This window comes from Stegostoma tigrinum, chromosome 21 (genome assembly GCF_030684315.1).
Source record: "Stegostoma tigrinum isolate sSteTig4 chromosome 21, sSteTig4.hap1, whole genome shotgun sequence".
In the NCBI taxonomy this organism is placed as follows: Eukaryota; Metazoa; Chordata; class Chondrichthyes; order Orectolobiformes; family Stegostomatidae; genus Stegostoma; species Stegostoma tigrinum.
Genome location: NC_081374.1, coordinates 47426506 through 47533526, shown reverse-complemented (window position 1 = coordinate 47533526; position 107021 = coordinate 47426506). Strand labels below are relative to the sequence as shown.

Sequence of the window (107021 nt, the reverse complement as noted above, 5' to 3'; positions counted from 1 at the left end):
TAACTGTTAATAACTATAATTAACAATGCCATCAGTTAGAACATCACTATCCACGCCATCGTCATTCATAACATCATTATCCATATTAAAACATCATTATTCATAATAATCATGATTAATACGTACTATTACTATTCAAAGTCATTATTATCAGCTCCATTCCATTATTATTCACAATAATAATATTATTAATAATATCATGTGATATTAATAATGTTATTAATCATTGCATTATTAATAGTGATGTTATTGTTATTATGAATAATATTAATCAGAAGGTAGTGAGTTTCATAATATCATTAACAACACTGCTCACCCGAGTAATAAAATAACATCATTAAAAACAAAATTTTTATCAGCTCTATCAATAACAACTACCAATTACGTTATTATTAATCTTTACTCATAACAACATTGCTCTAAATAACATCATTATCTATAAATCCATCCCATTGCATGCTCAATTCCAATTAATATTTTCATTATTAATAGTAACATCACTAGAAATAATATTATTAATAACCCATTCTCCCTCATCAACAACATGTTGTTAATAATATGATCATTAATTACATTATTAAGTAACATCTATATAATGTCATTATTAATAATAACACCCTACCATTCCCCATTAACACCAATAAAAACATCTGTATAACATCATTATTCATAAAATAATTATTTATAACATCATTATCATAAGAATTATTAATAACATCACTATTAACAACACTGTTCACTCTATCCTCATCATAGTATCATTACAACAACAACATTAAAACATCATTATTAATAACATCTACATAATATCATTAATTTAATCGTTCCCACTTAGCACGTGCTAGAGGCCATATGTATTCACAAACAAGATCTTGTTGTCTAGGCAAAAGGAGACTGTACATGTATTACACCTTTCTCAACAGGTAAGAGCGAAGTCGCTGGCTCATCCCAGATTCACTCCCCGTGGTAACACCTTGTCCGATTTGAGTCTACCTGCCTGGTTTGGGATTAATCAATTAGTTGAGATTGATGCTTAACAGTCTCTGTTGAATCTCCATGGTCCAACCAATCAGCATCCTCTTCTCATGCCTGCCAAGCCATTTCTATGAAATGGCTTGGCAGGCTTTACTACATTAAAGGAGCTATTTAAATGCTAACTGCCATTATCTTTGAGTCTTCTTGCTTTACGGGTTCCTGCGTGGAGAGGAGGAGTAGCACCATACTCTGATGAATGTAATGCATGTTTGCATGTCATGTTGATGGACTACCGCTCCCAGAATATATGTTGTACTGTCTTGTTCTTTCACAAGAAAAAAATAATCAACTTATTCAGAAATGTTATGACAAATACTTGAGCACAGACCCTTGAGCCGAAGCCCCTTGGTTGAGAAACAGGGGCACCACCACTGCACCACAAGAGCTCCCTCTCTCTTTCTCCATTCTGAAGCGCTCAGTTGGCAAACCTGGTCAGTCCAATTATCTCTCACACATATCAAGGCAGCTATTTGGTGACCCATTCTGCTGACTGTAGGATAGAGTGCAGCTGACTGTGAGGGGTGACAAATTGTAGTGGTGATTGTGGGGAAGGGGGATGGTATGGAGAGTCTCAGGACAATTCATTGATGATTTAGCCCAGAATATTATACACCAAGGCACCCCTGCTTGGACAGACAATTGTTGAGAGCACACTGATGACCTGATACCAAAGGTGCACAAGGAACAAGTTACTGTGTAATGACCCTTATCCATGAGTTCTGTTACCTGACTTTGCCATGGGCCTTCTGTCAATTCTTGACATCTACTTAAACATGGGTGACTGGATCTCCTTTAAAAGCATACCTACCAGCATTTCCTCCATTAAACCAGAACAACATTAGTCGAGAACTAACCTGTTAACTCAATAAAAACAAAAATTGCATGCTCTTGCTGAAACAGATCATAAAGCCAAGAGACTGTAAGGGGAGGTGATGGGCTAGTGATACTATTGGTGGACTGTTAATCCAGGGATCTAGGTAATATTATAAGGTCCCAGGCTCAAAACAGAATTGGATAAATATTTGAAATGGAAAATGTTGCAGGGCTATTGCAAAGCTAAAGAGGGCTTTTATTTCAACTCTTTCTGGTTTGTCAGGTTTACTTTGGATATCAATAACCTGAGACAGTCCCAACAATAGGATGTAGCAGATGAGACAAAATTATGAGATAAGATGGATCTCTGTAGTCTTTTGTCCAGATGACAATGTCAAATATTAAGGACACAGGTTTAATGTGAGAGGTGGGAAGTTTCAAGGAGAAATACAAAGATTTTTGTATGGAGGGTGGTAGGTAGCTGGAATGTGCTGCTAGGGGAAGTGGTAGAAGATATGATAGCAACATTTAAGAGGCATTAAACAGACGCATGAACAGCCCGGGAATAAAGAGAAATGGACCATGTGCAGGCAGATGTGATAAATTTGGAACAGCATCACGATCGGCACACATATGGTGGACTGAAGGGCCTGTTTCTGTACTGTACTATTCTATGTTCTATGTTTGTTTTTGAAGCAAGTATGATACAAAATTACAGCAGAAACAGGGAGATGTCGCATGCTTACCTTACAATCGCAAGTGACCTAGTTTACGTGGATTTGTCCAAGATCCTGACCAAAATACATAGAACTGTACAGAGCAGGAAAGGGCCCTTCGGCCCATGATGTTGTGCTGAAAATGAAACAACTCCTTTCTGTCTGCCTTTGTTCATATCCCTCCATTCCTTGCATATTCATGTGGTTATCTAAAAGTCTTTTAAAGACCCCTATCATATCTGCCTTCACCACCACCCCTCTGACAGTGGGTTCCAGACTCCTACCATGCTCTATGTTAAAATCTTGCCCCACACGTCTCCTTTAAACTTTCCCCCTCTCACCTTAAATGCTTGCCCCCTATAGGAGAGAAGCCTGCTTCTTCCCCAGCTCTAATCACTGATCAGGTAACTCCTGATCCCAAGCTAGCTAGCTATTGCTCTGAGGCATATTCTCTTATACTCCCTTTACACACAAACAACCTGTGCAATCAAGCCTTGACACTGTCCACTCCTCAGCAGTTACTCACACCTCTCACATTAGCTATTTCTTAGCAGCCTTTGTGTTCTACAATCAGCCATATGACATTGACACATAATCCCATGATCAGCCACAATTTATTTTTGATAACATATGGTACAACTATTGCACTGCATCTGTTTTATATCAGAACTTCTGCCAGATACACATTGTCACCAGTACAACTCATCACTTACTGAGCTGTAAACACACGTACCATTTCAGAAAATACAGAAAGCACTTAAGACATCATCCATCTGATTAAACATCCATCCTTTGAAGAGAGCCAGCTTCATGTGTTTTTATCACTTTAGCTGTCCCAGCAAATTTAGACGAATTACCTAACGAGGAGAAAAAAATTGGATAGCTCTTTTAAAGAACTGGCATGGGTATGATGAACAGAATAGCCTCCTTCTGTATTTTATGGTTCTATAAAACTGAGGGTCTCCGGTGGATATGAAACATCTCATTACACTGTTTTGAACAATGACAAGGGGCATGATCCTGGTATTCTGACTGATACTTATCCCTCAGGCAACATCACCAACAGACGATTTGGTCGTTATCACATCGCTGTTTGTGGAAACTTGCTGCGTGCAGCCTGTATTGTATGTCCTGCATTGCAGAAACAAGTATTCATCAAAAATACCCAATTGACTATGAAATGATTTAGAATGTTCTGAGTTCAGGAAATGTCTTACACAATTGCAAGTTTATTACTCCCTTAAATAAAATCAATTTCTGTGGATTCATTTACTTACAGCTCTTGGAGTCCAATATTAAGAAGGGGAGGTCAAACCCTTCTGGAAATTAACATCAAAACACAAGCCCCCAGTCTGTTACGGTGGGGATACAGGTTCCCTTCCAATAATTAAACCTGAAATACCCAGAGAAGCTCACCTCACCTCGCCTAATCTGTTAAAAAGGGGAGGTTAAATGTAAGAAAATCCCTGATATTCACTTTATAAGCAACAGGTAACAATTTATTTATTTACCTCTAACAGTGAACAAATCAACAGAATGGCTAACAAATTGAATAATTCCCCCTTAACTACTAACTATTCCCTAACTGAAAACAATTCAACTAGTATGCTGTTCCAATGAACACAAGCCCCACTTATATTAACACAAGTGATAACAAAAATGAATTAAAATTTATACTCTCAAAAGTACAGCCAGGTTAAGTCTTTGAGACTGTTAGAATACAATAAAACCCCTACAGTGTGGAAACAAGCCCTTTGGCCCAAAAGTCCACATCGACCCTCAAAGCATCCTACCCAGACCCATCTCCCCAAAACCCACCCAGTCTACATATCCCTGAACATTACAGGCCATGTCCAATCCATCTAGCCTGCACATCTTTGGACTGTGGGAGGAATATCACACAGACATGGGGAGAATGTGCTAACTCCACACGACCTGAGGGTGGGATCAAATGATCAAATCCAGGTTGCTGGCACTGTGAGGCAGCAGTGCTAACCAGCGGGCCACCATACCTTCTCCACTGATCCTTTTGTCAGATATGCTTTCTCTGTGAATTCTTCTATCAGGAATCTTAGAGAGGAGTGCTGTGGTACCTCTATGAATAGATGGTGCTTTCTCAGACAGCCTAGAGATATATGTGAGAGGCTGATATTTATTCTTCAGATGGTAGTTTGTTCTCACATTAATTTTCAAAACACCCTGTAGTTATATACCCCTAATGATTTGCCAATCTTCGTATAATAGGATTGGTCAGCGGTTGTCAAAACCATCAGATTTAAATTCAATTGGTTTCAATCTCTAAGTGCTTGGTTTAAATTAATTGGCTGGTCTTCAAGCTAGTTGCCAAAACATCAAAACAAGCCTAAGATTTCCAATCACACTGCCAATTGATACACATTTCCATTTCAGAACTGGATACATCCCTTCAGCTGCTTACAGATGCATTTTTGTTTAAATTTCCAAGCTTAGAAAAGCACATCACCTCTTAAAGGGACCCCACGCCCTTCACCCCTATCATTTTTACAAACAAATTCTAACTTCCTGCTTTCCAATTTACAAGTGCTTTACAAATTGTTGTGACATCAACAAGTATGTGCAGTGAATTTATGTCAATTCTTCGACTTTAGCAGTGTTATCTCTGTGGGGGAAGGCACATTGTACTTCCTTTCCTAGTTGGGTATTGTAAGGTGAATTTTCAAGCTGATACCGCTCTGCTCTTGATATAAATTCTGAAAGAGAATAGGAAAAAGGAAAGTGATGCTAAGGTCAAACAGTGAGTACTGTGATGGCCAATGTATCTGTTACAGATTGGAATCATTTCTGAAACTGTGCCAAATTAGCTTGGGATCAAATCAGTCTTGATTCAACAATATGACAGTGTCTACACAGAGTTCTGTGTGCATAGTCAATTCTATCTAATTTATAAGCTTATATCTAATTTATTTATAAGTTCCATATATGGCTCCATCTAATTTATAAGCTATCCTCAGAATGTAAGCGTCACTGGTAAGACCAACATTTATTGCCCATCCCTAGATGGCCTTAGAAGGCTGTGTCACGTTTTGCGGGCCATGTAAGAGAGCAGTTACAAACTAACACACTGGTGTGGGATTGAAGTCACCTTTGGGTCGCCTGGGTGACTGGCTTTCTCGTCTAAAAGTACTGAGTCGGTTACGATTTTAAGACAGTCTAACAGCTTCAAGCTCAAACTACCTGACACCAACCTTACTTTCTTTTAAATTAAATTCAAATTTGGGCGGTACGGTGGCTCAGTGGTTAGCACTGCAGCCTCACAGCGCCAGGGACGCAGGTTCAATTCCAGCCTCAGGCGACTGTCTGTGTGGAGTTTGCACCTTCTCCCCATGTCTGTGTGGGTTTCCTCTGGGTGCTCCGGTTTCCTCCCACAGTCCAAAGATGTGCAGGTTAAGTGGATCGGCCATGCTAAAGTGCCCGTAGTGTTCAGGGGTGTGTGGGTTATAGGGGGATGGGTCTGGGTGGGATGCTTCAAGGGCCAGTGTGGACTTGTTGGGCTGAAGGGCCTATTTCCACACTGTAGGGAATCTAATCTAATCTAAACATTGAAAACATGTTTTCTCTTGCGTTTTAGGCCAGGCCTCAGGCTCTAACAATTAACATGTATTGTTAACAATTAACATTAACATGTAACAATTGCACCAATTAACACATGATGAAGTTTGTACAGAGAGCACTGATTATGTGGCAAAAAAGTCAGCCGACCTAGCTGAGGCAGAGCTCATAGCAGGATCCATGGAAGTGAGATGATCATTTCTCTGATGTTTCACAGAGCTTTCAGACGTTTTCCTCATGATCTCTGTTTAGGATTCCCCTCTATATTTCTTATTCATTGATTCTATCTTATTTTCCAAGGCTTTCACATGATGCTGGCTCTGTGATTCTCACCTGTCCCTCTGCTGTTGCCACCATATGTCTGAGTATCAAAAACATTTTCCCATCTCCACTTTCCCTGGGAATGGTTTCTTTTGATGCTCCAGATTCCTCAAGCATCAAAACTACTTCAATGTTTTATTTTTGTTCAAGGCACTCAACAACACTCTGGTCTGATTCACAGAGAGGGGACAGAATAAGACTGAGATTCAGAAATAATGGTCTTTGTTGGAAGTAGATTTCAGATTTTCAGAAATCTGGGAAGAAGTTAAAGAAAGGAGATCAATGACAGTAATCTCTGAATTATACCCAGCACCACAAGACAGCAAGTGTAGATAAACGCAGAGAGCGAGGATCAATGAACAGCTTGAGGGAAGGCTTCAGATTTTTGAGGCATTGATACCAGTTCTGGGACAGGAGACACTGACTCGAAAGGTACTGTGAAGGTTACCTGTCCTACACGGGTCACAGAAGGACTCAGGTATGCAGGTTAACTTCAAGTTTAATCAAACCATAAGACCATAAGACGTAGGAGTGGAAGTAAGACCATTCAGCCCATCGAGTCCACTCCACCATTTAAAACATGGCTGATGGGCATTTCAACTCCACTTCCCTGCACTCTCCCCGTAGCCCTTGATTCTTTGTGAGATCAAGAATTTGTCGATCTCTGCCTTGAAGGCATCTAACGTCCCAGCCCCCACTGCACTCCGTGGCAATGAATTCCACAAGCCCATCACACTCTGGCTGAAGAAATGTCTCCTCATTTCCATTATAAATTTACCCCCTCTAATTCTAAGGCTGTGCCCACGGGTCCGAGTCTCCCCGCCTAATGGAAACAACTTCCCAGCATCCACCCTTTCTAAGCCATACATTATCTTGTAAGTTTCTATTAGATCTCACCTCAACCTTCTAAACTCTAATGAGTCCAATCCCAGGATCCTTAGCCATTCATCATACATTAAACCTACCATTCCAGGGATCATCCATGTAAATCTCCGCTGGACATGCTCCAGGGCCAGTATGTCAATATTGCCATGGTCAATATTAGACTGGGCTAAACAGAATTCGGTCTGATATTCAGTTTTGGCTCTGCTCCATATATGTCAGATACATACAGGAAAGCATCAACTTTCATATCTCCACAATCACATTCTTTACATTTCATTCTCATACAATAAATAAAAATCTTCCATTCTAGGAAGAGTCACCAGAACTGAAATGTTAACTCTGATTTTTTTCTTCACAAATGCTGCCAGATCTGCTGAGCTGTCTCAGCAACTTCTATTTTTGTTCCTGATTTATAGCATCTGCAGTTCTTTCAGTTTTTATCTTCCATTCTAGGTTTCTCGCTTATCCTGTCTACAGGAACCTGTTCAGTCTCCCCTCTCAAGGCCGATACAAGCCTGGATAACAAAGTGTGGAGTGATAATGGGAACTGCAGATGCTGGAGAATCCAAGATAATGACATGTGAGGCTGGATGAACACAGCAGGCCCAGCAGCATCTCAGGAGCACAAAAGCTGACGTTTCGGGCCTAGACCCTTCATCAGAGAGGGGGATGGGGTGAGGGTTCTGGAATAAATAGGGAGAGAGGGGGAGGCGGACTGAAGATGGAGAGAAAAGAAGATAGGTGGAGAGGAGAGTATAGTTGGGGAGGTAGGGAGGGGATAGGTCAGTCCAGGGAAGTCGGACAGGTCAAGGAGGTGGGAAGAGGTTAGTAGGTAGGAGATGGAGGTGCGGCTTGGGGTGGGAGGAAGGGATGGGTGAGAGGAAGAACAGGTTAGGGAGGCAGAGACAGGTTGGACTGGTTTTGGGATCCAGTGGGTGGAGGGGAAGAGTTGGGCTGGTTGTGTGGTGCAGTGGGGGGAGGGGACCAACTTCAAAATCTCCCCTTCCCCCACCGCATCCCAAAACCAGCCCAGTTCGTCCCCTCCCCCCACTGCACCACACAACCAGCCCAGCTCTTCCCCTCCAACCACTGCATCCCAAAACCAGTCCGACCTGTCTCTGCCTCCCTAACCTGTTCTTCCTCTCACCCATCCCTTCCTCCCACCCCAAGCCGCACCTCCATCTCCTAACTACTAACCTCATCCCACCTCCTTGACCTGTCCGTCTTCCCTGGACTGACCTATCCCCTCACTACCTCCCCACCTATACTCTCCTCTCCACCTATCTTCTTTTCTCTCCATCTTTGGTCCGCCTCTCGCTCTCTCCCTATTTATTCCAGAACCCTCACCCCATTCCCCTCTCTGATGAAGGGTCTAGGCCCGAAACGTCAGCTTTTGTGCTCCTGAGATGCTGCTGGGCCTGCTGTGTTCATCCAGCCTCACATTTCATTAACAAAGTGTGGAGCTGGATGAACACAGCAGGCCAAGCAGCATTTTAGGAGCAGAAAAGCTGACGTTTCGGGCCGAGACCCTTCACCAAAATATTAGCTTTTCTGGTCCTAAGATGCTGCTTGGCCTGCTGTGTTCATCCAGCTCCACACTTTGTTACCTCAGATTCACCAGCATCCGCAGTTTCTATTATCTCTGATACAATCCTGAGGGTGTACCTAGTTTCCTCTTGAGACATTTCTGCTAATATAGACCCTTAGAGTGCTCAAGGTTCGTGTCTACTAAGATGTGCCTTGCAGTACAGTTGTCTTACTCCTGTTTGAACCACATTTTATCAAGTCTTATTTAATTCCTATGATGAATGGTATCTCAGTAGGACAGTGTGCCTTTGTGGAAAGGCTCACCAGGGCTGTTCACGAAAGTTGAAATTGAATAAGTGACTGGAAAGGGCATCAACATTTAAAAAGAGAAGAGGGATAAGCTGAATACAGGAGTGGGAGTTTTTGGCATTACTGAAGAAAGACATCTTAAACAGGAACAGAATAAAAGGATCTACAAAGAATACAGGGACAGGTTAATAATTCCCATGGGTAAATACACAAGGTGAGGTAAGATTGGTTAACTACAAGCACAAATAGCTGTCCAGGAATATGATGTAGCGACAATGGTGTGGGGGAGGCGATAATACCTGGAAGTATTGTCACTATTAATCCAGAAATTCAGTTAATGTTTTGGGGATCCAAATTTGAATCCTCCATGGCAGATGGTGGAATTTGAATTCAATAAAAAAAGTTGGAATTAAGAATCTACTGATGAACGTGAAATCATTGTTGTTTGTCAGAAAGGCCCACCTGGTTAGCTAATGTCCTTCAGGGAAGAAAATTACCATCCTTACCAGGTCTGGCCCAGACTGACATGTGACTCCAGGCTCACATCAATGTGATTGACTCTCAATTGCCCTCTGAAATGGCCTAGCAAGACATTCAGTTGTACTAATCACCACAAAGTCTCAAAGTATTGAAACTGGACAGATCACCTGGAATTGACCTAGAAACCAGAAAAGACAATGGTACAAACAGCCCTATCAATCCTGCAAAGTCCTCCTCACTAACACCTGGGGGTTAGTGCCAAAATGGGGAGAGCTGTCTCACAGACTAGGTAAGCAACAGCCTGACACAGTCATACTCACAGAATCAAACCTTACAGACAATGTCCCACACACCACCATCACCATCCCTGGATGTGTCCTGTCCCTCCGGCAGGACAGGCCCAGCAGAGGTGGCGGCACCATGGGATACAGTCGGGAGGGCATTGTCCTGAGAGTCCACAACATTGACTCTGAATCTCATGAAGTCTCATGGCTTCAGGTTAAATATGGACAAGGAACTTTCCTACTGATTATCATGTACTGTCCTACTTCGTTTGATGAATGGGTACTCCTCATGTTGAACAACACTTGGAGAAAGCACTGAGGATGTCAAGGGCACAAAATGTACTCTGGGTAGGGGATTCCAATGTCCCCCACTAAGGGCGGCTGAGCAGCAGTACTACAGACCAAGGTGGTCAGGTCCTAACGGACATAGCTGCTGTAGGTTTGAGGCAAGTGGTGGGGAACCAATAAGAGGGAAATATATACTTGACCTTATCCTTACCAATTGGCCAGCCGCACATGTGTCTGTCCATGATATATTGATAAGAGTAACTACCACACAGTCCTTGTGGAGACGAAAACCCACCTTCATATTGGGAATAACCTCCATCATGTTGTGTGGCACTATCACTGTGCTAAATGGGATAGACTTCGCACAGATCTAGCAACACAAGAGTGGGCATCCATGAGGCGCTGTGAGCCATCAACAGCAGCAGAACTGTACTCCAGCACAATCTGTAACATCATAGCCCGGTATATCCCCTACTCAACCATTACCATCAGGCCAGGGGATCAACCTTGGTTCAATGGAGAGTGAAGGAGGGCATGCCAGGAGCAGCACCAGGTGTGCCTGAAGATGAGATATCAACCCGGTGAAGCCACCAAACAGGACTACTTGCACACCAAACAGCGAAAGCAGCAAGTGATAGACAGAGCTAAGCGATCCCACAACCAATGGATCAGAGCTAAGCTCTGCAGTCCTGTCACATCCAGTCGTGCATTATGGTGGGCAATTAAACAACTCACTGGACGAGGAGGCTCCACAAATACCCCCATCCTCAATGGTGGAAGAGCCCAGCACATCAGCACAAAAGATAAGGCTGAAGCATTCGCCCCAATCTTCAGCCAGAAGTGCCAAGTGGAAGATCCATCTCGGCCTCCTCCAGTGATGCCCAGCATTACAGACACCAGTCTTCAACCAATTCGATTCACTCCCTGTGATATCAAGAAATGGTGAGAGACACTGGATACTGCAAAGTCTACAGGCCCTGACAACATTCCAGCAATAGTAGTGAAGACTAGTGCTCCAGGATTTGCCACTCCCCTAGCCAAGCTGTTCCAGTATAGTTGCAACACTGGCATCTACCTGATAATATGGAAAATTGTCCAGGGATGTCCTGTATATAAAAAGCAGGACAAACCCAACACGGCTAATTACTGCCCCATTAGTCTACCCTCAATCATCAGTAAAGTGATGGAAGATGTCAGCAACAGCGATATCAAGCAGCACCTGCTCAGCAATAACCTGCTCAGTGGCACCCAGTTTGGGTTTCGCCAGGGCCACTCAGTTCCTCACACCATCACAGCTTGGTTCAAACATGGACAAAAGAGCTGAATTCCAGAGGTGAGGTGAGAGTGACAGCTCAACATGAAGGCTGCATTTGACTGAGTGTAGCATCAATGAGCCCTAGGAAAACTGGAATAAATGGGTATCAGGGGCAAACTCTGTGGTCGTTGGAGTTACACCTGACACGTAGGAAGATGGTCGTGGTTGTTGGAGGTCAGTCATCTCAGCTCCAGGGCATCTCTGCAGAAGTCCCTCAGGGCAGTGTCCTTGGCCCAACCATCTTCAGCTGCTTCATCAATGACCTTCCCTCCATCAGAAGGTCAGGAGTGGGGATGCTCACTGATGATTGCACAATGTTCAGGACCAATGACTCCTCAGATACTGAAGCAGTCCATGTTCACATGCAACAAGATCTGGACAGCATCCAGGCTTGAGGTGACAAGTGGCAAGTGACATTTGCGCCACACAAATGCCAGGCTATGACCATCGCCAATAAGACACAAAAAATCTAACCACTGCCCCTTGATACTCAGAGAGCGTTAACATCTCTCAATGCCCCAATGCCAACATCCTGAGGGTTACCATTGGCCAGAAACTCAAGTGGACTCACCACATAAACACAGGGGCAACAAGAGCAGGTCAGACGCTAGGAATATTGTGGCGAATAACTCATCTCCTGACTCTGTAAACCCTGTCCGCCTTCTGCAAGGCACAAGTCAGGAGTGTGATGGAATATTTCCCACTTGTCTGGAAGGATGCAGCTCCAGTAACACACAAGAATCTTGACATTATCCAAGACAAAGCAGCCCACTTGGTTGGCACTACATCTTCAAGCATTCACTCCCTCCACCACCGACACTCAGTAACAGCAGTGTGCACTAACTACAAGATGCACTGCAGAAATTCACCAAAGACCCTCAGGCAGCACCTTCCAAACCCATGACCACTTCCATCTAGATGGACAAGGGCAGCAGATACATGGGAACACCACCATCTTCAAGTTCCCCTCCAATCCACTCGCCACCCTGAGTTGGAAATATATCACCGTACCTTCATTGTCGCTGGGTCAAGATCTTGGAATTCCCTATCAAATGGCATTGTGATCGAACGCACAGCAAGTGAACTGCAGTGGTTCAGGAAGGCAGCTCACCATGACCTTCTCAAGGGCAACTAGGGACGGACAATAAATGCTGGGACCAGCCAGTGACATCCACTTCCAACAAATGAATTAAAAAGAACAGAAATGTGGCTTTAACATGGGGAGGGATGAGTGCTTAATATTCAGGGATACAAAGTGTATGCTGACTGGGACAGAATATAGATAGGCTAGCAGAATTGGCAAACAAGTGGCTAATAAATGCAAAGTGATGCGTTCTGGCAGAAGGTTTAGGGACAAGCAATATAAAATTAATGCCTCAGTTTGAATGAGTGTACTAGGGCAGAGGGACCCTGGGGTTCCATATGCCTAAATCTTTGAATTTTGGAAGGACTTATTAGATAAGTAATTAGCGAAGTGTATGGGGTCTTGACCTTAATTTAGGCACTGTATAAAAAAGGGCAGAAAAAACTAATGCTGACTCCTTATAAGGTTCTGCTAGGTCGCAGCTGGAGTATTTTTTTAAGAAGGAAATGAGGGTCCTTAAGAGGGTTTTTCATTTTAATTCTTACATATGATGTGGGTGTGTCTGGTGAACATAGAACATTGAACAGTACAGGCCCTTTGGCCCATGATGTTGTGCTTAACTTTTACCCTAAACCTAAGGTCTATTTAACCTCCATCACTACTTTATACTATTGCTAGGTTAGGCCTGTATTTGTTGGCGATACCCAATTGTTCATTAAACTGAGTAGGTTTCTTGGCCATTTCAGAGGGAAAGTGAGAGTCAACCTGTTGACCTGGAGTCATATATATACTAGACTAGGTGAGAATAGCAGATTTTCTCCCCAGAAGTTGCTGGAAGCTCAGCAGATCTTGCAGCATCTATGAAGAAAAAAATCAGAGTTAACATTTCAGGTCCAGTGGCCCTTCTACAGAATGCCAGCTCTCAGGAAAGGTCATTGCACCTGAAACATTAACTCTGATGTTTTCTTTACAGATGCTGCCAGACCTTCTGAGCTTTTCAGGCAATTTCAGTTTTTGTTTCTGATTTCCAGCATCCACAGTTCTTTTGGGGCTTGGGTTCAAATCCTACCATGACAAATGTGGAGCAAACAGGGAAAGTGCTGCAGAAACTCAGTAGGTCTGGCAGTATTTGTGGAGAGAAAAGCAGAGTTAACATTTCAAGTCTGGTACAACACTTTTGTAGAAGATGCTGAAATTTGAATGTAATCAGATTTGGAAATTTTTTAAAAAATCAGTCTAATGGTGACCATGTAAATTTGTCAATTGTTTAAAAAAATTCGGCTCACTAAATAAAAACCAAAAGAACTGTGCTTTAGCAACAAAAAGAGAAATTGCTGGGAAAGCTCAGAAGGTCTGTCATCATCTGTGGAGAGAAATCAGAGTTAATGTTTCGGTTCCAGTGACCTTTCCTCAGTTCTGCTGACCTGCTGAGCTTTTCCAGCAATTTCTCCTTTTGTCACTAAAGCATTAGCTGGGGCCTCTGAAAGACCAGTCCAGTGATGTTACATCTACATTCGCCCTTTCTCAAAGATGGTGCAGAGGAGATTTACTAGAAATCTTGCAGGGAGGAGCGATTTAAGTTACAACGCTTGAGTGGAGGTAAAGCAATGGGGATTGACTGAAGATTTGGTAGAGGTGGTTGAGGACTATGACAAGTCTATATAAGGTAGACAAAGAAAAATATCACATGATGGTACAAGGCCCAGCGACACATGTATAAGGTTTTGAGAAGAAGGTGCAGGAAGCATGTGAACTTTCTTGAGCAGCAAATGGTAATGACCTGGAACTTTTCTTTCCTTTCGGGTCTCAATAAGAGCTCTACTTTGAAACATTTCTTCACTGTACTGTCTACATGGCAGACCGAATGTCTGCTTCCAGCTTTTTCTATTCTTCAGCAAGTAAAAGACCAAGCGATATGAGATTGAGTGATAAGTAACGAGCCTGAATTAGTTGGTAATCTAACAGTCAGTTAGAGTGGCTCAGGGATGAGGGATTTTAGTTACAATGAACCATCATCACAATGTGATTGAATTTGATGTTACACTTAGGAGGGAGAAAGTGAGTTACAAACCGAGATTTAATGTTTAGATAAGGCTCATTCTGAAGTGATCAGGAGGAATTGGAAATAATACTCAGGGCAGAAACATGATCAGATAAAAGTACAAATAAACCACCAAGCCCTCGAACAACGCTCTCAGAAATGATATATTATTGTTCAATTTGAATTGAGGCCGTACAGGCCCAGGCCTGATGGAGAAGACGACAGGATCCCGTCAGCAGCAGGTCCAAATTTTTGAGGAATGGTGTCATCACATTCTTCTACAAGCAGGAGGTGGAGGGGCAGGCAAGCAGGAATTGGCAAGCCCTGTCACATTGCTAAATGCCAACTTTGGAATTCTCCACAAAGTTATTACTGGTTGATTCAAAGTTGCTTTGGAGTTACTGATCCACTCAGTCCAGTCCTGCCTTGTACCGAGGATCTTAGAACCTCGCACTAACCTGGGATACAAATGCACATTCGCGGGAATGGATACATCATCAGCCTGGACCAAGAGAAAGCTATTGGCATTATATGACATTGTCTTTTCTTGTACAGCCTTGTACAGGGCAGTGGGAAGGTTTTGGAGGGAAGTGGGAGAGAGGGTTGAAGGGCTGTACAGAGGGATGTTCACTGAATTTGAGCACCCACAAGGTGCCTCTTCTGAATTCAGTTGATCTACTCACAGCTGGGATTTCTATCCAAGAGAACAAAGTGTGGAGCTGGATGAACACAGCAGGCCAAGCAGCATCTCGGGAGCATAAAAGCTGACATTTCGGGCCTAGACCCTTCATCAGAGAGGGGGATGGGGAGAGGGAACTGGAATAAATAGGGAGAGAGGGGGAGGCGGACCGAAGATGGAGAGAAAACAAGATAGGTAGAGAGGAGAGTATAGGTGAGTAGGTAGGGAGGGGATAGGTCAGTCCAGGGAAGATGGACAGGTCAAGGAGGCAGGATGACGTGGTAGGTAGGAAATGGAGGTCCGGCTTGAGTTGGGAGGAAGGGATGGGTGAAAGGAAAAACAGGTTAGGGAAGCAGAGACAGGCTGGGCTGGTTTTGGGATGCAGTGGGGGTAGGTGAATTCCGAGCTCCACCAGTCAAATGCCTGAGAAATTGCCCAAATAGTCACGTCTTCCTACCATTCCCGCAGCCCTATTTCCACAACTCCTGGTCCACATATCTTATTGAGCAAGCTGCTAACCTAATTGGCTGCTACCATATTGAGCGGAAGTAAGCAGAGACGGCAATTTGGCAATGTCAGACTTCACAAATTATGGTATTCTTCGTGAGCCATGTCAAAAGTGAAAGTCCCAGAGCTTGGTGGACTGGACAGCCTTGACATTAGATCACGAGGTATTTTTCTATACAGAGGGCAGTGGAAATATAAATGTATGAATATTGTATTTGATTCAAATATATTGCATTAGGAGTAGAAGTGGGCTATCTAGACTTTCAAGCCCTCTCTGCTATTCAACATGATCATGGATGATCTGTTTGTGTTCTCAGTTGCACATTATCATCTATCCCTGAGAACCTTTGATTCTTTCAACTAACAAAAACCAACTTAACTGCCGTCTTTGAATTATCCAATGACACTCTTCCACTCATTTTCAGAAACTTGAGAGCTGTTCGGGCTCTGAGCGTTTTCACAGTTGGAGTCTCCCTATCCTATAGATGGGGCTGTCTGCTGGAGTGCATGCTTCCACACTTTCAGATGTCTCTTGTTTTCCAGTTGAAGCTTGTTACTGTTCTGCAAGAGCTACTGACAGTGTAAATTCTGAAGTTAGGAGGGAGATGCATTCAGGCAATTTACAACAGAGCCTCTGACACAGCAAGAGTTTGAAAGCAGAGGGGTCGGTGAGTTTTTTAAGAGCACCCTTGGTGTTACAGAGAACTGAGACATTGAGTGAGACCAGGTGGAGACTGTCATCAAACTGGATACAAGGAGTGTCAGTGTCAGGGGAACACAGAGCTCGGGAAGTCTGATCACAGAGAGGCTGCACTCGTACCCTGGAATATCAGTGAGTTTTCAACGCTTGTGGACTGCGGCTGGTAAGAAAATGCAGCTTGTTACCATTTAAGTAATGGGTTGCAGTCTGGAGTCTCGGACTTTGCTGTGGACTTTGATGCTTTCCCCTTGCGGTGGCGCCGCGGTCAGACCCGGGTTCGATTCCACCCTCGGGTGACTGTGTCTGTGTGCGTGGAGTCTGCACAGTCTCCCTGTCTTTGCGTGGGTTTCCTCCCACAGACCAAAGACGGGTAGGTTAGCTGGCTTGGCCACGCTAAATTGGGTAGGCTGGGTGGGTTAGCCATGGTAAATGTGAGGTTAACGGTTGGGGGTTGGCTGTGGGAGGGGTGCCGCTCAGAGGGTTGGTGTGCTTGATGGGTTGAATGGCGTCCTTATTCACTGTAGGGTTTCTATGATTCTTTAACACCACTGGTCTTGCAAGAAAACATTGTGTGGGGCAACAATATATGTGCATACAAGAGTGATAGCCTACCCTGAACGTGGGAGAAAAACTTGGATTCATAATTTTCAAGAATGTGAATTGCTTTACAGACAATGGAGCACCTTTTTTGAGGTGCGATGACTATTGTACTGTAGAAAATATGACAGATAATTGATACACATCACAGTCCCAAAAACAGCATTTTGATGATAATCTCATTTGGGTCACAGACATAGATATCTGCTAGGACACCGAAGAGAACTGTCCTGCTCTATTCCCAAAAGTGGCTGTGGGATCTTTTACATCAGAGTGAGATGTAGTTAACGATAACAATCGTATTTTAAAAATCGGCTCCTCTGACAGTGCAGCGGCCTCTCAGTGCTGCACTGGAGAGCCTGGCTGTAGTGGACTGGAACTCTACAATGTCTGAGTTCAGTGTTCGAGGAAGAGAATCTCGTGATCTGAATGATAAAAGGCAAGCAGACAGTATTTAAAGAATGAGTGATAATGGGAACTGCAGATGCTGGAGAATCCAAGATAATAAAGTGTGAAGCTGGATGAACACAGCAGGCCAAGCAGCATCTCAGGAGCACAAAAGCTGATGTTTCGGGCCTAGACCCTTCATCAGAAAAGTCACACCTTGTTATCTGGGAATGGCTACGTATTACATTCCCAAACACAGCGAGGCAAACAGTCAACTGAGATCTCACTGTCTGTGTGGTTTGATGCCATATGAACACTTTGTCTTTGCAATAGACTAGTCAAGGAGAAAGCCAATAATTGTTTTTAGCCCTTTTTCTGATGAAGGGTCTAGGCCCGAAACATCAGCTTTTGTGCTCCTCTGCTGCTTGGCCTGCTGCATTCATCCAGCTCCACACTTTTTGTTATCTCTAACTGTCTTTAGCCTTAGACTTCAATGTAATACTTTGTTACACTATCAGACTGATAACTGCTTGTACTTAGTAATCACAGATATTACCAGGCTCAGGTTAATGGGGCAGACCTTTATAGGGACCTGAATGATGTCGGCTATGTCGAAATTTATGACTGAATCGTGTGTAAGTCCAGGGATGCCTATCTCAACATTGTGAGTCACGCATAGTCATACAGCACAGAAACAGACCCTTTGGTTCAAACTGTCCATGCCATTTGCGTACCATTTGCTTGCACTTGGCTCATATCCCCCCAAACCTTTCCTGCTCCTGTGCTGGCCCAAAAGTCTCTTAAATGTTGCAACTTTACCTGCATCTATCCCTTCCTCTAGCAGATCATTCCATATATACATAACCCTCTGTGTGAAAATGTTGCCCGCCAGGTCCCTCTTAAATCCTTCTCCTCTCACCTTAAAATTATGCCCTCTAGTTTTGAAGCTCTGCCCTGCCCTGGGAGTGCTTTTTAACCTTGTCTATGTTCCTCATGCTTTTATAAGCCTATGCAAGGTCACCCTTCAATCCCCTTCCACTCCAGTGAAAGAAATCCCACCTTATCCAGCCCCTCCTTATAAATCAAATCCTCCAATCTCAGTAACATCCTAGTAAATCTTTTCTGCATCCTTTCCAATTGAATAAAATCCTTCTTATAGCAGGATTACCAGAACTGTGTACACGGCATGGTGAGACTGGTTCACTAAGAGGTAGTTATTGCTTCTTAAGTGCCTTAGTAATGGCTCATCTCAAGTCTTTAATATTTAGCTTCCGATCTTCTCAAATTTGCCAGACAATTTCATCATCAAGAATTCTCGCCATGGAAGTGCGAGCGGATACCTGGCCACTTCAGCTTGATGCTGGTTCCAATGGACCTTATGTTGGTTGCCAGGCACCAGTACCCGCCTCCCCCTCTCTCCCTATTTATTTCAGAACCCTCTCCCCCATCCCCCTTTTCTGAGGAAGGGTCTAGGCCCGAAACGTCAGCTTTTGTGCTCCGAAGGTGCTGCTTGGCCTGCTGTGTTCATCCAGCCTCACACTTTGTTATCTCGGATTCTCCAGCATCTGCAGTTCCCATTATTTCTCACCAGTACCTTTTAGAGTAAGCTGCACAAGTGCTGATCATATGCACCCTGTAGATATTGGCATCTGATGTGCCAGCCTCTAAGACCCCTCATGGCAGATCTCCGAACCTCTCTCAGGACCCTACAGCCCTTCAGTCCTGGCCCTCAGGCTCCCTCAGTAACTCTGTGTAATGCTGGGCCTGCAGAGAGACATTGCCAGGTCATGGACTGCACCAGGCTGGATCTCTGTCTCTGTGCTCATTGATAGCACTCACTCACCCTGAGCCTACCTGGATGCTCTTGGCGTCAATGCCTTACATTGCCATTTTGCACCCCTCAGCCAGAGATACCAGGCTCATCTGACTATTGTCTTGTTGTGCTGTTCCATGCAAACACAAAGCCAGGAAGCTTGCCATTAGCCTCTGCCAGGTCAAACAGGATCACCTTCCCTTGGAGATTCTGACACAGAAAGTGCAGCGTAACCTCCAACTCCAGTTGAGGGGCTTGGACACAGTCAGTCAGCTCTCAGTGGTCAGAATGGGGAAATGCTTTTTAAAAGGAGTCTAATGTCAGGCAGCCCACCATCGACTTGTCTTTCTGCCCTGGTGTGGGGTGTTCTCCTCCTGGGATGAGAGAGAGAGAGAGAGGCACATGTTATGGGAAATGAAATTGGTGTTGATTTTAGGAGGTTCACAATCACAGCTACCTAATGTCAGCCGACGACAATTTGTAACAATTTTCGGATCGTTTATTGAGAGGCAGCAGTTTTAATATGGTACGTTACGTTACTTAATTACATGAAGAAAGGAAATAGAGGAGTGGCATGTGGTGTTTTAGATAATGTTAAGATAAAATGCTGAATTTGTTAGGGCAAATAAGGGCAGGACTTATACACCTAATGTTAGGGTCCTGGGGAGTGAACAAAGAGACGTGGGGTGCGGGTTCATAGTTCCTTGCAAGTGGAGTTGCAGGTAGACAGGATAGTGAAGAAGGTAATTAGTATACTTGCCTTTATTGATTTAGGTCATTGATTATAGGAGTTGGGAGGTCATGTTTCAGCTGTACAGGACATTGGTTAGGCATCTGCTGGGATACTGCATGCAATTCTGGTCTCCCTGCCATAGGAAGGATGTTATGAAACTTGAAAGGGTTCAGAAAAGATTTACAAGGAATTTGCTGGTGATGGAGGGTTTGAGCTAAAGGGACAGGCTGGGGCTGTTTTCCCTGGAGCGCCTGAGGCTGAGGGGTGACAATGTTGATAAAATCATGACCATGGATAAAGGCAAGGTCTTTTCCCCAGGATAGGGGAGTCCAAAACTAGAGGGTGTAGCTTTTAGGTGAGATAGGTAAGATTCAAAAGGCACCTAAGGGGCAACATCTTCACACAGAGGATGGTGCATCTATGGACCGAGCTGCCAGAGGAGGTGGTGGAGGCTGGTACAATTACAACATTTAAAATGCATCTGGATGGGTACGTGGAAAGGAAGGGGCTAAAGGGATGTGGGCCAAATGCTGACAAATGGGAATAGTTCACTTTAGGATATTTGGGCAGCACGTTAGACCAAAGGGAGTGTTTCTGTGCTGTATAACTCTATAATTCTGTGACAATCAATCAGTGAGATGTAAGCGTTTTACTGATCCTGGAGCTGTTCTGTAGAATGGAGGAATAGAGGCAGTGCACTCCCATGTCCCAGAGGGTCCAAGCCTCTTTACAGCAGTCTTTGGTAACCTTGGTACTGAGAGATTTAGTTCTTCCCTGTGCCTGAAGTGGGGAGAACTCCGGGTCATCATCCCAGGGTGATAGCGTGCATCATCTCCCTGGGCCTCCCTCCCCATGTGTCCAAAGGGGCAACTTTTTCATACAAAGGGTGGTGCGTGTATGGAAGGAGCCTAACCTAACCCATCTTGGCAATGGCCAGGGATTGCTAATCATTGATGTTGGTTGACCATTGTTCCCTTACCCATCAACTTCTGAGCATTAGTTTTCGTTCTGTTTTACACCAAAACCTTCCGATTTTAGATTTGATAATGGAGTGGGGTAACACCTGATAAATCATTGATGTTAGTAAAGATCTTGATGATTCTGCTGACCTCTCCTCTTCATATTGATTAGTTTACATGTCCAGAAGACTAACTACTAATAAGGCACAGATGTACAAGTACTCAATGTTGAATGCTGAATTAACACACAGGTTTGAGGGTCTCCTGATTCTCCAAACTGAGTGGAACAACTTTTATCATTGGCGTAGTGGGGAGGAATGAGTGAGTGAGTGAGCAGGCAGTGCAGAGGGCATGCAGGGTTTGTGGGATTGGTGGTTGGGGGTGGGTAACAGTGAGTGAGAGGTGATCTTGTAGGCCATGGTGAGAGTGGTAGAGTCTTGGTGGGTGCATGGTGCGTGGTGGGTACAGTAACAAAGATGGGGTTTATGATATTGGAGAGAAGATGGTGGTCCTTAAGCTGGCATAATTAGGAAGAGGATTGACTCACGCTGCTGTGCATTCCTCCAGATGCCTGAGGAGCTGGATGGCATGGGGGAACAGGGCATTCCACTTGCGCAATACCTCATCCTGCAGGGCCTCTAAGTCACTGCCCACCAAGTGGGGTACTAATAGATGGGGCAAACATCAATGCAGGGCATCTCCCCAGCCTGACTGGCACAATGGCCTTTTAAAGATGGCACCAGCACCTGTTCTTGCCAGTTCACTCTGAGATGTCCCAGCATTGGTATGTTTTTCTGGGAATGCTGCAGAGTAAAGTAGGGCTAGAATCAGATGAGAGGGGCTTGTCTGGGTAGTTAATAAGGCAAGTTTGCTAAGATAGGACAAGACTAGAATTTATTGGCCATCCCTAATCGCCCTTGAGCTGAGTGGCTTGCCAGGCCATTTCAGTGGTTAGTAAGGGTTAACCACACTGCTGTGTGGTCTGAGGTCATATTCCTTAAAAGACATGTGAAAAGATGGGCTTTTATGACAATTTACATTGATTATGTAGTTACCATCACGGATGCTAGCTTCATATGCCAGATTTATTTACGTTTAAATTCCAAAATCTGCCATCGTGGGATTTGAACCCATGGCCATATCTTCAAGGTTAGTAGTCCAGTGATATTACCATTGCACCAGTATCTTTCCCTCAATTTCTAAAGACATCCAACTGTCCTAAATTTTGACACAAAATGGCTGCCTTGTTCCCTCTGTTATAAATGACTATGTGCCCAAAACTGGTTGAGAGAACTTTGAGACATCTAAGGTTATGAAAGATAAATACAAGTTTCTTTCTCTGCAGTGAAAGGTCTCTGAGTCAATTCCTCCTTTATTAAACTGGCAAAAGTAAATGGTGTAAATCATGTAAATCAACTATTAATCCTGAGGAGTGTGTTGGCTCTTTCAGATATGACTGGTAATTCTTGGTATGTGTCGTCATAATGAATGAGCGCTGAAGATCTTGCTCACCTTGAGCATTTGTTAACAGAGGTGCTTTGCATATAAACATTTAACCTAAAACTGTATTGTGTACAGGACAATATTCTGCCTGATTTATGCATTGCTCACATTATTCAGCATCAGAAACCCATATGGGCTGCCTGACATGTTCCCTTGTTCACTGTAAAAGATGGAAGTGGCACACTGACTGTATTGTTCAGGAGAAATCAGCAGTTGTATTTATTTTGAGCAGTGTGGCAGAGGAATGTGGCAAACACCTTGTTCCCTAAGAATTTAACTGCTGGAGTAAACATTTCGGAATATTTTTCTGCCTAGTCCAACAACAAGCACTTATTCAGAAATTGGATTTTTCATTGCATGTTTGTGCTAGGATGTCAATCATGCTTTTAGATTGGATGGAAATTGACTGGGTGAAATAAGTAAATGTTGTTCCTATTGTACTATTGGTCTGGATTGATGCATTGATCCCAAGCCCGGTGGGGAGTTATAGAACTCGACACCAATTCCATTTCTTAATTGTTTACAGAACGTAGCGTTACACATGCCTGCCTTCTTCTGACTTAGCCGGCAGTCTTTCTTTGCAAGTGCTTTAGGTATGTAATAATACTGTTCACCTGTGTATCTGAACAATGATTTGCATAATATTAAGAGTCTTCTTTCTTTAAGAAAATCTTCATAACACTCGAGACTACAAAACAAAAGATTTTCAATATTTCAAAACGCAACACTACTTTCTTCCAGAATTTCCAACAATTACTTTGAACAAGCACTCCTTTTTGTAAACTAGCCCGACAATTCTTCAGCAGCATTAACCCATCTTATTTGTAAGATTTTTTTTTTCTGTATCATTTACTTTTATGTTTGCAAAATTGGTCCTTAACCTTTCTTCCATCTCACCCCTTGTCAAATGTACACTACACCACAGTGAATATTTATCCACATTGTTGTAGTTGGCTGGCCCGCTGAGCTGGTTCATTGTTGTTCTACAGATGTTTCATCACCCTGCTGGGTAACATTATCAGCGCAGCCTCTGATGAAGCACCGGTGTGTTTTCCCGCCTGTTATTTAAACTCTAGTGTCCATTGAGCTGGATTACCTCACTTCCGGTTTTCCTTCGCAGTGGAGTGTGTATGGGGTCTAGCTGTGTGTTTGTTGATGGCTTTCTTTGTGCAGTGCCAGGTTTCTAGGAATTCCTGTGCTCTGCTTTGCTTGTCCTGGGATCTAGGTGTTGCCCTAGTCGAATTGGTGGTTCTCCTTATCCATGTGGATGGAGATGAGTGGGTACTGGTCGTGCCTTTTTGTGCCAGTTGATGTTCATGTACCCTTGTTATTAATTCCCTTCCTGTTTGTACGATGTAGTGTTTGTCACAGTCTCTGCAGAGAATCCTGTATATGATGTTGGTCCTGTCCATAGCGGGTAGTGGGCCTTTGGTTCGGGTTAGCAGTTTCGTAAGGTTGATGTGCGTTTGTGTGCTAGTCTGATGCCCAGTGGTCGTAGGAGTCTTGTGGTTAGTTCCGATGTGTTCCTGATGTAGGGTAGTGACATGTGTGTTTTTGGGACGTGTAGTATCTTCCTGGTGTTGTTCGTGTGATAGGCATCTTCTGACACAGTTTTTCGAGTATCCATTCCCTTTGAATACTTGGAAGAGGTACTCCTCTTCTTGGTGTGGCTCTGTGCAGCTGCAGTGTGTTGCCTGTTTAAATAATGTTCTCACGCAACTTTGTTTGTGTGTGTTAGGATGGTTGCTGTTGAAATTCAGTGCGTGGTCAGTGTGTGTGTGTGTGTGTGTGTGTGTGTGGCTTTCCTGTGTATCTTTGTTAGGAGTTCCCCATTTGTTCTCGTGTTCCACCATGACGCCCAGGAATGGGAGCTGTTGTTCTCCTCTTCTCTGGTGCATCTGATCCTGGTGACGGCAAAATGTGAGGCTGGGTGAACACAGCAGGCCAAGCAGCATCTCAGGAGCACAAAAGCTGACGTTTCGGGCCTAGACCCTTCATCAGAGAGGGGGATGGGGTGAGGGTTCTGGAATATTTAGGGAGAGAGGGGGAGGCGGACCGAAGATGGAGAGAAAAGAAGATAGGTGGAGAGAGTATAGGTGGGGAGGTAGGGAGGGGATAGGTCAGTCCAGGGAAGACGGACAGGTCAAGGAGGTGGGATGAGGTTAGTAGGTAGATGGGAGTGCGGCTTGGGGTGGGAGGAAGGGATGGGTGAGAGGAAGAACAGGTTAGGGAGGCAGAGACAGGTTGGACTGGTTTTGGGATGCAGTGGGGGGAGGGGACGAACTGGGCTGGTTTAGGGATGCAGTTGGGGAAGGGGAGATTTTGAAACTGGTGAAGTCCACATTGATACCATTAGACTGCAGGGTTCCCAGGCGGAATATGAGTTGCTGTTCCTGCAACCTTCGGGTGGCATCATTGTGGCACCGCAGGAGGCCCATAATGGACATGTCATCTAAAGAATGGGAGGGGGAGTGGAAATGGTTAGCGACTGGGAGGTGCAGTAGTTTGTTGCGAACTGAGCGGAGGTGTTCTGCAAAGCGGTCTCCAAGCCTCCGCTTGGTTTCCCCAATGTAGAGGAAGCCACACCGGGTACAGTGGATGCAGTATACCACATTGGCAGATGTGCAGGTGAACCTGTGCTTAATGTGGAATGTCATCTTGGGGCCTGGGATAGGGGTGAGGGGGGAGTTGTGGGGGCAAGTGTAGCATTTCCTACAGTTGCAGGGGAAGGTGCCAGGTGTGGTGGGGTTGGAGGGCAGTGTGGAGCAAACAAGGGAGTCACGGAGAGAGTGGTCTCTCCGGAAAGCAGACAGGGGTGGGGATGGAAAAATGTCTTGGGTGGTGGGGTCGGATTGTAGATGGCGGAAGTGTCGGAGGATGATGCGTTGTATCCGGAGGTTGGTGGGTTGGTGTGTGAGAACGAGGGGGATCCTCTTTGGGCGGTTGTGGCGGGGGCAGGGTGTGAGGGACGTGTTGCGGGAAATACGGGAGACGCGGTCGAGGGCGTTCTCGATCACTCGACCACCACCCCACCAACCTCCGAATACAACGCATCATCCTCCGACACTTCCGCCATCTACAATCCGACCCCACCACCCAAGACATTTTTCCATCCCCACCCCTGTCTGCTTTCCGGAGAGACCACTCTCTCCTTGACTCCCTTGTTCGCTCCACACTGCCCTCCAACCCCACCACACCCGGCACCTTCCTCTGCAACCGTAGGAAATGCTACACTTGCCCCCACACCTCCCCCCTCACCCCTATCCCAGGCCCCAAGATGACATTCCACAATAAGCAGAGGTTCACCTGCACATCTGCCAATGTGGTATACTGCATCCACTGTACCCGGTGTGGCTTCCTCTACATTGGGGAAACCAAGCGGAGGCTTGGAGACCGCTTTGCAGAACACCTCCGCTCAGTTCGCAACAAACTACTGCACCTCCCAGTCGCAAACCATTTCCACTCCCCCTCCCATTCTTTAGATGACATGTCCATTATGGGCCTCCTGCGGTGCCACAATGATGCCACCCGAAGGTTGCAGGAACAGCAACTCATATTCCGCCTGGGAACCCTGCAGCCTAATGGTATCAATGTGGACTTCACCAGTTTCAAAATCTCCCCTTCCCCCAACTGCATCCCTAAACCAGCCCAGTTCGTCCCTTCCCCCCACTGCACCACACAACCAGCCCAGCTCTTCCCCTCCACCCACTGCATCCCAAAACCAGTCCAACCTGTCTCCGCCTCCCTAACCTGTTCTTCCTCTCACCCATCCCTTCCTCCCACCCCAAGCCGCACCCCCATCTACCTACTAACCTCATCCCACCTCCTTGACCTGTCCATCTTCCCTGGACTGACCTATCCCCTCCCTACCTCCCCACCTATACTCTCTCCACCTATCTTCTTTTCTCTCCATCTTCGGTCCGCCTCCCCCTCTCTCTCTAAATATTCCAGAACCCTCACCCCATCCCCCTCTCTGATGAAGGGTCTAGGCCCGAAACGTCAGCTTTTGTGCTCCTGAGATGCTGCTGGGCCTGCTATGTTCATCCAGCCTCTCATTTTATTATCTTGGATTCTCCAGCATCTGCAGTTCCCATTATCTCTGATCCTGGTGACGGTGTTGTTTATTAGTTTGTGTCTCCTCTAGTTTGGTCCATTTAATAATGATGAAGGTGCTGTCCCTACAGCGTATCCATAGTTTTGGTTGGAATGGCGAAAGGGCCGTACTTTCCAGTCTCTGCATCACCGCTTCAGCTGTTAGTCCGGAGAACGGTGATCCCATGGGTGTCCCGTTGATCTGTTAATACATTTGACGAAAGTGAAGTGGGTGGTGAGGCGTAGGCCCAGTAGCTTCAGCATGTTGTCTATAGAGATGGTGTCACTGGGGCCTAGTTCTTGTTTCAGTCGTGTTTTTCTTGCTAGTGGTATGTCTATCGATGTGATAAGGAAGTAGCGTCAAATGACACCGTGGCCTCGTTGTCATCTATTCTTATGTTCTTTGATGGAATTGAGGAACTCCTGGGCTGAGTGGATTGAGTGCAGTAACTTGTTGACAAGGTGCTTTAGTCTCCTCTGTAGTTCCTTGGCTAATTTATGTGGTGGCATGCCTGGCAGGGAGACTGTGGATCTAGGGGGTACTTCGAGTTTGTGTACCTTAGGGAGGCCGTAGAGTTGGGGTGTGTTGGTTCCCTTGGGTTTCATTCTTCGGAAATTTGTTTTGTTGATCTGTCCGCTCTGTATGAGCCTTTTTAGCGTGTAGAGGATTTTGTTGCCTAGTTGTGGTGTCGAATCTGTCTGCACTTGCCGGTATGTGTTCTCGTCGGCCCATTGTGCATGTGCCTTGGAGAGGTAGTCCCTTTTTATTGAGTGTTACTGTCATGTGCCCTTTGCCTGTGGGTGGTATTATGACATTCTGGTCCTTTTTTCAGTCCTTCTAGGGCTTTCCTTTCCAATGTGCAGAGTTTGCTTTTTCTGGTCAATGTCAGGATCACTGTCTATCTTATGGTAGACAGAAGCCATGCTGGCTATCCCTAATCAGTGGTCCTTTTGTGAACTTCTCACTGTTTTGATAAGCCCCTTCTGCTGGAGCTAGTGTTTCTGCAGCTAAAGAACATTTCCTCATGCTTTATATTTTCTTGGTTCCCAGTCTAAGGGACAATATTCATCTTGTTTAGCCATTTGAGAATATTAAGTGGAACCCAGTTGCTGTTCTGGGGAATTGAGAAGGGGTCAGGGCAAAAGTGCATGAGATATGCCAGACAGAGTCAATGGCTCTGTCAACCATGAGAGAGAGGAGAGTCCAATTTTTGAGGAAAAAGGAGGACATCTGAGGCAACTCATGGAAGGTGCATCATCAGAACTGATGCAGCGGAGACAGAGGAAACTAAAAATGGAATGAAGTCCTTGTATGAAGCGGGATGAGAGGAGGCATAGCCAAGGAAGCTGTGGAAGGTGGTGGGTTTGTAGTGGATACTGGTGGACAGCCTATTCCCCAAAAAGAGACAGTGACGTCAATGAAGGGAAGGGTCAAGTCAGAGATGGACCAAGTTCAAGTGAAAAATGAAAATTGGGTGCAAAACTGATTAATTTTTACAAGTCTGGAAGACAGCAGGAAGCAGCACCGAGGACTTCACTGATGTAGAACAGAAAGAGGGGGCTTGGGTAGGACTTGAATGAAGAACATTCCATCATCAAAAGACAGGCATAATGGGGACCTGGGCGATTGCCTCCGACCACAGCTTTGACTTGGAGAAAATGAAAGGAGTGCAAGGAGAAGTTGTTCTGTATGAGAATGAGCTGAGCTAGGCAACGGATGGTGGTGGATGGGAACTGTTCAGGCCTGTTTTCAAGGACAAAGCAGAGAGACCTCAGACTATCCTGATGGAGATGGCAGCGTTGAGCCATTGCACATCCATGGTGAAGAGACAGTGGATGTGGCCACAGGACTGGAAATTGTCGAAACAGTGTGAAGTGTCATCAGAGGGACCTAGGGTGCAGGTACGTAATTCTTTAAAGTTTGCGTCACACACAGACAGTATGGTTAAAGAGGCGTTTGGCCTACTTGCCTTCATTGCTTAGTCCTTTGAGTACTGGAGTTGATATGTCATGTTGAGGTTGTACAGGACGTTGGTGGGGCTTCTTCAAGAATACTGCGTGCAGTTCTTGTTGCCCAGTCATTAGAAGGATATTATTAAGCTGGAGAGGGTTCAGAAGAGATTTGCCAGGATGTTGCTGGGTATGGAAGGTTTGAGCTCTAAAGAAAGACTGGATAGGCTGGGACTTCGTTTCACTGGAGTGTAGGAGGTTGACTGACCTAATAAAGTTTATATTAAAAAATGAGAGATATGGATAGAATTGATGGTAGTTATCTTTCCCTCGGATGGGGGATTTCAGGACTAGTGGGCACAGTTACAAAGTGGGATTTCAAAAAGACATGAGGCAACTTTTTCACACAGAGGGTGGTTTGTATGTGGAATGAACGTCCTGAGAAAGTTGTGGCTGTGGGTGCAATTATAACATTTAAAAGATGTTTGGATGGATACATGAATAGGAAAGGCTTGGAGGGACACGGGCCTCAAACAGGCAGGTGGGATTCGATTAGTTTGGCATTACGGTCGGCATGGACTGGTTGGACCGAAGGGTCTGTCTCTGTGCTGTGTGACTCTATGGGTCAGATGAATCTCAAATGAAAGCAAGAAAAGACTAAATAAGGGCGGGGAAATGATCGAATCAATCGGAAGCAAAAGTTTTTAGTGGGGCAGGAACAAGCCGAAATGATGGTTCTGCCAGGACAGTCCTGTTTGTGGATTTTGTGGGGGGGCAACAAGCTGAGAGAGGTTGGATGACTGAGGTAGGAAGCAGTAGAAGGGGGATCGCCAGAGAAGATGAGGTCAGTGTCCGTTCTGGAAGCTAAAATCTGACATTCGATGGAGGCATTATGGTCTGGGGAAGATCGGGGGAGGTGTGTAAGAGTTGGTGTTCAGCCTCTGCCAGGTAAAGGTCAGCGTGTCAGATCTCCCTCCAATTCTTTGTTTGGACTCCTATTAAATTGTCTTATAATTTATTTGCAGTCACCAAAACCTCCCAGCCATACTGGCTTTTTTAAACAAAAACATTTATTTGGTGTGGGCTGGCCAGGCCAACATCTGAGAAGGTGGTGTTGAGCTGCTTTTTTGAACCATTGCAGCCCACATGCTGTTGGTTGACCCCAATGCCCTTAGGGAGGGAATTCCAGGATTCTGACCCAGTGACAGTGAAGGAACGGTGGTATGCTTCCAAGTCGGGATGGTGAGAGGCTTGGAGGGGAACTTTCAGGTGGGTGGTGTTCCCAGGTATCTGCTGCCCTTGTCCCTCTGGGTGGAGTGGTTGTGGGTTTGGAAGGTGCTGTCTGAGGATCTTTGGTGAATTTCTGCAGTGTTTCTTGTAAATAGTACACACTGCTGTTACTGAGCATCAGTGGTAGAGAGAGTGGATGTAGTGTCAATCTAGCACCTGGATGGTGTCAAGCGTCTTGAGTATTGTTGGGGCTGCACTCATTTGGGAAAATTGGGAATATTCCATCACACTCCTGACTTATGCCTTATTGGTTTCGGACAGGCCTTGGGGAGTCAGGAGGTGAGTTGCTCTCTCCTAGTCGTGCTCTTAGATTCTTCTGTAGTCCTTGTTCAAGCACACAGCCGAGTCAAGCCTCTACTTGCCCTCCTATCTCTTTCTGCACTGGAATTACAAGATCTCTGTCTCCAATGATCAGAGGTTCTGTTGTCAGTTCCTGGTTATGATGTAGTCTCTTGAGTTCACTGTGCGGACTCACGCTGTGTTTTATTGTGTTTTTTTTCCACATTTTTCCCTCATTTTGTCAGTATCCCCTTCAAGAGGACGGATTTTCCACTGACCAGTTATTATGCCTGCGTAGTTCAGACTAGGATCCCCATTCTAGCAGGTTTCCAAAGAATTGCGCGGGAAATTACATTTCCCGCTGTACAGTTCTTCGACATCTGGACCGTGTGAAGGTCTCCATTTAAAAATAAAATCAAAGACTAGGCTGGTTCTGATGAAATTAAGTAAAATACTCATTAAGGAACAGTTAGAGTATCAAAAATGTAGTCCAGAGTAACTGTTAAACTGGCCCCAGGCTTGCATCTCTGACCAGCTTTCCTATCCCCTTCTCAGGAACTTAACCCAGTTTTTAGCACCTCTCTATCCAATCTTTCCAACCCTCTGCCAGATCAGACCAGCTCTCATCCCCCCCTGTCAGCAAATTATACTGACTTTCCAAAGACAATTCCTTTCATTCTTCCATTTCCAACTTTGTGTATTTTAATGGCAAATTTGCTGAGCATGTCTGTGCTAATACTAAGCTACTCTGCTAGGAATCCTCACTCTTTCGGTGACCTTCGTGGGTAGCCATCCATATATATGAAGGAACTGAAACTTGCATATTCCCGGGTCTGTGACCCTTACTACTGAGTGAATCTAAATTTATATTTCGACTTTTCCATTCTGATTATTGTCGATGTGCTACCTGTGTTGCGACTGAATAAATGTGTGACTAACACACTAATTACACACTTGTTGTGACTACTATGGTCCTCTCAGACTGATCAATAAATCATTTGATTCTGAACTTTCAACGTAGTGTGTTGTCTCAAAAGTTGTTCCAATTTGGACGATTAATCACGTGAAATGTTATTTCATATCACATCTGTAACAGCTATTAATAGTTGCCTGTGCAGTGTTGCTGCTCATTAATTTGTTATAGTTACTCCAGCCCTGTTAGACAGCATGAAACAGACCCTTTGGTCCAACCAGTACGTGCTGAGCATAATCCCAAACTAAACCAGTCCTACCTGCCTGCTCCTGACCCATATCCCTCCAAACCTTTCCTATCCATGTACTTATCCAAATGTCTTTTAAACGTCGCATTTGTATCTCCATCCACTACTTCCTCAGGAAGTTCATCCCATACACGAACCGCCCTCAATCTTCCAGATCTGCTATTTATTTTTGTCAGCAACTAATCAGTTATTTGCAGTGCCCAGAAATTGAACACGACAAAGGCTTGGGGTGTCATGATTTTTTAATTTCTTTTAAATTTGAAATTTTGATTTAAGTTTTATAGTGCCCCTAATGGACTGCCTTATTTTCTTTCTTTGGTCTGATCTGGTTGACTTCGCTTTCCCCATGAGGGCTTTTAGATCTGTGTATAAAGAAGAGCCAGCCAGCCCTCAGGAGGCTGTTCAGAGTGGAGATGTAAAATCTGTGGCAAGGAGTAGGTACCCTCATGCATCATGTTCTTGGTGTATGTTTCACTGCTAGGTTTGGAGGTTCTAAGGCACCTCTGTCTGCAATTCCTCTGTTGCACGGCTGCTTGCACCTCACAGCTGAACAGCCTCGGAGGCTGTGACCGTGAGTCTTCATCTTCTGTGATGTTCCTGAAAGTCCTATTTATGCCAAAGGCTGCTGGGAATGTCCCTACCTGGGATATTTTGGAAGCCTCGGAGACATCTGTCTCTCTTTCTGAGGATCCAATTTTGGTTTCATAGAATCCCCACAGTGTGGCAAGATGCCCATCAAGTCTACATGGACCCTGTGTGGAGCAGCCCACCATATTCGCGTAACCCTGCTTGTGTGTGTGTGTGGGGGGGGGGGGGGGGGGGGTTACCAAGGGTAATCCACCTAACCAGCACACCCCCTGGACAAACAGGACAATTTAGCATGGCCAAGCCACTTATACTGTACGTCTTTGGACTGTGGGAGGATACTGGAGCACCCAGAGGAAACCCCCACAGACATGGTCGGGTGGGGGGGAGGGGTACATGCAAACTCCGCACATTTGCCTGAGAGTGGAATGGAATTTGGGTTCCTGGTGCTCTGAGGCAGCAATGCTGTCCACGTTGAGTTTCCCAATTGAATTTCTGAAACCTTTTTGAAGTGTTTGATATCCCCCCACTGAATCAGTGTCCATTTTTCTAAGTTCATCAAAATCTGGCCACGTTCCAAATGCATTTACAAAATCATCTTGCTGTTGTATGAAATTCAATAAAATATCTGAACCTTCATTCATGACTAACTGACTGCATCCTCCAACTCACCAAATAATTTACAGCTAATTTGCGACTTTGTTAGGGAGCAACAAGTTCAAGTTCAAGTCTGTACTGTGCTTTCGCTTTAGTAAAGATGTAATTCATGTCTGCTTCCTCTTTCTGAAGGTATTAAGGCACAGATTTAGAGAATATCAGTAGAAATCATTCCCTTGCATTTTACACTTGTTTTCAGCTATTCTTCTCAAAGTTAACTCAGATTAAACTCTTCTACTTGAAAAGCAATTCCTCGTCTCTAACCCACACCTTTTGGGTAACCATCTCCTAACTATGATAATTACATCTTTAAGGTGGACAGTGAAATATGAAACTAAGTGTACTTTTTTTTTGGTGGTTTATTTAATTATAGAATGTAACCTTATGCAGCCCGGTGTTCCTGTTGTCTCTATACTATTTTGATTAAACCAAACCAAATACAAGGGTGACTGTCGCTTGCAGGGGTGCTGTAACAAAAGTAAAATTGTAATTCTAAATTTAGGGAATTTGCTTTTGGAGAGCATGATGAATCCCATTTCCCTTCCAATGCAAAGAGTTGTCTGAGAATGTAACATGTAGAGCACAATCTGTTCCAAAGTTTCTTAGATACCAAGACTCCATTCTGTTCAATAACAGGGATTTGGCTTTTGCAATATTTACTGTAACTTATTCAACGTAGTTGAACAGCTGGAGACTGGGAGTTATTAAGCGTTTTCGAGAGACAGAGAGCAAACTCCATGTTAGAAGCGGTAGTTTTTAACTTGAGTGCAAGGAAGGCACCTGAACTATACAGATCCTCTATAGGGGATAGTGAATTAAATCTCAAGAGCAGCTGGATACCTCTGCTCTTAGGACTCAAATCAAGTCATAGCAGTTATTAGGTAGCTACATGTTGCAGTCAGGCTTTCGGGAATGGACGGAAAGTTATGGTAGCTGACAAGACATCTGGTACATCTGAGATTTGGGAGTTAAAAATCCACAAGCATATTTGCTTACTACAGTTGAGCAAGTTTAGAACCCAGGGTACACTGAGAAACAGCTCTAGCTTGGTGAGGATAGCTGTCAATGAAAAACTGGAGTTGTGCATATGACTAAGTATTGGAATGCAGTGTTTGGAATCAAGCTAAGTGTGGACCCAGGACAGGAAGGTGATTGAATAGAACTAGAGCAGTCATTGAGACAGTCCACAATGGAACCCTATCTTGATAAGGAGTTCCAAGGCTAGATCAGCAAGAGTGAACTACTGCAATGTCTTGCAATGTTTATTGAGATGTGGTTAACCAGTATTGCTATCATCTGGAAGAAGTTACTGAGAAATCCATGAGATCTGCCTTGGTCACATGATGTGGGCTGTGAGGTGTCCATTACACACATTTATCACATTAATTCTGGAATATAGAAATTAGTAGTACATGTAATGTGGATTACACTGGTCTCGCACTGATTTGCTGTTTGCTCAAAACCTTGGAATCTTGTGGTTTTAATGTATTCATGTGTCCACTGGATTTCATACTGTGTCTACTTTTATTTTAACAAAAGCTTACTGGTCCTTGGTTAAATAGCAGCATAAATTTGGTGATCCGCTCAGGGACTGTACTACCCACAGTCATGAAAGGCCTGAAATATATCAGTGTGAGTTTCTCTTTATAAGTGCATCGTACATAACAATAGGCAATATCCTCACGTGGAGCTATTACTGCAAAGAGTGTGTCAACAATTGAGCCACAAGCCTTCCTCTAATTGAACCACTCAGATGATTAATTGAGATAATGGGTGGCATAGTGGCTCAGTGGTTAACACTGCTGCCCGGAGACCTGGATTCGATTCCAATCTTGGATGACGACAAACTCTGCAGAAACATTCTCCCTGTGTCTGTGCAGGCTTCCTCCCCCAGTCCAGGGATGTGCAGGTTAGGGTGGATTGGCCGTGCTAAATTGTCCCATTGTGTGCAGGGATGTGCAGGTTAGGTGGGCGGGATGCTTTTGGCTGGGTCAGTGTGGACTCGATGGGCCAAATGGCCTGCAATCTATGATGATCAATTTAAAAACCAAAAGAACAGCGTATGCTATATAAATCAAAAATAAAAATAGAAACTGCTGGCAAAGCTTAGCAGATCTGGCAGCATCTGTGAAGAGAAATCAGAGTTAACGTTTTGGGTCCTGTGCCTAGAAAAGGCCTGGAGTGCTTAATCATTCTTGTTACAGTCCTGGAGTGGATCACCAAATTTATGTTGCTATTTTGCTAAGGACCAGTAAGCTGTTTATCAGAAAAACATGGACAAAGTATGAAATCCAGTGGACTATGAATAGATTAAGAGATAATAGGAACTGCAGATGCTGGAGAATCCGAGATAATAAACTGTTGAGCTGGATGAACACAGCAGGTCAAGCAGCAGCTTAGGAGCAGGAAGGCTGACGTTTCAGGCCAGACCCAGACATCAAGTTTCCTGCTCCTCTGATGCTGGTTGGCCTGCTGTGTTCATCCAGCTCTACAGCTTGTTACCTATGAATTGATTAAAACCACTACATTCCACAGTTTTGAGCAAACAGCAAATCACTGCAAGACCGGTGTGATCCACATTACATGTACAACGTATTTCGAAGACTCTCAATTATTATGTGATAAATTAGTTCTGAGGAAGGGTCACTGGACTCAAAAGATTAACTCTGGCAGCATCTGTGAAGAGAAATCAGACGTGCTGAGCTTTTCCAAAAATCTCTGTTTTTGTGTTGAAGGCGATCAATTCGATCGGTTTGCTGTTCAAGACCAGGTATTGCGGCTTGCATAAAATAACTTTATTGTAAAAATGTTAATTTTTTTTAACAAATAAGAGATAAAAAGTAATGTGCTACTATGTAACTTAAACTGCACTCCTTTCAACCCCAGCTGCACATTTGCTTAGTCACTGACAAGACAGACAAAATCACTCAGTTTGATATAAATATTCTAACTGGAAAAAAATTTACAGACAAGGAAAACAAAATTCTGAACACTGAAAGTCCATATCTGAAGGGTGGGGTAAGTTGTCTCTCTGTTCTCTTGATTTTAGAAATGACGACATAGCATTTCGATGGTTGTTTTCAAATTGGCAATTGATTGGGAAGACCTAGATCTTTTCTTGAAATAGAATACTATCTTCTAAGTTTTTTTTTCCCTGTCTTCTCGCTTTTGCAGAGGGAAGGGAGAAAGTTGTTTTCTACTTTAGGGTCTGGATGACTTTCGGTGTAGCCAAGGACTGTGGTTTTGGCAAAGAGCAGAGTGCATGTAACATCATAGTCATGTGGCTCCCCATTTGTTCCAGCAACACTTGTGGATTCATAGAGTCATACAGCACAGAAACAGGCCTTTCACTTCAACTAGTCCATGTTGACCATGTTTCCAAACTAAACTAGTCTCACCTGCCTGTGCTTTGGCCCATATCCCTCCAAACCTTTCCTATTCATTTACTTCTCCAAATGTCTTTTAAACATTGTACCAGCACCCACCACTTCCTCTGACACTTCATTCCACACACTAACCACTCTCTTGTTTTAAAAACAAGTTGCACCTCCTATCCTTTTCAAATCTTTCTCCTCCTCAAAAATATACCCTCTGGTTTTGAACTTCCCCCTCCCCCACCGTAGGGAAAAGACCTTATCTATGCTTGTCATGATTTTGTAAACCTTTTGTAAATTTTGTAAGATCACCCCGCAATTTCCTATGTCCACTAAGAAAGACCCAGTCCAGGCTTTTGTTTTTATAACTCAAACCCCTCATTCCCAGCAACATCCTGGTAAATCTTTTCTGAGCCCTTTCTGGTTTAATAATATCTTTCCCATAATAGGACAGCCAGAACCACACACAGTGCTCCAGAAGAGGCCTCCCCAATGTCCTGTACAACCTCAACGTGACGTCCCAGTTCCTAAAATGTTTGAGGAAACTGGTTCTGTTTTGTGCCTGTGCTTCAGCTTCTGTTTTGTATTGCAAACACACGATGCGACCGCTCTCCCGAATAAATGTCAGTAGGTGCCATCCTGAGTTCTTCAATTTCCAGTCTACTATGTGTCATCAGATGCCTGCTACTGTGTAACAGAACCCACTGTTTGGAGTCTTAGTGACAGAGTCCATCCCTCACTGTGTCCAGAGCAACTGGGAGGAGTGCCACCAGACATAATCTGTCGAGCTGGTTGATAAAAACCTAAAATGTGTGCCAATCACCTTTTGGAGTGCACACTGTAAAACTGCTGTTGTACACTTCCTTTGTACAAGATAAACAGGACTGAAATTGAGAATGAATTGCAGCGTTACAGCTTTGTCTGAGCTGTGGCAATGGTCTTTGCATTGACATAACCTTCAATCAAGTGAGGTGATATAACAGTCTCCGGGCACGGTCACTGAATCACTGGGGACACAGTGAGAGACTCCAAGAAAGGAATTCCTGATGCAGGAGATTCCAAAAGGCTTTCCAGTCAATGACATGTTTGGAAGTGTAGTCACTATTGTAATGTAGGAAACACAGCAGGAACCCACAAACAGAGGTGAGATAAATGAACAGTTATTGATGTCAGGCATGTATTATTCGGAGCACGAGGAGGAACACCACTGATCTTTGAGAGTGCCATTGGATCTTCTGACATCATTGTGAGAGCCTCCGGCTCCTGGATTAATGCCTTAGCTGTGCACAGATTGGATTTCACTGACTGGGCATCAATGTCTGGAGTGCAGTGGGAGAAAGAGGTTTTGATCATGTTGCACAAACATCGATACCCAGGACTGCAGGAGCTGGAAACTGAAAGCCTCTGGTGATGGTGGTGGTTTAGGAGAGGCAAAATATTGAAGTCATACAGCAATGTATCAACTTGAGTGAAGATAGGAAGAGCTACAGCAAGAGACACTGTTTATGGTAATAGTGTCAGCAAATACAGTAAAGTCAGGGAAGATGGTAAAAAGTTCAAACTAAAAGAACCTATCTGAATTGATGAACGTTAAGAAATAAATGGTAGAGGCTGTTGACACCAGCAATTTAGAGGCTCTTGTCAACAGCTACAGTCATATCTTAACTGTTAATTGTGTCCCAGTGTTCTACCAGCAGCCACAAAAGGTATAAAATCCCAATGAGACCACCAATGTGACGTGTTTGCCTGAGTGACTGCTACTCAGTATAAAAGGGGCAGCATGATGACTCAATGGTTAGCGCTGCTCCCTCACTGCACCAGGGACCCGGGTTCAGTTCCCCCCTCGGCGTTTACACGTCCTCTCCGTGGGTTTCCTCTGGCTACTTCAGTTCCTTCCCACAGTCCAAAGATGTGCAGGTCAGGTGGTTTGGCCATAGTAAATTATCTGAGGAAGGGCCACCGGACCCGAAACGTTAACTTTTTTTGTTCTCCTCCACAGATGCTGCCAGACCTGCTGAACTTTTCCAGCAACTTTGTTTTTGTTCCTGATTTACAGCATCTGCGGTTCTTTAGGTTCTTGTAAGTTATCCCATAGTGTCCAGGGATGTGAAGGTTAGGTGGATCAGCGGTGGAAAATGTGTGGCTACAAGGATAGTTGGGTGGGTGCTCTTCAGAGAGGCCGTGTGGCCTATTTCTCCACAGCAGGGATTCTATGGATCCTATAGAAAAGCAGTGCACCCCAAGTTTCAGCATTAACAGAAAATAACTAGTTATTGTAGACACACAACTTTAAGAACAGAGGAAAGAAAGGATTATTAATTCACTATTGTGAAACTTAACCTATACCCCTTTTAAAAATCCTAAATACACATATAATCACTCATGTCTAAGCCATATAAATGATAGGTAGATTTACTCAGATATTATGAGTGGAAAAATATATTGACAAGGAATAAAAATTTTGAAGATCAGAAGCGCAGATTACAAGTATAGGTAAAATTATCTCGTGATTCCTTTTGATGATATCAACAATAGCTTGTCATTGTTTATAAAAGTGTTGGTTATTCTTCACTTCAATAGATGATCTGATAAATTTAGGTCTTTTGTTAGAGTTCTTTCTTTTATTCCCTTTCTGTTAATTCTACCTTTGCTCCCATGCTGGAAGAAGGCCGAGAGAGTGACTTTTTCAGTGGGCTGGCTCTGGATGTCTCCAACTGTTCTGTGCTCGCAGATTTGAAATAGTTTGCAGCTCGACAAATCCATAGACTGTTGGCAGGCAGCATTTCCTTACCTCAAGGATTTTTGGTGCCGCTTCAGATCAAAATGTACCCATCATTGCTCCATAAAGCAGCTTTGCCTTGCAAGGCTAAAAATACAATACTTGATTTTTCTTCAAGTTCAAAACTGTCCTGCTATTTCAGCTATGTAGCAGGCCATTCCCATTTATATTTTAGATAACAAAGTGTGAAGCTGGATGAACACAGCAGGCCAAGCAGCATCTCGGGAGCACAAAAGCTGATGTTTCGGGCCTAGACTCTTCATCCTGGAGGAGGTGATGGAGATAGGGAGGGAGGGGAATTGAACAGGAGGGTGAGGATTGTAGGGGCTGCAGGAGGTGATGGAGGTCATCCTGGATGAAGGGTCTATGCCCGAAACGTCAGCTTTTGTGCTCCTGAGATGCTGCTTGGCCTGCTGTGTTCATCCAGCTTCACACTTTGTTATCTTGGATTCTCCAGCATCTGCAGTTCCTATTATCTCTCCCATTTGTATTTTGTTTCTTCATTCATGGTTTGTGGGTGTCTTTGGATGGGCCAGCATTTATTGCCCATTCCTGGTTGCCCTTGAAGGTAGTGATGAGCTGCCTCAGACTCAGAGGTCTACAGCACAGGATGAAGTCCTTCACCTCATCGAATCTGCACCAGTCGAGAACAACCACCTAACTGTTTTATTCCCGAGTTAGATGATCATGCAAAGGAGGACAAAGTCAGAGAAACATACTGCTTGAGACAAGACATTTAAAAAGCAGGAGGGGTAACAGAGACAGGATGTTAACTGCTAATTTGACATTCCTGAAGAATCACAGAATCCCTACAGTGTGGAAGCAGGCCATTCAGCTCTTTGAGTTCACACTGAATGTGCGAAGACCATCTCACCCAGACTTAGAGATAGTAGGAACTGCCGATGCTGAAGTCTGAGATAACCAGGTGTGGAGCTGGATGAACATAGCAGGCCTGAAGAAGGACCCAGATCCGAAACGTCAACTTCCCTGCTTCTCTGACGCTGCCTGGCTTGCTGTGTTCATTGTTCACCCAGACCAGTGGGTTTATAGTGGATCATAAAATGTGAGGCTGGATGAACACAGCAGGCCAAGCAGCATCTCAGGAGCACAAAAGCTGACGTTTCGGGCCTAGACCCTTCATCAGAGAGGGGGATGGGGAGAGGGTTCTGGAATAAATAGGGAGAGAGGGGGAGGAGGACCGAAGATGGAGAGAAAAGAAGATGGGTGGAGAGGAGAGTATAGGTGGGGAGGTAGTGAGGGGATAGGTCAGTCCAGGGAAGACGGACAGGTCAAGGAGGTGGGATGAGGTTAGTAGGTAGGAGATGGAGGTGCGGCTTGGGGTGGGAGGAAGGGATGGGTGAGAGGAAGAACAGGTTAGGGAGGCAGAGACAGGTTGGACTGGTTTTGGGATCCAGTGGGTGGAGGGGAAGAGCTGGGCTGGTTGTGTGGTGCAGTGTGGGGAGGGGACGAACTGGGCTGGTTTAGGGATGCAGTTGGGGAAGGGGAGATTTTGAAGCTGGTGAAGGCCACATTGATACCGTTAGGCTGCAGGGTTCCCAAGCGGAATATGAGTTGCTGTTCCTGCAACCTTCGGGTGGCATCATTGTGGCAGGTGGCCCATGATGGACGTGTCATCTAAAGAATGGGAGGGGGAGTGGAAATGGTTTGCGACTGGGAGGTGCAGTTGTTTGTTGCGAACCGAGCGGAGGTGTTCTGCAAAGCGGTCCCCAAGCCTCCACTTGGTTTCCCCAATGTAGAGGAAGCCACACCGGGTACAGTGAATGCAGTATACCACGTTGGCAGATGTGCAGGTGAACCTCTGCTTAATGTGGAAAGTCATCTTGGGGCCTGGGATAGGGGTGAGGGAGGAGGTTTGGGAGCAAGTGTAGCACTTCCTGCGGTTGCAGGGGAAGGTGCCGGGTGTGATGGGGTTGGAGGGCAGTGTGGAGCGAACAAGGGAGTCATGGAGAGAGTGGTCTCTCCGGAAAGCAGACAGGGGTGGGGATGGAAAAATGTCTTGGGTGGTGGGGTCGGATTGTAGATGGCGGAAGTGTCCGAGGATGATGCGTTGTATCTGGAGGTTGGTGGGGTGGTGTGTGAGAACGAGGGGGATCCTCTTTGGGCGGTTGTGGCGGGGGCGGGGTGTGAGGGATGTGTTGCGGGAAATACGGGAGACGCGGTCGAGGGCGTTCTCGATCACTGTGGGGGGAAAGTTGCGGTCCTTGAAGAACTTGGACATCTGGGATGTGCGGGAGTGGAATGTCTTATCGTGGGAGCAGATGCGGTGGAGGCGGAGGATTTGGGAATAGGGGATGAAATTTTTGCAGGAGGGTGGGTGGGAGGAGGTGTATTCTAGGTAGCTGTGGGAGTCGGTGGGCTTGAAATGGACATCAGTTACAAGCTGGTTGCCTGAGATGGAGACCGAGAGATCCAGGAAGGTGAGGGATGTGCTGGAGATGGCCCAGGTGAACTGAAGGTTGGGGTGGAAGGTGTTGGTGAAGTGGATGAACTGTTCGAGCTGCTCTGGGGAGCAAGAGGCGGCGCCGATACAGTCATCAATGTAATGGAGGAAGAGGTGGGGTTTGGGGCCTGTGTAGGTGCGGAAGAGGGACTGTTCCACATAACCTACAAAGAGGTAGGCATAGCTGGGGCCCATGCGGGTGCCCGTGGCGGGTATTAGTGGCCAGCCTATCCCCGGAAATGGAAACAGAAATGTCAAGGTAGGAAGGGAGGAGTCAGAGATTGACCAGGTGAAAGTGAGGGCAGGGTGGAAATTGGAGGCGAGATTGATGAAGCTTTCCAATACCAGACAAAAGAGGGAAGCAACACCGATGGTATCATTGATGTATCGGAGAAAGAGTTGTGGAACAAGGAATGTTCCACGTATCGCATGAAGAGACGGGCATAAGTGGGGCCCGTCCGGGTACCCACGGCAACCCCTCTTACCTGAAGAAAATGGGAAGAGTTAAGAGAAGTTGTTTAGGATGAGGACAAGTTCTGCCAAGCGGAGGAGGGTGGTGATTGGTGGGGATGATTCAGGTCTTTACTCCAGGAAGAGGCGGAGAGCCCTAAGACCCTCCTGGTGGGGAATGGACATCCATGGCAAAGAGGAGGTGGCTGGAGCCGGTAAGCTGGAAGTTTCGAAACTGGCGTCTGAGGAATCGTGGATGTATGTGGGTAGGGCTTGGAGCGGGGTGGGGAGAAGACTGAGTCAAGGCAGGAAGAGATGCGTTTTGTGGGGCATGAGCAGGCTGAAACAATGGGTCTACCTGGACAGTCCTGTTGGTAGATTTTTGGCAGGAGGTAGAAACGAGCTGTGTGGGGTTGGGGTGGTGGGGGGCGGCGCTATCAGCTTGGAGGTGGGGGAGATCACCGGATGAAATCAGATCAGTTACCACAGTGGAGACAATGGTCTGATATGCCTTGGTGGAGTCATGGTCTGGGCAAGGTAGGAGGAAGTACCTGAGAGCTGGTGCTCAGCCTCTGCAAGGTAGAGGTCAGTACGCCAGATAACAGCATCGCCACCCTTATCGGCAGGCTTGATGACAGGGTTAGATCTGAGTGCAGGCAGTTCGGAGGGAGATGGATTTGGATTTGGTGAGGGGGCAGTGAAATTGAGGTGACTAATGCCACATTGATAGTTCTCAATGAAAAGATCGAGTGCAGGTAAAAGGCCGGAGGGAGGGATCCAGGTGGAGGGGAGAGTGTTGGAGTTGGGCAAAGGGGTCTGTGGGACGGGGAGGGGACTCTTGTCCAAAGAAATGAGCCTGGAGGCGAAGACAGCGGAAGAAGAGCTCGATGTCATGGGTCAGGCCCGAAATCGTTAAGGTGGGGACGCGGAGGGATAAAGCTGGGGTCTCTGCTGAATGCTCCGTACTTAGCATCAGGGAGCGAAAGTTGAGGAGGGATGGTGAATACACGACAGGAGGTGAGGGTTTGTGGGAGAGGGGATGGAGTCATTGGGAAGGGGTGGAGGGGAAGGTACTAGAGGACCACAGGTATTTTTGAGTTGTACCATCTAGTGGGCCTTAATGCGGGAAAGGAAGAGAGAAGGATTCTTGTTTGTGTGATGAATGAGCCGCAGGATGAAGTGGAACTGCTGAGTGGTGCAGCCCTAAGCCAGTGTGCTGCAATGCTGTTGGAGAGAAAGTCGAGAGTGTGCATCTGAGGCCAAGTTAGGGGCAGTCAGCATGACTTTGTCCAGTCACATCTTACTAATTTGATTTGTTTTGAGGAAGTGACAAAGGTGATCAATGAAGGTAGAGCAGTGCATGTTGTTTACATGGATTTCAGTAAGGCTTTTGACAAAGTTCCTCATGGTAGGCTGATCCAGAAGATTAAGATGCATGGGATCCACGGTGACTTGACCATTTGGATTCAGAATTGGCTTTCCCATAGAAGGTGGAGGGGTGTTTTACGGGCTGGAGGTCAGTGACTAGTAGTGATCCATACTAGGAACGATGCGGTTTGTGATTTATATTACTGACTTGGATGAAAATGTAGATGGATGGGTTAGTAAGTTTGCAGACGACATAACCATCGGGGGAGTTGTGGATAGTGTAGAAGTTTCGCTGGAACGCTGCAGCAAACCAGAGACACAGATGTTGGCCAGGGAACTTGGCAGTGCGTTAGAGTGGCAGGCAGCTGGAAGCAGTCACCGAGACTACTCATTGTTTCCACAGTGCAGAGGAGACCACATTGTGAGCTGCTTAGGTTTGCTGCAGTGTTCCAGCGAAACTCAGCACAAGCTGCAAGAGCAACAGAGATAGTAGGAACTGCAGACGCTGGATAATCCGAGATAACAAGGTGCGGAGCTGGATGAACACAGCAGGCCAAGCAGCATCTTAGGAGCAGAAAAGCTGACGTTTCGGGTCTAGACCCTCCATCAGAAATGGGCGAGGGAGAGAGGGCTCTGAAATAAATAGGGAGAGAGGGGGAGGTGGATCAAAGATAGATAGAGGAGAAGATAGGTGGAGAGAAGACAGAAGAACAACACCTCATTTTCTGCTTTGGGACCCTGCAGCCGTCTGGACTCCATATCGAGTACAATAATTTTTGGGCCTAAATTGTCCCATGTCCTAGTCCCCTACCCCACATACCAGGCCTGGTTACCACATAAGCCTGTCATTACACACCCCCTGTTGTTAATCACTAACAGCCCCCATTAACAACTATTCACCCTCCCAGCCCGATTGTTTGTCTGTCCAACTGCTCTTCTCTGCCTTTGGGCTCTATCCTATTGTTTACTCCCTAACCCTTTCCCCTCCCTACCTTCTGCACATGAACCAACATTTTCCCAGCCAGCATCCGTTCTGAGGAAGGGATGCCAGACTCGAAACATTAAATCTGATTTTCTTTTTCCTTCATAGCTACTGCCAGACCTGCTGAGTTTTTTTTCTCCCCAGCAACTTCTGGTTTTAGTCTTTGGTTTGCATTTCTGCTGAGGGGGTGGCCAGGCTGCCCCACATCTCTTCCCAGCCAGTTTACTTTGGCTGATTGGAGAGTCACGGGACTGGGGTGTGACGAGAGAGATGCTGCTGGTTTCGGAGTGAAGCAGTTGACAGGGCTAAAGCGTTGGAAGGATGAAGATCTGTTTCCTGTGGGTGTGTGTGGGTGGGAAAGACGAGGAAGTGAAACTGGTGTTGTGCCTACAGTAAGCTGCTACAGACGGAGCCAGCCCCCACAGTATTATGTTGCTGTTCTGACTAGATGGTCTGACAGCCTGGCTGTCTGTCTCTTTATCCTTACAGACTGTGACTGGAGCTTTGGAAACTAGGTGACAGGTCTGTCCCCTGAGGGCGAGCAGCCATGTGGTGGTTCCAGCAGGGAATGAGCTTCTTTCCAGCTGCCCTGGTCGTCTGGTCAGCGGCTGCCTTCATCTTCTCCTTCGTTACAGCCACCCTGCTCCGGCACGTTGACCCCTTGGTGCCTTACATCAGGTCAGTGAAACCGATGTCGCGCTGCAGCCCCAGCTGTGCTTTGTGTGAGCAGGCCAGTCCCAGGCTGTGCACACTCTCTCGTTCACACTTGCACAAACAGGTGCTGGAGAAACTCAGCAGGTCCGACAGGACCTGTAGGGAGAGAAAACAGAGTGAACATTTCAAGTCAAGCTGGAGTTTCTCCAGCAATTTCTGATTTTTGTTTCAGATCTTCAAGTTCTTTTTGTTTTATCTTTACTCATGCTCCCTCCTGTTCACACTACAGACACTAAACCTGCCTGTCTGTCTAATGACCGTCCCATGTCAGTGAGCATCTGGCCAAAGGTCATTGACCTGAAACATGAAGTCTGTTTAATTGCTGAGAGTTTCCAGTGTCTCCCCTGTCTTTATTGCGGCATTCCCCAGCCAATACTTTGCCTCGTAGAGTAGCATCCCTATAGTACAGACAGAGCCATTTAGCCTGTTGGGTCTGCACCAACTCTACAAAGAGCATCCCACCTTGACCTAGCCCTCAAACCTGCATTTCCCATGGTCAGTCCACTTAGCCTGTCCATCCCAGTACACTGTTTAGTATGGCCAATCCACCTAACCATCTTTTCACTGTGATACAGGGACAACGCGTAAACTGCACACAGTTACCTAAGGCTGGAATCGAACCCAGTCCCTGGTGCTGTGAGCCCCCATGCCATCCTCAGGAAGGTGATACAGAAGAGGCCATTCAGTCACATGGTCACATCCCAGACATTGAACCTTCTAGAACTGCTGTAGATCCCCGGCCTTTGAGCTTTTTATGGCTGAGGTTATTCTGTACCTGCATCCAGATAAAATAAAGCACTTCTAGACATTGCTGTCCACATTATAATTCACACCAAGTCCAGCTCTCTAAACTATATTAGCTCCTGTTCCCTCAAATATCAGTTTTTTTTTTAAAAAAACAGTGTCATCAGTGTTTTCAAATGTTGAAATGCTGGGCCTCGTTCCTACCACATATGCACTCCTGCAATACTAGCCTCTTGAACAATTTGCGTTTTATAGTCATTCCACAATTGCTAGCCGTGCCTTCATGGGCCTCCATCTCTGGAATTCTTCCCCAACTTCTGTCTTTCTAACTTGTTTTCTGCCTTTTGAGATACTTTTCACTGGTCTGATATGTTACGCAACTTGATGCGAAACCTTAATTAATAATATTCCTGTTTAGAGTGCCTGGAGACGTTACTTTTTTTTTTAAAGCCTATTCTAAAACATATTTAGCTAATAAAGCATATTTGTTGCTGTTGCTTGGATGTTCCTGTATCAACTGACAGCTGAAAACGCCAGTAAATAAGGTTGCCCAATGAAATAATCAGGGCATTTGATTCGATTTCGGACCATAGTTTTCCAGTGGCAATGGAACTGTTTGAATCATTGTTGCCAAAGGATTTGACTTTAGTAAAAGCAACGGGCCCAGTTTCTCCCGAGTAATCCTTTGTTGATTGTGGGGGATTTGAGTTGGGACTGGACAGCTGCAGTCTGAACTTGTGTTTTTCTAGTATGTTTGGATGAAGTCTTGGGCCTCTCCATAATGCATGCAACATCAGTGAGGAAGAGATAGTGGAACAGCAAAAGGCCATTCATTTAAAACCTTCAGGATTTTTAGTCATTTGTTGGATGTGGGCATCGCTGGCTGTCCAGCATTTATTGCCTCTCCCTTGAAGATGGCGCCTTCTTGAACTGCTGTCGTCCATCTGCAGACAAAACTATTAGAGAGAGAGTTCCAGGATTTTGACAGTGAAGGGACAGCGATTATATTTCCAAGTTAGAGTGGTGGTGTTCCCACGTATCTGCTGCCCTTTTCCTCCGAGGTGGAAGTGGTCTTGGGTTTGGAAGGTGCTGTCCGAGGACCTTTGAATTTCTGCAGCGCATCTTTATCGATAGTACACACTGCTGTTACTGAGGATCGGTGGTTAATGCTTGTGGACATAGTGCCAGTCAAGCAGCTGCTTTGTCCTGGACGGTGTCCAGCTTCTTGAGTGTTGTTGGAACTGCACCCATCCAGGCAAGTGGGGAGTATTCCACCACACTCTCTCTTGCCTTATGCCTTGTAGATGGTGGGGAATCAGGAGGTGAGTTACTTGCCACAGTATTCCTGGCCTCTGACCTGCTCTTGTAGCCGGTGGTTTATGTGGCAAATCCAGTTGCATTTATGGTCACTGGTAAGCCCCCAGGACATTGGTGGTGGGGGAATTCAGTGATGGTGACATCATTGAATGTGAAGGTGTGGTGGTTAGAATGTCTCTGTCTCTTTATTGGTGATGGTCGTAGCCTGGCACTTGTGTGGCATGAATGTTACTTGCGGGTTGTCAGCCCAAGCCTGGATATTGTCCAGATCTTATTGCATTTGAACATGGACTGCTTCAGTATCTGAGGAGTCATGAATGGTGTGGAATATTGTGCCATCTGACCATATGATGGAGGGAAGGTCATTGATGGAATGGTTGAAGATGGTGAGGGCCTAGGCCCTGAGGAACTTCTGCTGAGATAATTTGACGTCCAACAACAACGACCATCTTCTTATGTGCCAGGTATTACTCCAATCAGCAGAGAGTCTGTCCCTGATATCTGTTAATTCCAGTTTTGCTGGGGCTCCTTGACTCCACACTCGGTCAAATGCAGCCTTCATGTCAAGGGCTGTCACTCTCACCTTGCTTCTGGAATTGAGTTCTTTTGTCCATGTTTGAACCAAGGCTGCAATGAGGTCAGGAGCTGAGTGGCCCTGGCAGAACCCAAACTGGGCGTCATTGAGCAGGTTATTGCTGAGCAGGTGCTGCTTGATATCGCTGTTACTGACACCTTCCATCACTTTACTGATGGTCGAGAGGGGACTGATGGGGCGGTAATTGGCCGGGTTGGATTTGTCTTGCTTTTTATGCACAGGACATACCTGGGCAATTTTCCACATTGTTGGGAGGATGCCAGTGTTGTAACTGTACTGAAACAGCTTGGCTAGGGGAGCGACAAGTTCTGGAGCACAAGTCTTCAGTGCTATTGCTGGAATGTTGTCAGGGCCCATAGCCTTTGCAGTATCCAGTGTCTCCAACCATTTCTTGATATCACATGGAGGGATTTGAATTGGCTGGATACTGGTAGCTGTCATGCTGGGGGTCACTGTAGGAGGCCAGGATGGAGCATCCACTCAGCATTTCTGGCTGAAGATTGCTGTGAATGCTTCAGCCTTCTCTTTTGCAGTAATGTGCTGGGTGCTGCCATCATTGAGGATGGGCATATTTGTGGAGCCTCCTCCAGCGAGTTGTTTAACTGTCCACCACCATTCCCAAACGGATGTGACAGGTCTGCAGAGCTTAGATCTGATCTGTTTGTTGTGGGGTTGCTTAGCTCTGCCTACCACCTGCTGCTTTCACTGTTTTTAATGTTTGGCGTGCAAGTAGTCCTGTTTGGTAGTTTCAACAGGTTGGCATCCCACTTTCGGGTATGCCTGGTGCTGCTCCTGGCACACCCCCCCTGCACTCTCCATTGATCCCCTGACCTGATGGTAATGGTTGAGCGGGGGATATACCGGGCCAGGAGGTTACAGACTGTGCTGGAGTACAGTTCTGCTGCTGTTGATGGCCCACAGCGCCTCACGGATACCCCATGTTGAGTTGCTGGACCCGTCCGAAGTGTGTCCCATTTTGCACAGTGATAGTGCCACACAACATGAAGGACGGTATTCTCGATATGAAGGTGGGACTTCTGTTTCTGCAAGGACTACACAATGATCACCCTGACTGATATCATCATGGACAGATGTAAATGCAGCTGGCAGATAGTCAAGTATGTTTTTCCCGTTTGTTGGTTCCGTCACCACCTGCCGCAGACCCAGTCTGGCAGCTATGTCCGTTAGCCACAGACCCGCTCGATCTGTAGCGCTGCTGAGCCACTCTTGGTGGTGGACATTGAAATCCCCCACCCAGAGTACGTTTTGTGTCTTTGCCATCCTCAATACTTCCTCCAAGTGTTGTTCAACGTGGAGAAGGACCAACTGTAGCTGCTCAGCTGTAACCACGGAACACAGCCTGGAATTGCCTCAAATGTGAAGCCACCTGTAGCAGTGGGATTGTTCCTTATCATTTCATCTGTTTTCTTTCGTCTGATGACAGTGAATGTTTTTCAAAGACATGGTCAGACTCATACAAACGGACAAAGAGCAAAAGCTGAGGAAAGGGTTAACTGGTCTACCCCACATTGGAAGCAAAATGAAACTAAACAGTAATGGAGACTGTTAAACACTTCCCTTCCTGTTTGTCCGGCAAGTGTTTAGGTCAAAAGTCTCTCTTCTATCCCACAAATCTTGCTGCCTTTCCATGGTGTTCGGTCTGTCACATGTTTGTGTAACTTGTTTTTTTTTCTGTCACTCTGATTTAATCTTGCTCTTTCTTCTTTCTCTGATTTCCATGTGTCTGTGTGAGCTCATCATTCTTCATCCATCTTACATAGAATGTACAACACAATACGTGGATTCTTGCCCAGGTGGATTAGGATCAAACATTGTTGGTAAAACAATAGTTGAATAATGAGCTATTCTTTCATAAAATGTTGGCGTCGACTGTTTGTTTTGCGATGCTGTGGAGCCCATGGAGCGTGTATGTATTGGGTGGGCACTTGCACTCCCTTTCCAGTTATCTTCTGAATGTGTTTTTGGTGGCACTTCAGCCCCACGCTCCTGAGCTTTGGGCACCTGGCGCAGAGGGGAGAGGGCAGCTCAGGGGATCTTTTTGTGGCTGTGCCCCTGGGCCTGGCTATTGACAGGCTCAGGCAGTGGAGAGGGCCGTAATGGCTGACTGCCTGCTCCTTTTCTTTGGTCACGTTTGTGCTGGAGTCTCCCTGGAGAATGAGCATGGAGTGCCCAACGATACTCTCGATGTCTTCAGGAGAAGTGGGGACACCATGAGGTGTGGAATGCTTTATTTTTCCCTCCAATTCTATTTTGATTTGATCCTTACCCTCCCCTTCACCTTGTTCACAGAGGCATTGCCCCCAGTGAGCTCTGGTTCTTTGGTCACACGTGGGTGTTTTTACTGTCGGTAGGCTATCAAAAGAGTTATTTATACGTCTGGCGTTTTTACTGCGTCTCACCAAAAAAAAACTGTTGGCGTCGCTGCCTAGACCAACATTTGTTACCTGTCCCCTATTGCATTTTGAGAAGCTGGTGATGGGGCAGTTTCTTTGAACTGCTGTAGTCCGTGTGGTGTAGTTTGACCCACAATGCTGTTAGGGAGGGTGTTCCAGGATTTTGCCCCAATGATGCTGAAGGAATGGTGATTAAATTTCCAATTCAGAATTGGGAGTGGCTTATTTTAGGGGAACTTGCAGATGGAGGTGTTTATCTGTTGGTGTTGTCAGGGAAACCTTGTTGCGTTATTGCAGTCTTTTAGATGGTACACACTGCTCTGCTGTGTGTCAGTGGTGGAAGCAGCGAATGTTGAAGGTGGTAGCTAGGATGCTGACCAGGAAGATGATTTGTGCATGATGTTGTATTCTGTCTCACTCCTGAGTTGTGCCTTTGTGGATGAGTTTGGGGAGTTGGGAGGTGAATTGCTTGCCTCAGAATTTGCGGTTGTAGCCACAGTGTTTGTTTGGCCTGTCCACTTTGGTTTCTGGTCACTGATAACTCCCAGGATGTTGATATTGGGAGCTTCAGTGACGCTAATGCCATTGAATGTCAAAGAATGATGGTTATTGTTTGGCATTTGTGTGGCATGAATGTCATTTGCCACTTAGCAGCCCAAACTTGGATGTTGTCCAGGTCTTGCTGCATTTGGACATGGACTTTGTTAGGATCTGAGGAATTGTGAATGGTGCTGACCATTGTGCACTTATTGGCAAACATCCCCGCTCCTGACCCCGTGATGCGTTGAAGCAGTTGAAGATGAAAATGACTGAAATGAGGACATTGCGCTTGGTGCTGAATGCGACCATCAGCCTGTACTCCCTCTGGTTTCCACTGACTCCAGTTTTGCTGGGGCTTCTTGATGCTGTACTTGGCAAAGTGGCCTTATCGAAGGTGGTCATTCTGACCTCTGGAGTCCAGACCTTTTTGCCTGTGCTTGAACCAAAGCTGTCAGGAGTCGAGTGGTCTTGATGGAACCCACAATGAGCATCACATGGCAGGTTATTGCTGTGTAATTGCTTGCTAGCACTTTCAGCAACACCTTCCATCGTTTTTACTGATGGTCACTTGACTGACAATAACTGGATTGGTTTTTGTGGGTAGGATCAAAGAGAAACAGTGGCATGTGGGCTTTGACACTGGACCTGGCGTAATCGGGGGGACCAGGCTAATTCTTTAGGTAGTGATAATGGGGACTGCAGATGCTGGAGAATCTGAGATAACAAAGTGTGGAGCCGGATGAACGCAGCAGGCCAAGCAGCATCTTAGGAGCACTTTAGCACTTTGATTTGAAACCCACCACCGCAGCTTGTGGGATTTAAATTTTTAGTTAATAAATCTGCATTATAAAGCTAATCTCAGTACTGGTGACCATGACATCTATTATTAATGTAAAAACCCATTTGCTTCAGGCCCACAGCACCGTGGTTGAATCTTAACTGTCCTCTGAAATGGCCGAATGAGCCACGCTGTGTTCGGGGGCCAATAGGTAATGGTCAACAAAAGTTGGTGACCTCCACATCCCATGAGTAGATTCCAGCATTGTAGCTGTATTTGAACGGGACTATTACTTTAGTGTTGTCGTAGCCCTTACGTTATCCAGCACCTTTAGCCACTTCCTGAGCACGGTCAATCAAATCTGTTAAGTTGGACATCTGTCCTGTTGGGGAGTTTTGGAGGGAGATCAGATGACATTTCTGGCTGAACGTTGCTGCAGATGCTCCAGCCTCATCTTTTGCGCTGACGTCTCGGCTCCTCCGTCATTGAGGATGGGGATATTTGTGAAGTGATCTCCTCCGGTGAGTTAATTGTCCATCATGTGACAGAGCTTAGTTCTGATCTGTTGGTTGTGGGATTGTGGTAAATTTTGTGTATGAGCAGCTTTGAAGCAGTGCAGTGAGCAAGATTCATAATTTATTTAAAATTATTTTTGGGAAGTTTTTTTGAAAGGGAAATTTGACATTATGTCAACTGTAATGGGTCTAAATCGTGATCCGAGATGATGGGAACTGCAGATGCTGGAGAATTCCAAGATAATAAAATGTGAGGCTGGATGAACACAGCAGGCCAAGCAGCATCTCAGGAGCACAAAAGCCAACGTTTCGGGCCTAGACTCTTTGTCAGAAAAGGGGGATGGGGAAAGGGTTCTGAAATAAATAGGGAGGGGGGGGAGGCGGACTGAAGATGGATAGAGGAGAAGATAGGTGGAGAGGAGACAGACAAGTTAAAAGGGCGGGGATGGAGCCTGGAGAGGTGAGTGTAGGTGGGGAGGGAGGGAGGGGATAGGTCAGTCCGGGGAGGACGGTCAGGTCAAGAGGGCGGGATGAGGTTAGTAGGTAGGAAATGGAGGTGTGGCCTCAGGTGGGAGGAGTGGATAGGAGAGAGGAAGAACAAGTTAGGGAGGTGGGGATGAGCTGGTTTTGGGATGCAGTGGGGGGAGGGGAGATTTCGAAGCTTGTGAAATCCACATTGATACCATTAGGCTGCAGGGTTCCCAGGCGGAATATGAGTTACTGTTCTTGCAACCTTCGGGTAGCATCATTGTGGCACTGCATGAGGCCCATGATGGACATGTCATCTAAAGAATGGGAGGGGGAGTGGAAATGGTTTGCGACTGGGAGGTGCAGTTGTTTGTTGCGAACCGAGCGGAGGTGTTCTGCAAAATGGTCCCCATCTCCACTCGTGTCTACTCATCTTCACCTATCTTGACCTGCCCCACTGAACGCATCTCCACCTATCTGGACTCCATTTTCTCCCCCTTGGTCCAGGAGCTCCCTACCTACATCTGTGACACCACCCACGCCCTCCACCTTCTCCAGGATTCCCCGGTCCCCAACACCTCATCTTGACCATGGACGTCCAGTCCCTATACACCTGTATTCCTCATGCAGATGGCCTAAAGGCCCTCCGCTTCTTCCTGTCCCGCAGGCCCGCCCAGTCCCCCTCCATCGACACCCTCATCCGCCTAGCCGAACTCGTCCTCACCCTCAACAACTTCTCTTTCGATTCCTCCCACTTCCAGTAGACAAAGGGGGTGGCCATGGGTACCCGCATGGGCCCAAGCTATGCCTGCCTCTTTGTAGGTTATGTGGAACAGTCTCTCTTCCACACCTACAATTGCCCTAAACCCCATGTCTTCCTCTGTAACATTGATGACTGTATCGGCGCCGCGAGGAGCTTGAACAGTTCATCCGCTTCGCCAACACCTTCCACTCCAATCTTAAGTTCACCTGGACCATCTCCGACACATCCCTCACCTTCCTGGACCTCTGCCTCCATCACAGGCAACCACCTAGAAACCGATGTCCATTTCAGCCCACCGATTCCCCATAGCTACCTAGAATACACCTCTTCCCACCCACCTTCCTGCAAAAATTCCATCCCCTATTCCCAATTCCTTCCCCTCCACTGCATCTGCTCCCAGGATGAGGCATTCCACTCCTGTACATCCCAGATATCCTTGTTCTTCAAGGACCGCAACTCCCCGCCACCCCCACCCCCCTCACCCACACACAGTGGTTGAGAACACTGTCGACCATGTCTCCAGCATTTCCCACAACACACCCCTCACACTCTGTCTCCACAATAACCGCCCAAAGTGAATCCCCCTAGTCCTCGCATACTACCCCACCAGCCTCCGGATACAACGCATCATCCTCCGACACTTCTGCCATCTACAATCCGACCCCACCACCAAAGACATTTTTCCATCCCCACCCCTGTCTGCTTTCCGGAGAGACCACTCTCTCTGTGACTCCCTTGTCCGCTCCACACTGCCCTCCAACCCCACCACACCCGGCACCTTCCCCTGCAACTGCAGGAAGTGCTACACTTGCCCCCACACCTCCTCCCTCACCCCCATCCCAGGCCCCAAGGTGACTTCCCACATCAAGCAGATGTTCACCTACATATCTGCCAATGTGGTATACTGCATCCGCTGTACCCGGTGTGGCTTCCTCTACATTGGGGAAACCAAGCGGAGGCTTGGGGACCGCTTTTGCAGAACACCTCTGCTCGGTTTGCAATAAACAACTGCACCTCCCAGTCACGAACCATTTTAACTCCCCCTCCCATTCCTCAGACGACATGCCCATCCTGGGCCTCCTGCAGTGCCACAATGATGCCACCCGAAGGTTGCAGGAACAGCAACTCATATTCCGCTTGGGAACTCTGCAGCCCAATGGTATCAATGTGGATTTCACAAGCTTCAAAATCTACCCCCCCACTGCATCCCAAAACCAGCCCAGCTCATCCCCACCTCCCTAACTTGTTCTTCCTCTCTCCTATCCACTCCTCCCACCCCAGGCTGCATCTCCATTTTCCTACGTCCTAACCTCATCCCACCCCCTTGACCTGTCCGTCCTCCCCAGACTGACCTATCCCCTCCCTACCTCCCCACCTATACTGTCCTCTCCACCGCCCTTCTCCTCTGCCCATCTTCGGTCTGCTTCTCCCTCCCTCCCTCCCTCCCTATTTATTTCAGGACTCCCCATCCCCCTTTTCTGATGAAGTGTCTAGGCCCGAAACGTCGGCTTTTGTGCTCCTAGGATGCTGCTTGGCCTGCTGTGTTCATCCAGCCGGACACTTTGTTATCTATGGGTCTAAATTGTAATTGTATTGGGTAATAAGAAATACCAGTCGTGTGACCTGGAGTCCCTTGACCAGGAATCATAGAGACAAGTGAGAAGTTAACATATAAAAAGCTGTGTGTCTGGTAGACATAAAACTAAAGGCAGGCGTTCAGTTTACATTGCAGGACTTCGGGCAGGTGCTGTACAAGCAGCCCTAGAAGATCTAAAGCTCAAAGCTGTGTGAATTGCTTGGAGATGCTAAAGAGCTGGTCTTTTATCTGAAGTGGACTGACTACGCACTGGGTGTTTGGTTAGCTGCTTGCTTGGAAGGGGATTTTGGAGAGTGATCACATCCCAGCTGTTGTGATCCCAGAAAGGGAGGGTTTGTAGATGTGTTTTAATTCATGCTTGTGATGTGGGCAGCACTGGCTGCTCCAGCATTTATTCCTCATTCCTACTTTCCCTTGAGAAACAGGACCTCATGAGTGATAAATGTATCCGACAGACTTGGCGCAATCTGTTAGCAGATAGCTCTCCCCACTGTCGCTGTGTGAATAGAACATTGTAGAACCATGTGGCTGCATAATACTTAATGTATAATACATAATGCGTAAAGTATCTTTGCTGTATCAACTAAAAGTCAAATTTAAGTTCTTATTTGAATTATCACTTACCTTTTAAGTCCTATTAAGTTGGTGTTGGTAATGATTTGAGGTAAAGAAAAAGCTGACTGAAGTGGAATTGTGTTAACTTCTTCGTTTAGGGGTTATTTGATTATTTTAGTTTACGGGTTTCCCCACAGTGAATTAAACAGGGTCTCTTAGCCCTGTCTAGCCCTTGCTTATGCCTTTGTGCAAGCAGTCCTGTTTGGTAGCTTCACCAGGTTGACTTCTTTTATTCTTCAGGTATGTCTGGTGCCACTCCTGGCATGCCCCCCCCCCCCCGCCAACTCTCCGTTGAACCAAGGTTAATCCCCTGGCTTCATGGTAATGGTTGAATAGTTGATATGCCATGCCACGAAGTTACAGATTGTGCTGGAGTACAGTTCTGCTACTGTTGATGGCCCACAGCACTCCTCATGGATGCTTGTTTTGAGTTGGTAGATCTGTTTAAAATCCCTCCCATTTAACATAGAGATTATGTGTTGTGTGGTGCAATGTGGGGTTTCCTTAAAGAGAAGAACAGGACCATTCCCTGCAAGGATTGTGTGATGGTCATGTTTACTGTTACTGTCGGAGACAGATGCCCCTGCAGCTGTTAGATTGGTAAGGATGGGGTCAAATATGATTTCTCCCTCCTTTTGGTTCCTTCACTACCGGACACAGACCCAGTCTAGCAGCTGGGTCCTTCAGGACTCGACTAGCTCAGTTGTGGTACTGTTGAGTCGCTGTAGTTGACGCATTGTAAAGCCCCCACTCAGAATATGTTCTCGGTTCTTGCCATCTTCAATGTGTTTGCCAAGTGGTTTTCAACATGGAAGAGTATTAATTCATCAGCTGGAGGGGGGGGGGGGTGCGTTGAGCTGGCAGGTAACCACCAGGAGGTTTCCTTGACCTGATGCTATGAGACTTCTTGGAGTCTGGAGACAAAGCTGAGGACTGCTAGAGCAACTCCCTCCCAACTGTATCCCATGGTGTTGCCACTTCTGCTGGGACAGGCTATATCCAGGGATGGTGATGGTGGTGTCTGGGACATTGCCTGTAAGGTATGATGCCTGTATCATGCCTGACTAGTCTGTGAGACAATCAGTTTTGCTACCAGCCCCCAGATGGTAATAAGGAGGACCTTGCAGGGTTGACAATGCTGGGTTTGTCATTGTTAGCAGTGCTTGGGGTTAATGCTGGGCTGTCCATCTGGTTTCACTGCTTTTAGAGGTTTCTATCACGTTGGGTTGCAACAGAGCTGCGGTGAGAGCGACTACCTTGCAGTTAAGGTCACGTTTTAAATGGGTACGTCAAGGAGCTGTAGTAAAACCCGCGTTATTGGGAATTGGGAGAAAGCTGTCCACTGGTTAGAATCATTCCTGGCACATAGGAAGGTGGTTCTGAGCTCAACCCCAGGACATCTCTGCAGGAGTTCCTCAGGGTAATGTCCTAGGCCCAACTATCTTCAGCTGCATTCATCTATGAGCTTCCTTCCATCATAAGGCCAGAATGTTTACGGTCATTCATAACTTCTCATACTGAAGCAGCCCATCTCAAATGCACCAGGATCTGAACAGCAGCCATGTTTGGGTACACTGTTGTTTGTCATTTACATCAACTAATTGGTTGAGAATATAGGAGACGTGGTTAGCAAGTTTGCAGGTATAGTGGACAGTGAAGAAGTAATCCCAATGAGATTGTGATCAGCCGGGCCAGTGGGCTGAGGAATGGCAGATGGAGTTTAATTCAGAAAAATGCAAGATGTTGACTTTTGGGAAGGCAAACCAGGGCTGGACTTGTATGTTTAAAGATAGGGCCCTGGGGAGTGTGCCGAATGGGCACATAGTTCCTTGAAAGCGGTGTGACGGGTAGACAGGGTGGTGAAGAAGCATTTGGCGCTCTATCCTTCATTGGCCAGAGCACTGAGTACAGGAGTTGAGATGTCAAGTTGTGCTGAGAATAGAATGAACTTCCGGAAGAAGTGGTAGATGCAGGTGCAGAAACAATGTTTAAGAGACGTCTGGATGGATATGGGCCAACTGCAGACAGGTGGGATATGGCTGGTGTGGACTGGTTGAACCAAAGAGCCTGTTTCTGTGCTGCATGCTGTAAGACATCGATGTGGCCACTTTTACATTACTGTGTATAATTCTGGTCTCCCTGCTATGGGAGGGATGTTATTAAACTGGAAAGGGAGCAGAAAAGAGTTACAAAGATGTAACTGAGACTGGAGGGTTTGAGTTTTAAGGAGAGACTGGGTATCCTGGGACTGTCCCTAGAGCATCCCTTTATAGACGTTTATAAAATCATAAGAGACATTGATTATGTGAATCGCCAAGGCCTTTCTCCCACTGTAGGGGGGTCCAAAATGAGAGGGCATAGGCTTAAGATGAGAGGGGAGGATTTAAAAAGTGACCTGAGGGGCAACATTTTCACACAGAGGGCGGTGCGTAAACAGAACGAGCTGCCAGAGGAAATGGCTGAGGCGAGTAGAATTACATTTAAAAGATATTCAGACAAGTACGTGGATAGGAAAGGTTTAGAGGGATTTGGGGCAAATGTAGACAAATGGAACTAGTTTGGTTTAGGAAACTTGGTTGGCAGGGGTGAGTTCGACCGGAGAGTCTGTTTCCATTCCGTAATGGAAATTGTGCCGCACAAATGCCAAACAAGAACCACCTCCACCAGGAAGGAATCTAGTCATTCCCTTTGACAGTCAATGGTACTATCATTACTGACTCTATCGCTGCCAATGTTCTGGGAGTTATTGTTGTCCAGAAACTCGACTGGAGTCCCCACATAAACACTGGCTACAAGAGCAGGCCAGAAGCTGGGAATACTGCAGCAAGTAACTCACCTCCTGACTGTCCACCATCTACAAGGCACAAGTCAGGAATGTGAGGGAATACCCCCCACTTGCCTGGATGGGTGCAGCCCCAACAACACTCAAGAAGTTTGACACCATCCAGGACAAAGCAGCCGCTTGATTGGGACGACATCCACAAACATCCCACTGCCTCCACCAACAACGTTTAGCAGCAGCAGCAGTAGCCTGCACTATTTACAAGATGCACTGCAGAAATTGACCAAAGATCCTCAGCACTTCCCAAACCCACAACCTCTTCCATCTAGAAGGTCAGGGCAGCAGATGTAATGGAATACCACGACCTGCAAGTTCAACTCCGAGCAACTCCGCATCCCGACTTAGAAATATATCGCCGTACCTTCGCAGTCACTGGGTCAAAATCCTGGAATTCTCTCCGTAATGGCACTGTGGACCACCCGGCAGTGATTCAAGAAGGCAGATCACCACCACTTTTTCAAGGGCGACTAAGGGCACGCGATAAAGGCTGGTCCCGTGAATTAATTTCAAAAACCCTGAGTGGTTTGCTGGGCTGTTTAAGTGGAGAGTTAAAGTCAACCACCATAAAGGCCAGGCATTTCTGGTAACAATTAAGAGGAGTTTGTGGTAATGCCACTGAATGAATAGTCCAGACAGTATGGCTAATTTTCTGCGGGTGTACTCTCAAATTCTCCACAGCAGATGGTGAACTGTGAATTTAATTTAACATTTGGAATTAGAAGCTAGCCTAATGGTTACTTTGTAACTATAGTAGTTTGTTTGTTTGTTTGTTTGTTTGTTTGTTTGTTTGTTTGTTTGTTTGTTTGTTTGTTTGTTGTGGGGGGGGACGGGGCGTGGAGAAAAGCATTTGGTTCATTCTTGACCTTTAGGGAGGGAAACGTCTGTCATGCCCTGGACAGGTCTGTCAGACTCCAGACCCTCAGCAATATAGCTGGCTCTTAATTAGCTTTCTAGGTGCCTCCAGGGGACAGTCAGTTCAAGGGATACCGGGGATGGGCAATAAATACCAGCCTTGCTAGTGAGTCCTACTCAATGGGCTGAAGGGCCTCGTCTGTGTTTCTGTAATAAAGTAAAAGGCAGATTTCTTCTCCTAAAGAGCATATTTGAATAAGATTGTTTTGTAAAACACACGATAGTTCATGATGATCATTACTGAAACTAGCTTTCAATTCCGCCTTTTATATATTGAATTTTATTTATTATTTGGAACTGTAAACGTCACCGGTTGCTGTGCTAGATTTGACTGTGGCAGTGTGCAGTCGGTCATGCAAGTAGCTTGCCGACTTTGAGTTCTTTGAAACAGGAAGGATTGAATGATGACTTTCTCTGCATGGATTTTGAAGGAACATGCAACAAAATGCTGCATAATAAGAGCAGTGACCAAAGTTAAAGGGGCAGCAGCTTCACTAGTATTTGCGAAATTGGCTCAGGTGTAGAAAGCAGAGAGCCACGGTGAAAGGCTGTTTCAGGCTGGAAGATGGTGCAGAATGATGATTCCCAGGGATTAGCAGTCAGGGCACTGCTGTGCTGTTTTTGATATCGATCAAAGGCCTGTATAAACTTCTTAATCGCAGAGCTTACACATGGCACAAAACTCTGGAAATGTTCTAAATAGTGAGGTGGGTAGTAACAGAGTTCAGGGGGATGTAGACACACCTAAGTGAAATGGGCAGACATGTGGTGGATGTAGTTTAACGCAATATCTAGGAAGTGAAATAATTTGATCTCGAAAGATGTGGATAAACAGTATAAGTGGAATAATACAGTTTTAAAAGGCATACAGGAACTTGGAGATTTGCTGTCTACCCACGAATCTTTGAGGGAGCATTAAATGTTGAGAAACCCGTTTAAAACAAACAAAGTGTATAGAAGCCTTGGGAGCGGTGGGTTTGAACCGAGTAGAGAAAATTGCTGGCCACTGAATGGGGTGGTGGAGACACCGTTGAACCCATCATTGTTACTGAGAGCAGTGAGACTGAACTAGTTTGAAACACCACAGTGCCAGCCTCTGAGCTTCAAACTCCACGCCACCTGGATCTAACAGGATGTGAAACTTCAAAATCTGGCAGTGCTTAAAATAATCATGAGGCATGTGGCTAATAAAAACTTATCGGTACGCTCAAGTTCTATCTTCCAGCTTACAATGATGTAGATTGATCAGACTCTTTGTCTTGTGGCACAGCAGTATTCTCTAACTGCCCTGTGTAAACTCTTCATTGTAATGCACATTAGATCACTGGTTACTGGGGAGAGCTGTTATAACATCTGGGGTCTTGGGCTCAATCATTTTACACTGTACAAACAGACAGACTGTTAATGGCAACAGAAATAAAAGTTGGCAGCTGCTGGAAATCTGAAACACAAATCAAGCTGGGAGTACTCAGCAAGCTCCTGCAAAAAGTGAGTTAATGTTTTAGGTCAAAAATGTTTCATCAGACCAGACTATTAATGAGTGTCAAAAGTTTTGAGTTATGCGGAGGGCCTTTACAGGCTGGAACTTCTGTTTGCTGGAGCGTAGGAAGCTGAGGGGTGACCTTTATAGAGGCCTATAAAATCATGAGAAGTATAGATAAGGTAAGTCGCTAACAGCTTTTCCCCATGGCAGGGGAGTGTAAAAACTAGAGGGCATAGGGTTACAGTGAGAGGGGAGAGATACAAAGGGGTCTGGAGAGGCATTTCCCTCCACACAGAGAGCAGTGAGTGTCTGAAACAGGCTGCAAGAGGTAGTGGTGAAAGTGAGTACAATTTTGTCACTTAAGAAATGTTTGGACAGGTACATGGATGGGATAGGTGGGGTGTGGGTGTGGACCGAATGCAGGCAAATGGGGCTAGATTAATTGTGAAAACTAGGAGGCAGGGACACGTTGGGGCAAAGGGCCAGTTTCCATGGTGTAAACCTCCTGTGACTTGCCAGTTATTTCTGGTTCTGTTAGTTTGTCTGGACCACATGCTGTTGCCTTACATTGTTAGTCCCTATATGATGCATTTGAAGTGATGATTCCTGCTTGGTGATGCACTAAGTCATTGCATCAAACAGACGGTATGTCATCTTTGTGTCTGTCTCTCTCTGTCTAGTGGCAGTTCCAGTTGGAGCCCAGTTCTTACCCAGTTTTATGTTTATCCCTCACAGTGACACTGGCACAACTCCACCTGAGCGATGTGTGTTTGGGATCATGTTGAGTATTTCTGCTTTCCTAGGTAAGGACTGAGTGCTTTCTTCATTAAAATTCTCTTGTATAAAGAGCTCTCGGGTGCTTTCTTCCTGCATATTTTAATTGGAAGTTTGGAATGATAATGGGGGTAGGGTATGGTGAATGTGGTTCACCTTTTAAAGTGCTCCCTTACAAATAAAAGGTCAATTTACTTATATCTGCCTTGTAATGAAGGGAGATTTCACCACTCTTGCGGAAGTCACCTCATTATCCTGTTCTGATGCTTTGGGATCACTGATCAGGAAGCCACCATGAAGCTCAAGTTTTTAAGGCAGTTCACTGATGCTGATGTTCCCTCAAGGATAAGGTGTGATGACCCATGTGTGAAGAATGCGAATCAGAATCGCACAGTTTGTGGGCTTCAGATTTCATGGTGGTACCAGCATAATGGTTCACCCTTCTTCCTCACTGCTCTCTTCATTTTCTATTCATTTTGTGGGGTGAGGGTGTTGCTGGACAAGCTAGCATTTAATGCCCATCCCAGAGGGCAGTTAAGAGCCAACCATATTGCTGTGGGTCTGGAGACCAAATCAGATAAGGATGGCAATCCTTCGCTAAAAGATAGTGAACGAGATGGATTTTTCCAACAATTGACAATTGATCATCATTGGACCCATAATTTGAATTCCACCATCTGCCATGGCATGGTTTGAACCTGGGTCCTCAGAATATTATCTGGGTCTCTGGATTATGCTAATACCACTCGGCCATTGTTTCTCCTCTGGCCCACTCTTACTGCTTGCCACCGTGCACAGGCCCTCTTCACCAACGAGCAAACTCCATCACTGCCTCTTCAATGGCTGTGAGGAGTATCCCATCCTATGTGCCCTTTTCTGGGTGAACTGGGTCTCTTTGTCCTGCAGGAGGAAGTGCAGAGTTAGTGACAACTTTGGGGAACCAGAATTGTAGGTGAAGGGTCACAGAAGGGAGTCTTCATCACATTAAGGCCAGAATTGTTCACCACCTTCTTGGAACACTTTGATCCTACACCCGATCACTTGGCATGAGCGCTTTATCAGCTCTGTTCTTCCAAGTTTTTAAAAAGTATTTTAAAAGAGGGACAGGCATTTTTGGAAAATATGCAAGTGCGATGCAGGATTTGGTAACTCGAACACGAGCAAAATGCTGCAGATGCTGAAATAAGGACAGAACATGCTAGAAATACTCAACAGTTGTGAGAAAAACCAAGTTAATGTTTCAGGTCAAAAACAGAGTTGCTGGAAAAGCTCAGCAGGTCTGGCAGCATCTGTGGAGGAGAAAACAGTTAACGTTTTGTGTCTGGTGACCCTTCCTCAGAACTGATGGTGGCTGGGAAAATGTCAGTTTATATGGAGAAAATAGGGAGGTGGGTCGGGTAGGGAGTAAACGATAGGATAGAGCCCAAAGAGAGAGAAGGACAGTTGGACAGACAAAGGAGTTGCTAACAATCAGGCTGGGAGGGTGAATAGTCGTTAATGAGGACTGTTAGTGACTAACAACAGGGAGTGTGTAGTGGCAGTCTATGTGGTAACAAGGCCTGGTGTGTGGCGTGGGGGGCTGGGACATGTGAGAGTTTAGGTCCTAAAATTATTGGTCTCGATATTGAGTCTAGAGGGCATCCACAGTTCTTTTGGTTTTTAATGTTTCAGGTCGATGACCTGAACTGAGATCCAGCAATAAACAGAAGGGGTTAAAATAAGTGCATTAACCTATCATTTTCCAGCCCCTTTCAATTCTGAAGAAGAGTCTTGGTGAGTTACTACAGTGAATGTTGTATCTGGTGCACATGACTATGTGTCAATAATTAATGGAGTGAATGCTGAAGGTGATGGATGGGGTCCCAATCAAGCGGTTGCTTTGTCCTGGATGGTGTCAAGCTTCTTGATTGTTTCTGGAGCTGCACCCATCCTGGCAAATGGTGAGTATCCCATCACACTCCTAACTTGTGCCTTGTAGATGGTGGACAGGCTTTGGGGAGTCAGGAGGTGTGTTACTCGCTGAAGAATCTCCAGTCCCTGACCTAACCCTTGTAGCAGCAGGATTTACATGGAGTAGTCCAGTTCTGTTTGTAGTTAATGTTGAGTGTGGTGATGGTCAAACTGTCTCTGTTTTTGGACAACGAGAGCTCCCCTTCACCACATTGTCTCCTCCTGGTCCCCAAAGTTGAAGCATGAAGACCCAATGCTGCGACAGGTGGACATGTGAGAGCGCACTCTCCTGTCTTATCCATGTAACTGACCACTAGGGTGTACCGTTGACGCACCACTCAACTTCCCAAGACCCAAATGTTCTTAACTCTGCCTTTTAGGCCCTTCACCCATATTTCAGTCCCTGCCCGGCCTTCCCCATGACAGGCTCCCTGGTGATGCTTGACCCTTCGCTAACACATTGCAACCTTGACCACTGTCACCAGGAAATGGAAAGATCACCCTCCACCCAGATCAGGCACCTACACCTCTCACTTCCCATCCAGAAACTTCCAGCAGAAAGAGTGTGCAAAGGGCTGGAGTCTGAGAGGGAACAATTTATCAGGTGGAGTATAATGTGGGAAAATATGAAGTTCATTTCATTGTAAAGAAATGGAAAGCAGCGTAAATGAAGCAAGACCACAGAATGTTACAGTACAGTGGGATCTGGATGTCCTTGTATGAATCGTACAAATGTCAATGTGCAGATTCAGCTTACAAGGCAAATGGAATTTTACTTTTATTGGAAAAGGGTGAGGAATAAATGTAGATGTTGTTACAACTGATCAGATCATTGGTAAGACTGCACCCAGAGGAATACCAGCGTACTATACTCATTAACCCAGAGGACTATGTATGGTTCAGTTCTCTCTCCAATTTGGAGGGATAGGCTTTCATGGGAAACAGTTTAGTGAAGATTCACTCATGTTACCTGAGAAGCATGTGAGGAAAGGTGAGAAGGTTGGGCCTACACTTATTGGAATTTAGAGGAATGGGTTGATTGAAACCTTATTGAAACTACTAAGATTCTTAGGGGCATAAAACAAAGAACTGCAGCTGCCGGTAACCCTGAACGAAAACTGAAATTGATGGTGAAACTCAGCAGATCTGACAGCATCTGTGGAGACAAAGCAGAATTAACATTTTAGAGTCTAGTGATCCTGAAGGAGGTTCTGGTGAAGGGTCACTGGACTCTAAAACATTAGCTCTGCTTTCTCACCACAGATGCTGCCAGACCTACTGAGTTTCTTCAGGTAGGTTTTGAGGGGGACTTGACAGGATGTTTGCCCTTGTGGGGAGAAGAGAATCTAAAACTAGCCGGTATGGTATCAAAACAAGTGTTAAGACAGAAATGATCAGGATTGTTAGCCTTTGAAATTCTCTGTTCAGCGAGGCTGGGTAATCAAATACATTCACTAAGCTAAGTTTGACAAACTTTTGCAGGGAAGTGGAGTTAATGCCACAGTTACACAGCTGTCTCTTACTGAATAAGGGCTGAATGACCTCCTTCTGCACCTATTACATTTGAGGGTTTGATGAAAATGAGCGTAGGCAGGAAATGGGCGGTTTTGTGCTGGTGTGAGTATGAGGGATGACTTTTTTCAATCACCAGGTTTGTTTAACAAACAGATGAACGCAGAACCGGAAATAGGCCACTTTGCCCTTTTTGAGCCTGCTCCCTGCAGTTTTATTGAGTCTGACAGCTTGGCAACGGACCCTTCTGCCCAACCAGTCCGTGCTGAACACATCCCCAAACTGAACCAGTCCCACCTGCCTGCTCCTGGCCCATATCCCTCCAAGCCATTCCTACTCAGTACTTATCCAAATGTCTTTTAAACAATATAACTGTACCTGCATTCATCACTTCCTCAGGAAGTTCATTCTACACATGAACCACTGCCTGTGTTAGGCTGAGCCCCTCATGTCCTAAAAATATGCCCCTAGTTTTGAACTCCCCCCACAGTAGGGAAGAGACATCTACCATTAACCCTATCTATTCTTCTTGTGGTTCAAATTCCTATGCTCCAGTGAGAAAATCCCAGCCTATCCATCCTTCCTTTATAACTCAAACCTTCCAGACCTGGCAACATCCTGGCAAATCTCTTCTGAACCCTCTCTAGCTTAATAATATCCTTCCTATAACAGGGTGACCAGAACAGACCAGTACTTGAGAAGAAGCCTCACCAATGCCTTGTACAACCTTAACATGACAACCCAACTTCTATACTCAAAGGTTTGAGCAGTGAAGGTGCTAAATGCCTTTTCAACCACTGCCTTAGGGCGGCACGGTGGCTCAGTGGTTAGCACTGCAGGCTCACAGTGCCAGGGACCCGGGTTCGATTCCAGCCTCAGGCGACTGTCTGTGTGGAGTTTGCACATTCTCCCCGTGTCTGCACGGGTTTCCTCCCGGGTGCTCCGGTTTCCTCCCACAGTCCAAAGATGTGCGGGCTAGGTGGATTGGCCATGCTAAATTGCCAGTAATGTTTGGGGTGTGTGGGTTATTAGGGGGATGGGTCTGGGTGGGATGCTTTGAGGGGCGTTGTGGGGCTGAAGGGCCTGTTTCCACACTGAAGAGACTCATCTCATCTTGTCTCTCTCTCGCGTCTCTCTCTCTCTCTCTCGCGTCTCTCTCTCTCTCTCTCGCGTGTCTCGCTCCTCTCGCGTCTCGCTCCTCTCGCGTCTCGCTCTCTCTCTCGTCTCGCTCTCTCTCTCGTCTCGCGCTCTCTCTCTCGTCTCGCGCTCTCTCTCTCGTCTCGCGCTCTCTCTCTCGTCTCGCGCTCTCTCTCTCGTCTCGCGCTCTCTCTCTCGTCTCGCGCTCTCTCTCTCGTCTCGCGCTCTCTCTCTCGTCTCGCGCTCTCTCTCTCGTCTCGCGCTCTCTCTCTCGTCTCGCGCTCTCTCTCTCGTCTCGCGCTCTCTCTCTCGTCTCGCGCTCTCTCTCTCTCTCGCGTCCCGTCCGATCTCCCTGTCTAGAAGTGATGCAAGCTTTGAAGAATTATGTGCCTGAACCCCTAGGCCCATCATTCAATAAGATCATAGCCGATCTGATTTTAACCTCAGTTCTACATCCCATTACATACCCTTGTTCATCAACAATTTACCTACCTCTGCCTTAAAAATAAAAGTAAAGGTTTGCATCAACGGCCTTTTGGAGAAGGGAATTCCAAAGAATTGTAACACGCTGAGAGAGAAAAAAAAAGTTTCCTCATTCCTACCTATTAAAGTACCAATAATGGGATTTAAATTAATTTTTTTTAAGATTAGATTAGATTCCCTACAGTGTGGAAACGGGCCCTTCGGCCCAACAAGTCCACACCGCCCCTTTGGAGCATAGACCCAGATCCATCCCCCTATAACCCACACACCCCTGAACACTACGGGCAATTTAGCACGGCCAATCCACCTAGCCTGCACATCTTTGGACTGTGGGAGTAAACCGGAGCACCCGGAGGAAACCCACGCAGACACGGGGAGAATGTGCAAACTTCGCACAGACGTCGCCCGAGGCTGGAATTGAACCCGGGTCCCTGGCGCTGTGAGGCTGCAGTGCTAACCATTGTGCCACCGTGCCACCCACGTGTTCTGTGGCTTAGTTTTGTATGATTTAGTCCACAGCCTAACCACTGTACTTGATTGCACCTCACCACTTAAATTGAAGTCAAAGAACTTGAACCTTGCAGTTTGACCTCTGATGCTTCTTGTTCCCTTCCTTTTGCAGGTTTGGTGACAATGTATGTGCGATACAAACAGGTAGAGGCTCTAACCCAGGAAGAGGAAAGCATCATCATCAGACTGAATAGGATAGGCCTGTTCCTGGGTCTTGCTAGCTGCCTGGGGCTCTGTATCGTAGCAAACTTCCAGGTAAAGGTTCATCTGTGTGGTGTTTCTGAGCAGCGTGATGACTGAGTGGGAGGAGGAATGGCATGATAGGTAAAAACTGAGGATGTTAAAGTTAACCAAACTGAGAGGGCTGAAAGAACCTCCAGGGATTTCTCCCACAAATGGGATAAACTCCACAATCTTAGCTTTCTACACTGCCTCCATCAAACGCTCCCAGAACAGGGGTGGCATGATGTTAGGTACAGCGTAAAGCTTTCTCTACTCATTTAAACAGCATGTGAAGGGTGTTCTACTAATTTAAACAGAAAGTCAAGGTACCCCTACCCGAAAGTAATGCTCATACTATTCTTTTACCCTGAAAGTAAAGCTTCATCTACTTTTCTAAGCTGAAAGTAAAGCTCACTCAAGATTGTCGGCAAACACTCCCCGGACAAGTACCACGCAGCATTAGATACAGAGTAAAGCTGCCTCTACTCTTAAACTGAAAGTAAAGCTTTCCCTACACAGTCACCATCAAACACGCCCAGGACAGGGACAGCATGTGTTTCAGACTTGCTGCGTCGGGGGACTAGTGGTTCCTGTCAATGACCAACATATCTATGGCGTTGATACATTGATGATGGCCCAGTTGCTGTGATATTGCCGTGGCATCGGGCACATTCTCTTCACTCTTCCACAGCCTTTAACCTTTCGCTAACTGCTTTTAATTGGCAGCCATTCATCTATTGGTATAAATAGGTAAATTCGCATCTGTAGGACTGTCTTTTCATTAGGAATCCCCAAGGATTGTTTCCTGAGATTTTGGTTTAATGTTGCTTAAATCTTTCTACTGGTTACACTGACTGTACATTGACTGTTCATCTTTCAGCCTCGGTAGAGTTTGTTCTGTTCTGTCTGGTCTAAGCACTTTGTTGTGTGAGGTGCTTTGAGGCAGATGGAGGTTCTGAAAGCTTGTAAATGCAATTTCTTTTTCCAACGAAGCTTTGAGACAGAGGAGTGAACTCTTCACCTGATAATGTAAGTCACAGGACAGGAAGCAGTCAGCTGGGGGACTGGATGGTCATCACCTGGTTCCACAAACCGTTGAACCTGGGTACTAATTTGCCTTGTGCTACAACTCTCGGTCATTATTGCTGTTGGCCCACAGTGTAGAACAGAACTGCAGTCTGCCAGTGTGGTCCTCTTGAGGAAGCTGGTTCCTTCAGCTCGTTCATGAGAATGAGAACTCCTGTGCTCTGCAAGTTCAGAGAAGCTAACAGCTTATGTGAAACTCTTACAGTATCGCAAGGCAATGTAAGATATTGACTAAATAGGCCTTTTTAAAAACCAAAAAAACTGCAGATGCTGGAAGTCAGAAATAAAAACAAAAATTGCTGGAAAAGCTCAGCAGGTCTGGCAGCATCTGTGAAGAGAAACCAGAATTAACGTTTCAGGTCCAGTGACCTTTCCTCCAGAACTGGCCTAGGCTTCTCTGCTCTAATGAAAACAATCTGAGCTTGTTTAGTCTCTACATATGGCTCAATTTCTCCAGCCCAGGCAACACCCTGGTGAACCTCCCCTGTACCCCCTCGCGTGCTATCACATCCTTCCTGTAGTGAGGTGATCTGAACTGCTCACAATACTCCAGCTGTGGGCTGACCAACGTTCTGTACAACTCCAACATTTCCTTATTAAAAACCAAAAGAACTGCAGATGCTATAAATCAGGAACAAAAACAAAGTTGCCGGAAAAGCTCAGCAGGTTAGATTAGATTCCTTACAGTGTGGAAACAGCCTCTTCGGCCCAACAAGTCCACACCGCTCCTTGGAGCATCCCACCCAGACCCATCCCCTTATAACCCACACACCTGAACACTACGGGCAACTTAGCATGGCCAATCCATCTAGCACCTGCACATCTTTGGACTGTGGGAGGGAACCGGAGCACCTGGAGAAAACCCACGCAGACACGGGGAGAATGTGCAAACTCCACAGTTGCCCGAGGCTGGAATCGAACCTGGGTCCCTGGCACTGTGAGGCTGCAGTGCTAACCACTGACCCATCGCGCTGCCCTGTGTTTCGGGTCCAGTGACTTTCTGAGGAAGGGCCACTGGACCCGCAACGTTAACTCAGTTTGTTTTCTCCTTCACAGATGCTGCCAGAACTGCTGAGCTTTTCCAGCAACTTCGTTTTTGTTCCAACATTACCTTCTTGCTCTTATACTGTGACTGATGAATGAGAGTGTCACACTTGCCTTCTCAACTATCCTATTCATATGCTGTGCTGAATTTGGGGAGCCGTGAATAATTACCCCAAGCCCATCTGTTCCTCTGGGCTACCCAGTGTCCTGACACACACTAAATATTCCCCGATCTTGTTTCTTTTTCTAAAGTGCATCACCTCAAACTTGTCAAAGTCAAATACCATCTGCCACTGATCTACCCATCAGGCCATCCCATCGACATCCCCCTGTAACCTACATCCGTCCTCACTGTTAACCACTTTACCAATCCTGAAGTCAAGTGCAAATTTGCCGAAGAACCACCACACCACCCCCCCCCCCCCCGCCCCCTGACCCCCAGCCCCGACATTTTCATGTCTATCATTCATGTATATAACAAACAAGAAGGGCCCTGTACTGATCCTAATGGAACACTGTTAGACACTGTTCTCTCAAACGGCTTTCTACCTCTATCCTTTGGTGTCCTATTTCTAAGCCACTTCTGATCCGTTTCCCTTGATTCCGTATGCTTTAACCTTCTCAATTGGTCTGCCTTGCGGGTCAGAGCTGGAAGGGCTTGCGAGTCGGAATGGAGGGAAGAGGGTGGATAGCTCACTTGCTGAGGGCAGTGCTGGGAGGCCAAGGGAGAGTCGAGTCGAGGCTGAAGCCTTGCGTCTCTTCTCAAAGCCCAGGGAAACGCTCCTCCTCCCTTTGGTGCAACGCGGAGTCTCTTTATGTCCATTCTCAGAGCTGTCACTGCAATCAGAATGAATTTCAATCTCGTGTGCCAATTGGTTGGCATCTTTCTGGTGCGCGTGTGTGTGCGGGTTGGGGGGTGGTATGAATTTGACCAAGTTGAGGGTGGAGTTGGGAGGATACAAGAATGCAGCCAAACTCCTCCTCCCCTCCACCGGCCCCCACGCAGACACAGTCTCATTTCTAAGTTGCAAGGCAAGCTGATGTGAATGTGGGACCACGAGGTCGAGAATTGAGAGGATGGTTTGGGTGTCTGACCTGCAATATCCTTCCTGATCAGCAGGGGAGAGTGTGGGAACGCTTATAAACTTTCAGTCCCTGCACTGATCAGACACTGTCCATGTATGTGGTGAACCATTTAATGAACATCCTGGCAGCAAGTGATACAGGCGATCTACCTTCACACTTCACACAGATGAAGGGTCTAGGCCCGAAACGTCAGCTTTTGTGCTCCTGAGATGCTGCTTGGCCTGCTGTGTTCATCCAGCCTCACATTTCATTATCTTCACACTCTGTCTGATTTAAATACCCCTCCAGGATCAAACTTGCCAGAGGGAGGGCATTGACTTCTATCCACAGTAGAGTTTCAGGTTGAGGAGACCTGGGTAAAGAGGTTCTTTCTCAAAGCCTGATTGGGTTGATTTGTGACTATTATATAACTGCACTCCCTCACAAAGGGAAACATCTCGACATCTACCCTAGCAAATCCCTTCATTGTTTTAAAGACCTGTGTTTGATCACCCATTACTCTTCCCCAGAAAAGGGCCCAAACTTTCATGGTAGATATTTATTCTTTCCATTTTCATTTCATCTTTTTCTAACTTCTTGTATGTTCTCCAGTTCCTGTTTATTCACTTTTTATCAAGAAGCATTTGGAATATTAAAATATTGTGATTTGCCTTTGGCATCTCTTCACATCCTGACAAATTTCAGAGATGTTTTCACTTGAGAATGGGAGAGAGGTAGCTTGTAGCTTTGTGTGTGTGTATAATGCTGTGGGCCGCTGTGTGTGTTTGTGGGCCCTAAACCTTGGGAGGTAAGGATTTGGAGGAGCCTAATGGAGTGGTGAGGGGGTCCTTTTGTAAGGTACTCCGAGGCATTGGGAGGGAAGTTGCCAATGGGAACCACCCTTAGCTCTCAGTGCTCCTCTTATCCTCCCTCTGCCCTTCTGCTGTCACTCACCCATGTCTGTGCTCATGATCTGCATCGGCCCCTGTGCAGTGGGCAGGCCCCTGTCCATTAGCTCAGAATCACAGCGTTGCTACCATACAGGAGGCATTTTGGCCTATTATGCTTGCATGCCTGTCCCAGTGAGCAGATCACTCAGTGCCATTTCTCTGTCTTCTCTTTGTTAACCTGCACTCTTCTCACTTTCAAGTAGCCATCAAACTCCTTTTTGAATGCTTCAATTGAGCCTGCCTCCTCCACACACTCTCAGGCAATACATTCCTGACACTACCGCACTTGTATGGAAAAGTTATTTTCTCATACCACTTTTGCTTTGTTTCCCAGTTACTTTAGTCCTGTGGCCTGTTGTCTTTGATCCTTCCACCAAGGGAACAGTTCTTTTCCATCTACAGTGCTCCAAACCACCCCACCCCCACCATGACTTTGAACGCCTTGATCAGACTTCCTCTTGGCAAACAGTTCCCATCGATCCTCATTGCTGAAGTTCCGCATCCCTGGAATTATTCTTGTAAATCTTTTCTGCACTTTCTCTGATGTCTCCTGCAAGTTCAGTGTAATCTCCTTGTTTTACTGCAAGCCTGTTTTGATAGAAGGGGTTTAGGGAAAATGTTCCCCTCCCATAGGGTTTGGAATGCACTGCCTGGGGGGTGTCGTTGAAATTCCCCAACCTTTTTAAAAAGTACTTGGATAAGCACTTGAAATGTCATAACATTCAAAGCTTCTTGAGGTAAGTAGGGCTTGTTTAGGTAGGAGTGTGTTTTTGGCGATTACAGACAGCCTGACAGCCTCTTTAGTACTGTATGAACAATAAAGCCTAGGATATTATATGAGATAACAAGGTGCAGAGCTGGATGAACACAGCATTATGCTCTACACCTTGTTATCTCAGATTCTCCAGCATCCTACTATCTCTAGGATATTATATGCTTTAGTAATTGCTTTCTCAATCTATCTTGCCACCTTTAATGACCCGTGTACATACAAGCCCATTTTGATCTGCTGTTCCCCTCGTTTTGAAGGAGTGCCCATTGCATCACACAACTTTCCATATTCTTCTTACCAAAATGAATCACGTTTCTCCATACTGAACTTCATCTGCCATTGTCAATCCATTCCATGAACCTATGTCCTTTTGAAGTTCTGCACTAACCTACTCCCTGTTCGCAGCGTTAACAAATTTTGTATCGTCTGCAACTTCCGCAATTATGCCCTGTACACCGAGGTGTCTCGGGAAAGCTGGGAGCCCTGCCACCAACCCCTGTGGATCTGCACTCTACGCCTTTCTCCAGCCGGGAAAATATCCACAAACCGTTACCGCATTGGCTGAGCGCCAGGGCTATCTCCCTACCTAGGTGCTGCCACGTCTGCTGAACATTTCCAACACTGTTTTAATATCGGATTTCCACCGTCTTGCGGGATTTTGGTTTGCCGTTGTGCAGCAAGCGATCGGGCTGCAGTTGCTGGCGAATCAGATTTCGGAGCTGGCGAGCATCCACAATGCTGAGCAAGTCGTGGGGAGCAGGTCCAGTGAGATGGTCACACCACAGCTGCGGATTGAACAGGCCGAAAGGGTGGCCTTCAGGGAGAGTAGCGGAAGGCAGATACTGCAGGAGTCCCCTGTGGCTCTGCCCATTTCTAACCGATATTCCATGCGGGACACTGTTGTGCGAATTGAATGCGCAGAGGAAAGCAGTGTGATACAACTTCATGTCACTGTGGGTGGGTCTGCTGCACAAGAGGGGAGGGAGACGGACAGCAGGCTGTAGTGGTAGGACATTCGATTGTAAGGGGAACAGGCTGATGTTTCTGTAGCTGTAAGAGAACCTCCAGCATGGTACGTACCTCCCTAGTGCTAGAGTCATGGATGTCACTGAACGGTTGCAGGACAACCTGAAGGGAGAGGGCAAACAGACAAAGATTGTTATTGACACCAAAATGTACCATGTAGGTAGAGCATTTACGGAACTAGGAAGTAGGTTAAAGGACAGAACCCAAAGGGTAATAATCTCTGGATTACTTCGGCTATCATGTGTGAGAGTGAGTATCGTTAAAGGAGGTTAGCCCAGATAAAAGTGCTCCTGAGGAGGCACCTTGGGAGGGGGAGCTTTAAATTTCTGGAATACCGGGACTGTTTTTGCAGACTGTGTGGGACCTGTACAAGGTGGATGGGTTCCAACCGAGCCAGCATTGTTGTGGGGTGGTTTGCTAGTGCTTTTAGGGAGGGATTAAACTCACTTGGTGGGGAGTGGGATGCAGACAGAATGTTCTGCAAGGAGAGATAACGACAGTGAGTGAGTCAGGAAGGCATCGACATTCTAGGCCAGATCAGACCCAGGGAATTTGCCGAGGTTGGATGGAATGTATTTTAATGCAAGGAGTCTGATAAACAAGGCAGATGAGTTAGGAGGACAAATTGGGGTGTGATGCTATTGCGATTATGGTTAGGAGGGAGATGGCTTTGGCAGCTCGGTATTCCCAGATTCATGGTCTTCAGACGAGACAGGGAAGGAAATAAAACAGCAGGCATCATAAACTTGATCAGGGAATCTCTTACAGTATATTAAAATGTGAGGCTGGATGAACACAGCAGGCCAAGCAGCATCTCAGGAGCACAAAAGCTGACGTTTCGGGCCTAGACCCTTCATCAGAAGGCTTCTCTGATGAAGGGTCTAGGCCCGAAACGTCAGCTTTTGTGCTCCTGAGATACTGCTTGGCCTGCTGTGTTCATCCAGCCTCACATTTTATTATCTTGGAATTCTCCAGCATCTGCAGTTCCCATTATCTCTGAATCTCTTACAGTAGTTAGGAGGGATGGCATCTTGGAAGGATCATCAAATGAAACAACATGGATTGAACATAAAAAACAGGAAGGAGTAATCACATGGCTGGGAGTGTGCTGCAGGCCCCCTGATGGAAAGAGAAGGGCAGATGTGTCGGCAAATGTAGAAGTAATAAGGTAGTGAGGGTAGGGGATTTCAACTTCCCCAACATTAACTGGGGCAGTTGTAGTGTGAAAGGTTTAGAGGGAGAAGAATTCTTAAAATGCATCCAGGACAGCCTTTTAAGTCAATGCATGGAAAGCCCTACAAAAGAGGGGTGATCCTGAACTTAATTGGATGTAACAGGGTTAGGTAGGTGGCTGAAGTTTCAGCATTTTGCATCACCGTCTGTCCCCCCATCTTCTCTCCGCCACCCCCTCTCTCTGTCTGTTGCTGTTTCCCTGTGTGTCTCTCCCTAATCTCATGGTGAAACATCTATTTGCTTTCTCTGACAGGATCCCTTCCACAAGCCAACTCCCTTCCTGTTTCAGTAAAAACACCTCACAATTATTTTCAAGAATTTGAAAGATGCCAAAAGCAGGCACAAACCTGCTGGCTTCCAAACGTTGTACAATGTACAATACATAACCAGCGGACCCAGACCATCTTCATGTTTGATGTGCCCAAACCTGTTCTTTGTATTCTGCCATAAAAGGTTTAGTGTTTGCTGTTTCAAGCAGAAAGTGATACGCAATTTGGAATCTTAAGAGGTTACATTTATGTGGCCTATCTTTTGACCAAAGAATAGATGCACTTTATTATTTCCTTCAAAGGAGGAAGGAGAATTTCTGTAGAATCTTTCATGACCTCAGAATACCCCAAAGTATCTATAGCCCAAGATATAATTTTGGAATGTAGTCACTGTTTGGAATTTTGGAATGTAGTCACTGTTTGTAAAGTGACAGATATCGTTTGATACATTTTAAGCTGCAGTTTGGGCAGTGAGATTGTGTGGCCCAGATAACTTGCTGTGGCTGTTAGTTGAGAGATCAAATTTGGCTCAAGGAAATAGATTTTAAGCTGATTGGTACAAAAACCACAGGCGACTTCTTTACTACACAGGAGTAGTTTGGATTTGGAATGTGCTGCCTGAAAGACCTGTGGGTGCAGATACAATAACAGCATTCAGAGGGATATAGGGTCTATGTATGAAGATGAAGTGATTGCAGGATTACGTTGGGAGAATGGGATTGACTGGATTGTTCTTTGAAAGAGCTAGCCCAGACATAATGCCTGAATAGCCTCTTGTCCTGTACTCTTCTAATTGATGAATGCCATGTGAGCTGATTTCTCCATGAGGAGGTCAGGGGTTGTTGGGGGACGAGGATCACGGTGGTTAGAGGGTGAGGGTCAAATGGTGCTGGCTTTTTCAGGACTTGACCCTCAAGCCACTATCAGAAGAGTTGAGCACTGTGGAGTGGGAAGAGAGTTAAGCAACTTTGTAGCGTCCAGTGTTATGACCCACTTGGGAAATGTTCATCAATAATTGAGCACCAATTGTTCCACAAAATCTATAACTACTCAATTAAACCGCCAAATTAATCAATTTGTTCAACGGACTGTTCAGGACAAAAGCAATTTTACACCACATTTCATGGAAAAATAGGAAAATAACTATATTTATTGGAAAAAGCACAGATTTCTGCAATTTGTTAAAGAATAAAAGTTTACAAATCTACTACGAAGCTGCTTAAATTAATGCCTGTAAAACCCCAAATTCATGAATAAAACATATACAGGCTCATTCACGAATAAAACATATACAGGCTCATTCACGAATAAAACAGACCAAAGACAAATGGTTTACATAAGAACTATAAGCGGCAATAGGCAGTCCCGGCCCCTCAAGCCTGCTCCACATTTAATACGATCAGAGCTGAATGTATCTCATCCTTAACTCCACTTTCCCACCTGTTCTCCATAACCCTGCAACCCATTGCTACAGGAAAATCTGGCTTACTCTTTAAATTTACTCGGAATACAGTGGACGCTGGGATATTGATATTGTGGATTGCACTGATTCATGAGAGAAATATTTTTTTCCTCATCCTCTGCTACCCCTTACCCTAAAACAATGACCTCTCATTCTAGATTGCTCCACATGAGGAAACATCGTCTCTACATCTGCTATGTCAACCTACTTTAGCATCTTATATACCTCTTTTAGACCACCTCTCATTATTCTAAACCCCAGAAAGGTAGAGTTTAAACTGCTGAATCTTTCTCCAGAAGACAAACCCCTCATCTCTGGAATCAACATAGTGAACCTCCTCTGAACTGCCTCCAATGCAACTACATTCCTCCTCAAGGGAACCAAACCTGTACGTACTACTGTAGGTGTGGTCTCGCTAATACCTTTTACAGCTGCGGCAACACTTGCCAGCTTTTATTCTCTCTTCACCTAGCAATAACTGCCAAAATTCAGTTTGTACTCCTTTCTTCCTGTTACCCCTGCAAACTAGCTTTCTGTGATCCACACTTGAGGTCAGATACCTCTGCACTGAAGCACTCTGAAGTTTCTCTCCAATTAGGTAATAAGTTGCCTTTCTGTTCTAGTCACAATGGATAACTATTTAACAACATTAAGCTTCATCTACCAGAACTTGGCTTGTTCACCTAACCTACCCATAGTATATTTCTTATTTCTTCACTGCAACTTACTTTCCCACTTAGTATTTTAGCCAAATTTGTAATGGCACTTTCTGTCCCTGCATCCAAGTCCTTAAGAAAGATTGTATATGGTTGGGGCCTGAGGACCAAATCTTGTGCTGTCCCCCTAGTTTCATCTTGCAAACCAGAAAAAGAGCCATTTATTTTGACATTTTTTGAAGAAAGGTCCCGACCCGAAATGTCAAGCTTCCCTGCTCCTCTGCTGCTTGGCCTGCTGTGTTCATCCAGCTACACACCGTGTTATCTCAGATTCTCCAGCATCAACAAATACTACTATCTCTGTAACATTTATTTTGACTCTCTGCTTTCTGTTGGTTAGCCAATTATTCTCTAATTAATTATACCTAACCCCATGTGATCTCACCTTGTGTAATAACCTTTAGGCTGGCATTTTATCAAATGCTTCTTGGAAATCCAGATATACTACATCTACAGAAACCCCATTATCCACTTGTTTGTTATTCTTTTGAAGAACTCTAGCAAATTAGTCAAACATGATTTACCCTTCATAAAAGCATGCTGATTCCGATAGATTGGGTTTTGATTTTCCAAATATCCTATTCTTACTTCCTTAATAATGGATTCTAACAAATTCTCGAGCATACGTGTCAAAACCTTCTATCTCTATCCCTTTCTGTTACGTTAGCATCTTCCAATCCAAATCTTTCTTACATCCAGGGAATTTGGGAATATTATAAGCAATGGTTCCATTATCTCTGCTGCTGATCCCTTTTTAAGACCCTAGGATATAGGCTGTGGGGACCTGGACACTTGTTTGCGTTTAATTTCAATGGTTCACAACGTGGGTGACAGGTGGCAAAGTAAGGCGGCATGGTGGATCAGTGGTTAGCATGGCTGCCTCACTGTGCCAGGGACCCCGATTCGATTCCACCCTCGGGCAACTGTCTGTGTGGAGGTGGCACATTCTCCCCGTGTCTGCGTGGGTTTACTCCGGGTGCTCCGGTTTCCTCCCACACTCCAGTGGTGTGCAGGTTAGGTGGATTAGCCAGGCTAAATTGCGCGTAGTGGTCAGGGATGTGCAGGGTAGTTGAATTAGCCATGGGAAATGCACGGTTACGGAGCTAGGCTAGGGGAGATGGGTCTGGGTGGGATTCTGTCTGGAGGGTCGGTGTGGGCTCGATGGGCCGAATGGCATGCCTCCACACTGTAAGGATTCTATGATACTTTTTCCCTGGTAGTATCCTCCACCATGAAAGCTGAAGCAAAATATTAATCTCGTGACTCTGCAATTTTGGTGTTCTCCACTATTAACTCCCCAGTTGCATCCACCATAGGATTGACATTCACTTTAGTGACTTTCTTCCCTTTATACGCTGATGGAAGCTTTTACTTTTTTTTTATATATTGCACTCATTTTCTTTTATAATTTACCTTACTCTTTTTATTATCTGTTCAGTGACCATGTTGACCTTTAAATGTTTTTCAATCTTCCATCCTGTTGCGTGCCTTTGGAATAAGTCCTAGTTTTTATCTTTATCAGAAGTTTAACTTCCTTGCTTTGCCATGGGATGTTTTCTTCCTCTCTTGTTATCTTTCTGGAATATATTTTAGTTGGGAGCAAGCACTTGACTGACATTATGGATGAAAACTATAGATAAGGTCAATAACATTCTGAACATCAAAAGTCCAGCTCTCTCTCCAAAAGTCGTCTATCTCAGTTCTTTTGATTTTTGGCAATGCTGTCTGGAGAGAGTTGGTTGCTCGACAGTCCGAGAGTTGATTGGGTGAACTGGGGTCTATTCTTTTGTTAGAAATTTTTTCACATTTCTTGATGTTTTTCTGGTCTTCCCTCACAAGAGATGTTTTCTGTTTGCTGGCTCTTGTTTCTCTCTGCACTGCCCACAGAAGTATGTAGGAGACTGCAGATGGATCAATGCAAGGGCTGTTACAGCATCTTTTTTCTCTCATTCTTCATCCCTCTGATTCTTAATAATCCCACCAGTGGAAACACGTTCTGTTTATTTACTCCGTCAACATTCTCCTCAAATTGAGCACTACTTACTTCATTTGAATGGACTTTATTTGTCTCATCAGTGGAACCTTGCCAACCTGCCTTAGGAATTGTAGTTAAATTTTTACTGAAGTTCAGGTTCTTTCAGTGAAGATTGTACCAGGGATAGCTGCTTTTTAAGAGATGACAAGGTGTGGAGCTGGATGAACACAGCAGGCCAAGCAGCATCTTAGGAGCAGGAAAGCTGACGTTTCAGGGCTAGACCCTTCGTCAGAAAAGGGCTGCTGTTTTGTTCAAGTCTGGTCTGTTAAGAATGATGTGATGTTGCAAATGCTGCAAGAGTGCCAGGTACAGGAATAACCACAAGGAAGTAGCAGACTGATACTTTTAGATTTAAGATATTGTTTCAAAATGATGTGCGTACTATCAGCAAACAATTACTACTTAATAACTGCTTTTTAGAAAGGCATTCACCAATTCTGTGCCGCATGTTTAATCGGCTGAAGTGTGTCACATGTTGAGATGGTGCAGATGAGATGATTTCTCCCACGATTTCTCAAGTGTTTTTGACCTGAACATTCATTGTTTAATTTAACAATGTGCATTTTAGTTTGTGCTGTATCAATGACTCTGTACCTTTCAGCTGATTGTAGATCACTGAATATAGTCTGGGGAGAGTTTGTCTCTTTACACAGAAGCCCGTGTGGGGTTGGAACATTATAACAGTGTGAATGAAGTGAGGATCCTATCACTATTGAGAATAGATTAGGCAAGTAGTTGAGATAAAGGTGAAGAAGGTGGGCAGCTGGGACTAGGACAGTGCTGATGTATAGGATAAATATAGTTTCACAGTCATTGTAGTCAGTGGTGCTTGCAGAATTGAACTCACCAAAATTCACGATTCTTGGGTAACTAGGAACTGAATGCAGTAACATTGTACACTGCTATCTGACACCACATTCCTGTTTCCAATCTGGGATCAGCCTTCCATTCTGCATGTTCATTTTACGAGATCATTATCACATGTAGAATTAATAGATGTGTAAGTAATTGCTTGTCATACAGAGCTTAAACATTGCTTAAAGGGAGTCAGTAGTTGAAGCTTTTTGTCTTCCACTCATCATTACTAGGCTGCAAGAAACAGACATGTACAAAAGGATGCCACTTCATATAGAGGTAACAAGAACTGCAGACCCTGGAGTCAGATAACACGGTGTGGAGCTGGAGGAACACAGCAGGCCAGGCAGCATCCGAGGAGCAGGAAAGTTGACATTTTGGATTGGGACCCTTTTCTGAAGAAGGGTCCTGACCTGAAACAGCCACTTTACACAGCCCTTGTATAACAGCGTGGGAAGAGAATGCTGAGTGGTTGGGCCATATGGTCTTGCTGCACCCCCATGCCAATGATGGTCAGTCTTGTGGCCAAATCTGTATCCTCCTTGTTCCAATGAGTGCAAGATGAAAATATCAACCTGTTGGTTCTTTGTTAACAATGTTTAGAAAGCAAACAAGTTTCCAAACTGAAATAAGAGCAGAAAATGTTGGAGAAACTGGCAGCATCTGTGGAAAGGGAACCAGTTTCAAGTCCGAATTGCCTTCTCTTCAGAACTGAAGGGGCTGAAAAAGGTTTTTTGTGCTGCCAAGAGAAAAAGACAAAGGCTTATAGTAATAGAGGAGAAATCTAGATGAAGAGTAGATGTTGATGGGAGGAGAAAATAGGCCAACTCTTTTGAGAGTAACCGTATTCAGACAAACACTGGGGATGCTAGGGAAGGGGTTGTAATTGAAAATTGTGATCTAACTGTTCATGCTCTGATGTTTTTGAACTTGGTGTTGAGTGCTGAAGGTTGTAAAGTGCTTAAGTGGAAAATTTCCTCCAGCTTATTCAGAGCTTGGCTGGAACACTACTATATCAGTGATTTGGATGAGAATGTACAAGGCATGATTAGTAAGTTTGCAGATGACACTAAAACAGGTGGTATCAAGGACAGTGAGGAAGGTTATCAGAAATTGTAACAGGAGCTTGGGGAAGTGGACCGAGAAATGGCAAATGGAGTTTAATATAGATAGATTGGTAGTAGAAGGAAAATATTCTGCCTGGAAGTCAGTGGTGAGTGGAGTTCCACAGGGCTCTGTCCTTGGGCCTCTACTGTTTGTAATTTTTATTAATGACTTGGACGAGGGGATTGAAGGATGGGTCAGCAAGTTTGCAGACGACACAAAGGTCGGAGGTGTCGTTGACAGTGTAGAGGGCTGTTGTAGGCTGCAGCGGGACATTGACAGGATGCAGAGATGGGCTGAGAGGTGGCAGATGGAGTTCAACCTGGATAAATGCGAGGTGATGCATTTTGGAAGGTCGAATTTGAAAGCTGAGTACAGGATTAAGGATAGGATTCTTGGCAGCTTGGAGGAACAGAGGGATCTTGGTGTGCAGATACATAGATCCCTTAAAATGGCCACCCAAGTGGACAGGGTTGTTAAGAAAGCATATGGTGTATTGGCTTTCATTAACAGGGGGATTGAGTTTAAGAGTCGTGAGATCTTGTTGCAGCTCTATAAAACTTTGGTTAGACCGCACTTGGAATACTGCGTCCAGTTCTGGGCGCCCTATTATAGGAAAGATGTGGATGCTTTGGAGAGGGTTCAGAGGAGGTTTACCAGGATGCTGCCTGGACTGGAGGGCTTATCTTATGAAGAGAGGTTGACTGAGCTCGGTCTCTTTTCATTGGAGAAAAGGAGGAGGAGAGGGGACCTAATTGAGGTATACAAGATAATGAGAGGCATAGATAGAGTTGATAGCCAGAGACTATTTCCCAGGGCAGAAATGGCTAGCACGAGGGGTCATAGTTTTAAGCTGGTTGGTGGAAAGTATAGAGGGGATGTCAGAGGCAGGTTCTTTACGCAGAGAGTTGTGAGAGCATGGAATGCGTTGCCAGCAGCAGTTGTGGAAGCAAGGTCATTGGGGTCATTTAAGAGACTGCTGGACATGCATATGGTCACAGAAATTTGAGGGTGCATACATGAGGATCAATGGTCGGCACAACATTGTGGGCTGAAGGGCCTGTTCTGTGCTGTACTGTTCTATGTTCTATGTTCTATGTTCTATAAGTGTGAGGTGTTGCATTTTTGAAAGTCAAATCAAGGTAGGAGTTTCATGGTGAATGGTAGGGTCTTAAGGAGTGCAGTTGAACGGAGGAACTTTGGAGTTCTGGTGCATGACTCTCTGAAAGTGGAGTCCCAGGTAGACAGGGCAGTAAAGAAGGCTTTTGGCACACTGGCCTTCATCAGTCAGGGCATTGAGTATAAAAGTTGGGAAGTTTTATGTTGCAGTTGTGCAGGATGTTGGTGAGGCTGCACTTCGAGTGTTGTGCTCAGTTTTAGAACATAGAACATAGAACAGTACAGCACAGAACAGGCCCTTCAGCCCACAATGTTGTGCCGACCATTGATCCTCATGTATGCACCCTCAAATTTCTGTGACCATATGCATGTCCAGCAGTCTCTTAAATGACCCCAATGACCTTGCTTCCACAACTGCTGCTGGCAACGCATTCCATGCTCTCACAACTCTCTGCGTAAAGAACCTGCCTCTGACATCCCCTCTATACTTTCCACCAACCAGCTTAAAACTATGACCCCTCGTGCTAGCCATTTCTGCCCTGGGAAATAGTCTCTGGCTATCAACTCTATCTATGCCTCTCATTATCTTGTATACCTCAATTAGGTCCCCTCTCCTCCTCCTTTTCTCCAATGAAAAGAGACCGAGCTCAGTCAACCTCTCTTCATAAGATAAGCCCTCCAGTCCAGGCAGCATCCTGGTAAACCTCCTCTGAACCCTCTCCAAAGCATCCACATCTTTCCTATAATAGGGCGCCCAGAACTGGACGCAGTATTCCAAGTGCGGTCCAATCAAAGTCCCATAGAGCTGCAACAAGATCTCACGACTCTTAAACTCAATCCCCCTGTTAATGAAAGCCAAAACACCATATGCTTTCTTAACAACCCCGTCCACCTGGGTGGCCATCCTAAGGGATCCATGTATCTGCACACCAAGATCCATGTATCTGCACACCAAGATAACTAAATATTTTGTCAGGAATGTGTTCTGAGGGAAAATGTGGATAGTGGGTCTATGCTGGTTTGTCCCATATATAGGGAATGTGTCTACATTGAGATCGTCTTACTCAGAATCATGAAGCTGGGGTGTGGGGAAAGACAGGACTGTTTGAGTACAGTCGAGCACATCTGACTGTGTTAATCACAAAAAATAGCCTCTAGGTTTGAGTCCTGTCATGGTCAGCGAAGATCAGTGATCGTGGGCTGATTCCCTGCGTAGGAGAAAGCCTTCCTGATCTTCAACAAAAAAACAGAATTTTCAATTGAAGATTCCAGTGTATCAGAACTCCCCTCCAGTCTCAGCGATGAACAACAGACACTATACCCAGACATCACTGAGACACAGAAAGCGTCTTTTCTGTTTCAGTAGTGCACTCTCAGTGCCACGATCAAACAAACGGGAAGATTGTTTCTCTGAAAAAGAACTTCAGAGATAGAGATAACAAGGTGTAGAGCTGGATGAACACAACAGGCCAAGCAGCATCAGAGGAGCAGGAAGGCTGACGGTTCGGACCTAGACCCTTCTTCAGAGACTGAGTCAGATTTACATTATTTCACACCTGGAGCCTGACTTGCAGTTTTTGGTCACCTTGCTATGGGAAGGATGTTATTAAACTGGAAAGAGTGAAGAAGAAATTTACAAGGGCGTTACCAGGATTCCAAGGACTGAGATATAGGGAGAGGTTGGTCAAGTGAGGACTTTTATCTTTAGAGCATAGGTGACTGAGGGGGGGAACCTTTATAAAAGCATATAAGATCATGAGAGGCATGCAATAGGGTGGATGCACTCAGCGTTTTTCCCGGAGTTGGGGAATGGAGGACTAGAAGGCATTGGTTGAAGATAAGAGGGGAAAGAATACATGGGAACCTGAGGGGTAACTATTTTACACAGAGGGTGGTACGCATGTGGACTAAGCTGTCAGCAGAAGTGGTTGAGGTGGGTGCATTAAGAACATTGAAAAGGCATTTGGATGAATACATGGATAGGTAAGGTTTAGAAGGATATGGGCCACGTGCAGGGAAATGGGGTTAGCGGGGATGGACGTTTTGGTCGGCATGGACCAGTTTTGGCCAAAGGGCGTGCCCCCTTGGTGTAGGACTCGATGACAGAGATGTTAGACCAGACTACTGAGAAAACTGAAAGTATCTGTAATGCTCACAGAGAACACAAACAATGTGTCAGGCCAGACCCTTAAAACCCTTTGGTAATATCAGTGCATGTGGTCTAGGCCAAGACTTGATGGACCGAGGGAATCGTTTGTGTTTTTCCATGAATTGGAGAAGCTGTGAATCTCAAATACTGATCACATCGAGCATGACTACAGAGAGAATAACCAGTTAAACAGTTTCTGGCAATGCGGAATCCATCGAAATCTAAATATGCAACAGTCCACAGTGTGGCTCAGTGAGTTTGATTTGATGCACTGAAGTATAGTGAGAAGTTTTGTTTTGTGTGTGGTACAGGCAGGCCATAACATGCAAGGACATACAGATTATAGGGCGTTTAAGCAAAGCGAGGACACAAGGTTATTGCTGTACAGGAGGTGTACCAAATCAAGATCGACTCTAGGTTTGAGATTAGAGCAGTATAATAACAGCGGGGAAGGAGCTGTTAGTGAATCTGTTGGTGCATGTGTTCAGGATGCTTGATGGAAGAGGTTTGCTACTTCTATAAAGCCTCTAAGTGACTCACTGTCGTGTTGTTCTATCTCTCTCTTTTTTCCCCCCATTAGAAGACAACGTTAATTCAGGTCCATATCCTTGGTGCCGTGCTGACATTTGGGATTGGGATCATTTACCTGTTGCTGCAGACCATAATTTCCTACATGATGCAGCCACTCATCCATGGAATTGGAATCTTCTGGATTCGGTGTGTTCTCTTAATCTGGTGTGCAGGGAGCATAGTCAGCAGTATCCTTCAGAAACGTCGGTGTGGGAAATTGCGCGAGGACTATCGGACTGGGCGAGGTCATGCATGAGCATTGGCCACGGTCAATGTCCAGGGGTTACCATTGATCAGAAACTGAACAGGACCGGCTACGTGAATACAGTGGCTGCAAGTCAGACACGAGGAATGCTGCAGCGAGTAACTCACTTCCTGGTTCCCCAAAGCCTGCCCGCCATCTGCAAGGTACAAGTCAGGAGTGTGATGGGACACTTCCCACTGGCTTGAGTGCAGCTCCACCAACACTCAAGAAGCTTGACGCCACCCAGGACAAAGTAGCCCACTTAATGGGTGTCACATCCAACACTTTGAACGTTCGCTGCCTTCGTCACTAATGCACAGTAGCAGTAGAGTGCACCCTTTATAAGAAGCACTTCAGCAACTCACTAAGATCCTTGACAACCCCTTCCAAACCCATACGTGGGAATACCACCACCTACGAGTTCCCCTCCAAGCCATTCCCAATTCTGACTGAAATTATGTTACCTTAAAGCCCTCTGCTTCTTCCTCTCCTGCAAGCCCAACCATTCCTCCTCCACCAACACCCTCATCTGCTTAATGGAACTTGCCCTTTACCCTTTACAACTTCTCCTCCTTTTAACTCCTCCCCTCCCACCTCCCTTCCTACATTCCAAGGGGGTGGCCATGGACACCTGCATTGGTCTGAGGTATGCCTGCCTTTCTGGAGGATATGTTGAACAGTCCCACTTCCACAGCTACACTGGCACCATCCCTTACCTTTTCCTCTACTACATTAATGACTGTATCGGCACTGCCTCATGCGCCCACGAGGAGCTTGAACAGTTCGTCAAGTTTACTTGCACCTTTCACCCCAACCTCAAATTCACCTGGACCATCTCTGATATCTCTCGCTTCTTCCTGGACTCCTCTGCCTCCATCTCTGGTGACCGCTTTGAAACCGACATCTATTTCAAGCCTAACGACTCCCACAGCTACCTAGACCACACCACCTCTTTCAAGAATGCGATCCCCTACTCCCAATTCCTCCGCTTCTGCTGCATCCACTCCCAAGATGGAGTGTTCCACTCCTGGGTAACCCAGATTCCCTCCTGCTTCAAGGACCACAATGCCCCCGCTCTGTTGATCCAAAATATCCTCAACCGCATCTCTTGCATTTCCCACACTTCTGACCTCAAACACCCTCCCCCCCCCCAACAGAATGAGAGTCCCCGTAGTCCTCACATATCATCCCACCAACCTCCGCATCCAATCTATTATCCTCTGCCCCCTACAATCCGACCCCACGACCACAGAGATACTTCCCTCCCCACCCCTATCTGCTTTTTGTAGGGATCGCTCGCTCTGCGACTCCCTTGTCCGCTGCATTCTCCCCACTGTTCCCACCACCCCCTGCACCTTTCCCTGCAACCGCAGGAGGTGCTACACCTGCCCCTACACCTAACCCCTCCCCTCCATTCAAGGCCCAAGACGAGTCTTCAGCGTTAGATAGGGGGTTCACCGGTACATCCTCCAACCTGGTCTGCTGTGTCTTTTGCTTCCGATATGGCCTCCTTACACCGGTGAGACCAAGCACAGACTTGGTGACTGATTCGCGGAGCGTCTGTGTTCTGTACGCTATAGCCAGCAACACCTTCCGTTTGCTACTAGTTAATCACCCCCTCCCATTCCCTGGGTGACACGTCCATTCTGGGTTTCCTCCACTGCCACAATGATGCCACATGGAAACTGGAAGAGCAACCCCTCGTTCTGCCTCAGGAGCCTACCGATAGCCTAAACATAGAATTCACCAGTTATAAAATCTCCCCACCCCTGACCTCATCCCATGTCTGCCTCGCCCTCTCATCCCCGCCTCCTTGACCTGCTGTATCATCTCTCCCACCTATGCATGCCATCCTTCCCACTAACTAACCCCTACCTGCATTCACCTATCACCATCCCACCTACCTCTCCCCAGCCCCATCTTACCCCCACCAGTTATTTCCCAACTCCCTTCCCCATCTCCAGTCCTGAAGAAAGGTCCCAACCCAAAATGTCACCTTTTCTGCTCCTCTGCTGCCTAGACTGCTGTGTTCATCCAGCTCCACACTGTATTGTCTCTGACTCCAGCATCTGCAGTTCTTGCTAACTCCTGTACTGTGCTCTCATAGTTGTTGGGTCAAAACCCTGCATCTCCCTCCCCAAAAGCACTGTGGATGTCTGCCCATCTTAAATACTGTTGGTCCACAAAGGCAGTAGACCACAGCCGCCTTCAGGGCAGTTAAGAATGGGCAATAAATACTGGGCTTGCATTTGAGAAGGTTTACTGTTCCATTGCCAAGATTGACTTGGAGGAAGTTTCTGCCTGTTTGGTATTAGATGTCACTAAACAGTTTGGTAAGTTACAGATATTTGGAGACAGGTAGTGGTATGATAACATCGTCTTTTTAGATGAGATGACTGATGGAAGCATGGAGATGATAAATATCTGAGGAGGACAGTGGGGGTCAAGGAAAGGACAGCACCTGAAGAGAGAGAGCTGTTCTCAATATTGACTGTACGAGAAGCAGCTGGAGAATTTGGATGGTCACCTGCTCCATGGGAATAGAATCGAAGTTGTTGGAGTTGGGTCCTCTGCACGAGTGAACTCCGAGAGCACTTGGGTGGAGTTAGAGAGGTTTGCAAATGATACAAGGTCAAGGTGAGGTTGGATGGTGTTAGGGCAATTGGCTCCATGGGGTTAGGCAAAGGGAGAGATTTTGCAGAGACAGCTTAGACTAGACTTAGGGAGAAAGAGTTCATGAGCTCCTCCAGTTTCTTGTTGGAGAGAGTGGCGGGTACAGGAGAGAGAGGGTTAATAAGGCTTTGCCATGGTTGAGGACCCAGGGTTATTTTCATGAAGCGTGAGTAATTTAACAGCTGAGATCTGTATCTGATTGTGACCCAGTCACATCTGGATGAACCCATTGTCTACCATATCTATTATTTTGGAAAGTAAGTGGTCATCTCCTGAAAACAACAGTTTGAACCCTTCAAGGGTTTGGTAGGGTAGATACTGAGAAGTTGTTTCCCCTTTGTCCGGGAATCTAGAACACAGGCACAGTCTCAGGATAAAGGATCTGCTTTATAGGACTGACATGAGGAGGAATTGTGTTACTATGGAATTCTGTAACTCAGACAGTTGTGGGCACTCAATTATTTGAATGCGTTCAGAGCTGATGTAGATAAATGCTCGCACTTTTTTAAAAAATTCACTTAATAGATGTGGATATATCTGGCTGGGCCAGCATTCATTGTCCATCCCTAGTGGCCCTTGAGAAGGTGATCATGAGCTGACTTCTTGAACTGCTGCAGTCCATGTGCTGTGGGTAGACCCACAAAACCTTGAGGGAGGGAGTAAAGGGGGATGGAGATTGGGTAACAAAGTGGAATTGAGCTCTAGTCGTCCACTTCTACCCCTGATTATCAATGTTTTAGAGTCAACCTGTAGGTGACATTTGTTAAGCAGTCCTTGGATAAGCGTATGGATAATGATGAGATAGTGTAGGGGGGGGGGGGGGGGGCTTAGATTAGTTCACAGGTCAGCGCAACATCGAGGGCCGAAGGGCCTGTTCTGCGCTGTATAGTTCTATGTTCTATGAGACTCTTCCCAACACCCGCGTGATCGCTGCATCCTGAGTAACTTGTTCAGTTTAAATTTGCTGATTGATTTTTGCTAAGTACATCGTGAATGGGCACTGTCTGGAAAAGATGTTGGGGTTGGGTCTTCCACACGAGTGAACTCCGAGAGCACTTGGGTGGAGTTAGAGAGGCTTGCAAATGATTGCAAGGTTGAGGCGAGGTCGGATGGCGTTAGGGCAGTTCAAAATGTACGTCATTTCCTTCACTCGCGGCTTTGCAGTGTTTATCTCCTCTGTCACTCTGTACTCTATGATCCCCACCACGGACATGGCAATGAAGCTGCATTGGAACCCAGCGGAGAAGGTGAGGTGTGAATAAGTGAAACTCTCGATGCGCGCAGCTGCTTCCAGCCCCCACAGGCTAATCTGGAAGGGCATGGGTTGCATAGCCCCTCATGTCACAAGCTCGTTGGTACTTAGTGAGGTGAAACTAAAATCCCCATTTCTTGGTTAGGTGAGCGAGGTAAGCATTGTGCTTTTCAAGGTTATAACTAGACACACATCCTCTTCACATTGGCGCTGCACACCCTAATGAGCATAGGTTTACATTCTCGGGCTGTATGTATGTCTTTGCTAGCAGACAGGTGGCAGCTTTACGCTCTTATGTTTGTCATTCAGTGACTTATGAGAAGTTCAGACCCCAATATAAAGAAAAAAGTCAAGCTAGTTCTCCACAGAGCCTGATTTCACACAGGAGATTATGATTACTTTGGTGGTGCTAACTTAACAGGAGGAGTCATGTCTCGGACTGAAACATTACTAACGGTTCGGGAAGGCCGCTGTCTAACATTGACTATAATGCCTATTGTTGAAGCAGAATAAAGCAACTGACTGTTACTTGTACATTAAATGTTTTCTTTTTTTAGTGGGATGTGAGCATCACTGGCAAAGCCAACATGTTTGAACCCAACTCTAATTAGGCCTTGGCTTGCTCGAGTAATTTGAGAGAGTAGTTAAGAGTGATGCTCATTTCTGCAGACCTGGGACAGCTCGGGGGTGAGTGCTGCTGCCTCACAGCACCAGGGAACCCGGGTTCGATTCCACCCTCGGGTGACCGTCTGTGTGGAGTTTGCATGTTCTCCCGTTGTTTGCGTGGACTTCCTCCGCGCGCTCCGGTTTCCTTCCTCCGCGCGCTCCGGTTTCCTCCCACTGCCCAAGGATGTGCAGGCTAAGTGGAGTGTCTGTGGGAATTGCAGGCAACATGTTCACAGCCCTCCCTTGTGGGTGTGGCCCTCTCCCTCTAACCTCTGGCAAGCACAAAGCTGGCTGCTCGATCACCAGGAATTTTATTTTTAGGAGTGAAACCCCTCCAAGTTGATAAGTTCATGAGAGGCCTCAGTCATTCATACTCTTGATATGTTGTTAAACACAGCGTAAAGAGCAGGTGAAGCCTGTTCTAGTGAGGGAACAACACTGACTGTTGCCTGTAAAGCTGACTGGGGCAGGCAAGTGGGCCTCAGCTTGAAAGGTTATTGTTATTGTCCCTTTGGTGTGAAGGTGTGCAGGTTCCCCTAGTCCAGAAGAAAGGTCAGCACACTGATAGCACTGAGCCTTGTAAGCCCTTCTCTGCTTTAAGTGAGCGCTCTGGCAGGCGTGTGAGAGGTAGCACCACTGTGGGAATGCCACCTTGCTTGTGCAGGAGGATCTGCTGGAGATTTCTGGCCCCATCCTCCTGTGTGCCAGGCCTGTGCACTGCCGATCTCGCAATGAAGCGTTGAGTAGGCAGTGGTACGTACCCTGGCAGAGCACAGCCGATTGTTTACGTCCATGGGGCACTGATGCTGGGCTCTCTTGAGCTCCCCAAGGGCGCTGACCTCTGTCCAGGCTTTTGCTGTCAGTCAGAATGGCCTCTTGCTGCCATCCAAAGGGAAACAAACTTCCCTTCGCTCATAGACAATCTTGAGGAGAGTGTGAAGGGAGACTGCCTGGCTCTGCTTCTGTTCCAGGGATGGGTCAGTGTGCTCAGCAGAGACTCAATGTTGTTCCCAGGCTGTAGGGAGTGGAGTGCTGTCCAGTTGCCTTTTAAATATGGTGCCCAGTTGCTGGAGCCTGGGAAATCCTGATGGGGGACAAAGCTTCTTGCCCGACTGCTTATAAAATTTGGTGCTTTACACCCAAAGAAATGTGGTGAATAAGATGATAGGGTTAGAGACAGAATTCCCTCCTTTTACACACTCAGTCTCAAAACACAAGAGAAGGTTCCAGCCATTATTGAGAGTGGCCTATTTTTCAAATCTATTAATTGTATTTGTAGTAACTCAGGAGGATGGACTGGTATGGAACATTGTTTACTGTTGAACATCGAAATGGAGCCATTACTTGTGGTAAAGGTGGGCTAGCCCCAGCCCAGGACATACAGTTTAAAGAAAAAAATCTATCTCGTGCCTCTAGTGCCGGTGGTACTTGAAACTGGGCCTCTTGGCTCAGAGGTCGGGACACTGCCACTGAACCACAGGAGACCTACCGGGTCTGCTTGATATAATTTTCCATCTTCATATCTGGAAGTGTTATCTTAAATGATTTTCCCACCACCGAATCACCATGACTTTTTTTAAGTTAACCTATCTTCCCTGCACCACAAGAGCTGTTGGGTCTGCTTTATTTTTATTTTGTTTTGTTTTCTGTGCTCAGTAATGCTACCTGGGTTCTGCTCTATTTCTTTTTAATCTGTTCAGAAAAGTAATGACACACTTCTGGAGCCGATGGGACTTGACCTCAGGCCTGTTGGATCAGAGGTGTGGACACTACCGCTGCACCACAAGGGCTCCTCTAGATTTCCTTCCTTTTTGTTATACCCAGAAATGCTGTTATGCACAACTGAGCGACTTTCCCGCCACCTAAATCACCGTGACAATTTGTTTGTGTGACCCACCACCAGTGAGCACCCATGTGGCCGAGACAGTGTTGACAGGCAAAGCCCATTATGGGCAATGCAAACCATCAAAGTGAGGGGGAGATAGGGAAGGGGTGAAATCAAGAAGGAGTTGAAGGGGGAAATAAAGCACTGTCTCCCCCACAGTATCGAGTGTTCCAGATGGCCACTCGCCTGTGTACAGTGCACTGTTTCCTTGCATCACACAATCATATAGCACAGAACCAGACCCTTCCAATTCATTCCTGCCGACCAGGCATCCCAGTCTGACCTAATCTCATTTGCCAGCATTTGGTCCATATCTGTCAAAACCCTCGCTATTGATCTGCCCATCCAGATTCCTTTTTAAATGCTATAATTCTATCGCCACCTTTTGGCAGCTCATTCCATAAATGCACCATCCTCTTCATGAAGAAAAGTACATCTCGGTTCCTTTTTAAATCTTTACCCTCTTACCTCAAACCTATGCCTTCTAGTCCTGGGCTCCCCAACCTGAGGTAAAAGACCCTGGATAGTCACCCTATCCATATAGAACATAGAACATTACAGCGCGGTACAGGCCCTTCGGCCCTCGATGTTGTGCCGACCTGTGAAACCAAACTGAAGCCCATCTAACCTACACTATTCCATTATCATCCATATGTTTATCCAATGACCATTTAAATGCCCTTAAAGTTGGCGAGTCTACTACTGTTGCAGGCAGGGCATTCCACGCCCTTACTACTCTGAGTAAAGAACCTACCTCTGACATCTGTCCTATATCTATCACCCCTCAATTTCAAGCTATATTCCCTTGTGCTATCCATCTACATCTGAGCAAAAAGGCCCTCACTGTCCTGATCATCTTGTATGTGATTTTATAAACCTCTATAAGATCAGTCCTCAGCCTCTGACCCACGCTAGAGAAAACAGCTCCATGCTATTCAGCCCTTCCAACCATGGCAACATCCTTCAAAATCTTTTCTGCACCCTCTCAAATTTAACAACATCCTTCCTTTGGAAGTACAGCCAGAATTATATGCAGTATTCCAAAAGTCCCCTCACCAGCGTCCTGTACAGCCATAATATGCGAACCTAACTCCGATACTCAATGTTATGACCAATGAAGGCAAGTGCACTAAATTCTGCCTTCACCACCCTCTCTACCCGTGATTCCACTTACAAGGAACTATGCACCTGCGCCCCCTGAATGGCCTGGCTCTGATTTCAAAGTTGTCTCTCTTCTTTTGGACTCTCCTTCCAGAGGGAACCAATGAGCTACAAAATCAGAAACTGCTGGAGAAACTCAACAGGTCTGGCTGTATCTGTGAAGAGAAAATAGAGTTAATAGGTCCAGTGACCCTTCTTCAGAACTGAACCAATGAGTTGCTTAGTAAGTTTTCACTGATACAAGGTGTGCTTTTAGGTTAAGTGCTCACTGTTGGCCAATGGCTTGTTTTGTTTTTGGCAGGGCTACAAATTGCACCTGGTCAGTACAATCTCCGAATGGTCTCTTGCCTTCTCCTTCCTCAGTTTCTTCCTGACATACATCCGAGATTTTCAGGTGGGTACCACTGAGCGAGGTTTGTGTTCTTGCATTATGGTTGCGACTGGAGGACTGCACTAATAATCAGGCTCAACTTGTTGCATCGTTGATGTAAATGTTCAAATTTAATCACCAAATTGTTTCCTTTTAGCACTACTGTAAAGGAGACGTGCACTAGGCTTTTTTATAAACCCAAAATATTCCGTTTTTATAAGTTGAAACATGGGGAAAGCCAGTGAATATCTAAACTATAATCCAGGTTTAGAATAATATACTTTTTAACCCCAAACACAGACACACACAGAGGACAACATCAGCTCTGCCACAAAAGGGAAAAATATCCTTCATGGCCCTTCACCATCTGCTGAGCTTCTGGTTGGCGAAATTGAAAAGCTGATCACCATAGTCTAATGAAAATCTAAAACAAAGCATCAGTTTGATTGGCAATCCAGGTGTTTGAAAGGTGGGCACAGGACAGTTTCACCAGGTTTACCAGGAAGGTTTAAAAAAAATTGCAGTGGTGACTGTTTCACCCAGGGCATGGATGGAGAACCTGGAGCATTCTGATCTTTACCGCTGTTTCTCCCTCTTCAACTTATGGCTGCTGCAGTTAGAAGTTAGGGTCGGTAGGCAACCGTCAGCACAGAGGCAAGTATTAAGGGCAGTCAGCCTTTTTAATTCCAGAAGGTGTCCAAACATTTCATTATCTTTCTGCTATCCACATATACTCGTTATATAGGAATGTCCGTTCCCAACAGTATTGATGTGCGTTGCAGGAGCTTGGACTGACTCATGAACTGAGCCCTGTGATCTGCCTTGCCGATAAAAACCAATTTATAGACCTTGAAGGCAGTGAGGAGGGTTTGTGTGTGAGGGGCAGCATCTGACTCCTCTCGAAGCGTTTAGACTTAGGCTCAGGAAAACCTCTGGGCTGAGCTGAACCAGAGCCAATTTGGCCAGGCAGAGCCCAGGAGCAATCCTCCTGTTGCCCAGAGAATGAACAGATATTGTTATACTGCTTTGGTGGGCCGAATTGTGATTCAGAATTTCATTTGTTTTTCCGGATTCCGGTAGATGCCTGTCTCAGCCTATCTATTTTTAAAACTGTCTTTAAAACACCCTAAGGCTTCCTGCAAAACCCTAAAACATTTTACCAATTATGCCTTTTAACAAGGTAAGCAAACAGGAGGCTGGAAGAACATCGCCAGCCAGGCAGTATCTGGAGGACAGGAGAAGTTGTGTTACCTTACTTCAGGACTGTCCGGTGCTCTCAGATTTTGGTGTCCTTCCAATCAGCAAATCTGGAGAGAAAAACAGAATTAATATTTTACTCGTCAATAGAGTCTTTGTCCTGAGGAAGAGCCATATCAGAGTCAACATTTTAGCACTGTTCTTCTCTCTTTCCAGATGGTGCAAAACCTGCTGAGTACTTCCAGAATATTCTGAATCTATTCCTATTGTCAGGCTCTGCAAACGACGTACATTTTTTTTATAAGAATGTTTTACCTCTTCAAATGTATCCTCATTTGGCTCATTATCATTTTTGTGTTGCTAACACTCTCAAGATGTTTTTCAATGTTTCATTATGTCAAAGGTGTAATAGTCATACAGCAGGCAAAGAGACCCTTCGGTCCAACCAGCCTATGCTAAACATAATCCAAAACTAAACTGGTCGCACCTGCCTGCACTTGGCCCATATCCCTCCAAACATTCCTTATTCGTGCACTTATCTAAATGTCTCATAAACGTTGTAACTGTACCTGAATCCAAAACTTTCTCTGGAAGTTCAATCCACTCACTAAACACACTCTGTATTTAACAAAAAAACCCTCATGTCTTTTTCAAATTTTTCTCTTTTGACTTTTAAAAACATGTCCCCTACTATTGAAATCCCTTACCCTGGGGAAAAGATATCCCCCACTCACCTTATCTATCCCGCCTGTGATTCTATAAACCTCTGTCACCCGTCAACCTCCTACGTTCCAGTGGAAGGAGTCCCAGTATGTCCAGCTTCTCCCTATAAACCCAAACCTTCCTTTCCTTGTCATGTCCTGGTAAATCTTCCCTGAGCCCTCTCTACCTTAATAATACCTTTCCTACAATAGAGAGACCAGAACTGTACATAGTACTCCATGTTCAACAAATGCATACTTTACAGTGGAGATAACTATCATTGCATGTTGGTGTCTCCACACAAGTCTACCACCACTTTCTGACTACAGTTCACTTTAAGACTTGACTTCTCTGCCCCGAAACCTCCCGCCATGCCTTTCTCAACTCTCGACTTGACTAATCCAACAAACTCCCACCCATGTTCCCCATTCTAAAAATACATGCCAGTGTGTTAACTCATGGCAAGTCCGTTCCCCAGTCCCCTCTCTGCTCCCAGGCATGCCATTTGATTTAGAGTCCTGATCTTTTCAAACACTTCCATGGTTTGACCCCTCTCTACCTCTGTCACCTCCTCCAAGCTCCACAGCCCCCTGTCATAGCTGCTCCCCTCTCATTCTGCCCTATTGAATATTTAATGTTAATTGCTGCTCATGTGCAAGAGTGTCTACCCACGAAATATTACTTCATTCCCATCAATGAAATGAATTTCAGCAGTGAAGGCCATGCTTAGGTAGCTATCAGGTTCTTTAAGTGGGCTTCAAAGTCCACCACAAAGGGTGGCTCTGCATTACCATTACAGACTGAGCTGGTTGAGTACTAAAGGGCGTGCCTTCTAGACTGAGTGTGCAGTAGATGGTAAAGGAACCAAAAGTCCTCAGCAATCTGCCAGTTGCAGACGCATCTGTCCGTGACAGTATCAGTAGGAGTGACCAACGCGCAGCCATCGTAGAGAAGTCCTACCTTCGCAATGGGAATAACCACCATTGTATTGTGAGGCAGTATCGCCATGCTAAATGGGACAGACTTCATACACATCTCGCAACTCAATATTGGGCATCCCCCCTCTCTCCACCATTAGCATCAGGCCAGGGGATCAACCCTGATGCAATGGAGACTGCAGGAGGGCGTGACAGGAGCAGCACCGGGCATACCTGAGGATGATGTGTCAACTTGGTGAAGCTGCAGAACAGCACTACCTTCTTGCAAAGCAATTCAAACAGCAAGTGATAAACAGAACTTAGTGATCCCACAGCCAATATATTGATTCTAAGCTGTACAGTCCTGCCGCATCCAACTGCATGACGGAAAGATGATAATTTTAAAGCATACAAAAGGCAAAAACTAAGAAAGACAAGTGGTAGTCTGGGAAAGTGGGAAAGTTTTAAAGATCATTACCCATTTCTGAATAGGTAATAAAGGAGCAAAGGAAATTAGAGTAAATATAAAAATAGATGGTAAAAGCTTCCGTACGATTATTAAAAGGGGAGAGATTAGTTAAATTGAATGTTAGCCCAATGGACGATGAACCTTGAGGAGTTGATAGTAGAAAACACAGAAATGGTGGAGTCACTAAACTAATATTTTGTCTCCTTTCTCATAGTGGAGGATGTTAGAACCAACCCAGCAGTAAAAGGTAATGCAGAGGTTATAGAAAGGGAGGGATTTAGAACAATCATCGTTTACCAGGGAAAAAAGTACTGGGTAAACAATTGATTGAATGTGGAGAAGTGCCCAGGGCCTGATGGCTTTCATCCTAGGTCTTCTAAAGCAAAAGGCAGCAGAGGTAAGTTGATCCGAAAGTTATAACATTCCAAAATTCTCTGGATACGGGAAAGTGGATTGGAATGTGCTATTCAGAAAGGGAAAGAGGTAGAAAGTAGGAAATACAGACCAGTTAGTTTCATATGTCATTGGGAAATTATTTAGGAAGTAATAATAGGATATTTGGAAAGTCAAAACCCAATCCATCAGAATCAGCATGCTTTTATAAAAGGTAAATCAAATTTGACTAATTTGCTAGAGTTCTTCAAAGATGTAAGAAACAAGGTGGATAATGGGAATCCTGTAGATATGCTATATCTGGATTTCTAGAAGGCTAACCACTGGGCCACTGTGCTGCCTAACTTTGCCACCTGCTAAATACTTTGTCTACCTTCAATCTCAATAGTCCAAAGTATTTAGCAGGTGGCAAAGTTAGGCAGCACAGTGGCCCAGTGGTTAACCTTCTAGAAATCCAGATATAGCATATCTACAGGATTCCCATTATCCACCTTGTTTCTTACATCTTTGAAGAACTCTAGCAAATTAGTCAAATTTGATTTACCTTTTATAAAAGCATGCTGATTCCGATGGATTGGGTTTTGGCTTTCCAAATATCCTTTTACTACTTCCTTAATAATGGATTCTAACAATTTCTCAGCACGTGTTAAAACTAACTGGTCTGTAGTGTCTTACTTTCTACATAAAGGTGTTATATTAGCATTTTCCAATCCAAATCTTCTCCACATCAAGGAAATTATGGAATATTATAACCAAAGAATCCTTTATCTCTGCTGCCACTTCCTTTAATGCCCTAGGATGTAGGCTATCGGGCTCTGGGCATTGTCTACCTTCAATCTCAATAGTCCAATGCCCAGAGCCCAATAGCCTACATCCTAGGGCATTAAAGGAAGTGGCAGCAGAGATAAAGGATTCTTTGGTTATAATATTCCATAATTTCCTGGATGTGGAGAAGATTTGGATTGGAAAATGCTAATATAACACCTTTTATGTAGAAAGTAAGACACTACAGACCAGTTAGTTTTAACACGTGCTGAGAAATTGTTAGAATCCATTATTAAGGAAGTAGTAATAGAATATTTGGAAAGCCAAAACCCAATCCATCGGAATCAGCATGCTTTTATGAAGAGTAAATCATGTTTGACTAATTGGCTAGAGTTCTTCAAAAGAATAACAAACAAGTAGATAATGGTGTTCCTGTAGATGTAGTATATCTGGATTTCCAGAAGGAATTTGCTAAGGTGCCAGCCAAAAGATTATTACACAGGGTAAGTTCACATGGGGTAAGGGGTAATTTATTAGCTTGGATTGAGAATTGGCTAACCAACAGAAAGCAGAGAGTCAAAATAAATGGCTGTTTTTCAGGTTTGCGCAAGATGTAACTAATGGGGTAGCACAAGATTTGGTGGTCAGGCCCCAACTATTTACAGTCCTTGTACATAAGGATAGAAAGTACAGTAACCAGATTTGCAGATGACACTGGAAGTGTCTGGAAAGTTAGTTGTAACCAACCAAGAAACTAACTAACTAACTAACTGACAAAGAAATGTAGAAATGGATAAGGACATGTTAGGTGAATGGCCAAATTTTGGTAGATGAAGCTTAATGTGGATAAGTGTGAGGCTTTCTATTTTAATTAGAAAGGCAGCTCAGTATACAATTGGAGAGAAAGTTCAGAATGTTTTGGTGCAGAGAGATGTGGGTGTCATTGTCCATGAATCTCTCAAAACTAATCTGCAGGGACAGCAGGTAATCAGGAACACAAATGAAATTTCGGCATTTAATGCTGACGGAATAAAGTATAAACGTTGGGAAGTGTTGCTGCGACTGTACGTGGCATTAGTGAGACTGTACCTGGAGTATTGCGCACAATTTTGAGCTCCTTACTTGAGGAGGGATGCAATTGGTTTGGACATAGTTCAGAGGAGGTTCACTAGATTGATTCCAGAGGTGAGGCGTTTGTTTTATGGGAGAGACAGAGTGGTTTAGGTCTGTACTCTGTGGAATACAGCAGAATGAGAGGAGATCTAATTGAAGCGTCTAAGTTTAGTTAGGTCACATTTGGGATATTGCGTCCAGTTCTGGTCACCACACTACCAGAAGGATGTGGATGTTGTGGAGAGGGTACAGAAAATGTTTACCAGGAAGTTGCCTGGTATGGGGTAACTTTAGCTACACAGAAATTTTGGATAGACTAGGCTGGTTTTCATTGGAATGCAGGAGGTTGAGGGGCGACCTGATAGATAAGGTTGTGAATGGTATGGATAGAGTGGAAAGTATGAGGCTTTTTCACCAGGTGGAGGGTTCGATTACTTAGGGTCACAGGTTCCAGGTGTGAAGGGGGGAGTTGAAAAGAGATGCGTGAGGCAAGTATTTCACACAAAGGGTGGTGAGTGCCTGGAACGAGCTGCCAGAGATGGTGGTGCAAGCAGACACAATAGCAACATTCAAATAGCACCTGGGTGAATACGTGAATGGGAGGGGAATAGAGGGATAAGGATTCTGTAAGTGAAGACAGTTATAGTACAGAAGGGTAAAATGTGTTGATGCAGGCTTGGTGGGCCGAAGGGCCTGTTCCTGTGCTTCGTTGTTCTTTGTTTATAAGATCTAAAGGCGATTGACAAAGTAGACGTAGAGATGATATTTCCTTGTGGGGCAATCTAGAATGAGAGGTGATAGGTTTGGAGTAAGGGGTAGCAGGGTTAAAACAGAAATGAGGAGAAATGACTTCTCTCAGAGTGTCAGGAATCTGCAGAGCTCGCTGCCACTCTGCCCATAACATTGCACATTTATTTTCTTTTCAGATAACAGGCTAACTCTATAATAGGATACTTCGACTGATTTAACCAATAGCTTTGGTTGTCTGCACCACACTCTCAAGCAACATATTCCAGATCTAGCTGCATGAAGATATTTCTCCTTTATCACTTCTATTACTAATTGGATGCAATTAATAATTTAATTACATGATCAAAGAAGAAGAGGGGATCTGACCAATGTTTATCCCTGAACTGACAAAACTAAAACCCAGGTTATCTGGTTTTGGTTGCCCTGCTACAGGAACGATGTTGTGAAATTTGAAAGGGTTCAGAGAAGATGTACGAGGATGTTGCAAGGGCTGGAGGGCTTGAGCTGTAAGGAGAGGCTGAATAGACTCGGGCTGTTTTCCCTGGAACATTGGAAGCTGAGGGATGATCTTACAGAGGCTTATAAAATTACGAGGGGCATGAAAAGGGTAAATAGGCAAGGTCTTCTCCCCGGCATAGGGGAGCCCAAAACTAAAGTGCATCAAGGTGAGAGGGGAAAGACTTAAAAGGGACCAAAGGGGCAAGTTTTTCACACAGAAGGTGGTGCGTGTATGGAATGTGCTGCCAGAGGAAGTGGTGAGGGCTAGTACAGTTACATCATTTAAAAAGCATCTGGATGGCTTTATGAACAGGAAGGTTTTAGAGGGAAATGCAGGAAAATGGGAATAGATTAATTTGGGAAGTCTGGTCAGCATGGATGAGTTGGCCTGAGGGGTCTGTTTCCAAGCTATATGATGCTAACGTCAATTATCTCTGGTGTTGTTTGTGAGGGTTTGCTGGCTGTGTTTCCTACTGTAGGACATTGACAGACAACAGTGATGAAGTTCTTCAGGATGCCCTGAAGTCTCACTTTCCATTTATACAGCAACCACGTAACAAGTAATCCTCATACACGAGCATGTTCCTTTTGAGCAGGCAGTCACTCATCTGGGCAATGCAGGTTGTCACTTAGTGCCAGTAACATCCCATAAACTGAAGTGAGGGGTGTTTTGATGCTGAATTATGGTGACCCTGTTTCCAGTTTCTGGGTCAGTAATCAGGCAACACTGGTTTAAGAGAATTGTAAAGATGAGCTCCTCACCTTTGTGTAGAGGCGCTGTTATATTTTGGAACGTACTGTGTGAAAGGACGCTGGAAGCAGGTTGAAAAATGTGCCAAATACCTTGCAAAACATACTGTTTTCAAAAATTGTAACTTGGGGTAAGGCAGATTTTTACGAAACTGGGAAATGACTTGGCTGAGGCGGACAGGGCTGCTAAAGGATAAATCAGTGATAAACTAGTAGGATGTGCTAAAAAGTGAGATCCTTGGGGTACAAAGCTGACATACCCCCTCCTAAATTAAGAATGGTGTTGCCAAATCCAGAACCCCACTGTTGTCTGGAAAAATAATGCTATACAATACAATATCCTTTTATTGTCTTGTGTACTCCATTGTAGGAGTACAGTGAAAAACATTTACAATGTCTGCCTCCTTATACAATAATCATGGAAAAGGATAGGTACATACCACAGGGTAAGGTTTATAATTGGGGGAAGGGTAATTACAATTCTGTTAGGCAAGAACTGGGTAACATAAATTGGGAACAGATGCTGTCAGGGAAGAGCACTATTGAAATGGGGAGATTGTTTCAGGAATGCATACTGCGTGTGTTCGATATGTTTGTCCCTAGCAGGCAGGGAAGATGCAGTCGAGTGAGGGAGCCATGGTTCTCGAGAGAGGTCGAACGACTGGTTAAGAGGAAGAAGGATGCTTATGTAAGGTTTAGGAAACAAGGAACGGAAAAGGCCCTAGAGGGATACAAGTTAGCCAGGAAGGAGCTGAAGAAAGGGCTTAGGAGAGCTATAAGGGGGCATGAGAAAACCTTGGCAGATAGATCAAGGAAAACTCCAAGGCTTTTTACATGTATGTGCAGAACAAGAGAATGACCAGAGAAAGGGTAGGGCCAATCAAGGATTGTAAAGGGAATTTGTGCACGGAGCCTAAAGAGATAGGAGAGGTCCTTAATGAATACCTTTCTTCAGTATTCACAACTGAGAGGGACCTAGTTGTAGGGGAAGACAGTACAAAACAGGCTGGTAGGCAGTAGGAGGCTGATGTTAGTAAGGAAGATGTGCTAGGAATTTTGAGGAACTTGAAGATAGATAAGTCCCCCGGGCCTGATGGGATTTATCCAAGGATTCCATGGGAAGAGATCACAGGGCCTTTGGCGATTATCTTTTTGTCCTCACTGTCCACGGGTATAGTGCCGGAAGATTGGAAAGTGGCAAACATCATTCCCTTGTTCAAAAATAGGGAATAGGGATAACCCCACAAACTACAGGCCAGTTAGTCTTCAGTGGTGGGCAATTATTGGAAAGGGCTCAGAGACAGGATTTATGATCGCTTGGAAAGTAACAGTTTGATTTGTGATAGCATGGATTTGTGAGGGGTAGATCATGCCTCACAAACCTTACTGAATTCTTTGAAGAGGTGACAAAACACGTGGATGAAGGTAGAGCAGTGGATGCGATATACATGGATTTAAGTAAGGGGTTTGATAAGATTCCCTGTGGTGGCTCATGCAGATGGAGGCATGGCATTGGGGGAAATGTGGCAGATTGGATTCAGAATTGGCTGACCCTTAGAAGACAAACGGTGGCAATGAATGGAAAATATTCAGCCTGGTGCTCAGTTACGAGTAGTGGACCACAAGGATATGCTCTGGGTCCTCTTCAATTTGTGATTTTTGTAAATGATTTGGATGAAGGAGTGGAAGGGTGGACTAGTAAGTTTGTGGACGATACGAAGGTGGGTCGAGTTGTGGACAGCGCGGAGGGCAGTTCTAGGTTACAAGGGGACTTTGATACAATGTAGAGCTGGGCTGAGAAGTGGCAGATGGAATTTAACCCTGAAAAGTGTGAGGTGATTCATTTTGGAAGGATAAATTTGAAAGCTGAATACGGGGTTAATGGAAAGATTCTTGGCAGTGTGGAGGAGCAGAGGGAACTGGAGGTTCATGTCCACAGTTCCCTGAAAGCTGCCACCCAGGTGGATAGAGCTGTTAAGATGATGTATGGTGTGTTAGCGTTCATTAATAGAGGGATTGAGTTCAAGAGCCGTGAAGTTATGCTCCAGCTATACAAAAGCCTGGTTCAGCTACATCTGGAGTATTGTGTCCAGTTCTGGTCACCTCAATATAGGAAAGATGTGGAGGTGTTGGAAAAGGTGCAGAGGAGATTTACCAGGATGTTGCCCGGAATGGAGGGAAGGTCTTATGAGGAAAGATTGAGAGAGCTCGGGCTTTTCTCTTTAGAACAACTAAGGATGAGAGGTGACTTGATAGAGGTGTACAAAATGATCAGAGGTACAGATAGGGTGGACAGACAGAGACTTTTTCCTCGGGTGGAGGTAGCTATTACAAGGGGGCGTAGTTTTAAAGTGATTGGAGGTAGATATAGGGGAGACGTCAGAGGTAGGTTCTTTACTCAGAGAGTGGTAGGGGCGTGGAATGCATTGCCGGAGAGGGTAGTGGAGTCGGCCACATTAGGGGCATTCGAGTGGCTATTAGATAGGCATATGGATGATAGAATAAGGGAGGGGTGGACGTTAGATAGACCTTAGGTTTAGGGTATGGTTTGGCACAACATAGTGGGCCGAAGGGCCTGTACTATTCTGTGCTCTATGACATCCCGAGTACAAGTACAGAGGTACAATTCTTGCATACAGCAGAGGGATAGAAGATGCCAGAGCTGGTTCCATTTTGGGAGTCAGCCCATGCTCACTCTGCCGAATATGCGGGAAGATTAAACAGAAAAAGAAAGCTTATGACTGTCACAAACATTTCAACACTGCAGATAGCCTAGTGCAGTGTAGAAAGTCAAATGATCAGGTTAAAAAGTAAGGAAATCAAAGAGAAGGTATGGGAAAAAAAATAGCAAACTAGATAAAGGAAAACCCAAAGATGTTTTACCTTTCTATTAGAGAGAAAAATGATATTTAAGGAAAAAGCGAGACATATCAGAGATGAAGGAGGGAACGTGTTTGAACATGCAGAGGATATGGGAAGAATTTTAAATGTATTTTTGTCTCTATATTCAGAAAGGAAAGGAATGATGTGGATATTGTAGTTCAAGTGGAGCAGTGTAAAATACTGTACAAAATAATCATGGTGAGAGAGGAAGTGTTAGAGGAGTTAGAATCCTTGAAAATGAATAAGTCACCAGGGCCAGATGGATTGTTCCCTGGGATGTTGGAGGTGGTCAGGGAGCAGGTAGTAGATACTATGAAGATACTACTCCTCAGTCTTCACTAGAGACAGGTGAGGTGCCAGAGGACTGGAGGAATGCAAATGTGGTTCATTTGTTTAGGGCACAAAGGGAATGCTGCTTGTTTTATATGTTAACGATTTGGACTTGATCATGGGGATGTGAGGGGAGGGGGATACAGTTGGAAAATATGCAGACAACACAAAAATTGACTGGGAGGAGGGTGATGTAGAGGATAGCTATAAGCCCCAAAATATTACAGATAGTTTGTTGGAGTGGACAGGCAAGTGGCAGATGGAGTTCAATCCTGGTAAGTGTGAGGCGATGCACTTAGTGAAGTCAAACAGTAAAGGGAATAAACAATAAACAGGAATATACTAAGGTGTAGCTGAAGTGATGGATCTTGGTGTACAAGTGCACAGGTCACTAAATCTAGCAGTACAGTTGGATAAAATTGTAAAGAAAGCATAGAATGCTTTTCTTTGTTGGCAGAGGTATAGGATTGTAAAGGAGAACTATAATGATGAGATTGTATAAAACGCAAGTGAGGCCATAACTGGAGTAGTTCTGGTCACTACTTTTCGGGAAGGATGTAACTGCTCCAGAGAGAGTGCAGAGAAGATTTACTAGAATGTTGCCAGAATTCCTCCACACAGTCTCTCAGGCAACCAATGTCCCAAAAAGCAGAATTGCAACAATGAGGAGAGATTGGAGAGGTTGGGGTTGTTTTCCTTGGTACAGAGAAAGCTGAGAGGTGACATAATTGAAGTACACACAGTTGTGAGGGGTAGGGGTAGAGTAGACAGAAGGAACCTGCTTCTCTTGACAGAGAGTCCAAAAAATCATCGGTCATAGATTCCAGCTAAGTGGCAGAAGAGTTAGAGGGACTGTGAGGAAAAACATTTTTTATGCAGAGAGTGGGAGGTATCTGGAATTTTCTGCCTGAGTTGGTGGTGGAGAAGGCCGAGGCATTAAACTCTTTTAGAAAGTGCCTAGATCTGCCCTTAAAGCGCTGTAAAATGCAGGGCTATGGGCCGTGTGAAGGAATATAGGATTAGAAAGGGAATCTCGGTATCTTTGAGTCAGCATGGACCAGAAGAGCCTAATGGCCCTCTTCTGTGCTGTAATATTTGTGTGGTTCTATGGTTTCAAAAAGGAATTGGATAAATACTCTGGGGGAGTCATTTGCAGGGAGTGGGGTGGGACTAATTGAAAGAATAATCCAAGGAACCATCATGAGTCTGACAGGCTGAATGGCCACTTTCTGCGCTGTTCTCATTTTATTCCAGGAATGACCCATTTTAATGTGCTTTTTGGGACATTGGTTGCCTGAGAGACTGTGTGGAGGAATTCTGCTGTAATGGTGCTGTGGACTTTTAACCTAAAAGGAGGAACAACGCCTCATCCAAGTTGTGGCATATCTGACAGTTTCGCAGCTCCCCCTGGTCGGCCCTGCAATACCAATTTGCTGACATCAAGCCCACAACTTTTTCTATGGACAGCGCTACCACTGAGCTGTTAATGGGTTAAAACAGTGAAAATTTTAATGAACGTTTTCCATTTTCAGTCGCTGGACCTGAAATATTAACTCTGATTTTTCCTTCACAGATGCTGCCAGACCTGCTGAGCCTTTCCAGCAACCTTGATTTTGTTCCTGATTCACAGCAGGGGCAGTTCTTTTGGTTTTTAAAAATTCTAGTTGTTTGATTTGAAATCTGCTGCATGTTTCCATGGTTATGGCCTTTGATCCTCTCTCTGTCTCTGTCTCTCTCTCTCTCTCTCTCTCTCTCTCTCCTTTTCTCACCATGAACAGAAGATCACCTTGCACGCTGAAGTGGATTTGCACAGTGACACTCTGTATGACAGACTCCCGGGACACATGCATGTCGGCGAGCACAGTCCACTCCTTGCAGGCAGCCTGTGACCTGAAGAGGCATGGACACAGCCCCTGACTAAGACCGCAAGCTCATCCTTCAAATCAGCCTTAAGTGCCTGGCTCCAGCCTCCCAACAACTGGCGTCTTTTAACTTGATTTTTTTAAAAACCTGTTTGTATGTCACTCATGGACTGCACCTCTGAATGAATCTTTACATCTGTTTTGTAAGATATTAATTCAAGACCATTTACACTTTAATAATGAACAAGATGTAACAATTATTGGACTGGCTAATATTTCCAACCCAGTCTTGGTAACACCTAGCGAAGGTATCAGGCTGTCTCAGCTGACTTGGCCACAGACCATGATGCTTTGCAGTAGAGAGCTCTGTTGAGTGAAACGAAGTGACCTCAGCAACACTGATGGGCCAGAATTAAGGAGCAACATTAAACGATTCCGCAAAGACCAATGTAGATTTTAAGGAGACAACTCAGCAATGCTTCAGAGGGATGTTTGGAAAATGCGGCCCTTCTCCCTGTTTGCCCATGGTGACAGTCTGTGGACTTGGTGGGGTTGTTTGGGGGGCGGGGGGGGGGGGGGGTGGGGAAGCGGTACTGCCTCAGCTCTGGTATGTCAGCTGCTGCTTCTGAGTATGTGATCCTGGACTGACAGGGTCAAAGAGGAACATCATTTAACAACACAGACCCCAAACTGTTCACAGTTGGCTGGAGTCACCAGGGAGCCGAATTCCAGCAGCCTGGATATTCTAATAACCAGTGCTTAATGATGCACATTGCACATTCAAGATTAATTAGCCAGGTGAATTAAGCTCACGCCCCTTGGGTCACTTGTTCAAATTCAGTCAACAAAATGAAATCCTCCTTTCTTGCAGGCATAAACTTGCAAAATGCACTTAATCACTTTTCAACCCACAGAAATGTAGCAAGAAGTGCTTTTCCAAGTCGTACAAAATTGTTTGATTAAGGACGGGAGTAAATATAGGTGGGATGGTGTAGAGGGAGCTTTACTGAATATCTAACTCCATGCTGTCCCTGACCTTGCTGTGTTTGATGGGGGGATATTCTCATAGAGTAATGCAGCATGGAAACAGGCCCTTTCGCCTATACTGGTTCATGCTGACCATGGTGCCCATTCAGCTAGTTCCAATTGGCTGCATTTGGTCCATATCCCTCTTAAACCGTTCTCATCCCTGTACCTATCAATTTTTTTTTCAAATGTTGCTATTGTACTCTCTTGGCAGCCCATTTCCTATATGCACCATTCTCTGCATGAAGAAGATCCTTCTTAAATCTATCCCCTCTCACCTTAAACCTATGCCCTCGAGTTTTCAATTCTCCAACCTTGGGAAAAAGACTGTATGCATTCATCCTAGCTATGCCCCTCATGATTTTATACAGCTCAATAAGGTCACCCCCTCATTCTCCTACATTCCAAGGATTAAAGTCCTATCCTGGCCCATCTCTCCCGATACCTCAGGCCTACTGGCCCTGGCAATATCTTCACAAGCCACTTTTGCACACTTGTCAGTTTAACTATGTCTTTTCTATAACAGGGTGACCTCACCAACAACTTATGCAACTATAACATAATGTCCCAACTCCTATATTCAGTGCCTCAACCAATGAAGGCCAGCATTGCTAAATGCCACCTTCATCCCCCTGTCTTTATACACGTGTACTAGAGAGTTTCCTAAATCAATGTGTAGCAGACCCTACTCGGGAGGGTGCAACACTGGACCACTGTGACACCA

General features: G+C 45.5%; 1 protein-coding gene across 2 annotated transcripts; it reads left to right on the top strand.

Annotated features, from left to right (window-relative positions):
- Positions 1–16390: 16390 nt before the first annotated feature.
- dram2b (DNA-damage regulated autophagy modulator 2b) lies at positions 16391–105531 on the top strand. 2 transcript variants are annotated; one of them, XM_048552850.2, is made up of 8 exons: positions 16391–16735; positions 44541–44729; positions 61084–61151; positions 66827–66969; positions 84402–84579; positions 88473–88555; positions 92574–92666; positions 105188–105531. In XM_048552850.2, the coding sequence occupies exons 2-8, from the start codon at positions 44599–44601 to the stop codon at positions 105296–105298; spliced, it is 807 nt and encodes a 268-aa protein (XP_048408807.1). In that variant the 5' UTR covers positions 16391–16735; positions 44541–44598; the 3' UTR covers positions 105299–105531. The 2 variants fall into 2 exon arrangements, with proteins under 2 accessions (XP_048408807.1, XP_048408809.1); XM_048552852.2 differs by having other exon boundaries at positions 44512–44729.
- Positions 105532–107021: the final 1490 nt, after the last annotated feature.

Excerpts from the sequence above, each read along its gene's own strand:
- dram2b (XM_048552850.2), top strand. The coding sequence starts at position 44,599 with ATGTGGTGGTTCCAGCAGGGAATGAGCTTCTTTCCAGCTGCCCTGGTC. Across the intron at positions 61,152-66,826 it reads GAGTATTTCTGCTTTCCTAG|GTTTGGTGACAATGTATGTG; the intron begins GTAAGGACTGAG and ends TTCCTTTTGCAG. Across the intron at positions 92,667-105,187 it reads CATACATCCGAGATTTTCAG|AAGATCACCTTGCACGCTGA; the intron begins GTGGGTACCACT and ends CACCATGAACAG.